The sequence below is a fragment of the Mesocricetus auratus genome, unplaced genomic scaffold, assembly GCF_017639785.1.
Source record: "Mesocricetus auratus isolate SY011 unplaced genomic scaffold, BCM_Maur_2.0 Super-Scaffold_100003, whole genome shotgun sequence".
Lineage (NCBI taxonomy): Eukaryota > Metazoa > Chordata > Mammalia > Rodentia > Cricetidae > Mesocricetus > Mesocricetus auratus.
Window position 1 is genome coordinate 46,949,910 of NW_024429188.1, and position 127,614 is coordinate 47,077,523.

The 127,614-nt window shown below is 41.9% G+C and overlaps 2 protein-coding genes across 4 annotated transcripts; both read left to right on the forward strand.

Moving 5' to 3' along the window:
* Window positions 1-48,444: 48,444 nt before the first annotated feature.
* On the forward strand, window positions 48,445-71,769 carry Igbp1 (immunoglobulin binding protein 1). 2 transcript variants are annotated; one of them, XM_040744240.1, is made up of 6 exons: window positions 48,445-48,668; window positions 49,021-49,314; window positions 57,777-57,972; window positions 60,631-60,710; window positions 61,407-61,519; window positions 71,341-71,769. In XM_040744240.1, the coding sequence occupies exons 1-6, from the start codon at window positions 48,478-48,480 to the stop codon at window positions 71,472-71,474; spliced, it is 1,008 nt and encodes a 335-aa protein (XP_040600174.1). In that variant the 5' UTR covers window positions 48,445-48,477; the 3' UTR covers window positions 71,475-71,769. The 2 variants fall into 2 exon arrangements, with proteins under 2 accessions (XP_040600174.1, XP_040600175.1); XM_040744241.1 differs by having other exon boundaries at window positions 71,344-71,769.
* A 123-nt stretch (window positions 71,770-71,892) lies between these two features.
* Window positions 71,893-102,278, forward strand: Dgat2l6 (diacylglycerol O-acyltransferase 2 like 6). Of its 2 annotated transcripts, none has more exons than XM_021233610.2 (7): window positions 71,893-72,916; window positions 96,376-96,486; window positions 96,739-96,809; window positions 97,167-97,371; window positions 98,660-98,834; window positions 100,920-101,131; window positions 101,572-102,278. In XM_021233610.2, the coding sequence occupies exons 1-7, from the start codon at window positions 72,838-72,840 to the stop codon at window positions 101,724-101,726; spliced, it is 1,008 nt and encodes a 335-aa protein (XP_021089269.1). In that variant the 5' UTR covers window positions 71,893-72,837; the 3' UTR covers window positions 101,727-102,278. The 2 variants fall into 2 exon arrangements, with proteins under 2 accessions (XP_021089269.1, XP_005081224.1); XM_005081167.4 differs by lacking the exon at window positions 71,893-72,916 and adding an exon at window positions 82,307-83,247.
* The last annotated feature ends 25,336 nt before the right edge of the window (window positions 102,279-127,614 follow it).

A 127,614-nucleotide genomic window follows, 5' to 3' on the forward strand; every position in this document is an offset into this window, starting at 1 on the left:
CACAAGCAGGCTAAGGGCTGTGGGTAGGTAAACGGCAGGCTGAAAGCTGCCTAGTTATTACAGGGTGTAAGTTGGCCTAGGATGAAAAGGGAATTCCTGGCTTTTGAAGAGGAAGGGGCTACCTGATTTAGAGGAAACAGGCACTTCCTAGGCGACAGGTTCTAAGGCAACCAACACATTAACTGTGGCCAGAGTCAAAGGACTGGACACTGTTGTAGGAGAAGGATACCCAGGCTAGGAAAGAAGCATAGGCCCAGCATGGGCACTAACTGGGGAAGGGAACATAGGTTGATGAAGAAGGCACTGTAACACGAACAACAAAAACCCAGAGACAGATATTGGGGTTCAGGCTGAAGATCAGAGAAGCAAAACAGCCGCCATTAGAGAGTTCTCACCTCTATCAGTGCTCAGACAAAAAGAGTGATCCACTGAACCTCAGATTCCATCTCCAGACTGCACTGCTCCTGAGACTGCACTGAGTTCCTTATATTCTCTCTAGTGCTGGGATTAAAGTTGTGAGGTCTGTTTCTCTTTTAGAATGATTCATTCTCATTTCACCAGGGTGGCCTTGAACTCACAGAGATCCATCTGCCTTTGTCTCCTTAGTCCTGGAATTAAAGGTGTGCATCCAGCTTTTAGCCCAGCTGTGGCTAGCTTTGCATTCTGGTCTCCAGGCAAGCTTTATTAGGTTATAAACAATATATCACCAGAAGGCACTGCCAAGTAACAGTGCTGTCCAAAGAATTATCTTTTCTTTTTTTAAGTTTAACATAATTTCTTTATTGACTCTTTGGAAATTTTACATAATGCATCCTAACTCTGATCACCTCCCAGTCCTCCCAATGTCCTCTCCTCAGTCCTGCAGCACACCCAAAAGACAACTTTCAAAAATCTAAACAAAATGAGCAAGAAAACAAACAAGTAGAAACAAAAACAAAACAAACAAACACAACCTCTTTGCTCCTTCATGTTTCCACCCTATCTAACACTTCTTCATCCTGGTGACATTGGAAGCAGTATGTCATATAGCATACCCTTTTGTCCAATCAGCTCTACTAGCAAATTTCCATTGCAATGAGTAATTGATCTGTTTTGAGACCTCTGGTTTCTGGTACACCATCATCACTGGATCCTCACCGAAACTCCTTCCACGTCATGGAGATCCTGCAGGTATCCTTCCACAGCACCACTCCCTTCAGGAGCTCCAGAAGGTCTTAGATGGAGTAGATGTTAGGGTGGGCCAAGTCAAGGCCTGGTTGTGAGCCTGGGTAGTATCTGTGCTGATCAGTGTGGGCCACTGGAGCCACCCCTGTCAGGCAAGGGGGCAGAGCCCTATGCCCATGCCATCAGGGTCAGTTCTCCCTTGCAGGTGGTGAGGGGTGGGGCCAGCTCTCCCAACTTTGGGGGGTGGAGGAAGGCAGCTCTCTTGATGCAGTGTCCAGCAATGAGCAGGGACAGTAAAGGGCAGGGCTGGCTCAGCATGGCCCTGATTTCATCGTTCATGGTTCCTATGGCCCTCTAAGGTGACACAGGCCACAGACATCAACACAGACACCAGTTGCAGCAGGACTATGGACACAGACATGACCCTTGGCAGCAGCTCAGGTCTAGATGGCATTCTAGCTCCAGGTGGAAGTACCTACCATTCAGACAAGGATACAGCCCATGGACATTAACAAATCCATAGGTTTCTGCCCTAACCCTGGGCTTCTATATGACCTTTGGTGTAACATGGGCTTTGGACTTCAGCACAGACCCCGCTGCAGTAGGACCACAGACCCAGACGTGATCCTCATCAGCAGCCAGGTCTGGATGTCACTATTGTCCCAGATGGCAGTACAGGCCACCACTTAGATTGGCACAACCCCAGCAGCATCATGGCCCTCAGACACTAATGTGACCCCAGACTTCCAGCATCTACATGGCTTCCAATGGTAACAGGAGCCTCGGACATCAACACATATCCTAGCTGCAGTAGGGCCACAGACCCTGACATGTCCCTTGGCATCAGCTCAGGCCTGAACAATACTATGGCCCCAGGTGGCAGCACGTGCTACCCAGATCAACATCTCTGGCAGACGTATTGCCCTGGGCATCCTTATGGCCTTTGGTAGCAACATGGGCCATGGATGTCCACACAGACCCTAGATGGACCCAGACGTGGCCCTGACCTGACGTCACCATGACCCCAGGTTATTTCTTCCTTTTTAAGACATGATCTCGTTGTACATCCCAGGGAAGCCTGAAATTCTCTAGGTGGCCAGGCTGACTTCAAACTTGAAATCCTCCTGTCAGCCTCTAGAGCAATGGATTGACAGACATGTGCCACCATGCCCAGTCTCTACCTAAGGAATTTTACAACACATGTCACCAAAGATGATAAATTCTCATTTTCTGGCTTGTTCCTCAACAAAAAAGAAACAACTTCTCCTATCTTGGGAACACTTAGGATCTGTCTTGGCTTGCCACACCCTGCCACTGTGTCTGCCTTTGGCAGGAGTGAGTGGGAAGCAGTAACTCAGACCAGAGTCGAATCATGCTCAGGACACAAACCAAGGATCCTTACTATATAATCTGGAAGGACATGAGTTATTTGTATTGTTTTTTTCCTATAACCGAGACTATTGTTAACAGTTTTGTATATGCAGTATACATGAAACATTAATCTCAAAGGGACCCAATTCCAGAAGTAATTTTCACTTATTTATTTACTGATTTACTTCCTGTTTTCTTTTGACACATCACCATACATTCTTTCTTCTTGCCTTACTGCCTGTGTGCATACTCGGGTTCTGAAGGCAGGCACGTTTTCAGGTTTGAAGTCTAACTAATCCTCCCAATTTCTAGTTTTGCGATCTTAGATAAGTTACCTAATCTTTTTGATATGTTTCCTCCTAGATAATATGGCATGAACTATTCCTCTTGAGGATGTTAGAGAATATGCATAGAAATTACCCAATAGGTGCTAGTGAGTTTTAATCTCTATATAGGTGTCCAAGAAATGACAGTATCAGCTCTGACAGCAGTCATCCCTTGATTTGTTCATAGTGGCATTTTGGAGTCACTTGACCTTTTCTCACGGGTCCTGCCATGCAGACAAAACCCCTCACAGGGTTGTCTTTCCTGGGAATTACCATCACAACTTCCACTGGTGCCTGCCTAGGAACAGGATAGCCAGAATATAATCCTTCCAGGCTTTTTCTATACAAATACATAATAAACTCATACGTTTACAAAGCAAAATTGGCACTGTTCTATTATTGCTTGTTTTTTAAAAACGTTACATTATGAGCATTCCCCTGTATTCTTAAATAGTTTCAATATGATGGTTCTTAAAATGTTGCCAACTTTTTATTTTGTGTGCTTGTGCACGCTTGTACATGTGGGTACCCCAGCACATTTGCAGAAGTCTATTCTCTCCTTCTACCACGTGAGTCTTGGAGGTTGAACTCCTGACATCAGACTTGGTGGCAGGTGCCCTTACCTCCTAAGCCATCACGCCAGTCCCAATATGATGCCTTTAATGCTTTTAATTCTTGACTATGAATCCAGTGAAACTTATTTATCCAATTCTGTTGTTGGACATTTAGATTGCTTTCAATTTCTCACTACTATAAATATGCCACTGTAATGTCCTTGTAGTAAATCTTTTTCTATATTTCCTTTTGGTTAGTTCTCAAAATGATATAGGTCAAAAGGAAAGACTTTTAATAATAGTGGGAAATTGCCCTCAAGAAAGATGCTACCAATTTTTACTTCCATGTAGTTGCCAGCAGGGAAAATTATCACCATGGCTAAATTGTAGGTGAAAACAGTATGAGTTGACCTTCCTTGATTCCTAGTGAGATCAAATAACCTTTACTTGTTGGCATGTCTGTCTGATGACTACAGGGATATGTATGTGTTGTCTAGTCTTAAATTTTCCTTAGTTTCCTATGGATATTTGTCCTTTCCTTGGAGTCTTTTCCTGTTAGGAGTGTTTTGCTCTAGGGTCTCATTCTGTAGCCCAGACTTCCCTAGAACTCACTTTGTTGTCTGGCTGGCATCAAGCTCCTGTCTTCCAAGTGCTACGTTTCCTTATTCCTCTTTTATAATGGCTAGAAGTCTTTCCTTTGGTTATTTTAAAAGGTAGTTTCACCATACATTATTAGCCTTTAAGTTTTGTTTCTGTCTTTGTATGTCAACTCCTTAAATTATAATAAAATTTCTCAATTTTAAGGTTTTTATCCTGAAGGTTTCCCCATCCTGAGGTGATATATAGAGAAAGATCCATATTTGTGAGCATTTCATATTTATGCTTTCTCTTTATCATCAGCTATACCTAATATATCTATCTGGGTTATTTGGTTTTAAGGTAAGACACGGATTCTCCCCCCCCTCCAAATGTAGTGGTCCAACACCATTTATTGAAGAATCCCTCATTTCAGGGTGAATTTGAAGTGCTATCTTCTGCATATAATGCATTCTTAGAAGATAATGACATAATAGAGAGATTTCAATCATTCACACAAAATGGCTGCATTTCCATGACCTTAGTCTGAAATTGCTAGCTGCCCATTCATCCATCCATTTAGTATTTACTGAAGAGCACAGTGACAAACAATAGCTTAGAAAGATAAAAGCTGCAGTCTTGGCACTCACCATCGTGGAGGTAACAGACTGAGAAATAAAAGGCAACATGGTCACTGGAGTGATTGAAAGAAGCGCAGACCAGAGCAGTCAGGAAGGAGTCAAAGAACAGAATGTCTCCCTGTTCAATCTAGCCAAATGGTGAGGAGATAGCATGAAAGAGGAGGCAGAGGGAAGCAGGATCGCACTCTCGGAGTAAGTGAACCTTGTTTTGTTCATAACAATACAAATTAAATAAATACAAATGAAATGAGAAACCATGTTTACCAGTCAGATCGACAAACAAGTAAAGCGTGATAATTGCTGTGCTCAAAGACTGTTGAGACCTGGTGTGGAAGAGCTGCTGATATCACAGTTAAGTACAGACTCGGAAGGGCAATCTGGCATCAAGCTGAAACTGCATAAGCCACCATTATTTGTATTTCTATGGTCATAAGTACACAGTGCACAACTTGAATAAATCATAGAAATGATAACTGGTTGCTCTTGAGAAAGGATAGTCGATTTGATGGGGGGGAAAGGAGGGAGGTTTCAGTGTGTAGTCTTTTGAATTTGATATGTTTGAATGATATGAATAAAATATTACAAATTAATTTAAACCTAACCAGCAAAATAAAAAGCACATGGCTTCTGACATAGCAGTACATTTCAGAACATATGTACTATACAAGGTTCTTTCCATGATGTTTATAGCAGCATTGTTTACCACAGCAAATAATAAATTTAAAAAGTCACATGAGTTATTAACTCAAGAGAGAAAAAGAAATGAATGAAAGGAGGAAAACAGTGAACTTTTTTTCCCTTTTGTCTTTTGTCTTTTTGTTTTGCATTGTTGGGGAATGAAACCAGGGCCTGATACAGAATAGACATGGTCTATACCACTAAGCTATGTACTGCACCACCAGGCCCAACTTTTAAGTCATCTAGTACTGTATTGTATAGTTGAATTATTGTATTACGGTGAACTATATGTAAAAACATAAAATGTATCATTTTAATAATTGTGTTTACTCTTTATTGGGCTTTTATTTTAATGAGATTTATTAATGCTATTAATATATATTCATTGTACATAGTGATAGACTTCCTAAAGACATTTTCATTCGGGTATCGTGTGCTTTGACCATACAAACGCTCCCACGCCCTTTCTTTTCTCACTCCCTGCTCTTCTCATGGGTGCCTTTCCTTTTCCCAAATAGTCTAACTTCTACTTTCATATAAGGTATTGGTTTATATACATGATTATATGCTTATCGATGTATAAAATATAACATCCACACAAGAGAAACAAACGTGCAATATTTATCTGGATCTGGATTATTTCGGTTAATATGATGATGTCCAGTTCTGACCATATTATTAGCTATAAACAATGTCATGAAAGTTCATTCTTCTTCATGGATGAATACAGTGTGTGTTTGTGTGTGTGTGTGCGTGTGTGTGTGTGTGTGTGTGTGTGAGTGTGTCTTTGTGCTTTTGTGGTACTTGGGATTGAACCCATGCTGCACCATCACTCTACTGCTGAGCAGCATTATCATCCGTGCACTTTAACTCCTTTCAAATTACAGTTCAACTACACCCCTCCAGTTCTTTCACATTGCTTTGCAACCATTGTCACCATCCATTTCTAGAACTTTCTCATCTTCCAAACTGAAACACCATACCCACTTTGTTGTTCCTGGGGGATGGATTTAAGGCACACTCTAAGGGACGGCAATCACGTCTGGTAATATAAACCTGACCACACAGTGCTGGGAAGTTATAGACTCTAGGTGAGAACCTATTGCTATGATTTTGCTAAACAGATATAGTATCAAACTAGCTTCCAAATACATATCTACATTCCCATAGATTAGTACACCTCTCAAATCTCATCAGAGAAGCTTCTTTTGCAGCAGGTGGTAATTAATAGAGATGTCCAAAGCTAGTCAGAGTGCAAAGAATAGCATAAATGTGAGTGTTTGACCCTAAATGAGACATCTATATCGCAGATGCCCATAACCACATGGAATATTGCAGAACAGAGAGCGTAAAGACTCTAAGAGCCAGAAGTCAGTGAGGACTGTTATTGGAGAATATTATTTTAAGGTGTGTTACATTTGTTTGTGCTCTGGAACATTTAGTTTAGGGATGTAAAGATGTGTTGCTTTTGTTTATGTTGAATTTTTTTAAGGAAGACCTTTTATTTAGATTTATTTATTATGAACAAAACATCTTGCTTCCATTATGTCTGCACACCAGAAGAGGGCGCCAGATCTCATTACAGATGGTTATGAGCCACCATGTGGTTGCTGGGAATTGAACTCAGGACCTCTGGAAGGGCAGCCAGTGTCCTTAACCTCTGAGCCATCTCTCCAGCCCTATGTTGAATTTTTTAACTCTGCAAAGCTGTGACTCTTTGCCTGTCTAAAACACCTGATGGTCTAATAAACAGCTGAATGGCCAATAGCGAGACATGAGAAAGGATAGGCAGGGCTGGCAGGCAGAGAGGATAAATAGAGGGAGAAATCTCGGAACCAAGGGAAAAGGAGCAAGATAGAACATAGAGAAAATGTCAGGGGCAGTCACCCAGTCAGAGTGAAAGTAAGATATACAGAAGTAAGAAAAGAAAAAAGCCCAGAGACAAAAGGTAGATGGGATAATTTCAGAAAAGGTGGCTGGAAATAAGACAAGCTAAGGCTGGGCATTTAGAAGCAATAATAAGTATCCTTGTGTGATTTATTTGGGAGCTGGGTGGTGGGCACCCCAAAATAGTAGAAGTAATAAGAGTAAAATACAACAACAGACTGCTGCAAAACAGTGTCATCTGGGCATAGCAATGTGGTTGCCTGCACAAAACGTACACAAGATCACTGAGTGGTGGTGCACACCTTTAAACCCAGTACTCAGAAGACAGAGGCAGGTGAATCTCTGATTTCAAAGCCAGCCTGGTCTATAGAGTGAGTTCCAGGACAGCCCGGGCTACACAGAGAAACCTTCTGGAAAAACCAAAAAACAAACAAACAAATATCAGTCAAACGCCCACATATATAGAGGATAGGCTGAGGAAGCCCCACCCCTAACTGCAGAGCTTTGACAGGAGGGTGCTGCTGGAGTTTGGGGAATTCCATTTTCTTGATAAAAGTGGCCCTAGTTAGAGTACCCATTTCTCCAGTGTGTGACCCTACATCCATGCACATATGCACAACACTGACTGGACACAGTGGGCTATAAAAAGAAAGCATGAAGTTGGGAGAGGGGCATATCAGAGGAGTGGTCTCTGAGGAGTTGGAGGTGTGTGTGTGTGTGTGTGTGTGTGTGTGTGTGTGTGTGTGTGTGTATGTGAATGAGATGTATGAATGCAACTCTCAAAGAGCAAAATTTAAACACTGGTGTAAGGTGTGAAGGGATGAGAAGGTAATAGAATTCATGACATGACAGCAGAATAATTATTTGGGGGAAGGAAGAGGACCAGAAAGGTGTGGACAGCAAGAGTGATGATGGAGAGCAGTAGGAGATGAGAAAGAAAAAGTACAGCATAATATATGACTATGTCATATTGAAACTCATCACTTTCTATTCTAATTTTAAAAAATACTAAAAATTTAATTATCTGAAAAAATAGATGGTAACTGGACTTTGCAGTGCAAGACTGTAATCACAATATTTGAGTGGCTGAGACAGGGGGATCACAAGTTGAAGAGCACCTGGGCTACAGACTGAGTTTAACACCAGTCTGGGCAACTTAGCATGACTCTTTCTCAAAATAAAAATGTATAGACAAGTATAAAGCCAGGGATTGCCTAACATTCAGGAAATCCTGGAGTTTGTCCAGCACACTCCTCCACACATCACACAGACAAAATCAAAAGTTACCTGGGATGGTTTCTTATACTATTTTCCTGTGAAATATTTAAATGCCATGGGACTTATCTGCTCATTGGAAATTTTAAATAACCAGTTTGCTTACAAAATGGTCTTGGACCTTTGTGGAAGTGAGACTCTCTGATAGGTATAATTCTTTGAAGAGAAGTTTCGCAATGTAAAAAAAAAACACCACCATAATCCATTTAAAATAGATTGAGGTTTCAAAATGAACAACAAAAAATCAGGAAAGAAAGAGTCAAAGTAACATTTTCTCTTCTCTTAGAGGGTAAATTAGATAACCTCTTCCTTTGGAAGGTGCACTATTGAGAATTATGATACTTAACATCAGAAAAGTAACAGCTAGAGCAAAGATTGGGCCCCTGTTCTCTCATTTAGAAGATTTTTTTGAAAAGGAAAGGAAACCCAACACTTGGAGCAGCAAATAGAAAAGCAAGGTAACAGAAAATGGTTCCCTGGACTTCTTGGAATGGGGGGAGTGGACATTTAGGCTGTGTGCTTTCTTCTGGTGTTTTCATGTTTACTTTGATTTAAATTATTTTGCACACAGAAATAGTGAGACTCTGGGATGCTGTAGCCTGCACCTAGTTTCGAATAGCCATAGCTTCTTAAACCATGGGTCATGACTCCAGTCTGGGCAACATATAACCAGCTGTGAGGGTTGTAAAAAAAGTGGCAATAATAAGAGGTTTCTGAACAAGAAAAGATCAAACTTTAATTTAAACTCAGGCACATGATGAAGGTATTTCTAGCAGTGCTTTGCCCTGTTGCATAGTCAACCTCAGTACAGCATTGTTTCTGCACACACGACATGTGCACACTGCACAGTACATGCTGTCACCATTCACACAATAAACACTGCCCTGAAACACCAAGACTTGAAGTCAACACTACTTGATGTATGCCATGAATTGCAGTGTTTTTACTGCACATAGAGAGTTTTCTGTTCCTATAGAAATATAATGTTTTAATTATAGAAAACAAAAGTAATCCTTTTCTATCATCATTTCTCAGCATGTGAGTATTTATCTAATTAGTATATCTTTCAAAAATACTGTGTCAGAATATATGATTCTAAAACTTTCTATTTGAGTTGCTGACTTGAATTTCACTTTTTAAAAAAAATGTTAGGAATGGAGAAATGTCTCTGAGGTTAAGAGCACTTCCTGCTCTTGCAGAGGACCCAATTTTGGTTCCTAGTACCCATGTCAGGTGACCCACAATTGCCTATAACTCCAAAGGGAACTAACACCCTCTTCTGACATCACAGGGTACCTAACATGTGGTATATACTCACACAAACACATACACATCAAACACATACACATAAATAAATATAAAAATAAATCTTTAAAAAATATTAGATGAATTTTGGTCCAGGATTAGAACAGACTTTCCAACAATTTCTAAAATGACCCTAAAGTATTTCTGCCATTTTGTACAAAACAGCATTCATAACATTGATAATTATAAGGTCAAAATATCGATAAACTCTGAAAAATATTAAAGGTGCTCTAAGTCTTACAGCACCAAATATCCAGCCCCAAGATTTAATTCTTTATGTAAAAGTAAACAAGAAAATCCATCTCATTAATGCAAATTTTCTTTTATCTTTAGTAGATGATAAAATTATGCATACCAAAGATTCGTTTTCAAATATTTAGGATTCACTATCAGTAATTGCTTGATCTGTATACCTATTTTATATGTCTATGTCCTTGAGGTCTTGGAAAATTACATTAGGCTGGAGAGGATCATAAGTGAGGAAAGGTTATGAAGCCCTGAAATAGAAGATGCCTTCTTTTCTGGTTTTTATCCATTTTCATTTTCAATGGGTTTTATCTAAAAGAATTATGCAAATCTACATTTACCATCAAGTCCCATTTTTGACTGTGAGTTAAAAAATACATCCCCTGAATATGTCTATTTCTTATAAATTAATTTTTGGGAAAAAAATAAATGCTAATCTAGATTATTCTCTATGACCCCTCCAAACACATGTAAACATACACACAAACACACACATGCATACACACACAGACACATGCACACACACACACACCTAAAACAGACCTCTAAATTTTATGTGTGACCCACAATTACACAGAGTAGAAGTAATAGCAGAGCAATTTTGACATAAAATGGAACATTTTGATAATCATAGATAGTCAGATTTATACAGAACCATCTCACAGGGAGGTGATCTCTCTGTTACTGGAGCTGGATACTCAGCATCTCACAAAGAGTTTTCAGGTCAGTCAAGCACCCAACCCGGCCTTCGAAGCATCCCAATCCTCTTCCCTGAGAAATTAAAAGAACAAGAGAGATTTCTTCAGTTTCTTACCTGGGCAATTTTGTTTAACATGGTGATTTCTTGTTACATCCATTTTCCTGCAAATAACATAACATAACATACATGTACTCTATTCATCTGCTCATGGGCATCTAGGCTGATTCTACGGTTTGGTTACTATGAAAGGTGCTTCAATAAACATGGGTGAGCATTATATGGGCAAGGTGGTACACATCTTCAATCCCAGCACTCAGGGAGCAGAGGCAGGAGAATCTATCTGAACTTGAGGCCAGTCTAGTCTACACAGATAATTCTAAACCAGCCAGAGTCACACAAGCAAGTTTCTGTCTAGAAAAATATTTTCAAATGGATAAGCACAGACCTCTATTATATTCTGCCCTTGATTCCTTCAGACAGATTTATAAGAGGAACATGACAGAGTCACATGTAATTTTGATTTTAGTTTGAAAGGGCCCTCCATGGAGACTCACTGACTCAAATTCACTCGAACAATGTATAAGGTGTCCCCATGTCCTGGCAAGCATTTGTTGTTTTCCAACTAGAATAAGATGAATTTTTAATGTAGTTTCATTTGATGGCTAATGATGCTGAACATTTGTGTATTTTTTGGAAAATTACACCTTTTCTTTGCAGAACTGTCTGTTCCATTCACTTGCCATTTATGTATTAGATGACTTATTGCTTTGGGGTTTTAATTATTTTTTAGTTCTTTATATATTGCAGATATTAATCCCCTGTCAGATGTGGCAAAGATTCTTCTCCCATTCTTCTACCATAATTGTTTCCTTTGTTGTTGAAAAGCTTTTACATTCATGTAATCCCATTTGTCAATTCTTGCTATTATTTCCTGAGCTGTTAGAATCCTATTCAAAAAGTTTCTGCCTATTCCTATGTCTTGAATTGTTTTCCAATAGAAAAAGATGTATAATAATAAATAGGGAACTACTTGGGAAGATGAAGAAAGAGAATGCAGACAAGAGAGGGTAATGGAAGAGTGAATATGATCGAAGTACATTATACGTAGGTGTCAACATGGCATAATATAGATCAAAGACCTCAACATAAATCCAGCCGCACTGAACCTCTTATAAGAGAAAATGGGAGATACCCTTGAAAGAATTGGTACAGGGGAACATTTCCTGAACATAACACCAGTAGCACAGACACTGAGGTCAACAATTAATAAATGGGACCTGTTAAAACTGAGAAGCTTCTGTAAGGCAAAGGACACAGTCAACAAGACAAAAAAGGCAGCCCACAGAATGGGAAAAGATATTCACTAACCCTACATCTGACAGAGGGTTGATCTCCAAAATTTACAAAGAACTCAAGAAGCAAGTCTCCAAAACACCAAAGGATCCAATTAAAAAGTGGGCTACAGAACTAAATAGAGAATTCTCAATAGAGGAGTCTAAAATGGCTGAGAGACACTTGAGAAAGTGCTCAACATCCTTAGCCATCCAGGAAATGCAAATCAAAACAACTCTGAGATACCATCTCACTCCTGTCAGAATGGCTAAAATCAAAAACACCAATGACAGCTTATGCTGGAGAGGATGTGGAGAAAGAGGAACACTCCTCCATTGCTGGTGGGAGTGCAAACTTGTACAGTCACTTTGGAAATCAGTATGGAGATTCCTCAGGATAATGGGAATCAGTCTAACACAAGATCCAGCAATTCCACTCTTAGGCATATACCCAAAAGATGCCCATTCATACAACAAGGATGTCTGTTCCACTATGTTCATAGCAGCATTATTTGTAATAGTGAGATCCTGGAAGCAATCTAGATGCCCCTCAACTGAAGAGTGGGTAGAGAAAATATGACACATTTACACAATGGAGTACTCAGTGGGAAAAAAAACAGTGGAATCTTGAAATTTGCAGGCAAATGGATGGCACTACAAGAAACCATCCTGAGTGAGGTAACCCAGTCACAAAAAGACAAACATGGTGTGTAATCACTCATATATGGATTTTAGACATGGATCAGTTTGAGTGCCAGCCTACAATCCCATTGCCAGCGAGTCTGGGAAACAGGGAGGTTCCCAAGAGAGATATGCGTGATACCCCAGAGAAGGGGAATGAGGCAAGATCTCCTGAGCAGATTGGAAGCATGGGAAGAGGGGAGAGGGAACCAGGAAAAAGAGAGGAGGCGAAGAGGAGGGGAGAGGAAGACATGGGGGAGCAAGAAGGCTGAGTCAGGGGAAGAATAGAGGAGAGCAGGATGAGAGATACCATAATAGAGGGAGCCAGTATAGGTTTGAGGAGAGGGCTGACACTAGTGATATTTCCAGAAATCTACAAGGATGACACCAAATGACAAACTAAGCAATAGTGGAGAGACTGCCTTAAATGCCCGTCCCTGATAATGAGTTTGATGACTACCTTATATACCATCCTAGAACCTTCATCCAGTGACTGATGGAAGCATAGGCAGACACCCACAGCTAAACACTGAACTGAATTCCTGGAACCCAGTGACAGAGATGGAGGAGTGATGAGCAAAGGGGTCAAGACCGTGCTGGTGAAAACCACAAAGACAGCTAACCTGACAAAGGGGGAGCTCTTGGACCCCAGACTGATGGCTGAGAGACCAGCAGGGGACTAATCCATACCCCTGAATGCAGTGTCAGTGAGGAGGCCTCGGCAATCTCTGGGGCCTTGGGTAGTAGATCAGTGTTTACCATACGAATGAACTTTGGGAGCCCATTCGACATGAAGGGATGCTCTCTCAGCCTGGACACATGGGGAAGGGCCTAGGTCCTGCCCCAGATGAAATGACAGATTCTGGAGATCCCTCATGGAGAGCCTCACCCTCCCTAGAAAATGGTGTGGAGATTGGGTGGGGAGCTGGGGGGATGGTGGTGGGGCAAGGGAGGAGGGGTGGAAGAGGGAGCTAGGATTGACATGTGAAGCAAGCATGTTTCTAATTTAAATAAAAAATATAATAGGAAAAAGCCTCTGTTTTGTACAGTTAACATAAAGGGAAGCAGAAAAGACAGATAAAACAGAGATCTCTGAGACCAGGAGAAGGTTTTCTAGACCTCTTTGTTCCCTTTGGGTCCTTTTCTGGGATTCCATAAATGGCACTCCTCTCCAGGCTTTGCACAGTCTTCAATTTGGTGGAGCTGAAGAAGCGGCTGCCCCAGCACTACCGTGTTCATTTCAGCCGTCCCCCAAATTACAAAAGTGCTGCTTCAGCCTGGGTTGGAGAATCACTCATGGGGCCTATTCTAATGAATATCCAGAATGGCAGGAATACATTTTCAAGTGTGTGAAAGGTGCCTCTGCAATATTTGAGGGGACTTGCAAATAGCTTGTTCTCCTGAGCATCCTTTTCAAATCAACCAAACAGAGTATCTCTAGCACTACTTGCTAGGTAGGGCCTAAAGAGGATCCATCAAGGAGCCCTAAAGTAGTGAAAACTGCCATTTCCACGGAGGCCTAACCTGAGTTGAAACCATTACAGAACTGAATGGCCATCTTAGATTTCTGCAAGGAGCACTGAAGGGGAAGGAGTGGGCACACCCTTCGTCACACAAGCACATGGAGTGGCAATGCTTGAATTTCCAGAATTTGGTTCCCTTCACCCTCAAAAATGTCCCGCTTTGCTTTTTAGGGCCATCTATCTGTCATCCTCTTGGAATAAAAGGGGTATACCACCAAGGACTTCCCCTTTCAGGCCTACCAATCAAAGTCCACCTACCCACAATCAAGCCCAGGACTTAATGAATACGTGCACTTTGTTACTTAACTGGTTTTTTGGAATTAAGATCATCTCATGCCCATTTTCTGTTGACTGCAATTTCTAGTGGTGACTCTTGTGAAGCCACCATGGAAAATAACCAAATTGAATCAGTGCCTAGGAAGAGGCTATTAAGACCCTCCTGCAACTGGAAATGCATTTAGAGTTCTTAGAAGACCTCAATCAGAATTTTATTTGAAAGAAGGAAAGAAACAGGTAGCAACAACAGTGTTTCCCCATGCTCTAATTATTCTGTGCTAATGAAGCATCTTTACTTAGGTTTCTGAGCTACTGGAAAACCAATACTCAGTGTATTCTGGAACTGTAGTGAATGCCTCCCTAAGACGTAGTAAAATAGACTTATGGAATATCTGTCTGTCTCAGGTGAATTAAGTTTGTCCATTCCCAGGAGTGCAAGCATCACTGGGCATTCAGGAGTTATGCAGGGGACTCTAAACACCAGCCAGTACTGCAACTTTGTGAACTGCCTGTCCAATGGGCCCCTGCCCCAGCCACCACTACAAGACTCAAATAAGAAATGTTTCTACAACTTGCTCACTTTGGAAAGAAAGACATCTTAGTATTAACAACTTAGAACCTTACTCTTAAGAGGTTTGGGGTGTAGCTCAGTTGATAGAGTCCTTGCCTGGTATGCTTGAAGCCCTGAGTTCACTTCCATTTATCACATAAATTGCCATTGTACAAATTGCAACTTATTGGAACCTGGCCTGAGATAAAATATTCTGCTTGAACACACACACACACACACACACACACACACACACACACACACACACCTACTCTATAGTCAATAACATCCATTAAGTTTGTCAGAGTAGGGCATGATGGCACATGTCTGTAATCCCAGCACTTAAAAGGGTCAGGCAGGAGGACTTCTGAGAGCTTGAGGGCGGTCTGAGCTACCTAGTAAGACCTTGCATCAAAACAAAGCAAACTAATATTTTGTTGTCATAAGAAATGAGCTATATGAGTTATGTTTAGGGTTGATGAATCCAACGGCATGGGGGGTATGGGGGAGAAACTAGTTTGTAAGGAGTGATGAGAGGCAAAATAATGAAGTGAAGGGTTTCTTTTAAAGTGAAACACATCATGCTGACCTGAACTGAGGCAGTGGCAGCAGGAAGAGAGAACAAGATGATGGACACTAGGAGTAGAGTTATTGTTTCTGTGGAGTATAAGGATGCAAGAAGCTGAAGAACTCAGGGGGATAAATCCCTCACTTGGAGCTGGAGAGGTTTCTCAGTGGTTAGGAACTATGTGTAGAGTTCTTGCAGAAGACATGAGTTTATGTGCCTCTCCCCAACAGCCTGTAATGCCAGTTCCAGAGGTCTGACCCCTCTGACCTCCATGGGAACTGTACTCAAGTGAACATACCCACATAAACATAAATAAAAGGATAACCAGCCTACAGTCCACAACTCCAAAGAAGCTAGGTAATAAGGAGGACCCTAAGAGAGATATACATGGATACCCCTGGGAAGGGGAAACAGACAAGACCTCCTGAGTAAATTGAGAGCATGGGGGAGGGAAGGGGAGGGGAGGGGAGGGGAGAAGAGAAGGAGAACATGAGAAAACAGGATGCTTGAGTTGGGGGAAGGACAGAGAGGGAGAGCAAGGAAAGAGATATCTTGATAGAGGGAGCCATTATAGTGTTATAAAGAAACCTGGCACTAGGGAAATTCCCAGGAATCCACAAGGATGACCCCAGCTAAGACTCCAAACAATAGTGGAGAGGGTGCCTGAACTGGTATTCTCCTGTAATCAGATTGATGACTACCAGTATATGATGGAAGCAGATGTAGATATCCACAGCTAAGCACTGGGCCAAGCTCGTGGAGCCCAGTCCAAGAGAGGGAAGAATGATAATATGAACAAAGGGGACAAGACCATTTTGGGGAAACGCACAGAAACAGCTGACACTAGCTAGTGGGAGTTCACTGACTATGGAATGACAGGGGGAGCCTGCATGGGACCAAACTAGGCCCTCTGAATGTGGGTGAATGAATAGGGCCACTGGAAATGGGACCAAGATTTATCCCTAATGCATGATCTAGCTTTTTGGAGCCCATTCCCTTGATCGGCCTAGATACAGGGGAGAGGGCCTTGATCCTGCCCCAAATGATGTGACAGATTTTATTGACTTCCCACTCTCTGAGGAGTGGATATGGGGTAGGGTGGGGGAAGGTGGGGGGAGCAGGAAGAGGGGATGGAGGGGGAACTGAGATTAATAAAAAATTTAAAACATAAGTGAAAGAAAATATTTAAAAATATATCCCTCACCTTAGACTAGGAATAAGCCCAGTAGAGTGACTGATTGCCCAACATGTATAAAAATCCTGGGTACTGATCCCAGTACTACAAAAACATCCCTTAAATTCTCCATCAAGTGAAATTACAACTTTTGAATTTTATTTTATTTTTTTACTGCTGAGATAAACTAAAAACAGACCTGAGGGGCAGGCATATAGACAATCCTAGAAAAATAAAATGGAAAACTACAAGGAAAGGGAATCTGTGGCTAAGGGACAAAGTGTGAATGCACAGATTATTCAAAATATAAATGCAGTTAAAATTTAAATATACATCATTACAATGAAGTCAGTAGCAAGCCAAGTGTGTGGACAATCAGCCAGCAGTAAACTCTTAACAGTGTTGTTGCCAAACTCAGAATATTTGCTTGATGATCACAAGACAGGATTCAACAGGACAATGCAGGGAGGGCTCTGGCAATGCTCTCAGCAATGAATTGTGCACTGTGTCCTTCTCCCCGTAATTCTCCAACAGATAGCTATTTAACTGCATGCATAGCCTCCCTCTTTTTTTCATGCACACATCCCACGCCTTTTCAAGGAAAGCCACAAGTCTCAGCAACAATAAAGTCTAAAAATCCACATTTAAAAGCGATATTAATTTCCCCTGAATTCAGACTCATGATGGATTCTGAATTTTATAGCATATTACACAGCAGTTCCTTTCTTCTGTTTCTAATGGTGCAGAGACCTGAGACCCGCACTACAATGCCTTATCTAAAAACAGAGCTGAAACCCCCCACTGACACAAACAAACAGAAGACAGAGCTAGGAAAGTCAATGTCTTTTGTTTTTGCTCCCTTTTCCGTGTTCTTTCTGTTTGTATACTTTAGACCAGGCCAGATGTTTAGTATAAGGATACACTAACGCCCATCACCACTTATTCATGGAGAACACATTTCCAGGCCCAGGATACTTGAACCTGATATATATGCCACCTCCATATGTCACACCTGTGATAGTTTATAATTTATGTATAGTAAAATATTATCAATAGTTAATAATAATGGGAAATTATATATTGTATCAAAATTAATTCAAAAATGTGAATTCTTCAGTAATTTTTCATGTAGTAATTAATTTTAATATCAAACTTTGGTTGATTGACACTATAGAAAGTAAAGCCATTGTAATTCCACGCCCTACCCTGAAATTAGTAGAAACGAAGGCTCCAGAGTCCAAGGCAGGGAGAATAGAAAAGATGCTGTAGAAATAGACAACAAATGCTAACTGAGGGTTTTCTCTTAGTTTCTGAAATAATGCATGGAATTAATTTCTCCAGATCATCAGTAGTGATTATATATTACATTTTCTTCTGTATTGTATTTTAATAAAAACAAATCAGTATAAAGAATCATGTGTCACATGAGATTCATCAAATTAAGTCATATTTTCTGCAAAACTAACTTATTTTACATTTTTATTATTTTTCATACAATATATTTTGATAATATTATGTCCCCTCCCTCAAGTCCACCCAGATTCTCCATATATTCCTACCTACAAAATTTCATGTTTTTTCTCTATAAACACTCCGAGAAAACAAAACAAAAACAAAAAACCGAAAAACTTCAAACTATGACCAAATTAAAACAAGAAAAAAAAATTAAAGAAAAAACACACAAAAGCATGAAGTCTGTTTTATGTTGACCAACTACTCCTGAACATAAAAGGACTAATATGGTGCGTAATTGATGCATCCAGTGTCAGTACCCTGGAGAAAACTGATTTTCCCTCTCTCAACAGCTATTGAATGCAGATAACTTCTTGCTTAGGGTGGGGCTTTGTGCTCACTTCCTTGTCTCCATTGCAAGATTTTTGTCTGGCTTGAACTTGTGTGGGTCTTATGCATGCTGTCATGGTCCCAGTGAGTTCTTACGTGTTATCAGACCTGTTGTGTCTGAAAGACATTGTTTTCTTGGAGTCATCCACCACCTCTGGCCTTTAAAATCTTTCCACTCATTGCTCCACACAGATCCCTGAGACTTGAGGGTAAGGATGTAAGTGACTTAAGCTCTTTGAATAGAGTATTAATTTTTTTTTACTTAGTCCAATGAGTGTTATAATATACTATTATAATAATTAATATATGGTATTATATAATATTCATAATGTAATTATATGCTATACATTATAATATATGATATACTATTGTAATCCCCATCCTACAGATAAAGAAGCTGTTGTACAGAGTGATTAAGTAACTGGCCTAAGGGAATTATAGACTGTTCCCTCAAGAAATTTATATAGAGAGAACAGTATCTCATATAGAAGCAGGATGTTTGGCTCCTGTACTATTGTTACAGTCAGTATTTGATGCCTTTGTGATTTGAGGAAAGAAGCTAGGAAGAGAATGAAGATGTTTCATCTAACCAAGAAAACCAGAAGGATGGATATATATATATATATATATGGAGAGAGAGAGACAGAGACAGAGAGAGAGAGAGACAGAGAGAGAGAGTAGCTTTTCCAAGAAAAAGGTATCTTTTTTCTTTTTCCTGATTTTGATACATTATCATAACATTTTAAATCCATTTTATTTTACTAAACTACTATGACACTTGCCCAATCTAGAAATCATTAGCTTTAACCCATCTGTTTAGTCAGTATCTATCCACCTGCTTTCATTTTTCCTTTATAATTTAAGAATCTCATCCATGTATGTAATGTATTTTGATCAACTCCACCCCCTTCTGTCTGATCAAATTCCTCCCCTATCCCCCAACTACTTTTGTTTCCCCAATTTCATGTGCACTTAAAAAAACCCACTGAGTACCCTTAGTGATGCCTGTATGTGTGTGTAGGACCATCTACTGGGGTGTGAGTAGCCTCTCAGGGGCTGCAATCCCTGAAGAAAACTGACTTTCCTTCCCCAAGAAGCCATCGATTGCCAATAATTCCTCAACTAGTGGTGGAATTTCATGAGTCCCTTCCCAATCCATGCTGAGATTTTGACTGACTTGGCCGTATATACAATCACTGTTACTGTGAGTTCATGTGCTCAATGGTGCTATCACATCTCAAAATCACTCTTTAATTGAAGACATCCACTACCTCTGATTCATACAATCTTTCTTCCTCTGCTTCCCCAGTGATCTGAGCCTGGGGGAAGGAGGATTGATATAACTGTCCCATTTCAACCTGAGCACTCCACGATCTCTTAATTTCTTCATGATGATCAGTTGTGAGTCACTGTATCTATCACCATATACTGTATTTTTACGTCTTTTTTTATTTAGAAACAATCTTATCTTACATATTAATCCCCCCATTCCCTCTCCCTCCCATCCTCCCATGCCCCCCATCGACCCACAAACCTACCCACTCCCCAAGGACAGAGAGGCCTTCCATGAGGGATCCTCAAAGTCTGACACATCATTTTGGGGAAGACCTAGGCCCTCCTCCATGTATCTGGGGTGAAACTATATATGTATATGTACACATAGACATATATATGCTATATATAATTTAGGTAGATAAATAATGTGATTCCTCACCCTCCCTGGGGATCGGAGTGGAGATTAGGTGGGGGACTGGGGAGGGTAGGGGAGGGTGGGGGAAAAGGGGAGGGAGAGGGAGCTGGGATTGACATGTGAAACAAGATTGTTTCTAACTTAAATTAAAAAATTAAAAAATAATGTGAATCCTTATGGCTTTTACAAATGTCAGAAAACTACACTTATGAAGTCTCATTAATATGATTGCCTCAATAAGACCTGAACACGGATGACACCAATAGTGATGCTAGCATGGAAGGAGATCTCATGGAGCCTTAACCCTAGACAAAGAGCTACAAGCACTAAGAAAAGAGAGCTAGAGAAATACGCTTCCCCAGGGAGGAGCCCCACAAACTGCTTATCCAATATCAGCGATTAGCCCTGAAACAGTAAACATACAAATAACTTGCAGACTGACCAGGTTGTACTTATATATTTATGAATGTGTGTGTATGTGTGTTTATGTGTGTGTAACAACAATTAAAGAAATAGAGGCCATGAATTTGAGAAAGAGCAAAGAGTGATACATGGGAAGGGTTGGAGGGAGGGAAGGGAGGAGTGGAGGAAAACAATGTAATTTTAATTTAATTTCAAAAATAACATATGGACTTTAAAAAGGAAGCTTCTTTGGTGAGAATGAAATGATGAGCTAATCTATAGGTGTATTGGCAAGAATTTAATGGCAGTTTATTAATATATCCATTTAGCAGAATAACAGTATTGGGGTCTCCCCTAAGGCGTGTGTGTTACATTTGTTTAACTCTGTGAAGCTGTGTTACTGTGCCTGTCTAAAACACCTGATTGGACTAATAAAGAGTTTAATGGCCAATAGCAAGGCAGAAGAAAGTATAGGTAGGGTTGGCAGGCAGAGAGAATAAACAGGAGGCCAAATCTGGGGGGGGGGTGGGGTGGGAAGATCAAGGAGTGAGAAAAGAAGGGGTCAGTCACACAGCCACAACAGCCAGACACGGAAGAAGAAGGAAAGAAATAGAATAATGATAATAATAATAGATAATAGATAATTTAAGAAAAGCTGGAGAGAAATATGTCAAGCTAAGGCCGGGAATTCATAAGTAATAATAAGACTCAGTGTGATTTATTTGGGATCTGGGTAGTAGAATCCCCCAAAGATCAAAGAGACAAAAAAGTAAAAAAAAATCAACTACACCTATGACCTAGCCAATCACAGGTTTTTGGCTAGTTAACAATACCAGACATGGGTTCTGTTTTGTAGACCTTAAATCCAATAAGAAAGTGCCTACTTATCCCCATAACATTTCTGCCACTATTGCACTAGGGGGGGCATATCTTTCCAGGCCAGTCATTATTATAGCATTCCAGGTATACAGCTGGGTAAATATATTATTTTCAATTGTGTGTGTGTGTGTGTGTGTGTGTGTGTTACATTTTCTCTATTCATTCATCTGTTGATGGAATCATAGGCTTCTTCCACAAAGTTGCACTGTTGTGAATAATACCACATTAAACACAGATATTCAAGTATCTCTGTGATATCCAAATTTGTATTTCTTTGGGAATATACCCAGATATGGCACATCTAGATAATAGTTAGTGGCTGTAATATTTTACAACCTTACTGGCCGTGTATGACAGTTCCTTTTCCCTCATCTTCACCAGCATGTGTTGCTATTAGTTCTCTTAATGATAGCCATCTTGACTGGAGTATGATGAAATCTCAGTGTAGTTTTTATTTGCATTATTCTGATAACTAAGCATGTTGAACATTTTTCCAATATTTATTGAACATTTATATTGTACTACTTCTTTTGAGACATGTATGTTAATTCATTGATTGAGTCTAACTATCAATAAATACTCTATTGTGTGTATAGCTAGCAAAGATTTTCTCCCATTGTTTAGGACGTCTTTTCACTCTGTTGTTCCCTTTCTTGTTCACAGGCTGTTTGACCTTCATGCAATCAAACATTTTAGCTCTTAAAATTATTTCCTGTGCTATTGGGGTCCTTTTCAGAAAGTCATGATTATGCTTATATCTTGATTTTTTTTCCTCTTGGCAGCTTCAACATTTCACATCTTACATTAGTGTCTTTGATTCATTTTGAGTTCATTTTTGTACAAGATGAGAGATAGGGATCTAACTTCATTTTTCTACATGTAGTCATCCAGGTTTCTCATCATCGCTTGATAAAGATGTTGTCTTTTCTCCATTTTTTGTCTCTTCATTAAAATGAGTTAGTTGTGGCTGTGTGGGCTTATGTGACAGGACCATGTTGTTTTAGTTACTAATGATTAGTCACCATGTCCTCCATGGCTTGGTCCTGGAAACTTGACTATGGTAACAAAGGAGTGAAAAAAGAACAGACACATGTACAGAAAATCTTGGGTTAGGTGGGCCATGTGCACTTTGATAGAGTAGCACCAGTTACGGCACAACAACATTGAATTCCACAGATTTCTTCCCTGTTTAGTAAAGAACCTCTCTGTGATAACAGATGTTTGGATGTGGTTTGTGTTTAATCCAGGGTCTGGGAGGAAGGCATGGTAGTGCTTGCCTATGATCCTACTGCTCAGTCGGCTGAGGTGGGAGGATTGTGAGTTCCATGCCAGCCTAGACTACATAGTGAGGCATGGTCTCAAAAACAAACAAACAAAAAACCATAAACACTAAATACTTAATACGTATTAGTTATTAATGTCGCTACTTATATTATTCCCCATAGTTGGGGGAGTACAGGGTCACCAAATGTATGACCTATGAAAAGTAGGTCAGGCAATGGAATATTTAAGCATATTAACAAAAGCTACCTAGGAAGTTGGGATGGCCTTGTTACCAACTTGAAAGGAGAAAGGAGTCTTAAAACCTAATAAAGGGACCAAGTGACAGTTGCCTCACTTCCTTGCTGGTCTATGTAGGGCCTGTGGTTCATAAAGACAGTCACCGACAGGGAATGTTGCAGTATAGCGCTATATCTGGCAGTGTGCACGAAGGTGAGCAACTTGGAAGTGCTGGGAAGATAGGCAACGCTGTTGCTGGACCCCTCCCCTGGGATGATCTGATGGTAGTTACTGAAAGAGACTAAAATATTCAAGAAGACTTGGTTGATAAAAGAAGAGCTTAGGAAAGCAACCAACTGCTTAAAGTCTGCCTTGTTTTGTGGGAAGTAGGGTGCATCAGGTTCTGAACGTGTCCTCAGGTGAACTTACATGAAGAAAGGCTTTATTTCTAAGTTGAGCTTCTTGGGACAAGCACTTGGAACCAGGTCTCCAACCATGGGACCAAACTACTGTTGAGACTTTTGGTCTCGTTTCCTGTATCTTTACAACTTAATCTTGTTCAGGATTCCAGTTAAGGGGAATGTAGCCAGGATAGAGAAGGAGCTAGAACCCAGGTCTCATTAGAAACGGTTGAAGCATCTGGGCCTGTTTTGCTTGAAGACTCAAAGCAATGCGGCTCTTATAGCTATGAAGGGGTGGTGGAAGTCAGGAAGATCAGATTGTGTGATGGGTGCTTGAGGCACAGAATCAGGACCCATAAACACACAGACACTGTAGGGAGACATTTTAGCTCAATACAGGAAATTTACTTTCTAATAGAACTGATGGACCTTAAATCAAAATGGACTTGTGACATGAAGAGGTCCCTACCTCTGGAGGCATATAAGCTGAAGTGGATGACAATTTTATAGCAAGGCACATTGAAGCATCCCATTAAACTTTGTAACATAAACGTTCATTCCCTGTGTTTAGCAGCCTAGTTTCATTCCATAATCCTTGGCTTTTGTAGCCCCGGGCCTTAACAGGCTACTTAAACATCTGGTAACCAGGTCACATCTAAATATAACTAGGAAATGGATGTTGGGGAGCCCTTTTGATTTTCCCATAGGCCCCAATTAAGTCCAAACATGTCTCTCCTTTCTGCTACCATCACCTATTCACTCTCAGACTGTCTACAAAGTAGGACACATTGCTCCAGTTCCCTGCTTTCTTGTCCATGAAACAAAGCCATAGATTAGGATTTAGGATACAGAGTCATCAATAGAAGATGACAAAAAAGCCACCATGAGCAGGTAATCCAGAAGAATGAGAACTCTGACCAAGTTCCCAGAGCAGCTGTCCATGCACTAAACAGCTGCTTCTTAAATTTCACTGCCCAGGGATCTCATTACCATGCAGATTCTGATTTAGGACCTGGAGATTCTGCACTTGTAACAAGCTCCAGGCGATGCTGATGCTGCTGGTCCATGAATCTGAATCACATCAATAACAGGGCCATTATGGCTGCTATAGTTAGCATGGTGATTATCATTCACTGTGCCATGGCAGAATTGTAAAATGCTCACGCAGAGTAGCATAAATAGGTGAGGGAAGGGGATGAAAGGGTTATCTGCTCTTCAAGTGCCTCTGGACTCCCTAGGCCCCATCTCATGCCAACCCCATCCACCCATCTCCCCCACTTGCCAAAGTGAATGCTTCCCTAACTTCCTTCATATTTTCCCCTCCAAGACAAATGATTTTTCTTCATTCAACATAAGCAACAGGGGTCACTATCTCAAATCCTCCTTCTCACGAATACACCAAATAACATTTGCTGTAGTCATTATTGACCAGTAGGCTATAGGGACAATCCCACCCTGAAGTATACTTCTACAAGAGGCCCATCCAATAAGGAAAATAGTGATGCTGGAAACAACTTAGGCTCATTTATCATCTTTGATAGGGACCCCACAGAATCATCTTGATATCCTATAAAAGTAGCTTTGGAGAGTAAATCCCAGTTTATTCTATAGCAATATTGACATTGAACTTCATTGTCTCCTACTCTCTTGTCCTCTTTCATAATGGAAGCACAAATATCTCCCCGGAAACAATTGTGCTTAGTTTCAAGAGTGGGCACCTCATCATTGCACATAGCCTGGGCTCAAAGCCAACAAGCCTGCTGTGGCTTTCTCAAGGCGGGGAAAGGTTTCTGAGGACTAGCTGCATCCCTGGGAGGAGGAGGAGATACACCGAGGGCTCCAGGACAACATTCCCCTCGTGCTGTGCTCTGCACATGTGGAAAGGTGATGCCCCCCCCACCCAAGTCAGTGGCATGTTCTGCTTGAAGTGGCTATAATAAGACCCTGCAAACTTTCCAGTAGCCTTCCCTTCACGTTGTACTTCTGAGCTGGGTCAAGCCTTTGGCTGGTTAAAATTTAGAGGTTTCAAGCCCTCTGCCAGGTGGCTCATCATAGATGTGTTGAGGGTGGTGATGGCAGCCCTATCTGGGCATGAAGATAGGCACAGGAATGAAGAAATGCCAGGACTTTCTGGTGACTGCTGCTGGGTAGGAATATCGCTGAAATGTATTGAATTTTAGCAATATCTTCTTGGAGAATTGATTAGATATGGATAGAATTAGAGCTCCCCCATTTCATAGCACTGAGACTTTAAGAAACCTTTGCTGCTCCAGGCCTCAGTTTCCCCATCTGCAACCTATTTTATAATTGCAAGGCAAGCATACAATGCTGTGTCTGTTTATGAATGCACTTGTCACAGTGTATGTGCTTTGTATGTGTGCTTTCCCTTGACATGGAGAAATCCGCTTATTACAGAGAGCTAAGACAGAGGGGCCAGTCATAAAGTTTGGAACAATGCCAAATTGGGGGCTCTAGATGCCATGCCTAAGAAACAAATATTAAGGCCAGAAGATTAGATAAAACTTTTCTCTGACGCTAGACATAGCAATGCCTTTAATGCCAGCACTCAGGAGGTAGAGGCAGGCAGATCACTGTGAGTTTCAGGCCAGCATGGTCTACAGAGTGAGTTCCAGGGCATTCAGGACTGTTACACAGAGAAATCCTGTCTCTCAAACAAAACAAAACAACAAACAGACAACAACAACAAAACACTTCTCTCTGCCTGCTTCACAGCCTGACAGTGTGCTGTCACAAACAGCTGGTTTTCTTGGTTCATGAGCAGGGTGGGTAGAGGTCAGATATGTATGTCTGGTTCTTTATAGTCAGTCTTGTGAACTAGAGGTCATTTGCAAGGCAGCTTGCCCCAGGAAATCTTCCTACGTGACGTTAACTAGGCCCTGAAATGTTTTCAGCTCTGCTCTGGCACACCTTGAGTCTTCACAGATCTTGTTTTTTGGTCCTTTCCTATTCCCTGCCCTTCACCTGGTCAAATTCTACATGTCAGCACCTTCGATGGCAGGGACACCATTCAGACTGCTAAACAAAGTGGATACTTGTGCTCTGCCTCAGCACTGTGCACACCTGCCTGTAACCAAACCCTTTCCCACTAGACCAAAAGCTCCTGACTGAAGGCCAGTGACTATTTGTTTATATCATGTGCCTGGCATATGGTATGTGCTCAAAATATTTGTTGACTGACTAAATAACCTTGGCAATCACTTTGAACTCTGGGTTTCTAGAGTAACAAGGACAGGTTATGCTCTCTTACACCCAGTGGAACGGCTACAACTAACCAACCATAGTGGAGTCTTAGGAAACTGAAATGTCGCATTCTGTTTCCTCTCTCCTTCCTCCATATATCCATATCGAGGTAGTGACAGAATCCTTAACAGCCATTTGGCTTCCACAGCAGTGAAAAAGAATTAGCTAGCAATCATGACAGTTCTTTTGGGTTCTGACAAAGGAAAGCAAGCCAGTGAGAACAGAACACCAGCCCCAGGAGATTCTGATCCCATCAAAAAGGTCCTAAACCCTGGATGACAAAGACAAAGTCCCTAGTCTGGCATATATATATATATATATATATATATATATATATATATATATATATATATATATATATATATATTCACAGGTTGGCAGATGTGTGGGAGAGGCCTAGACTGGGGGACTCTGGCTCTGACTGCCAGGAGAAATGTGGTTTCTGAAGTTGGGGAGTCAAGAAGTCTCCCTCCTGCTGAGTGCCAGAGAAGAGTTCCAGCATGAACAAGAAGTACAAAGACAGCCAGCCCAAGAGGTAGCCCTGAAGGAACCATCCCTCAGAGGCTCGGATTGCAACTGCTCTTCTATGCATTGGCTTAAAAACTAAATTCCATTCTGGACAAATTTCCTTAGTGCATGCAAACTGCTCTAATTTCAAGAATGTCAAATACACGGCCAAATGCAATTACATTTTAAGCACAGCACTCACTTGAAATATAGCACACATTTCTAAACCAATTTTAATCACATTACAGAGAGGGCAGACATGCTCAGCAATCTGAAATTCCACCTTATCCAGAGAGCTTTCCCTGATTAGTTAGAAGAGTGGCCAATTCAGTCTCTGACCTGCCTAGCCTCCGTTCACGCCACACTGTCCATACACACTCAGCCTTATTCTTTACGTTATGGACGCTGTCCATTATGCATCTCTGCCCTGTACCTGCTCACCTGATTCTTCACATTCCCATGATGTCTGAGCAGAGTCTTGGCTGTTTCACTCCAGTACATCTCTATGAGCAAGGCTTGGCCTTGGCTTCCTTTTGTGTCAGGCTTATCTCATCCACGCCTGGCCCAGGTGCCAAATAGGAATTATTTTAAAATGAAAGCTCAAATATCCATGACCAAACTGGGTATGTGCTGGGACATTGTTATGGCAAGTAAATTCAAGCTCTCTCCCAACTTAGATGTAAGGCATTCCTATGTGGACAGTGCTCTAGAGTCAATGTGCTTCCAAAGACTGGCATGCTGTCTGAAGCTCTTCAGAAGCCACCATTACCAGAGATGTGTGGTTAATTCCAGGGTGGGAGACTGACTGACCTCTGAAGATCTTCCCACTAGGAAATCTAGGTTTTGATCTCTGGTTTGCCTAGGACGTGTCAACATTGTCAACTAGGCCAGAAAGCACTTCAGACAGTCTAACTGTCATCTGGCATGCCCACTTTTGCTGACTTGGTCTTGGTGTGTTCTCATTTTCTCCCTCTCCCTCTCCTCCCCTCCTCTCTCCCTCTCCATCCCTCTCCCTCTCCTTCCCTCTCCCTCCCCTTCCCTCTATTCTCCCTTCCTGTCCTCTCATTCTCTCTGTGTTTGTGTACCTGTTTCTGCCTTCTCTCGCTCGCCTGTGACTGTCACCTCTGACTACACGTCTTCATCTTAGCCTCCTCCTCTCACCCTCTTCCCTCCATGTCAATCTGTGTCTCCACTTTCACTCCTTCCATCTTCCACCCAACACCTCCCCCTGTGGCCGCGCTGCGTTTCCTCTCTCACTCTCAGATACAGAAATGTATGCTTTCCTTTGATAAACCCACAAACTTAGAAAGGTAATTTCCCTTAGAAATTAGGAAAAAGTGGGCTAGGGAACTGGGCACTTACTGCTCTTTCAGAGGATTGGGTTCAATTCCCAGAACCCACATGGTGGATCACAACCATCTGTAATGCCAGTTCTGGCAGAGGGGTCCAATACCATCTTCTTACTTGAGCAGGAACTAGGCACAAAACATGATGCACATATAAACATGCAGGCAAAACACACATATACATAAAATAAAAGAATTAAATATTTTTCATTTTTAAAGGAAAAAGTAACACAACACATATGTCAACCTCAGTCAGGATACTAGCCCAAGCCACCTCAGTTCTTCCTACGTATGCTGTGGTGTCACCACCTCTATTCTTCCCATGTACTCTGGGGTCTCAGGGCTCCAGCCTCCAGCTCCTTAAAGGCACTGCTGAACTATTCATGAGAAAGATGATAACTTAACCAGGCCTCTAGCATGAGATGGAGGAAGAGTAGTAAGGTAAGGACAACTTTTCAGGTCCATCCCTAGATTCTAGGATTTTATGATTTTGACATTGATGAACCTGAAGTGACCAGACAGAATCCTTTGTGAGCATTATACACTAAGAAGAATAAACTAGAATGTGTCCATGTCAAAGTGAATAGGATGCAGAAAAGGCTGGAGTCCTTGTCTTTGTCTCAAAATCAACATGAACTAAATGTCCACTATATACTAGATAGCAACACAAATATTAAGCATACAGGTTAATGAGGTATAGTCTTCTGATACCAGAGAACTCAGCTGAGTGACCAAATCCAGAAATCTGAGTCTAATACTAACCATTTACTGAGGGATTACCATACGCCACACACTGCTCAAAACTTTTTGCATGTGTTACTTGTTTTAATGTCCAATTCACAGATGAGAAAACTGAACCACAGAAATGTTACATTTGTTAACAGCATAATAGCATGAAGACAGATTAATGAAAGAGTTGGAGATGCCTGGAATAGAACATTCAAAGGAATGTTGAGTTTCTTGTCCTCAGTCTTCTGTCAGAGTCCAAAAGAATGTATGTATCTGCATTGGTAATCTATTCCCAACTGGATTCCTGGGTAACAAAGCTAGGACCCAAGACTGGAAGCTTGTCTTGACTTAATACAAAGAGGGAAAAAATTGTCTCAGGAATCAATGTTGTATTTGGCTAGAACAGGCTACCAGGAGAGGGAGGGATGCCTAAAGCAGAGGCTGGATGGCCACTCAGGAAGGGAAGAGGACAAAAGGATATTGCCAAAGGACTCTTGCAATTCTGAGGATCTGTGCATTTAGTCCATTAGAGCATTTCCATTTTCTCGTGGGACACCATAAGAACCCCTTTAACATACCCTAGGTATCAGCCATACATTGACTGCCAGAGATAAGTATGCCCACTTCTGTACACAGGAAGGCACGTGATCTCTTCGTGCTCCTCTTCTGGTGTATACTTCCTATTTCTCTTTTTGTATTCCCTTCCCAGGGAGTTTTAGGCCCTCACAGCTTTCCTCCTCATTTCCTGCTTAGGCCTAGTGCTGATCTTATTGATGTAGAACTGTAAACCAAGAGACTAGCAATGGTTGTTTCTTAGTGGGGTACTCAGACAGCAGCAGATAACCAATAGGCCAGTCACAACTGGCAAGATCCATGCAGCCTAAGGGTTCATGCCTCTTACAGGGTAGACTGTAATCACCCACTAGTTGGGCCCAGGAGCCCTTCCAACTGCCAAGGTACATAATGTGTCCTTCTTCCATGCTTGGCATACTCACAAATACATATTGGAGCTTAGTAGAATATGGTGAAAATATTGCTAGAAATAACCAAATTTATATGGCCAGACATTGTCCTCAGTACCTATAGGCTGTTAGAGAAAAGGCATAGTTCTGGGAGGGAAAACAGCAATGGCCCCACTGAAAGTTCTCCAGCTTGTCAACCTAGTCCACATCATTAGACTTCTGCATACAGGGAAGCTATGCTTGAGAGTTCTTCAACTCACTACTCTACCAAGAGAGCTTCTACACAGAGAGCTGTAGGCCTCCAAAAGGCTTACAGTCAGACCAGTGCTGTCAGAGATCCAGGGAGCAGTGGCATACTGGGAAGATGTTTGAATTCTACAACCCTAGCTTGTTCCTTTGAAAGCACAAATGCTTCACTAGAAAAACTGCCCTAAAGGCCTAGAAGGGGAGGGGGTACCACAAATGGGCTCTTCTCCGTACTCCATGTTCCCAGCGCAGGTGCAGTTTCTGTCGTCCCCCCACCCCAAGTTCACAGCCCCTAGCCTGAACACAATCTCACAGAACCAGATAGGCAAAACTGGTATAAGGCTGTCTTAGAGATCTAGAGATAGCAGGGAAGGACTGTGGAGGGGTAAAAGCTGGCTTCAGAACTGGTGATGCCATGAGGTAGTTGTCTGTCACATTCTGGAGACAGTTCCAGGCCATGAGCAGGTGCTGAAGGGCAAGAAGCCTACCAAAAATGTCTCTTGGGACTGCTGCCAGCTGTTTTCTTTCAGGTCAAGTTGGATATGACAAGATAAAGACGTTTAAGTTGGATGTTGTCTCATGACTGCTCCCAGTCCAATTCCACTTAGTCACCGCTGGGAGCCAACTGACAATCACTCAAGGTAGAGATCGGGGATTTGATTTTGGAGGCCAGATAGTCATCAGACAGGTTAAACTGAACTAGATGGTTGGTGGGGATAGAGGTAAAAAGGTGTTCAGAAGCCAGTTCTGACTCATGCATGACTCTAGAAACTGGTATGACCCATCCCACTTCTCAACTAAAGATGACTACGGGACATTGGGGCTCCAATGGAGCTGCCACAGTTAGGGAGGCTGAAGACAGAGATGAAATAAAGGAAATCCCTGTCCCAGGAGACCTTGTGGAGCATGTGCAGACGATTTAAGGCCCTTGCCTCAGTTTGCAGAATGTGCTCATTGTCCAACGGCAAAGCCAAGCTCAAAACTGTCCCAGGCACCAGATCGTCAGGTGATGGTCTGAGGGATTTACACTCTTCAAAGAACCGGGTTTAACCACCTACTCAGTAATCAAGTCACCATCAAGGCAGTTTGGGGAGAGGACTAGAATCCAAAGGTGATACAAAATCTAAGCTGCCCTGTGGTGAGACAAAAGAGATGGCCTAGAAAGTTGGGTGCTCAGATGAGCGATCAGAGCCGATGAACTTGGTGAAGGGCCTCGGAGACTAGAAACTCCAGCTGGTTATTTCTGAAGTTCAAGTGCCGAAGCCTTGGTGTGGCCTCCCCTTACTCTTAATAGGAGTTAAACAGGTTGTGTTGTTCCATACTCCATAGAAATGCTGCCAGAGAAGTGTGGAAACCAGCACCCCAGCAGAAAATATTCACCCCAGCTGTTAGGATAAGAAAGAGTTGTACAAGAGTATCCTTGAGCTAGAGAAACAGTAGAGCAGAATCAAGGAGGAAACAATGAAGCTCAGCTCCCACAAAAGAAAGGCGTTTATCACCTCCCACGGTGCTGCCAAATGTTTCCTTGCTCCGAGAGACAGGGGTAGCATTTGGGCTTCCTCTCATAGATTAAACAGAAACTCTGAGAAAGCTAAGTGGCGTGGCTAGTAGAGGACTTTAACCCGAGTCTGACTTATTCAACGCCTATGCCCTTTCGACTATTTATCTTGCCTCCCTGAGTGCATCTTTTTCTGGCTCAAAAAGCTCTTGTTCCCTATGGCAACAGGATATTTATTTCTGTCCATAAATGAATGAATCAGGTGATCCTACAGTGCAACACAATTAATACGATCCTTGAGTGCCAGAGCTGGAAATGGCCTCTGACGGGTCTCTCAGTTTACTGATAGAACAACAAAAGGGTCAGAGAGAGCTTGTCCATAGGTTGAGCAAAGCTGAGTTCATGTGCTCTAGTAGCTTACCAGCTGAGTGAGAGAAAGGATACCACCAGCAAAGTGAACCAAGTTCTCATTCCTTACGGTGGATGCTGCCTACCAATAGTCTTGTCTCCTTGGAGACTGGGCATCCACCCAGAGCAGAAAGAATGTACTTCTAGACCTTTCCTAGGGGAAAAGCACTAACTAAGGAGGTTCTCTTCTCATTTCATCCCCAGTGCTCATGAAGTAGGACCTGCTCTGTAAAAATGAGTCTGAGGTATAAACACACACTTTAAGTACTGAGTTCATCACCAGCTAGCCTAATAATCCTAAGTAAGTTCTGTGACATCCCCTAGCCTATTTCCTCCTATGCAAAATATAGGTACCAATACCCACTTCACAAGGTTGCTATGAAGATTCAGCACCAATATTTGTAAACCATTTACTATAAAACTGTCTATCTCTAATCATTGTCCCTTTCCTATCCCCCTGAAAACTCCCACATTTTCATCCCAGACTAGGTCAGGAAGGCAAATTCCAGGGCTGTCGGTCCAAAGTCAGCCTTGTGACACAAAGGCAGACTTTCTACTGCCGCCGCCTGTGAGCTGCCTTGAGCAGGTGGAGTTCCGGTTGGACTCCTTCCTCCTAACTGTGAACACAAGACACTATGTCTTGGGTTTTTCCATTACACTGATTTATTGCAGGGATGTACTTACGCCATGAAGGTCAGAAGACAACATGTGAGCTATCCTTCTTTCTATCTTGTGGGTTCCAGGGATGGAATTTGGCCTTGGAAGCGAGCACCTTTGTCTGCTGAGCCATCTCACCTGCCCTGCCTTAGACACTTTTAAAGAGGCTCATTTTAGGGCAGGAAGTGTTGATACTGGATGAAAAATAAAAGTAAGGACCAGCATTCTCCCAGCATCCACCTCTCCCCACCCCATCCCCACCCTTGCCCAGGTGGGGAATACAAGAAAAATGTAGTAAAAGAGTAAAGACCTTTGGAAGTACAACGTGTGCAGAAGAAAGTTTCTGGGCTTTCCCAACAGGGTCATAACTTAGGGAATTAAGATTTGAACAAACTTGAATGCTGTCCCTGGCTGGTCCAAAAGTTCCTGTAGTCCTTTAAGACTATTATAAGAAAACCCCTCCTTTGGAAAGGAAACCCGAACTCTAAGTACAAACTTCTGTCTCTCATAAAAATTAGTCCATTAAAAAAGGTAGTCATTCAGCCCTGTAACATGACACTGTGGCTCAGAGATACAGGGACGTCAGAGGATAAGGGATCAGGCTGAAGCCAGGATAGGCCTTGGCATATGGGTCTCTCCCTCCACTTCCATTCATTAGTGCTAGGTCCCATGGGCAGCAGGAGAGCCCCAACTCTCATCCAGATTTTAAAAACCTACATGGCACCATGACTCTCCTTTCTTATCTGACTCTAGCTTTTCTCTATTTCTCAGGAAAAAAATTTGATTATTGACTTTACCCTCTGATAACAAAACAAAAACAAAATAATTCATGAATGTCAGTCCTTCATCTCCGTTCATGCTGTAACTCCCCTAATCTTTCCCCTGCATCCATCTTACTCCTTCCCAGGCAGCTGGACTCCCAAGCCACCGGTTGCAATCACTTGTTTCCTGTTTAAAACTTGATAACTCTCCACCACAGTTTGGTCGAATTTGACCTCTTTCACCTGGCCTTTACAATCTGGATCCTATATGGCTGCCTGTCTTTACTTTTGTCATGTCTCCCTATAACAATGAGATACTTTCATTTCAGTCATAATTATTTACAGTTGCTAAAATGGTTGTAAGCAGTGATAGTTCTACAGCTCTATTTACATCTTCTATGCTTTATTCCCAGAATACTCTTTCCAGATTGACTAGCTGACGTAATCTGACCTGTCTTGCAAGTTGTAGCTGAAACTTTGTTTGGGAACAGAATTCCTTGGCCTCTCACCTTTTCTGGGCTTCTCTTCCGGTCATCTTACTGGCACCATACGTATACTACCTGACCAGTTCCTGCCATGTCTCATCTTGTTTATTCTTTTCCCTTCTCTAGGTTTTTTTATATATTATTTTATTTTTAAATTTAAACTTAAATTAGAAGCAAGGTTGCTTCACATGTCAATTCCAGGTCCCTCTGCGTTTCTCTCCCCTCCTCCCGTGCCCTCCCACCAAACCCCCAATATCCCCTCATTTCCCCAGGGAAGGTGAGACCCTCCATGGGGGTGTCCATAGTCTGTCATTTCATCCAGGACAGGGCCTAGACCCTCCCCCAAGAGTTCAGGGTGAGAGTGCATCTCTAATTGTTGGATGGGTGCCCAAAGTCCATTTGTATACCCGGGATAAATACTGATCTACTACCCAAAGCTCAGTAGATTACCTTCTCTAGGTTTTTTTTAATTGAACATTATTCTATGCCTGGCATCCTGCTGATGTTGAATCCTCACACCAAGAATGCAACGTTAGTAAATGACATGGTGTAGAACTTAAATAAGTTTTAATCACAGTGCTAACGGATTCAGTCTTTACTCATTTGAGGGGTACAGTAACTCTCGAGGAGCCTGCTGAAAAAGTGGAAGTCTAGTCTCCTTAGGAACACTTGTCTTATTGTCCTAGTGGGGACACCACACTGGCCAGTATCTGTAGCCTCCTCCATCTGAAATAGAGAACATGATGGAACAGGGAAAAAATGACAATCTTTCTAATGAACAACAACAAAAAATTACAAAGCTTCAGGTACTGATGGTGCCTCAGTTGGGAGTTTGCCCAAAAGCGGTGCAAAAGGTTAAAACAACACACACACACACACACACACACACACACACACACACACACACACACACACACACACACCAGTCCTGGACACCTGGGCAGGAGTGACTGGTGCTGGGAGAAAAGCTTGGAGTGAAGGGTTGGTGTTTGAGCAAGGCAAAGGGTGGAGATTCAGAAGCTCAGGCTCCAACTGCCACCTGGTGGTCAGCCTTAAGGAAGCAAATGAGTGGGTCTAAGGGTACATGCTTAAGGAAGCAAATGAGTGGGTCTAAGGGTACATGCTTAAGGAAGCAAATGAGTGGGTCTAAGGGTACATGCTTAAGGAAGCAGCCAGGGAAAATGAGCCCTGGCTCAATGCATTTATTTATTCACTCATTCGCCTGTTCATTTAGATTTCATTTCTTTATTCACCAAAGATGTTTTGTAACAGACATATTCTAAAAACTAACAATACGGCAGTGACTCAAAGAAAAAAAGCCTTGTCTCAATGAGCTCACATTGTACAGGTGGGAGACAGACAAGAAATATTAAGTAGAGCACTGTGGTGCAGTTCAATAATAAAGCGTGCCTTTAGGCATAATACATATATATATATGTATATATATTAGGTGATGCTGTGTTAGATAGTGAATGCTATGAAGGGGGGGAAGGAAAGGGGAAAGGCAAAATCCTCTCCATTCTAAATAAAGACATGCTGAGAATCTGCAATTTGAAGAAGAAGAAGAAAAAAGACTAAGACTGGTAGGAGGTAAAGAAGGCAGCCACGATGATGCCTGGAGGAAACTGCTGTGGGTGAGAAAACAGCCTAGGAAAGACCTGAAGGTAGGGAAAGTGTAATGTGACTGAAGAGCAATGAGGAAGCCAGTGTGGCTGGAGCAGAGGGAACAAGGCGACAGCAATAGGATAGTAAAGGAACCCAATGAAGTAGGCAAAGCTTAGAGCATTGGGGATGCTGGAGGCCCATCTCTTACACTGAGTAAGACAGGAAGCCATGGGTGGTAATTTACTCCGGGTCACCTAATCCAGCAACTGGCACGTGCCACTCTGATTCAAAAGCCTATGCTCTGTGATAGGATCAGACTCACGTGTAGAGTAGAAAAGGGAGCCCAGAAACAGACCTCTACACATTTGCCCAATTGATCTGTGTCTTCTGCAAAAGCAATTCCTTCAAGGATAGTCTTTCCAAAATATGAAACTAGATTAGTTGGACAACCAGAGTGAAAAAAGAGGTTACAGAGATGGTTCAGCAGTCAAGAGCACTTGCTACTCTTCCTGAGGACCCAAGTTTGGTTCCCAGCACCCACATAGGATAACCACAAGCACCTGTAACTCCAGATCCATGGCATCAACACCACCATCTCTGACCCTCAAGGACACTGGAACACAAGTGGTACACACACGCGCGCACGCGCGCGCGCGCACACACACACACACACGTGCATGTACATGTACATTTCAATTTAATAAAATTAATATTTTAAAAATAAAAATAAACCTCAATTTAAACCTCATACTTCATACAAAGATGAATTCAGCATGGATCAGAACTTAAAAGTAAAATGTGTAGCCCAAGCTGGCCTCGAACTCGTGATCCTCCTGCCTCTGCCTCCTTCAGCAAATCCTACCAGCGTGTGCCACCACAACCGGGGTTAAGAGCACTGGCTGCTCTTCCAGAGGACCTGAGTTCAATTCCTGGCAGCCACGTGGTGACTAACAACCATCTGTAATGAGGTCTGATGCCCTCTTCTGGTGTGCAGACATACATGCAGATAAAGTACTCATAAATAAACAAATCTTTTTTAAAAAAGTAAAATGTGGGCCAATTAAATGGCTCAGCAGGTGAACACATGAACCAAACAAGCATGACAACTTGAACCCATTCACCAGGACCAGTAGGAAAGTAAAAGGAAAGAACCAACTCTATAAAATTGTCCTCTGAATTCCACACACGTGTTGTAACACAAGCATCTAAATGTACACACACACACACACACACACACACACACACACAGGCACTTTGAACATGCGCAACAAATAAATAAATAAATTGTAATGTAGATTTTCAGAAAAAAGCTTTGAGACCCAAGGCAAGGTTTTAGTCGACATCAAAAGTACAATCAACAAAAGGAAATTTTGATGCCAGATTTCATCAAAATTAAAAGGGGTTTCCAGACAAAGTGGCTCATACCCTTAATCCTAGTACCTGGGAGGCTGAGGCAGACAGATCTCTGAGAGTCTGAGGCCAGACTGGTCTGCGTAGCAATTTCCACAACAGCCAGGGCTACATAGTTAGACCTTGTCTCAAAAAAGAATTTAAAAGCTTGCTCAGTTTTTATAGAAAACATGCAGAAGCATAGCAGCTTTATTCTTAATACCCTAAATCTGGAAATGACCAAGATGTCTTTCATCAGGTGACTGGCTCAACTATGGTGTATCCACACCATGGAATGGTGCTCAGCAATAAAAAAACGGATCAAACTATTGGTACATTCAATAATTTGGATAACTCCCAGAGCACTGTGCTGTGGCATTGGGTGGGGGTAGTCCCATAAAGTTAAATACTACATGACTTTGCTTACAACACTCTTGAAATGACAACATAATAGGGATGGAGACAGGAATTTTGGTTGCCAGGGATTAAGAATAAAAGGAAAGAAACTGGTGAATGTGATTACTAAAGGACAAAACATGAAACCAGTCCTGGTAACACAGTCTTGCAATTCTAGCTACTCAGCAGGTGAGGCAAGAGAATGTCAAGTTCAAAGCCAACTGGAGCAATTTAGTGAGACTCTGTCTCAACATAAAAAATAAAAAAGAAAGAGCCAGAGGTGAAGCTCAGTGGATAACAAATATTTGTTACGACTCAGTTCTTCCTCTTCACTGGGGCCATAGATACTTGAATCTCCAGGTAAGGTATTATCGCACAGTGCAGGGCTCTCTGAAACCTCCACTGCAAGAAGATATTTTGGTTCAACATGACTTAGCTGGTGTTGGTTCAAACTTTGTGAGTCTGACCTTGAGTAGTTTAAAGTAGGCATATTCAAACACTACACAATTTGGTGAAAACTTTTCTGGTAATAATTAACTCAATCCCATGAGCACAATAAAGCTGAAGACATGACTACACCAAAACTCTTTGGGAAGTATATGTGTCACCTTCCATAAAGGTGGGCTCTAAAAATGGACTACATATAACATCTTCTATAAAGATAGGTTCTGGAGATTGACAAGCTCACAATAAGGGTCTCGGGGAGGATCTGGTGCTGTGTGAGCCACACACATACTGCAAAAGTCACCAGGCTATTAACCATGTATGCTCCCAGCCTTCTGGGTGGATAACAGGTTATGAATCTCTCCCTTTGAAAGTATCACATTGTGTATTTAACATTCCTGGATGCCCTAGTGGCTCTCACAACACAGAACCACACTAGCATGCACACCCACACACATGAGTGAGTTAACATAAAGCTGATATAATTGCCACAAGCTCTATGGATTGTATAAAGGTCGGTAGACTGGTCTTGATGTTGGCAATGGGAAGGGTAAGGACAGGACCTCTTTGTAACTTTCTGTGAACTATTTCCAAACAGAAATTTAAGATGAAAGTACTGCATCAGCTGGGATTGGGTCCCTGCACCCTGGCTGGGGACAGCAAGGGAATGAAGAAAGAGCAGGCAGAGATACAGTAGGGTTCTCTAACGATGCTGATTCCCACAGTGCTACCACTACCCTTAACATTGCAACCTGGAGCCCCACCCTGTTTATTAGGTACAGCTCAGGGGGAAGGATTGGCTGGCCTCAGGAGGAGGTCTCTGTAAGTGAGCAGTCTCAAGCTGTAAACATGAGAGAGGAAAAAGCCACAGTTGCTACTCTTTGCACACACTGATCAAACACTCGTAATCTGACTCCTGAGAAAAGCTTTGCCATGTCTCTTGAGCCTGCCCCATATGAGTAACAGCTTTACCAATTTCCATGCACCCATCAGTCTTGGAGTCCTCAACAGCTGTAGCCATGTCAAAACACACATTCAATCAGGATTTTACTCGCTCAGGACTTCCTCTGCTCCCTACACAAAAACAAAACACCATGAGAAATTCTAAACAAGAAACTTAGGGTGTTAGATTTAAAAAGAAAAGTGTGAAGACCTGCACTATCTCAAGTTTTTTAAATCAAGTACTTGTGCCTGCAAAAGTAGTTCCTCATGGAGAGCTACTTATGATCTGACTTTAAGAAGAGGATACTCAAGAAGACAGTTCCTCCAACACTTATTTTACAAGTGGGAAAAATAAGGGTCGGAGATAAGAGGCTACTTGTTCAAGGTCACATGACAAAGAACAGTAGAAATAAAATCTGCTTGCTTCCCTGTTTCTATGAGGGACTCGGAAGGAGCAAGGGCAAGTGGGGACCTCTGCCTCAAACTCTATGACCCTCAAACTCCATAGAACTGCTAGTAATGAACTCCAGCATGGTAAATACCTAGCCCAGTACCTGGCGCATAGTCAGTACGCTTTAAGCCAATAGTTGCCTTACCTCTTTGGCTGAGAGAGGGAGTGCTATACTTCACAGCTGAGATGAACAGATAAAACTGCAGGTACCACAGGGAGCCACCCCATCTTCTGCTCCCCCCCACAGAGTTCTAGAACTCTAGCATATAATGAACCTGGTGCTATCTGAGAGTACTTACCCTCTAAAAGGGTCACCATGGAAATCACTGGAGAAGAGGGGCATTTAGTTTCCATGGTGACAGCCTGAGGAGCAATGATGTGACTTGGAAGAAAGGTTGGTGTGCACAGAATCATTTCCATGGAGATGGGTAGGGGCCTCTCTGAGACTCATTTAAAGGTGGTGGGGTAGGGTAATTGGAGAAGTAAAGCAACTCATCTCCATAGCAACAGATAAGGAAAGGGTGGGGTCCCCCAGGGAACAGCTGTCAGTAAGATTTTTATCTCTGATACTAGAAACTGGAGGCACCATGCTGAATTTAGAACCCAGCACAGAAGCCCCAACAGCTGTCAAAAACGGGAACAAAGAACTAATGTATCAAAGACCTAACCCATAGTTCCAAGATCCAGGAAAGTCCTAAATGTACAAACCTTGACTTTTGGTTTCTGTAGTTTTGCTTCTCATTAACTGTTCTTGCTAACCAAAGTGAGTCAGTCAGGACATGTAGATATATTATGTTCATTTGTACATAAAAAACAAAGGATGGCCAGGCTCAGGGCTGCATGATTTGGGTGAGTTCTCCGTGCAGTTGCTGGCCAGCAATACAGATTTTCTATTTAGCTTTACAAGTGTCCATGCATCCTCTGGTAGAATTAGCTAACAACATGAGGAAGACTGAATTAGCAGTTCCATTGTTGGTTGTAGCAGTCCAGACATTATCTAAATGGTGTAAAAAAATATTCTACAGATAGAAGAGATACAGTAGCTTCTGTTTGCATTTCTTTAGTCTCTGAGGGCAGGAATTTTTGTCTATTCTATTCATCCCAGGCTAAGAACAGTGTTTTGAATGTAGCAGACATTCAATAAATGTATGGCAAGTGCATGATTCATCTATTTCTTGCTGCTGCCATCAGTAAGTCTCACACTATTGAAATGCTCCACATTCCCTTCAGAATATTGCCATCATTCAGGATTTAGTTTAGGCACCATCTCTGGTGAAAAACCTTCCATTACCACCCACCTCAAACACTCCTCATGGGTGTTTCCATCCTAAGCTCTGGGTATCACTATAAAAGCATTTACCACTCAATGCTGAAGTCTCTCCCCTCGCCTAGGTGTTACAGTCTCTGGTAGCAAAGCCTACACATATTTCTATCCTAGCAGCTAACACAATGCCTAGCATATAAAAGGCTCTCAATAAATATTTAACCAAATTAAACACCTTGCCCTGGCTACCTGGAAAAGGATTCCAAATTGAGATGACCTGCAGGCAAGACATTTCCTCAATCATTGATGTGAGGGGTCTCAGCCCACTGTGAGTGATGCCAAGTCAGGGCATGGGTTCCAGAAGAATCTGAGCAAGCCTGAAATCGTTACAGGGAGTGTGGTCTGATGTAGGCCCGTGATCTAACAAGCACCTTTGCTAACATGAGCCACCCTAACCCTTCAGTCTTCCTTTTACTTTCTGTATGACTAGTAAATGTTCGTTGTTTTCCTTTGTCCTTCACTTTGGCTGTAGAGTGTGGTGGTTAAGAACACAGGCTCTGGAGTCAGATCTGGGAACTGATCCTGCCTGAAGGTAACACTATTGAGCTAATGACATTAACCTCTCTAAGTCACGGTTTAATCATCTGTCAAACAGGGTTATAACAGCACATATTTCTTTAATATTTATTTTTTACATTCCAATCCCAGTTTCCTCTCCCTCCTCTCTTCCCTCTCTCCCCACTCCATCCCCCACCTCCCATCTGCTCCTCAGAGATGGTAATGCCTCCTCTAGGAAGTCTACTAAGTCTGTCCCATCATCTAATTGAGGCAGGACCAAGACACCTCTCCACCCCACATGCCCCTGTATCTAGACTGAGCAAGGTATCTCTCCATATGGAACGGGATCCACTGAGTCAGTTTGTGCATTAGTGTTAAATCTTGGACCCACTGCCAGTGGCCTCATATATTGTCCCTATCACACAATTGTCACCTATATTAAGGGAGTCTAGTCTGGTCTTATGCAGGTTCCCCATTTGTCAGACCTGAGTCAGTGATCTCTCACCACCTCAGGCCAGCTGATTCTATGGGTTTCCCCATCATGTTCTTGACTCCTTTGTTTATATTATCGATACTCCCTCACCTTGACTGTACTCCAGGAGCTTGGTCCATTGGCTAGTTGTGGATTCCTGCTCTGCTTCCATCTGTTTCTGGAAGAGGGTTCTAGCTTCTCTGTGGTTGTGGATTGTAGGCTGGATATCTCTTGCTTTATGTCTGGTATTCACTTATGAGTATGTACATGCTATATTTGTCTTTCTGGTTTTGTGTTACCACACTCAGGATGGTTTTTTTCTAGTTCTGTCCATTTGCCTGCGAATTTTAGAATGCCATTGTTTCTTATCACTAAGTAGTACTCCATTGTGTAAATGTACTACATTTTCTTTATCCATTCTTCAATTGTGGTTGCTTCCAAGATTTGGCTATTACACATGATGTTGTTATTAACATAGTTGAGCAAATGTTCTTGTGGGACAGCATCTATTTCTTATGGTACTGGTGAGACTTGAGAAAATGTGAATGAAGTACTTTAGCTCAGTCACTGTCAAGGAGTGAGCACTTAGAGGTTATGTATTACTATTATTATGCAAAGTCATCTTCGTTGTGTCCCTACTTAACAGGTGGCAGGTGTTGAGTTGGGGTACATCAAGAAGAAGTATATACTCTCTGGCCTCCAGGACCCTAGGTCTACTGAGAGACAGCTGTAACTAAATACAGTACCATCACAGGGAAAAGAATAAGATGCTGTAAAAGCTAAGAGGAGGGCTAGAAATTCAGGCCCTGGGTTCAGTGTCCAGTATGGAAGGTGTGGGAGGAAGCTAAGAGCAAGTCCTCACCTGCACAAGGAAGATCAAGATAAGTTGTCTTAAAGTTTCTATTACTATGATAAAACACAATACACAAAACATGTTTATCTCTGCTTCCAACTCTCAGGGCATACTCCATCACTGAAAGAAGTCAGGGCAGGAACTCAAGGTGGGAACCTGGAGGCAGGAACTGAAGTGGAGGCCAAACAAGAACATTCCTTACTGGATTGCTCCCTTGGCTTGCTCAAGCTGTTTGCTTATACTATCCAGGATTCTTTTTCCAGGGTAACACCGACCCCAAGTGAACTGGACCCTAATCAAGAAAATGCCCTAGAGACTTGCCTACAGGCAATTCTTATGGAGGCACTTTCTCAATTCAGAATCCTTCTTCCCAAATAACTAGCTTGGGTCAAGTTGGCATAAAACTAACCAACACAAATGTTTCTGCTCTAATCCCAGCACTCAAGAGGCTGAAGAAAGAGGACTGTGAGTTTAAGGCCTGCCCTGGCTTACAGAGAGAGGAAAAGTAAAGAAGTATTCTAAGAGGAAGTAATCTTTGAATTAAGTCATGAATAGTGAATAGAAATTTGCCTAAGGGAGAAGAACATGGAAGGAAAAAGGAACACCCCATGTAAATGCTTGAAAGCCTAAGAGAACATAATAGGGAATAAGGAGTTTGCTATAGATCCAGATTAGTGTCTATGAAGAAACACAGTGAAAAGAAAGTCAGAAAGGAAAGATCCTTTAAGTCGTGTTAGAAAGCCTGACCTTTAACAAAATGTCTACTACAGCCGAACATAAATGCCTAATTTTCTAACATATCTTATTCAAATACTTAGCAATTTTTTAAACTCTTCCATTGAAGTTTAGACACTTTTAGGGCTCACACGTTGTGTGATGTTCTTCAAATCCACAATGCCTAACATTCAATTAGCACACAAGTCTAGAAATAGGGAAGAGGCTTTTTTCCAAGATAACACAGCTATTCAACAACAGATGTGGATCCCCAACCAGATCAAAGGGGAAGTTTGAGTGATGCATCATGTTTCTCAGAGTTACATGTAGAAACAGAATGTCATGTAATGCAGTTGCTACTGAATTGGGTAATTTTTTTTCTTTCACCAAATTCTTTCCACTAGGCAGGGAGCTTCAAGTCTCAGAAAACACTTTGTGAAGTAAGCAAGAATAATTGCTTTGAGAAAGCTACAACCTTTTTGGATCTTGGCATTAAACTGCACACAATTAGATTTAATTTAGTGTTACTGCTGGCATTAAAAGTACAAATATTAGTGGTGCTGAGGCAAAGCACAGTTCTTGCTCCCAAGGAAGTAAGAGATAGTTTATTCTGAATTAAACATAAGAGGCCATGACACAAGAAAGAAAATTCAGGTTACCCTTAATGGCATGGTCCACTATGGAAGAGGTTGCATGAATGTTAATCCTCAAAGAGCAAAAGAAAGTCACAAATAAATGCATTTGTCAAATACATTGGTGGGGATATCAGGTAGGTGAGTTTCCCACAACAGAGTGGGAAAATGCAGTCTATACATGTCAAAGATGTTACCTTATAATACCCATAGCTTCCAAGTTGGTAGTAGCTACTGTTCAGCTAATTTGAACAATACATTCCATTTTTTAGCTAATAGTCACAAAGGTATTAGCTCAAGTTAACAGGACCAACAATCACTCTGAATCATTTGGCTCTTGATCTATAACATTTCTTCTGCCTCAGATCATGATTCTGTAGTCTTTGTCTTTTTCAGCCCAGGTATGGATTTTTCAGAGAACTATCATGCATTGTTGATTATTACTCACTTAGGACAAAACAGCAGTAGACTCTCAAAATCCCAAGAAGTTCTCAACTGCCAGACACATAAATTCACACAAGCAAGGGAAGAGCTGCTTTATAACATTCATCTCATGAATCACACAAGCTGTTATCCATTTTTTAAAAGTCTGTGGTAAGATTCAACATGACAAATGACCATCCATCATCTCTATCATGGAGTCACATGGGAAAGTCCTTGGAAGATAGTTTCGTTTTCATAGTCATTCACAGATTGCTTAAAATATGTTCTAGTAGTCTCATAGACTCCATTTGTCTTCATTGCAACTCAGTATGTATACTGTTGTTCAGTTACTCTTAGCTGCATGACCTTCAGCAAGTCATCTAACCTCTCCTAGCTTCCATTTCCTCCTATGTGTAAGATTAGCTTCATATCCCTCAGAGGTGCCTGGGGTACCACTATGCAGTCTGGGGAAAGACACTGTGTTGGCAAGCATCTGCCTGTCTTCTTCAAACCTGTCTGTAGGCCTCTATAAAACTTGGCTCAGAAAAGACTTATTCTACTAATGTTGAAGTACCATTATGTTTTCTTGATTTTTAAGGGCCTTTGTACTTTCCCTAAATGAACACTATATAGTAAATCCCTCACCTCTACAGGAATTTAATATGATGAAGTGTTGTGCAGAGAAACACAACAAACAACTCATTTTTATTAATTTTTTTCTGACTTTTAAGATGTTGATATCATCATGAAATACAATGCTTAAAATGACAGGTCTAATATACAGTAGGCACTCCGAAAGTATTTAGCAACATCTACAAAGGAAATGGCTTACAAAGGTCAGAACCAAATTAAAACTGTGGATTTGTTTCTCTTCTAGGAAATAACAAAGGTGTGTCTTAATCCAAACAAACGCAGAGAAATATTTTATCTTTAGTGACACAATACGTTTCCAAGGCTCCTCCACAAATACTATCTATCTTTTCTGTATTTCTGGCAAAGGTTACTAAAGTGACTCAAAGTATCAGGAAATCAAATAGGGAATTCACAAGTACTTCACTCTGCCTTGGGATGTAAAACAGGGGCTACAAGAGGAGGGTTGCTAGTATCATTGGACTACACAACCTTTTCAACCTCTTCTTAGGCCATGCTTCCCTCTCAGTCTTGCGAAGCACTGCTGTCAATTGGTCTTCATTCTATCTCACACGAAAGGCTTTCCCTCTCTCTCTCTCCCTCTCTCCCTCTCCCTCTCCCTCCCCCCCTCTCTCTCTCTGAGTGTGTGTGTGTGTGTGTGTGCATGTCATGTGCCAGGTGTGTGCAGGTGCACATGAAATTGAGAAGAGAGAGCACTCGCTAATCTGAAGCTGAAGGTTGTGAACCACCTGCCGTGGGTACTAGGAGCTGAACTCAAGTCCTCTGGAAGAGCAAGAAGTGTTCTTAACTGCCGAATCGTCCATCTCTCCACCTTTCTCCATCTTTCTAAATTGTACCCAACTGAAATAGAAACATCTGAACTCAGAAGACCCTAGCTTTGTTACAAATGGGCTGGTCGAGTCACCTATTTCCTATGTAGGTTTTCCCCCTGATTTTTGAGGCTCCCTTCTGGCTTTCAAATTCTGACTGTTAGTCTTAAGTCTAAGAAGCCTTCTGAAGGGCCAGTGGGATGGCTCAATGGTTAAAGGTGCTTGCCCCCAAGTCTGCTGACCTGAGTTTAATCCCCAAGACCCACATAGTGGAAAAAGAGAAATAACTTTCCTAAATTGTTCTTATTTATATGCACACACACACACCATGGTATGTGAGCCTCCAAAATAAATAATGATGAAAAAATGTAAAGAAGCCTTCTGAACTACTTTCTAAGCATGGAGTGATTTGTCATGTCTTGTTTGCAATACAATACTGCCCTATATTGCCTTCCAGTTATTTTTTTTAAATCCCTTGTCATACATATTAAAAGACTTATTTTCAGGGGCAGGCAGTGTGTCTTCTATTTAGCTTACATGTCCTAGGACAACTCAGAGAGTGCCTGAAGTTAATCAATATGTACTTTTAATTATTTGTCCAAAGCAATGATATGCTTTTCTCCAAAGCTCTGGAATTATATCTTGCATCAGTACAGTATGGCAGGAACATGTGGGCCACAAATGTAACTTTCAATTTCTAGCCAGCCAAATGGCAGACAAAGGCACTTGCTGCACAAACCTGGAAACCTGAGTTGGATTCCTGGAACCCACACAAAGGTGAGATGGGAGAACTGACTCTGCAAGGCTGTCTTTTGGCCTCAATACATGTGCCATGACTTGTGTGCCCAAACACACGTGCATTACAGGCACACATACATTACACACACACATTAGTTATGGTAACAGATTTATTTATCTGCTTTAAATTTTCTTGTAGATTGGACCAAGAAGGTAGCTCAGTTGGTAGAGTGTCCTATAGTGTACACAAGGCTCAATGTTGAATCTCCAGCACCAAATAAACCAAATGACGGTGCTCGGCACCACTCTGCAGGTGTAAGCATCACTCAGGAGGTGGAAACCGAGAATCATAAGTTCAATGCCATCCTTGCCTACGTAGCAAGTTTGAGAACGTTTCAAATACAGAAAGAAAGAAAGACCAATTGGCACACATTTTTAAAAATAGAGAAAATTTACTTTTAAGAATGCATAACTGAATATATGCAAATATTATTGTGGTGGGGCACTGGGAATGTAGCTCGGCTGGTAGAATGCGTGTGTAGGATGCAGGTGTAGGTTATGCGAGTTTGCTCCCCAGCACTACACAAAGCAAATATGGTGACACACTCATAATCTCAGCACGAGGGATCAGAGGTTAAAAGTAACCCTCCTTCCAAGCCAGCTGGATTACCTGAGACTCTGCCTCAAAAACATATTATGATTCAACATGTAGTCAAAGTGTTGCGATATTTTACGTTTTAATTATACCATCGAAATTTGACGTGCAGCTTACGTTTTACAACACGTCTCAATTTAAAATAGCCACATATAAGCACTAGGTAGCCACCTATTAAACAGCGCCATTCTGTTTTCCAAGAAGATCGCTTTATATTCTATTCATATCATGACTCTGAGCAACTTAATAAATACTCAAGCCAGCTAGAATGTATCAGGTTCATTCTGGTGAGGTAGATAGATTTGCAAATCACTAGCTATTAATGCAGTGTGATCAATGTTGTATGAATGCATATAAGTACCCTGACCACTGGCTGAAATGTTTGGAGCAGGGAGAATGAATGAGAGCCTGAAGCTGTACATAAGTCAGGTTTGACTTCCGAAGAAAAGTGACAAAAAACGGAAGGCAGCTGGCTCTTGGCAGATGGGAGCTGCAAGTTTCCAAATATTTGTTATCAAAGAGAGAGGCTTCATAGAGTGCTGGCCCAAAGGACATTCGAGTGTGTGGGGACAGAAGGCTGTGGTGGCAAAAGAATTGGTTGGGAGCAAGCAAGAGTGGTGAGCGATCGAAGACAGCCGGGACCGCATATGGCAAGCAAACCCAGGAAGCCAGAGAGGCCACCTTGCCACTTGGCTTGGGGGGGAAGGGCCGGCATCTGACCCTCCCCGCACCGCACCCACATTGGTCCTCTCACACGGGCTAGTGCTCGGAATTCAACCCCGCCACTCCCAGGTCTCAGAGTCCTGGGAACCTGCTAGTCCACTTCTGGCCACGCCGAGCCCATTTTCAGAAAAACAGCAGCACCTACAACTTTAAAACAAGCTGCCTGCTTAAAATGAGTCCATGGAAACGGTTGCCAGGGTCAGGAAACTACTACTCCCAGAAGTCATTTGGGACACTTTGGTAACAAGCAATTGGCCAATGAGGTACTTCTTCCTGTGTCATGAGGGCTTTTGGGCTCTTTACTAATTTACCTTTGACTTCGATCAGAATTGTTCCGGGTTTCTTTTTTTCCCACAAGATGGCAGCGTCTGAAGACGATTTGCTACTGCCGCGGCTTCCGGAGCTCCTGGAAACCAGCAAGAAACTTCTGGAGGAAGTGGAAGAAGCGACTGAACCCACCGGCTCCCGGATAATCCAAGATAAGGTGTTCAAAGGACTGAATCTCCTTGAGAAGGCTGCTGGAATGTTATCGGAACTTGATTTGTTCAGGTATGGGGGAAAGGGTAGTAACCGCAGAAAAAATGGTTGGTTATCAATGGGTGAAGCCGTAGCTCCTGGGTGGAAAGGACCTTTAAGGCTAAATTCACGCAGTTCCTGCTTGTTCATTCTGTGTGCATTCTTTTCATTGTCCACCTCTCTTCTGAGATGAATAACATACCAGAACAATGCTCCCTGGTGTATGGCTGACTGCCTAGGCCTTGGGTATGCAAATTCAGCGACTTTCTTTTAATCTGGCCAGTGTTGCCTTTGCAACACTCTCTCCAAACCCTGTTTTTACCCCCAGAAGGGTCACAGTTTAATGCTCAGCCAGGCTTCACGGCCTCCTCTTTGCTCTTTCCAGCCGAAATGAAGATTTAGAAGAGATTGCTTCCACCGACCTGAAGTACCTGATGGTGCCAGCGTTGCAAGGAGCTCTCACCCTGAAACAAGTCAACTCCAGCAAGCGTCTAGATCATTTGCAGCAGGCTCGAGAACACTTCATAAATTTCTTAACTCAGTGTCATTGCTATCATGTGGCAGAGTTTCAGCTACCCCAAAGCAAGAATAACTCAGCCGAAAATAACACTGCTAGCTCCTCCATGGCCTATCCAAATCTCGTTGCTATGGCATCTCAAAGACAGGCTAAAATAGAGAGGTGGGTCAATGGCTGTAATTTGATGGCTACAGTGCTAGTGTGTGTGTGTGTGTGTGTGTGTGTGTGTGTGTGTGTGTACTATAGAATAGTGTATGTCATTTTCTTGGCTCTTTATTGAGCATAGGCCATGGTGGAAGCAAACTTTCCTGAGTCTTGAGAGGCCTTTGCCATTGTTGAGGAGGTTGTACTAAAACTAAAGGATCTCCACCCCCCCCAGCATACACCTCATGGTTGCCAATAGCAACAGTGTTTATTATTCTGACCTTCAGGATTAGCAAAGTCTATCCTGACCTTTTCCATATCAGTATGGACTAAATACCTCAAAAGTACACAGTATTTTATACTATTTATTGAACGATTCTGTTCAGGAATACAGGCAGAGATGTCTAACATCCCAAATTAATCATAGCCTTAATACAACATAATGCAACCTTGATGTTTTTCATTCTTAGTTTCAAAAAAATCAATGAATGCTGGTGGTTTAAGAACAAAGTTAGGCACTGGGGATACAGCCTGTTTGGGTGTTCATATGGATGTGGGTGATCATTGTGCTCTGGTGAGGAAAAGTGGCCTAGGAACAATGACATTAGAAGATGGTATAAAGAGAGATGCATGGGGTACTGTGAAAACAGTCAAGGGAAAAGAGAGAAGAGTAGACTTCCTAGGAAGGGGGGGTTTCTGTTCTGAAGTGTTTAAGAGAAATAGGAATGTTAGCCTGAGGAAGAAGACAGGAGGGGATTAGCCCACAGAAATAATAGCATTAGTAAATCCACAGAGGCGTTAAATAAACAGGACTGGGTGGTGTTGTGTGAGAAGAGAAAAGTGACCCCTCCCAAGCAACAAAATAAGACTAGAGCAAAATGGGGGTGGAGATGGGGAAGGAATAATGAGGAAGAATGTTGTTGAGGTGACATTATAGAGAACTTGGGGTTTGATGGGTAAGGAGCAAGCTTGAGAAGGTGTTTGAATCCAGCTCCATCATTAGTTAATCAGTGATTTGGGGCAAATTACTTAATTTCCCCAGGTGTAAAATTGAGATAGTAAGTATTCCTTCATGGAGTATTTTATGGAGGACTAACAGAAATGCATATAAAGCTCTTAGCGTAGCTCAGTAGCTGACACAGTTATACATGTGTAGTTAAATGTAAGATGATAGAATCAGAACTCTGGCCTTGAGTTTCAGCTTTCCTTATGCATCATTGGACATTTGGGTAAGTTATTTAACCTACCTATGTGGTGATATATTATTTATAGTTTATTAAAGCTTGCCTGAGGATTCAGAAAACAAAGCCAGCCTCAAGCTATATAGATCAGGCAGTGGTGATACACACCCTTAATCCCAGTGGCCAGAAGCTCGGAGGTGATGGTACACACCTTTAATCCTGGACTCAGCATTAAGGGGTAGACAGATGTCTGTGAGTCCAAGGCCACTGAGATCTACACAAGATTGATCCAGTCCTAAAGAGAAAGAGCTCACACAAAGATGATCGCAGCACCTGGGATCACATTCCTTTAATCCCAGCACTAAAGGGTTATAAAAGATGGAGCAGTGTCTTCAGTAGTCAGTATCAGGCATTCATTCTCCAACCACACTGAGGATAAGACATTGAAGCCTCAGGATTCTCCAGCCATGCTGAGGAGGGGCAGCAGTCTGAGGTTTGGTGGACCAGGATTGCCTTTCAGTCTGAGGTAAAGTGAGAGCTGGTGGACAGCTGCTTTGCTTTTCTGATGTTCAGCTTGAAATTTGAACCCCAATATCTGTCTCTGGGTCTTATTTTTTTTGTTACATATGTAACCCTCAGTTTCAGTCCTATGTGAAATTAAATAACTTGATGCCTATTCAATATGGTTAAGAAGCAGAATTTGACCCAGCACCCGTGAGTAAATAGGCAGCACAAATTGGGTTATAAGTAAAAATTAAAAGGACAGAGTTGGGAGGGGGTTAGAGTGAATCTGGGAGGATTTGGGGGGGTTAAGATAATCAAAACACATTGTGTGTATGAAATTCTGAAATAATTCGTAAAAATATATTTAAGTTATAAAGCAGGATGCAGAGAGCATAAATTCAATACTGAGGCATGTTGACTTTGAGGGACCTACAAGACATCCAAGTAGAGATGTTGGATAACATGAAGCTCACAGGTAAGGCTTGGACTCTGAAGGGCTGAGAATTAGTTAGGTTAGTCAACAAATACTTAGTAAGCCCTTCATGAATGCCACAAACTGTTCTAGATGTTAGAAAACCACCAAAGCCAGTCCTGTCATAAAGCTTTCATTGTTTTAGACATAGACAGTAAGCTGGTAAATAAACTCAGCCAAACATATGAAAGGCATTCGCAGTGCATGTGCGCTCCTCTCTGTCTCTTGTCTCTCTGTCTCTCTGTCTCTCTCTCTCTCTGTCTCTGTCTCTCTCTCTCTCTCTCACACACACACACACACACACACATGCAGAAGAGACAGGAGGGAAGTTTGAACTTTTCAAGTTTAGGTGCTGAGGGCATGAAGATGATAAAATGTAGTTAGGGAAGAGTGAGTCACAGTGAGCGATTTTTTTAAAAAACGTGAGCTAGAGTGATACAAAATGGATTCCAGAATCCTCTTTTTGACACCGTGGACTGCCTGCCTGTGGGCATAGATCAGAAGCTAAGATAGTGACACTTATGTCCAGACAATTGCCCCAGAGAAACTGAGAGTATAAGGGAGTGACAACATCTGGTGGAGGACTGAGGAAAAGGTTGCAGGACACAATGGCCTGTGAGATGAGTCTTGAAAGATGATGAAGAGTGAAAATAATATTACTCATTGTTGAAAATTTGCAAAACAGTATCTTCAAATCAAAAAAGCCGTAATCTTAGCATTCATAGATATCATTGTTAACTTTCTGCTATATTCTCTTTCAGATATACAGCTATTTTAGCTAGTAAATTGTGAAGATACTGTAAATACAGCTTTTAAATCCTGTTTTTTAAAAACTAATATTGTGAGCATTTCCCCTGTCGTTTTAAACCATATTTGATGGTTTTATACTATTCCATTCTAGAGCTGTACCATAATCACTTAAACTTTTACTGACATGTATTTAGATCCTGTTTTTGTTTTATTTGCTTACATTTTGGGATATGGTTTTGCTTGTTTGGCTTTTGTTTTGTTTTTGGTGTGTGTGTGTGTGCGCGTGTGTGTGATTCTAAGTAATGCTATGAAGAGACATTTGTACTGCTTTGGTTACTGTCTCTTTGGAATAGATTTTTTGAATATTTTAAGACTCTTGATATATGGCAACAATATTGTCTTCCACAAGAACGAAATCTAAAGTATTTGCCATTTCACAAGTCCTAGATGTTAACACTAGATAATTCAATTAATCAAATAGAAAAAAGTATCTCTTTTTGATTTCTATTTCTTTGGCCTGTATTCTTGATCTCTGAACATTTTTTTAACTATGTGATAGGTGAGTTGTCAACACTACATTTATACTAGCTTTCCCAGACTTGTGTAACTATCCTATAATTCTTCTGACTATGACATGATTCTGACATCATTTATCAATATTTCACAGATGCTGGCTTTTTTCTATCTCTTTTTCCTTTTCTGTTGTGGCATTAGGGATTGACCAAGGCCTCATGCATACTAGGGAAGCACTCTACATCTCCAGGTCAAAGCCTTGACCTTTCACTCCAGGTGTGCCCACATATCCAGGTCTTTACTAGTTCAGTAAATACACTGCCATCCACGTGGATGTGTAAGCAGGAAGCCTATGAGGTGGCTTCAAGACCTACCCTTTTCTGAATGTTGTCATCTAGTCCATCAGCAAAGCCTGTCAATTCTAGCAACAGAAGGTGTCTTATCCTGTTGTCTTCCATCTCTGATAACACACTTTGGTCCAAGCCATCAATACCTCCCAACCTTGGGTAGCCAAGGCCCTGTGTAATCTGGTGTCTGTTTCTCCAGTTTTATGTCATACTTCACTTGTTCATTGGACCCTAGCTATATTGGCTGTCTTCCAGGTCTTTGAACAGACCAACTCCTTCCTCCTTTATATGTGCTGTTGTTTTTATATTAACTTTTATTCATATGGCCAATTCTTTGTTGTTTAGGTCTCAGCTTAAATGTTATTCTTCAGAGATGATCCATTTGCACACCAGTCTCTTCAGTAGTTAACATCTGTCATTCTCTCTTCATGGCATGTAGCTCGTGTGGTTATGTCATGTGTCCATCTTCTCAGGTTTGCTTCTCTCCTGCTGGAATGTGTGTTGCATACGGGTAGGAGCTGTTGCTTTCTTGTTCACTGTGGTATGCCTAGCACAGGGCCTGGCATGTACCAAGTACTCCAGGAATGTCTACTGTTGATAACTTGGAGAAACAACATGAGCACATCCCAAACAGAAGTAGACTGAAGTATGTCCTGGGAAAAGATAGTAGTCTGGTTTGGCAGAAGCACTAACAGTAGTATGAGCAGAGGTCTACACAAAGGGCTGTGTATAGAATACTGAAAGGAAACAGTTGGGCCACAAGTTACCAGTACTCCAACTGCAATCAAATGATAAAAGGGAAGTTATAGCTATCATAGACACTACTTTTGTAAAAAGCACTCATATAACTAGAAAAATTATTCAGGCCAAATTTGGTAGCTAAATTACAGAGTGCTTTCCTTCAATGCTCAAGGGCCTAGGCTCAATCTCCCATACTGCAAACAAACAAAACCCAGATTATTCAGGCTCTTCCTTTCTGTAACTCCTTCTGCCCATGACTCTAGATACTGAGACTATCCTAAATAAAACACCCAAATGGCATGTCTTCTCATATCTGCTCCGCTGTGCATATTCTTTTAATCATCTTTCAGGACTAAGTATGAGCATGGTTGAATAACAGCACCTCCATTCTTTTAACAGAAATGAAAGAAGCTGAATAAATTATAAGACTTACAAGATTTAGGTTCTTATGTGACGACTAGGTGGCCACTTCCATAGACACATGGAAATATGCAACTAAAACTTAAGAGTCTGAATTGTGACTGATACAAAAGAAAATTAGGATCTCCCTACTTTGGTGAGTAAAGATGTGTTTTCCAAAGAAAAACATGTAGAAAAACACTAAGAATTAAGCCTTGGGGGCAAGCTAGGAGAGAAAAGGGAAGGAAATAAACCACCAGGAGACCCAACAAAGTACAAATAGAAGAGTTTACAGAAGCAAAATGTTATATCCGTTCTAAGGCCTCTCCCAACATACCCCTACACACACACACACACACACACACACACACACACACACATACACACACACACACACATACACCCATTAGCACTTTAATTCATGCTGTTTAGAATAGTTGAATTATTTCAGTCTCTAGACTTAGAAATTCTTAAGGTCAGAGGCCTTTGACTAGTAATGTATTAATATTCTAGATATATATATTGTGTCTCATGATACCTAGCCCAGTAATTGGATCATAGTTAAAGCTTGGAGGTGTCTGGAGAGACAGATAAAGTAGTATTCCAAAAGACGGAAGCTATATAGTATTACAAAAACTGATTCTTTGGAATCAGACCATCTCGAGGTGACTAACTTCTACCGTTTAATAGATGGGGCATGATCTGTCCCCATCCCCCCAGGCTCAGTTTTCTTATCTGCTAGTAATATTTGTATTGCTGTTTACAAAGAATTTTCTTGAGCATTTTTCCATTTGACCCTCTAACAACCCCATAAAGTAGATCCACATTGTAAAGCTAGGGGGCTGTGCTTTTCAAGTTGCCCTGGCCAAAATTACATAGCTAGTAAGTGGTCAGGCTAGAATTAAAAATTGGGTCTTCAGATTTTCAGTTCTAGTGCTGTTGCTTCTAAATCATAAAAGAGTAGTTACTTGAAGGGGAAGGAAGTAGGTTATAGAAGGTGATTCTAAGATGGGGGAAGAAAACAGCAGAGTGAAAACTTGCAGCCATGAATACTGAAGGTGGGTAACTGACAGTCCTGAAAGGAGTGGATAGGGACAAGATTGATAAGCAGGATGAAAGGATAGATGAGGAATGCAGGAAGGGTGAGGCAGAGATTTGAAGATAGAGGGGAAAACAGTGTTATAACTGCCTGGCCATCATACAAGCATGATACTGGTATGGAGTCTTCAAAAGATAATAATAGGTATTTGTGGTTGGCACATTTGACACAGATTTGCAGTTCCTTAGCACTGTGCTTGGAAACAGCGCAAGGAAACTCCCAAGTCAGGATGGTTATAGGACTAAGGGATTCTAAGGCAATAGTTGGTCCACCCTCGAACACTGGAGAGCCTCGAACACTGAATAGTCTAGGACGGTGGTTGTCAGTCTGTCCTTCAGAGCCTTATAGTTCCACCATTGAGTTATGTTGGGGGCCTTCCTCTGATTTTTCCAAGGCACATTTTTATTTGTATATTACTTACTGGGGTCATTCTCAATTGAAGAAAGTTCCTTATCAAAGAGAATGTCTGTTTGTTTGTTTTTGTTTTGAAAACAATGGCCTAAAAGAAGAGGTGCTGAAGAGCCAGGAGTCTAAAGGATGGAAAAGAGCTAAGTCAGAAGCAAGGAACGGAACAGAGAGTGCATGGGTTGAATGATCATGGAGGAGAAAAGCAAAACAGCTTTACTTAAAGGACCACTAGCCTCACCCAGAGTTCGCCCTGAAGTATATAGATCCTAGGACCCTTATATGTTTTCCTATGACATAGGCACTTCCATGGAAGAGGATGAGTAGCTGTCTGTGGAACCAAGTAAATATTCTCAAGTAACAGTAGCAGCATTCCTGAGCTAGGAATTAGGCCTTTGTATTGTTTTATCCAGAAGGCTACCAACATGCAGGATGCTTTCTTGTTGGGCCAAAAAAAGAGTCTAAACGTTTTTATAACAGTTGTATCTACAGTGCAGTGGTTCTTGACTTTGGGATCAAATCTCTTCTTGACAAAATAAGATGGAAAAGGAAAGCAAAGGAGTGGAGAGATGAGACAAGAGGAGAAGGCATGTATACAGAGGAAAGAGAGAAGAGAATGCATTCGTGTAGAGTTCTCTATAAACTTTGAGGAGTGTTGAGTGAAGCCTTTTCCTTGCCAGCTGCTTTGGTTCCCCCCCCCAGTCAGCTGGGCTCTGCTGCGTTGTAGTCCCCAAATAATACACAAGACGCTGTATTAATTATGGAGATATTGGCCTTGCTTGTTTCTTACTGGCTAGCTCTGATTTAAGTATTTATTTCATAATTGTTAATCTAAGTATTTCTCTTACTGGAGAAAAGGGTGATGACTCCCTGTGTTTCTCTTTCCCAGAGTCCTCCTGGACTCCTAGCCCCACCTATCTGGCTTCCCTATTGGCCAACAGTGCTTTATTGACATATACACAGGACTTCCCCATCAGAGGAGTTCAAGGACCACCCCCCTCACCTTAAACTCCCCATCAACTTGACCTTATCTAGGTACCCCCAAAGAGGAGCTTCTTAGTCTGGAAATGAGGAGTGGGGGTTCCAGGCAGAGGGATTTTGATAGATTTCTCTTGGAAATCATGGCATTTTTATTTGACTCTTGTGTGTTGTAACCCTTCCTATCAAACACATCAGCAAATATTGCCCTTTTCTATTTGAATGCTTTAATCTCTTGCCACCTGTACTGCTGTCTCCCTAAAGTTTTGTTGGTATCTTACTTCCTTTCCTACTTTCTGTCTATTCCTAGACACACCTTCTCCATGTGCATTTGCGTTTCCCTTTTAGAATACTCTCCTTGGTATCAGGATCACTTCCTGCCTTCTTTTCTTGATGACTTTGCTCAGGCCCTCTCTTCGGAAGGGTTGCTTCTGCTCACTCCGTGTATAGTAGTGTGCTTACTTCCACACCATTGCCCTATCCATTTGCCTTGCTTCTTACTGCTTCATAGTGGTCTCATCCACACTCTGGAGGTAATTAACAGATGAATGGTAGATGAGGTACTAGAATGCATCCTGGAAAATGGCAGCGAAGATCATTGATTCTTAAAATTAGGTAAAGATGAGACAGAAGCTCTACCTCTGGAATGTTTTGTGTGAAAGAAAAAAGATGACCAGCTTTTCCACAGTTTCATAAGAAGTCCTGCATCAGTGGCAGGTAAACAGTGACCTCTAAGGTTTTGGCTTCCTGGAAGATTCACTGTGGAAGTGGAAGATTTATAGGAAGCACTGTGTGGCACTGAACACCCAGTAGATTGAGGACTGATATGACCAGATGACTAGAGCATCTCATCCTCAAAGATGATAGGTCGGGCTTACTGAGATCCAGATATGCCTAGTGCCTTTCTTGCTTTGTAGTTTGGGGATTGGTTCTAGATTATAGAATCTATTCCTAGATCATAGACTCTATTTCCGAGGTAGAAATTGGCACACATGCTGCCTGGACATCTGCAAAGGCAGACTTTACTGTAGCCTTCTTTTGAAAAAAATCTGTATTTTTAAGTTCATGGGTAATACTTTTCTGTGGAACAGATACAAGCAGAAGAAGGAGTTGGAGCATAGGTTGTCTGCACTGAAATCTGCTGTGGAAAGTGGTCAAGCAGATGATGAACGTGTTCGTGAATATCACCTCCTTCACCTTCGGAGGTGGATTGGTATCTGCTTAGAAGAGATTGAGAGCATTGACCAGGAAATAAAGATCCTAAAAGAAAGAGACTCTCCAAGAGAGGTAAGCCTTGTCCTTGCTCACATAACAATGGACAGCTGCCCCTAGAAGTTCAAACATTCTGCAGGAGTGAAATGAAAACCCTTAGCTAGCTAGAGTGATGCACGCTTAGATTTCCAACTACTCAGGAGGCTGAGACAGAAGATCGCAAGTTTGAGGTCTGTCTGAGATACGTAGTGAGTTCAAAGTTGAAGGAATGACTTAAGATACAAAACAAAAGATTCAAAACAAAATTATAAAATACTGGAAAAGTAGTTCAGTAATGAAGAACTTGTCCAGCAGGGGTAGAGCCTTCATTTTAATCCTCAGCATTGCAAACACTAAATCTTTGTAAGTCTCCATAAAAGCATTATTCACATTAGGAAAGTGGAGAAAGGCTCGTGGTTCGCCAGGGTAGCACTCTGGTTCATTACAGCAACCTTCCTTGATACTTTCGGAGGCACGTAGTTGTAACTGGGTGGTGTCAAGGAAATACTTTTCCTTAAAATTTAAATTGGTTTTGGCTGTGAAATGAAGGCATAAGGAAGAAACGGGGTTGTTTATGAACTACTTAATTATTGTAGAAAAGGGAAAGACCAGGATTAGAATGAGTTAGAAAGGAAGAATTGTGGGGAGTAGAGTGGGAGAGCAAGAGAAACAAGGAAGATGAAACAAAAGAGCAGGGAGTGTGCTTAGATTGGGGAAAAACTTAGAACTTAGCTGAACACAGTCGCACACTCATAGACCAGTCAATCACACAGATAGGAAACGCTGCAGCATGGCATCATCATATACAGAATGCCCAGAAGACTACTTTAAAAATCTTGCAGAGAGCTTTAGAGTGTCTTTGGCCATCCTAGCCCTGTTGGAGCTGCTTCAAAGGCATATATGCTCAGTTATCACTTGCTCTTTGGTACAGGATACAACATGAAAACACCAACCTGGTCCTTCATGTTAAAGGACAGAGAATGAACTTTTGCTATTCCATGATCATGAGGCCCCTTGAACATTTCCCTAGGGGAATGGTTTCCTAGCATTTTGAGGTTAGACTCTTCTGAGTGTACATATTTCTATTTCTTTTGGGGTTTTTTTAACTTCTCATGTGATATTGAGTTGCATTCTGGAAGTGATACAGTAAAAACCAAATGAGCACCTTCTATTTAACCATACTTTTTTTTTCAATCATTTTTTTTATTTTATTTTCCAATTTAAATTTAGATAAGAAACGAGGTTGCTTCACAAGTCAGTTCCAGGTCCCTCTCCCTTTCCCTCCCCTCATCCCGTGCCCTCTCCCCAACCCCCCCCGTTATCCCCTCATTCCCCCAGGGAGGGTGAGGCCCTCCATGGGGGTGTCCATAGTCTGTCATTTCATATAGGGCAGGGCCTAGACCCTTCCCCAAGAGTTCAGGGTGACAGTGCACCTCACATTGTTCTATGGGAGTCCAAAGTCCGTGTGTATACTTGGGATGGGTACTGATCTGCTGCCCAAGGCTCAATAGATTACCTAGGCCTCCTCACTGACACCCAGATTCAGAGGATCTTTTTTTTTTTTTTGGTTTTTTTGAGACAAGGTTTCTCCGTGTAGCCCTGACTGTCCTGGAACTCACTCATAGACCAGGCTGGTGTTGAACTCACAGAGATCCATCTGCCTCTGCCTCCTGAGTCCTGGGTTTGAAGGTGTGAGCCACCAACGCCCCGCTACTTGACCACACTTTGTTGCAGCACGCCTGTGTACCTTTATATAAAACCACTGGCGTGCCCTTCCACCCTTTCCAGGTGGACTTCAATGTCTAAAATACCCTAGAGTTTCTTGAAAATTAACAGCATAATTGCATTGGGAAGGGCTTTAGAAGAAATACCTCAATTATTCTTTTCCATAGGAGGTCGGGCATGTCAGACTCAGCTCAGGGGCTTTATGTAGAACATGGCAGTAGGCTTTAGAATTTCCTTCTTAGGATCGGCTTACTTTAAAACCAAATAGCTTTTTCCTTGTGGTAAGAAGTTTCCTGAGAGAAGTTTCCTGAAACTTCTTTGCATATGGATTGTCATACTTTGTTCTCCCACCAGTGTCCCCTCCTCTAGCTTGTTCTCTTTCCTCCCTGTTAGTTTCTCGTCCTTCCCCCTCTGGTTAATGTGTCCATTACCCTCTCCATCCCCACCTCCCTTAAGATCCTCCTTTTAACTTTTGTAACCTGTACTTGCGCGCGCGCGTGCGCGCGCGCACACACACACACACACACACACACATCCACATGTATATACACACCTGCACACACACAATTTTAAATCTAGGTTCCCCATAGGAGAGCCTTCTAAAGACCAGAGAAGCTTTTATAGTGATGTTGGTTTCCTGAGAAGGCAGTATTTAGGTCTCCTTTTTCTACTTCTTACTTAATACTTAGTATTTGGTACCCCTTCAGACTGATAAATAGAAGGAGCCATCAAGTTGGCTGATAACCTGAGTCTGTTCCCCAAAAGCCACATGATGAAAAGCAAGAACTGATCCCTGCCAATCATCCCCTGCGCTTTGCATCTAAGTCTCCCCCCACAGGAAATCATAAAGCTTCATCACTGATAACAGTAAGGGAATAAATTTTGACCCAGAGCTTTTGCAGACTTGAAAGCCTATATGTTAATTGGGTGAAATGGCTATTGCACCTCTAAAATGACTTTTCTTTTTAGGAATCAACTTCTCACTCATCTCTTCCAGAGAAGCCTCCAATGAAACCCTTCATACTCACTCGGAACAAGGCCCAAGCCAAGTAGGTAGTGCTACAGACTGACCTGCTTTTGCAGCCTCAGTTTTGATGGTTCCATGCAGTGCTTGAGTAAAATACAAAATGGCCATTTTTGCAAGAAGGCATGGCTTCAGCTGGGAATGTGCTCTTTTGGCAAAGAGCCTAACGCTTTCCTGATACTTTCTCCGTGTCTGACCTCAGAAATTCCCTTCATATCAAACTTTTAAAAAGCACATAACTCAGAAAGAAACCAGTGAGTCGAATGCAGAATGCTTTCCGTGGTTGTTTCCCCTGTGGTTGACACTCTTCCTGCCTTCATGAGCAGTTCTCAGAAGGACGTGTCTGCCTACCTGTGATTTAATTCTGAGTTATTGATGCTGTCCCACTGGGTTGCAGGAAAGCATTCTCCACACTTCAGAACCACCACCTGTTAATTGCTAATTCACGGTGTTGTGGAGTGCTGGCTCTTGGGATTGTTTACTGGGAGATGACCCTGGCCTGTCTACCCTCTCGCTCTCATGAGTGCTCTTGATGTTAATGCTTCCTTCTGGGTTCCCCTTCTCTGCATGACTGGAGGAGGTTGTACAAGTCCTCAAAAGATTGCCATGGAGAGGAATGAGAATGACATAGACACCCACTTCGTCATTAAAGAGCCAAGAAACTGTTCAATAAATATTACTATATTCGTTTAATTCTCTAAATGGAATGTGGTTTTTGCAGAGTATTTGGAGCTGGTTATCCAAGCCTGGCAACTATGACAGTGAGTGACTGGTATGATCAGCATCAGAAATACGGAGCATTACCAGATCGGGGAATAGCCAAGCCGCCATCAGGTATGATGTGGTAGGAGGAAAATGGTTATACTGCTGAGCAGAGTTCATCCAACAGGAATCCTCCAGTCAGTGTCAAATAGTAGATGATTCTGAACAGTGTCATTTTTTTTTTGATCTCTCCAATTATGACATGAAAACAGCAACCAGATAGCAAACTAAAAAACCCACTTGTGGTAATGACAGAGCAGATTGTATCATGCTGGTCCCTAGACAGTCAAAAATTACAAACTGAACAAAATGTTTTTAAAAGAACAACTACATGTTCTTGGGAAGTGACCAGAAACAAATGTAAACTGGAGGGCAGGCCACACTTGGAAGGAGCAAAGGAAATTTCAAATTCCTTCAAAGCAGGGATTCTGATGTTCTGTATTCTTGGTACCCAGTTTGATAGTGAGGCCATAGCAGGCACTCAGCAGCTTCTTTGAAATGGAAAGATGGGGAAAGGTAGGAGCAATGTACATCATGTAGCAATACAAAAGTCACAAACAGGCCTGAGGTGACTAATACACTTTCTGTCACTTAATAGATAGATATTTGTTTACCCTCTTAGCCTTAATTTCCTTTGACTCTTAATTATGTGAAGGAAATATTTTAAGATGGAGATAATGGTCTACAAGACCTGACTTATCCTACCTTAACTAATACAGTGCAGGCTAGAATTTAAATTCAGGTCTTCAACTTTCCAGTGTTAATGCTCTTTTGGATAACTCTCTCTCTCTCTGTCTCTCTCTCTCTCTCTCTCACACACACACACACACACACAGCCAGTGGCCATTTGAAAGGTATCCTGTTTGGTTTTTTGTTTGTTTGTTTGTTTTTGTTTTTATAGATTTCTGCCTCAGGGCATGTTGTACTTTCGTGACATAGAATAACTAAAATTCAGATAAAAATTTGTAGATTTATTGGCTGAGGAATGAGGGCACTGAATTTAAGGTGACCATAGCAACTGCAAAGTGATGGAAGATATTCTAGAAAGGAGAGAACTACACAGGAGGAGCCCTGATTAAGTGGAGAATTCAACTGTTTAGCAATGAACTGTTTGGCTGCAAATAGTTCATGGTCTTCTAAAATTAAAAGTTATTATTCTCTAGAGGATAGAAATTGAAACTCTCTCTAATACAGATGCTCTTCAGCTTAGCACAGGGTTACATCCTGATTAACCCATGGTATTTTGAAAATGCCCTGCCAAAGATAGCTTTAGGAGCTAGAGAAGTGGCTCAGTGAGTAAACCTGTTGTCACGGCAACATGAGAACTGGTGATCAGATGCCTTGCACCCATGTAAATGCTGGGTGGATGTGATGATCTGCCTGTAATCTCAGCATTCTTGAGGCACAGATGGGATCCCCAGAATAAGCTAATGAGCTAGACTAGCTGAAACAATGAGCTATGGGCTCAAATGAAGGTCTCACTAGTATATGAGGTGGTGCAGCTCAGTCAACCTTTGACCTGTACATGCACACATGTGCACACGCATGTAAAAGTGCCTTTGATACATCCTCATGACCCATAGTGGAGAGAAGCAATTCACAAGCTGTCCTCCAGCCTCCACAAACATGATGTGCTGTGTGTGCTCTCGTACACATGTATGCACAGACAGATAATTAATACATTTTTAGTTTTAAGGACGTTTTTTACTTATATGTGTCTATGTTGGGATGTGTACTTTCCATGCAGGCATGAAGACCTGAGTTCAATCCCTGGAACTCATGTTTTTAGAAAAAGCCCAGAATGGTGGCGCATGCTCTGTAGTTCCAGTGTTGAGGAGGTAAAGACAGGCGCCCTGAAGCTCACTGGTGAGCCAGTCTAGCCAAACTGGTGAATTCCATGATTATGGAGAGACATTTTTGAAAACTATAAGGTAGAGCAATTCAAGAAGATATTCAGTGTCAACTGCTGGTCTCTTCAACAGACATGCATAGTCCCTACACGGCAAATTTTGAAAGCATGCAGAAATGAAGTACACAAAGAGCCAAGACAGGAATTCTTGTTGATCTCCCATTAGAAACAGCAGGAACCAGAGATAGCATCTTAAATTGCTAGGGGAAGGTGAGAAATTATGACCCTATGAAGTGAATGAGGACATGACTGCTCCAAGGTGTGGTCAAGGCGCAAATTTTTATTATATCTATGAGGGAGAGTATAGTTATCCGGAAGAGTCCAGAACAGTAGACTGAACAGGACCAGCAGAATGAACCGGGCTATGAGAGGAGCCCTTCACAGACATGGTGAGTACATGTAAACATACACACACACACGGAAAGAGAGAGAGAGAGAGAGAGAGAGAGAGAGAGAGAGATACAAAATATTTTAAAAGATAGATCTGATAAGGGATTGCTATCCAAAATATTCTCTTAAGGTTCATTAATAAGAAAATGAACAGCCAGATGAAAAAAATTGAACAAAAAATGTCTTAATTAGATACTTCACTAAAGAAGATATGCAGATGCTCCACAGTATGTCACTTAAATAATATAAATTAAGTGAGATGCCAGTACTCATCTATTGGAGTAGAAAAATCCAGAACACCTGAAATGTAAATGGAGCAAACCTTCAAATGAGATATCAAGGATTGATGATTTTTGCACAGTTGCCTACAAGTAAAAAGAAACTGTATACTTTAAAATATAAAAAGTTTAAATATTATCAAAAATGAAAAAAAACTACAACCATGTACCACATTAACAGTAGCTACAGTGATACTGGATGAAGCAGTTGTCAAGAGAAAGGGATAATTTAAAAGATCATTTCATACTAGTAAAAGAAAGGGGTAGTTACCCAGGGAGATACATGAATTGTAACTGTCTTAACAAGCTTCAGATTACAGGAAGATAAACTAGAAATAGATAAACCTGCAGTCACAATTGGTGTTATACTTTGAATTCCACATGTTGAAAGCAGTACAGCAGGTAGGGCTTTGGAAAGCGAGTGGATCCTGGAGTCTTTGACTTCATCAGTGAACTAACCTATTGGTAGGTTTATAATTTGATGGGCTGTTAGTAAGTGATAGGCACTTAGGAGGGGCCTTGTTGAAGGAAGTAAGTCTTAAGGGCCCCTTTTCTCATGCTTGCTCTCTGGTCCCTGGCTGCCATGAAGCAAATAGCTTTGCTCCAACACTCGTCACTATGATGTCCAACTGCACCTTGAACCCAAAGTTATGGTGACAAATTATGAAGGATTGGAACAATGAACCAAAGGAAGACTTTCTTCCATTTTTTAAGCTATATTGTCAGTAGTGGGAAGCCAAACTATACCATTGAAAATGTTAAATTTATAGAATTATATTTGCCAGTAAGGCTATAGAAAAATCTGATCATCGCTGTCAGTCATCACACACTGTTTGGTATTTATAGAACTATGTCCAACAACAACAAAGTATAACATTTTCAAGTAAACATGACACATTCAACATACAGTATAGGCCATTATAACTTTCAGTTAATTTTCAGAAATTGAAATCACAGTGAATGTGTTCTTAGACCATAACGTGTCTGGGAAGTCCCCCAATATTTAGGAATTAACCCACTTTTAAGTTACTCACAAGTCAAAGGAAATAACACTGGGAGAGCGTCCGAATTTGAGGAATACAATCAAAACTGTGCTGAGAGGCAAATGCATATAATGTTGAAGATGCAATGTGGGGGGGGGCAATAAACCGGTGACCTAAGATGCTGCTTCAGTAAGTTGGGAGAGAAGGAAACAAGAAAGATGGGAGATCTAAGAAAGGAGTTGGTGATGTTTCCACGAAAGTTGAGTATGGGTATACTTCTATGACCTCATGGCTTCACTTATTAGTATAGACCAGTGGTTCTCAACCTTCCTAATGCTGCTACCCTGTAATAAAGTTCCTCATGTTGTGGTGACCCCCAACCATAACATTATTTCATTGCTGCTTCACAACTGTGATTTTGCTGTTATAAATCATAATGTAAACGTCAGATGTGCAGAATATCTGATAATGTAATGCCAAGGAGGTCATAACCCCCAGGTTGAGAACCACTGGTGTAAACCCAAAAGGAAGAGACAGTGCACCCATAAAATAACAGTGAAGCCATTGCGTTATTGTTTTTAGTAGCCCACTGTGGATACAGCATACTTGAATGCCCATACATACCATAATGGATAAATAAGTTTTAGTATAGTCATATGATGAGCTGCTGTGTAGCTGTAAGGTTAAACTAACTGTAGTTCTTTAGCTATAAGTAATAAATCTAGCTAAAGCGTACCTAATTGTGTGTGGAAAAGCAAAATACAAAAACATATATACTGTGTAATTTCATTCATATAATGTTAAAAACAGGTGAAACATGTACATGCTGATTAAAAGCCAGTATAGTATTTGCCTTTAGTAGGGGATCAGAAATGCAGTTGGACCTAAGGGGGCTTCTGTGAAGTTAGGGTTTTGTATCTCTATCTAGGTACCAATTACATGAACTTGTTAAGTATATGACAATTCATTGAACTATACTCTTTTTTTCTACTTTTTTTACATGTGTTTATACTTAAAAAAATACAAATAAACTTGGACACAGATAGATGACAGTGAATCCCTCTGAACCACAAAATAAAGATGGGAAAAGGCAGATCATTTGTGCTTCATATGAGCAGGTTACTGGCATCAGTGGAGAGACACCAGGGGCTAACTACCTGGAAAAGCCAACAATAATGAGTTTCAAAATAGTGTATTCAATAACAGCAGTGAGACCAATTTAAGACCAGCACTTGAAACTAGGGGAGGTTTTGCTATCCAGTAAAATCTAAGCCAATCTGGTGAGATGGCTCAGTGGGTAAAAACCAAGCAAGTCAGAAGCACTCATGATTGGGCAATCGGAAAGGTGTAGGGTGGTCCAGCTCTTAACGAGCTATTAGAATTAACCTACCTGGTCTCCCAGGGCAGGGGACCACACTATTCAAATAGTGTCTCCCAAATCCATTCCAGGGTGTGTGTGTGTGTTGTTGTTGTTGTTGTTACACGGACATTGCTACAAGTAAAATCAAAATTAGTGAGGACAGGGGCAATAGAGAAGAAAGAAGAATGGCCATGTAAACGTGAGAGAGAACCAGACCGGGTATCTAATCTAGATGCCATACTTAACCAGTGTGTGTGAAACCAGCAGAATGGAGCCCCTGTGAGATTGGGATTATCATCTTGAGTCCCAAGCCTTTCTAAAAGTTCAGAAAAACTTCACACAAAAATTAGCAATAGATTGTGGTGATGGCTGAAAAACTCTGATTATACTTTTAAGTAGATGAATTGTGTGATATGTATAATATATTTCAGAATTGTAAGGAAAATCACCAAGATCAAATCCCACACAAAATTAAGGGGCTAAAAGACCTATTTGCAAGCCCTCCAGAAGGCTAGGTCAGCAAAATCCAGGAGTGACCTTAGCATTTGGGAGGCAGAGGCAAGACAACCAGAGTACAAAGACATCCTTAGCTACACAGTGTTCCAGGTCAGCCTCAGCTATGGTGAAATCCTGTTTCAAAACAAAAACAAAAGAACAAATATGAAAGAATGTTTTAAAATGAGTTGTAACATACTGTTTGGAAAGTATCATAGACCACAGAGGGACCATCTGAAATAGAGTAGGGAGACTTGGAAATGCTAATGTAGAAAGAAACAAAAATGAGTAAAAACTGAAAATGTCCTACCAGGTAGAAAAGAAAAAAAATTAAGAAAATCAACAAAAAAGGTAAAAATCAAAACAGGTGATGAGTTGGGAACGAAGAAAATGTGATCAAAATATATTGTATGAAAAAAGATTGAAATATTTTTTAAACAAAATTATAAAGAAATTGATAAAGAGGATTCTGGATAAAATAACTACTAGAGACAGCAAAGAAGAGCTGCCATATGGTTGATGGGATTATCCAAACAAGAAAACCAAGGCAAGGAGGGAAATTGGATATAAGGCTGGGCATGATAGCACACACTTATAAACCTAGCATTCAGACTGAGGCAGCAGACCAGCCTGAGCTACCCAGGAAGTATATGGCCAACCTGCAGGATATCGACCCTGTCTGAAAAAAAATAAAACTCAAACAAATAAAAAACATTATGTTCTTGAAATTTTTCACCCAGAATGACTAAGACTAGTTGAAATAAAGATACTAGATTTTTTTACTTTTAAATGTCATAGATATCTCAACATTTTGCATGTGCTTTACTTCTGAAGGAAAGTCTTAGCTTGCCTGTGAACTATGGCATGCTTCATACTGTGAAAAAATAAAGTAGCAAATATTTTAAAATTCCCAAACAGGAAGAATAGGAGCCAAGAACATTGTATGTGATTTAAAAAAAAACAACTTTTAAGTACAAAGAGTACAGATAGTTTTCAGAATCCAGGAACTAAGAAATACTATTCCCATGATCTCTCCCTGAAAATTTTGCTAGAAAATGAGGTTCAGACAACTGCAGTGGTCGTGACTGGAAAACAGTTATTCATAGAATGTAATGACATAGAAAAAGGATGTATAAATTATGCGTATCATGCAGTGTTTCAGTATACATACATATTGTATAATGTTTTCAAATCAGGATAAACATAGCGGTCTCCACAAACATCATGTCGTTTAATTAAAAAAATAAAAATAGAAATACCATATGATCTAGCAGTCCTACTAATGGCAGATATCCAAAAGAAAGCATTCAAAATCCAAGCTTTTCCCTTCTCTTTTTGTGGCTGTAAGTTTGGAACCTTGGGCTTCACATATGCTGGGTAAGCACTCTACACTGAGCTTAACCTTCAGGCCTCCCATAGCTTTTATTAGTATGTTATCATTATTTTAAGGTTACCATTCTATGCAATAGAATCCCAAAAGTGTTCCTACAGTGTAACTGTAACTTAGTACACATTGACCATCCATCCCCCCCCCCTCCTGTACTCTTTCCAGCCTCTGGTAACCACTATTCTACTTTCAACGTCTATGCTATCAACCTTTTAGATTCTATGTATGAGTGAGATCGTGCAGTACTTTTCCTTTCTATGGCTGGCTTATTTCATTTAATGCTCTCCAGTTCTATCCATGTCACTTCAAATGGTAAGACACTCATCCTTTTTAAGTCTCTGAACAGTGTTCCCTTATGAAGCTGTAACATTTTCTTTAACCATTCTTCAGATGATGGGTAGATTGCATTTTTTTACACTGTGAGTGAGCATGAGAGTGCAAATGTCTCCTTGAAAGACTGATGTTCTTTTTGGTTACTTTTTTGTTTGTTTTGGTTTGCTTTTTGGTTTTTCAAGACAGGGTTTCTCTGGGTAACTCCTGGCTGTCCTGGAACTCACTCTGTAGACCAGGCTGGTCTCGAACTGACAGAGATCTAACTACCTCTGGCCCCTGAGAGCTGGGATTAAAGGTGTGCGCCACCACCGCCTGGCATTCTGATGTCATTTCTTTTGCCCAGTAGCAGGATTGCTAGATCATATGGTAGTTCTGCTTTTAATTTTTAGCTAATTTCCCTATTGTTTTCTGCAGTGACCATACTAATTTATATAACCCACCAACAATGCTCAAGGGTTCTTTTTTCCCACATCCTTTCCAGAACTTATTTTTTCCTTTTTGATGATAAACATTCTAACTGAAATGGCTAGGTCTCATTGTGGTTTTGGTTTACATTTCTCTAATAACTAATAATGTTAACCATTTCTTCATGCATTTGTTGGTTATGTATATGTCTTCTTCTGAGAAATGTCTACTTAAGTCTAGTGCCCATTTTAAGATTAGATTATTCAGAGGGTTTGTTTTGTTTTGTTGCTATTGAGTTTTCAGAGTTCTTTGTATTTCCTGGATTTATACCCCTTATTAGATATAGACTTTTCTCTAAACATGTAGGTGGTCTCTTTCTTCACCGTTGATCCTTTTTTTGACTATGCAGAAACTTTTATAATTCGAGGTAATCTCATTTGTCTATTTTTGGTTTTGTTTCCAATGCTTTGGGGGTTTTATCCAAAAACTCTTTGCATGCCAGCAAGATGGCTCAGCTGGTAAAGGCACCAGAACCTACATGGAGGACAGAGAGAAACACCCCCTATAAGCTGTCATTTTATGGCAAACCTCCCCCTCAGAAGCACACTAAATAAATAAAATTAAAAAACAAAGAAGTCAGTTTTAAAGTTCCTACATCTTCCAGTGTCTGAGGTATTTTCTCCTAGGTTTTCTTCTTGCAAGTTCATATTTTCAGTCTAATATGTAACAGTTTTCACTAGATCTTTGTAATGGAAAAGTGGAGGTCTAGTTTCATTCTTCTGCATGTAGGCAGCCAATTTTTTCTTACCATTCACTGCAAAGACTTCCCTGGGTATGTTCCTTTGTTGAAGATCTGCCATAGTTCTTGAATTTACTTCTAGGATCTCTTCTTATTTCATTCCTTCAGTCCGTGTATCCAGTTTGACTATTATGGCCTTGTTGTGTGTGTGTGTGTGTGTGTCTGTGTCTGTGTCTGTGTCTGTGTGTCTGTCTGTTTGACCGTCTGTCTTTTTCTGTCCCTGTCTGTCTGTCTCTCTCTGTCTGTGTCTTTGTATGTATCATATGTGTTTGTGAGGTGGATATGTGTCTAAGTGGAGGTCAAAGGTTGATATCAGGCATCAAGTGTCTCCTTCAATCACTGTCTAGTTTTTGAGACAGAGTCTTTTACTGGACCTTCAGCTTATCAATTTGGCTAAGCTGGTTTGCCAATGAGCACCGAGATCTGCCAGTCTTCACTTCCCCATTGAGGGAAATGCAGTCACGTACTGTTGTGTCAGTGCTGGGATCTGAACTCAGGCCCTCAAGCATGTGCAGCTAGCACTAAGCTATCTCCCCAGCCCCAAAGTATACATATTTTTCTCAGAAAATCGTGTGGGTGTTGTGTTATTGAGATGTGAACTGAGATAAATGTGAGGAAGTTTATTTAATGCAAAATTACTGGAAAACTGAAGAGCTACAGCAATTAAATTTCAGCTCTTGTTAAAAATGTCTCAAAGAATGTGAAATTACAGAAAGCACACAAATCAAATGTCAGAATGGAAGAAACTGTCCATGGCACCATTTCTTTCATTTGATTCTTAAGTATGGTTGACAGTATAAGAATTCTGTAGTATTAACAAATCCAAGGAAAATAAATCCATGGTAAGATTGGTGACTGTAATAAAGGACGTTGGGGCTGGCAAGATGGCTCACCAAGTAAAAGCACTCACTGCTCTTGTCTGCAAGAGCACGTTCAGTTCCCAGTACCCATGTGGTGGCTCACAGCAGCTTGCAGCCCCAGTTCCAGGGGATTTTCTGCCCTCTTTCGCCCTCTGACGGCTCCTAGTGTTCGTGAACTCTTAACAGAGATACATATACCTAATTTGTTTAACCTTAAATGAATACAGCAAACTGGTAGAGAAATAATCACCTGTGATTGCCACATCCCAGGAAATTCACAAATCATATATAATTGTTAACTTCTGTGATTTCAGATTTTTAGGGACTTTTTTGTTGCTGGTGTGGGCGGTATGGGGGGGTTGGTTTTGTTTGTTTTTGTTTTGATGAAGGGATTGATGGTCATTTAGCAAGAATTCTTTCCCAAAAGAATCCATTTGTGGAGAATACCTCTATGATCTTGGCTTCTGTGAAAATTTCTGGAGGCGTCTTTACTTGCTACCTTTGCATAGCATGTAATATATTCAGTAATAGATATGTTCTCTGCATTTATGCCATGCCTGGGCAGCTAGCTGTGCTCTGTTCTCCTTGTCTGTGGCTGTGTTCAGAGCAAAGCTGAACTCCCTAATGTCATTTGTTTGCATTTCTTTCCCCCCCCCCCCCCTCTCTCTCTCTCTCTCTCATTTTCCTGCGTTAGCAGCACAGCAGCAGGAAGATGAAGAACAAAAGGATGACGAGGGTGAAGAGAAAACGCTGCACAGACAGCGAGAGTGGGATGACTGGAAGGACACCCATCCCAGGGGCTATGGCAACCGACAGAACATGGGCTAATCTTCCTGAAGGGCGGAAGGATAATGTGGCGCACACCAAGGACAACCTCAGCAGGGCGCTGTGAAGGCAGCCGGGCGGAGTCTTGCTTTGCATTCAATAGTGTCAAATAATTGCTGTACCCTAGGTAATGGCCAGAGGTTTTATTTGACTTTAATAATTCTCTTCATGGTGTATTCTGATTTCTTAGTTGATCAGAAAAGAGCTCTAAGAAATGGCTCTATGTAACCTATGACAGTATGAATTCATTCTCTTAAAAAGTAATAAAACCCCCTCTATTATGTGGGCTTATGCACAAGTGTGGGTATCAGCTGGTTTTGTTGGTGGTGGGGGAGCAGCAGGGTTTAGCCGTGGGTCTTTGAGTGTCTAGAAATCCTTGTCATATGCCTTCATTGTGAGCAAGAATTGCCCGGCATCCGAACTGCCCATACTTTCTCCTTCCTGTTAGGCGTGGTATGAGCCCTGTGAGCAGCACCCATGCTCTGGAATAACACTATGCATGAAGAGATGGCAGAAGAATGTCTCTGCTACAAAGCACTGATTTCAGGAATTAGAGCTGTGGGTGAAGGGACCCTTAAAGAATTAGTCTCATGAGTATGCTGGCTCATGCCAGTAATCTTAGCACTTGGGAAGTAGAAGGAGGAGGCTCAGAAGTTCAAGGCCATCCTTAACTATATAATGAGTGAGGCCAGTCTTAGCTGCATGAAACTCTGTCTCTAAATAAATAAAAAGCCTCTGTTACAAAATTCCTACCAACTAGTCCTTCCACTGACCACAAGAAATGAGAGCTCCAGAGAGGATGCTCTGAAGATTCATCCTGTACCCTCCCAAGAACCCTAGCCTAAGCCTTAAGGTGAAAGGCAGCCATCTCCAACCACATTGGACCTCCTTGTCTATGTGGCTGTCTCCATAGCTGGTGCAGTGGGAATGGGTGCCTCTGCTAGCTTAGCTGGCTGTCTAGTACACTCCTGTTGATTAATAAATAGATGTGGAGGAGAGGGATGGCACCCATGGGGCTGGAAGTGGGAACTTTCTGGGATAGAGGGGTTGGTACCCTCTAAGAGCAGCCTATGATCACTTAGAGAACATCCTTTTGTTCTGTGGCTCCAGTCCACTTTGGTTTCCTTTGAAGGGGAAGATGACTCAGCCCTCCTATTCTAGCTCCTGCAGTCTAGCTGAGGAGAAGGCTTTGCAGAGACTCAATTCCCTCTTGTTTATGGGGTAGGGAGGGGAGGGCTGTCAGGTGCTGAGGAGGAGGTTGTTTCGTGGGTGGTGACAGCAAGAAGGCTACCAATAATATATTTGTATACTTCCTAATAAAGGATCCATCTCCCCCTCACACAGAGGTTCCTGAAGCTGGTAGAGCATGGATGAAATTCCCTACACAGCTAGAAGCAGTGTTCTCAGCCCTCCTCCAGTTGTTGCCAGGCTACCTCTAGCCACAGGTTTGTCCTCTGCCCTTAGAACCCCACCCTGATCTTTATTTGTTTGCAAACTAGGCAGTTCAAGTTACACCTTTGTCTGAGTCTTTATGAGTTTGTACTTTTTGTAAGCTCCAACTTCAGTGAGCCTCCACACACATGGAAACCCAAGAGGCAGACCACCAAAGTGGGTTCTGATCCTGACTTTGACAAGTGGCTTTGACAACCTATGTGGGTTCATGCACACGCCTTTAATCCCAGCACTCGGGAGGCAGAGGATCTCTGTGAGTTCGAGGCCAGCCTGGTCTACAAAGTGAGTTCCAGGACAGCCTCCAAAGCTACAGAGAAACCCTGTCTCAAAAAACAAAAACAAAAAAAAAACAAAAAGTGTCTTTCTTCGGTTGGTGTAGACGTGGTCGCCTAGGTCTGGGATGATTAAGTGAGTCATGGCAACCACCGTAATAAAGTCAGACAACTACCAGCCTGGACACAGGGATTTGGGAGGTGGAGAAGTACCTTGGTCCTGCCTCAATGAGATGATGGGACAGACTTAGTAGATTTCCTAGGGGAGGCTTTACCATCTCTGAGGAGCAGATGGGAGGTGGGGGGGAGTAGGAGAAGTGGGAGGAGAAGAGGGGGGAACTGGGATTGGAATGTAAAAAAATAAATTAATAAAAATAGATAGACAAATGCAAAACACAACAAAAAAGTCAGGCAACTGGAGAATAAGGCTTCTATGTTGGTATCAGGGCTATGACCGGTCTGTCCAGTAGGAAGGGAAAGCAGATTGTTAGGTAACGGGCCGTTACTGTGAGACACTTTCTCCACTATTAGCACAAATGGCTTGCAAAGACAGGAATACTGTCCCCATGCTACATACACAGCAGGATGGACTAAGCAGAGTGATTTCCTCAAGCCCAGCCTGTGCTTTCGGGTTCCTTATGCTTTTAGTCACATGTCTTTGGTCAGCTTCCTGGTGGGAGCATCCTTAAAACTAAACCTGCCACTTAAACACTACTGGAACTTACAGGGTCCTTCTCAGTTGACTCAGCAAAGAAAAGCTTGTGCCAGTTTCCCGCCTCTACTCCCTCAGCTCCAGCCAGAGGGAGGTGGTGAGCAACCCGTCTTCCTCCATTCTCCTCAGCACTCTGTGCTTGATGTCTCACTGCTCAGAAACCAAAAAAGCACCCACCTTCTCTACTCCCACCAGAGCCAGGCCATCCAGGGTCCCGGAGGCAGCTGGTTTGGGTGAATTCCAGGAACCAGGGCTTCTTGATGCACTTGACAGGAGCAATACAGCTTCTCGGTTCTGCTTATCGTGTGTGTGTGTGTGTGTGTGTGTGTGTGTGTGTGTGTGTGTGTGTGTGTGTGTGTGTGTGTGTCTGCATTTCTGTGCTCATACATATGCTGGTTTTGTTTTCATTCCCATATGCTGTCAGGCAAGGTCTATCTCCATTCTCCATTGTCAGAAACTACCTCAGAGCGATGAATCAGTGACTTGTCTGTCCCAAAGTGAAGCCAAGCATGCAAATGCCTAAGTTGGATGAAAGCATTTGCCTTCTGTGGCTCTCACATAGACGACAGTTAGGTCTGCAAATGGTGGGCCAGTGCACTGTGCACACCTATAATCCCAACACAGAGGAGGCTCAGATAGGAGGGTTTCAAGTTCAAAGCCAGCCTGAACTACATAATGGGATCCTGACTGAAAAAAGAAACAAAGTCCAGAGGTACACAAGAACAATTCCAACACTTGGAGGTGGAGGCAGAATTCAAGGCTAGCGTTAGCCAGTTGAAGCCAGCCTAGGCTACATAACACTGTCAAAAGAAAGCAAAACAGAGGTGCTGAGGGAAGAAATGTAGCATAAAAAATAAAAGCCCCACAGACAGATATTGGGGTTCAAGCTGACGATCAGAAAAGTAAAACAGCCAGCAACTAGCTCTTACCTCTACCTCAGGCTGAAAGGGCTGATCCACGAGTTCTCCACCAAGCTTCAGACTGCTTTCTGCCTCTCCTCAGCATGGCTGGAGGAGAGAGTCCTAAGACTGAATACCTCTACCTTTTATACCTATCAAATCCTGGGATTAAAGGTGTGAGTTCTGATTTATTCCCTGGTAGCCCAGGGTGGTCTCAGACTCAGATCATCTGCCTTTATCTTGAGTCCTGTGATTACAGGACTAATCTCTATGGCTTGAGGCTAGCTTTGCTTTCTGAATCCTCAGGTAAGCTTTAATAAATCAAATCACGGCAAGGAAGGGAGGGACAGGGGGGGAATCACATTCGTCTTTTCCAATGTTTTTGTTCTTGAGTGGCCTTAAATTCTTGCCTCCCCCAGCATGGGGCTGACCCAGACCCCTTGAATGGGTGTCAGTGAGGAGGCCTAGGCAATCTATGTGGCCTTGGGTAGCAGATCAGTATTTATCCCTGGCATACAAATGGACTTTGGGTGCCCATCCCACAATGAAGGATGCTCTCTCAGCCTGGACTCTTGGGGGGAAGGCCTAGGCCCTGCCCTGAACAATATGACAGATTCTGGAGATCCACCATGGAGGGCCTCACCCTTCCTGGGAAACGGAGTGGGAATTGGGGGGTTGGGGGGGCAGGGGAGGGGGGAGCTGGGATCAACATGTGAAGCAAGCTCGTTTCTAATTTAAATAAAAAAATTAAGAAAGAATTCTTGCCTCCCCTGAGCACTGGGATTCCAGATGTGTACATCATTACCAGTGTGGAGTAACGCTTCCTTTCAAGGCATGCCATAATAAAATGTCCTTTCCACTTTTGCTCCTCCCAAGACCCCCTTGAGAAACACTGAGCAGGAGGCTAAAGGAATGACTTAAAACCGGAAATGTAAGTGTTCTGGTTAGTTTCAATTCTTGGGAATCTGTCACCCAAAACAAAATGTTCACTTTTGTCATTTAAAGCAACTTGAAAAGAAGGGACTTTTGGAACTGAAGTTACTTCTCTGTTATCTGAACTCCAAAAGAGCCTCCACTTCCTTCTGGCCTCTGGTTGGCTCATTGGCACAGTTGGCACGTTACCACCCATCCTAGTGGGTCATCCTACAGCAATGGTGCATTGTCGCCACGGTCTCCTTACAAAACAGCACTCTCCAACACCTGCACAGTGTTTGCCCAGATTCTTTTCTGCCCACTGCACAGCCGAGCTGACCTCAAGCAAGGCAATTCACTCTGGTTCCATAGCAGGGATGTATGAGCTCTAGTCCCAGCATGTCACTGTCTTAGCCTCTCAGAGACATAACCCTACTCTACAGACTTGAGTGAGATCAACAGGATACAACCCCATGAAAGCAAATGATGGTTTGTTTTTAATCCAGTGCTTGACAGCATCATTTGCTTAAAAGAAACTTTCAATTTGAAATTATGTATGTGCGAAATGAGAGGATATAATGAAGCTTCATTCACCTATCAGACAGCTTCAAGGGTGACCCCCAACTCATTATTGACCTTCCTCAATACTCCATACCTCCGTCCTCCTGAACCCATAGGTGCAACACTGAGATTTTGTGATACAAGGAATTGTTCATTTTGGGCTATGACACTTTTTTAAAGTCTAGGTTTTACTCTGTAGCCCAGGTTGTTCACAAATCCCCAGACTCAAGAGATCCTCCTTGCTTCAGGTTCCAGAGGGCTGGAACTTTGGACATTGTGCCACCAGGCCCAAGTCGTGGAGGTTTTGAAAGGGGAGTTTGGATCGTTTAGAGATACCCTCTGAAATTTGGATAGATGGGATGGGATGATGCCCAGAGACACACCATCAGTGTTTTCTCAAGCTGTTCTGTAAATCAGCAGCAGACAAAAGGTTTGTGGCATGATTTTCTTTGTGTGCCAGAGTACTGCCAAAGGAGACTAGGTAGTGGAATCTGAGAACTGCCTGCCTTTGACAAATGGGAAAGAATAATGAACAAAATCTTAGCTTTCAGATTCTTTATCCCAGCTGGTAACAAATCCCTCAATGACAGTAAAACTTCACAATGTCTCAGGTCACCCTACTCCAGTGTGGTAATAGCAATAATGTTAATAGCTACTGTATAAGCACCTTCTATGTACTAGGAGCTTTGTACAGAGCATTTCTAATCCCTAAAACTGCCCAAGTTGCATATTACCAAAGCCTGAGTAGGTAGATGAAAAGATGACGCTCAAATAAATGAGTGTTCAAAGATAACCTAGCTCTAAGGAGCCTGGATTCCAGGTCAGCTGATTCCAGAAGAGCTTCTAGTGGGCTGCGCTGTCTCTAGGACGCACCCAGCAAGAAGGAATGTGAAGGCAGAGAGTATATCCCAGTAGCAAACTTCTCTCTGTTCATGTTTCAAGCAACAATTCCATCAGTTTTGTTTGTTGAACTCTCAGGGGCGCATCTGACATCTGCTCACTGGGAAATTCCAACTTAACGTGCGCACACGCGTACACGTACACACGCACCATCCTTTCTACCATGTCCTCATTCCTCAACCTACAGGGAAATGTATTCCTGCCCTTGCCTGTTCTGACAAACCCTCTCTATGTCCAGCCCTGGCTGATCTTTGCTTAATGGAAAGCTCGTAAGCTTTCTGTGGCAGCCCCTCACTCTGGGACTCCTGCATATTTTGTAGACCAGTCAAAGCCTCCTTCATCTACCAGGCCTTAGAGAACAACAAACAGCACACACTGGCTATGAGTGCCTGCATCCTACTGGGGAGGAAAGGGGCCATTCAGCATCTGCTGCCCTAGGCCCTGGCTCCTGGCCCTTGCTCCTGGCCCTTGCTCCTGGCTCTGGCCTCAAAGAATTGAGAAATGTTTTTGAGACTTCTTGCCAGCCTTAATTAATGTCCCCTCTCATTTCCTGGTCTATCTCTCCCTGTTCTACTCTGCCTTCTGTGTCCCAGATTACTTCTATCTATGACTGTTACCTGCCCTGACTTTTCCACCTAAATTCCAGGCCTGTGTCCTGTCATGTGCACCACCGCTTCTCCTGCTGTACGAACAGAACTGGAACTTGACAGCCTTGAAATGAACTCGTCCGTTCTCACTCCTCTCTCCATTAGGGCTTCTTGTGTCCCCATAACCGACTTGTGCTCATCCTAAAAAGCTCGCCATTGTTTCTGGCTTCTCTCTACTGAGAAAGCAAGTATTCAAACATTTGCTGAATGGATTGGGGAATGAATGAGTCCTATCATGAATCACACTGCTTCATCAGGAAGATTCACAATAATCCAGCCTCGTTCTTTTCATATTCAAACAACTTTGCATAAAAGAAAACTCAGAATCTCTTTACCTTAAAGCTGCAGTCATCTCCATAGCTGGCAGACTAATGAGCATTGCAGCCTGTTCTGGGGAGACTGCTTTCCCACTAAATGAAGCTCACCCTACCTTCTTTTTGAAAGCTTAGTAAATAATACAACAGTGCACTTGGAGGTCATTTTCTTGCCTTACCACAGGATACTCTATAATGTTAGCATGCCATCGTTATGTAGCCATCCCCAGATTTTGAACACTTGGATTGCTTACAGGATTTTATTGTAATCAGTTAATCAAGTGGCCTTGTTTAGTTATGTCTGGAGAAAGTAGCACTGAAGGGTGAAGGATGGTAGGGATGCTGCTGGGCAGAAGTGGGAAAAAAGTTTCTATTGAATGCCCTCTTGAACTCAGCCCAGTGAGCACACTGGCTACCCAAAGCACACGTACTGAGGGCTTATTGTCTACCAAGTGTGGCACTAGACCCTGGCTGTCTACATGGGGTCGAGACACACAGCCTATCTTTTGGTATGTGCTCTGCCAAGAATACATATAATGTGCTTTGGAGACTCAGAGAGCCCAGTGTCTCAGGGAAGAACATTTTCACTGAATCTTGAAAGATGGATAAGACTCATACTGATCTGAGACTCCCGTGGACAAAAAGAGACCTAGCTTAGGGCAGATTGAAGAATGGTGCTGTATGTGGGAAAAGCGAACCCTTAAAAAAGATAAAAGACAGGGTTTCCTTATGTAGTCCAGAATGGCTTAGACCTTGCAGTGATCCTCCTGCCTCAGCCTTCTGAATGCTGAGATTACAGGCTGTAAATGAAACTTTTAAGGAGGACAGAAATGACTGTAAAAAAAGGGTCCAAACCCAGGCTCTGGGGGCTTGGAGTTGATCTCCAAAGCAACAATATCTTTGAAAGTTGGAAATAGGCCAGAGATACAGTAAGAGTGTTTTGTTGTTTGTTTTGCTTTTATTCTCTTAGTTAGTGTGTGTGTGTGTGTGTGTGTGTGTGAGAGAGAGAGAGAGAGAGAGAGAGAGAGAGAGAGAGAGAGAGAGAGAGAGAGAGAGAATCTCATTAGATAGGCCAGAGTGGCCTGGAATTCCCTGGATGGCCTCGGCCTCCCAATTCTCCTGCCCCAGCTTTCTGGGTGCTGAGATTCCAGGTATGTTCCACCATGCCTGGCTGTGAAGAGCAGCTGCCACTGCAGCAGCTGCTGCTGTCTGCTCGCTTTGATTTTCATTTTGTGAAAACCGTCTGACAGCCACCCCTCTAAAGGTAGCATGGAGGCCAGTGCACTGCCAGCCCTTGAAGTACTGAAAACAAGGGGAAGAACAGAAGCTGGAAGGACTCTTTGTTCTTCTTTGCCCCAGGTCATAGCAAGTTCATCCAGAAAGCTCTTGATCCTGGACAACTACTGAGTCTCAGGCAACAGGAATGTTTTGTTGCTTAAACCAGGCCCTGGAAGCCACTGTACTGGCCTGCTCTAATAAGTGACCCAGTGACTCATGTTTCCAGGGATCCTGAGAGTCCCATCTGGGCTGCCCTTTGCCCTCTCAGATCCCTTATCCAACCACCCCTCCTGACCTCGTTTACCACACTCTAGACCCCCACACACAAAGGGACTTGTGATGAGCAGCTCTACTTATCCACCTTCCAGGCTTTTCTTTTCTCCTGCTCCCTAAACCTGAAGCAGCTACTCCCTGCATCGCAGCTAAGCCCCGCACTTTTGTGTAAGGTCTCTCCACATCCTTAAGAGGCCAGGCTCTTCACATCGAAGCCTATTAGATCCCGCTACACATGTCACTCGCCACTGCCAAATTCCAGTACCGTGGAACACCTTTGGGTGGGAGATACCATCTAAGGCTCTTCCCAAACATCACACCAAATCCTGAGAGCAAATAAATGGGAGCAATCTTTTCTGTTCAGTTGTTTGGTTTTTGTTTTGTTTTTTGAGACACAATATTACCTGTCTCAGGATGGCCTCAAACTCACTATGTAGTCAAAAATGCCTTGAGCTCCTAATTCTTCTGCCCAAGTTCTGGGATTACAAGCATGTGCTATCACACTCAGCTATGTGTGATTAATATCTTTTACCAAATGAGAAAACTAAGACGTGGGGAGTACATATATAATCCCTTTATTCAGCACATTTTTGGTTCTTTTATTCTTGAGATTATAATATAACAACATCATTTCTCCTTTTCCTGTCTTCAAAGCTTCCCATATACATCGCTGACTCTTTTTCCAATCCATGACCTTGTTTTTATTATTTCTTATTACATACATATATGTATATCATACATATGTGTACCTAAATATAACCTACTTGGTCCATATAATGTTACTTGTATGTATGTTTTCAGGGCTGACCATTTGGCCCTAGACAACTAATTGGTGCACTCAGGGAAAGACCACCTCTCCCACTCCAAGTTTTCCTTGGTTGCCTGTAGTTCTGTGTGTAGGGTTGAGGCCTCTTGAACTTTCCCCTGTCCACTTTGGCATGTGTATTAGTGTTGTTCCACTAACGTTTAGGCAGTCATTTTGGAGAGACATCATAGGTAGAGCTTCTAAAATTATTAAGAGACACAATCTCACAACAAACTCCATGATTCTCTGACTCTTACAATCTTTCCACACCCTCTTCCACAGTGTTCTCTAAGCCTTAGGTGTGGGACTGTTTTGTACATGTGTCCATTAGGATGAGCTCTACAACTCTGCATTTTGATTGGTTGTGGTTTTGTGTAATGGTCTCTGTGTGTTGCAAAGAGAAGTTTCCTTGATGACGGGTGAAGACTACACTTAACTGTGGGTATCAGGATGTGTGTTTAGAATGTACTTAGCGATTATGCTGGTTTAGTAAAGTGAAGGTTGTAGATTCACCTCCAATAGCCATGACTTCACTAGCACTGAACAGGTGGCTATATTTCCAGTATCACACATCGTTTCCCTCTTGTTGAATCTCCAATTAGAGAGATGTTGGTTACCACCAAGGTATGCTTGCTACTATGCATCATTAGAGATACCATGTTATGTTTATCCAGTACATTTTAATTAAGGTCATATGTACTATATGCTTGATATTTCCCTGGGTTTCACCAACCTGCGTTCTGGTCAAGAGTTGGGTAGTGAATGGTAAGAGTCTATATATCATCAGTAAATAGGTTAGGACCACCAGGAAAGTCAAAAAAGATGGAAGAGAAAGCTCTTATCCGTGTGGCTATGGGTAAGATACTTTTACCTCCTTAGAGAACAGAAGCCCCTAACCTCCCTCATTGGTTCTAGCATTTACTTGAGTAAAGTTTACCCTGTGCTAGGTGACCCTGAGCTATATGTTAGGGACACAGAGATAGGAGACAGTATGGCTCTGCCCTTGTTCTGATTCCATGTGTGACCTTGAAACTTTCCTAAATTCCTCCATATCCCCATCTAAAAATGGAGAGGAGCAAAGACCTGATCAGTAAGAGCCTCAGAGCTCTCCAGGCCCCTTCACAACTGCTTTCCCCAAGAGAGCCAGGCTTTCCTCCCTTACCTCTCTCTCCTCCCCTGAAAATTCTCAATAGACATGGTCTTCCCTCTGTGTGGCCAGGAAGCCTCAAGCAGCTTGAACTCCAGCTAGCTCAGGAGGAAGAAAAGAAAGAAAGGGCTGCTGTATCAGGAGGGTTTCTAGGTACACTGACAATGAAGGCACTGCTAAGCTCAGCTCTGAAGGGTCACATTAGTCAGACCGGCAGTGACACCTTGCACACTCCCCTAGGCAGGGCAGATGGATCAGTACTCTCTCACACTTGTGACGTCAGTTTTTGCTTGAGTTTTGCAGCCACACTTTTAGTTACACTCAGGAGGAATTTTTTGGCCACCTTCTGTATTCAAGGCGTTACACAGGGAATATTGATCTTTTCCAAATCCAAGTGTATAGACATTTTTAAGATTTTTTAAATGTCTGTCTCTTCTGTTAGACCCTAAGCTTATTGAAGTCAGAAATTATGTCTGTCTTCTTCCCCACTGATTTCCCAGTACATAACAACAATGACTTACAAACAATACCATTCAAAAGATAATGACTGAAAAAAATTAATTCTGAGGTCTGGACCTTGGAATCGTCTTTAATTTTGCAAAGACCAGTAGGCAGAAGCATGACACTTAACCAGAAACAAACAGATGCTCGAATGATCATGACGTACTCAACATAAGGAAAAGCCTTATGTTGAGTACGTCATGATCATTCACTCACAATATTATCTTGAGGGTTCACTCAAGATAATATTGTGAGGCAGGCATTCTCATTGTCCTCATTTTACAGATGGATACACCAAGACATGGAGCATCACTAACTTGTAAGTGTCAGGGTTTAGATCTGAACTCCTATTGTCTTGCTCTGAAATCTGTGAGTGGACCCACTCTACTGCCTTCCACCATGAATTTTCAAAAGGGGGCATGAGTTGTGGTGGAGCTGGGACTTCAAGCATTGGTTTTCCTGCTTTGCTATATGGTGCTTGGCTACCGCTTCAGAATCCCTGGGAACAGAGGCGCAAAGAGGAATTGGGGAAGTGCAGATGTGCATGCTAAAAACAGCTCTATTGGGCTGGGTGGCTGTCAGTTGAAGGAAGCAGACTGGCTGCTGAAGCAGAAACAAATGTGGCCCCTAGGTCCCTTTTCTGAAGCAGGTACCATCACCAGGCAGCTTTGCAGAGTTTCTAGGTAAGGTGAACAAAGCCATTCTTTTCTCCTGAACTACTTAGAAGCCATCCAACAGCTAAAGCGATCCAAGGTCACTGCCACCTCATTAGAATCAGTGTTCCATGTACAGAAAGAGAACATATTAGTATAATGTGCAACCTTATGTGTGTAGGAAGTTGGGGCGGAGCAGGGAGTCGAGCAAATTGGAGGAAAGGTTAGATCAAGTCTGACAAAAGCTCAGCAGCTAAGCAGTCCTGGTAATAAGAGATTAAAGCAAAGCATCTGACATCAGCTCCATCTCAGTGGCTTGGGGCTTCTGGTTGGGCTTCTTGCTACAGTGGAACAGTACTGAGACCATGGCCTTTTTCTCCCAACTAGACCTGCAGGAAGGCCTCCGAACACTCTCTGTTTTACAGTGGGTTCCAGTCTATATCATTTTAGGTGAGTAAACCTCAAGGGCCAGAGAACAGATCCAAAAAGAGGCGAGGCATAGGCCAGGCATCCCACACTAGGAAGGCTGTGGTGCCATCACTTGCTTGGGTCCTTTCCATCCCCTCTGGGGGAAGGATTGGAGTGGAGGCCAGAGGCCAGGAGGGAGCCTATAGCTGTGCTGGTTTAAAGATTACCCCAGTCTTCTCAGGAGTTGTACCCTACACATTATCTGAAAATGTATAATATTTAAGGGCCAGAGTGGTAGTAGTTTCCTGATAAGTTGATGTTACTAAAAAGATAAAGGGTGATTTCCCTACTATCAGAATGTTATAAAAGAATTCTGTAAAGTCCAAAGGCTATGTGAGTGGCATTAGATCTGCAGGAAAAGCTAGATGATGTGCAGTGGACTTGATGATCAGTGTTGGGCTAATGGGCTCACAGAATCAAGTCAGAAGCCAAGGCTTTCTGGGAGGTTAACTATAGAGGCAAGCTTAGAAACTGGATGGGGGGAAGTAATGGCACCCTGAGTGATGAAATGGGTAGGAAACAGCTGGTGCCAAGTCACAGCAAACTATACCTGTTAGAGCAGAGGGGTTGTTTTGTTTGGTTTGATTTTTTTTTCTTCAAGATAGTGTCTCTCTCTGCATCTCTGGTCATCCTGGAACTCACTCTGTAGATCAAGCTAGCCTCGAACTCATAGAGATTTGCCTGCCTCTGCCTCCCAAATGAGAGCAAAGGTTCTTAACCAGAGGGTTGTAGACTAAGAATTCAGGGGTAGCTTGGGGACTTTCAATTTTAGTGGAAAGAAATGTGGCTTTACTGTCATTCATCTCTAGGTAGGATGTAGCCATTCCCTCAGTGACGAATGTAGGCAATAAGCCTTAGATGTGATAGCAGCACCTCCGATTTTGTCAGTAGCAGGCAAGGCAGAGATGTGCATTTCATTCAACTAGTTGTTAAAGCCATCTCAAAATCTTGCTTATGCTGATGATGACTTCAAAATTCCAGTAGTTGTTAGAACTGCCATTAAGGCTGGTTTCTTAATTCATAAAGCAAGAAATTACTGTATCATGTTGTGAGTAATGTGATGGCTGTGTTTTAATATAGTGCCCTGCCTCTGTATGTTGAGTATTTTATTGATGCATTTAAGAATATTCTTCAAAGAATGGTTTTGTATACTTCATCAGACTGTCAGAGGAGATCCATAGTCTCTAGAAGGTGCAGACTTTCAAAGCTTCATTAAAATCAAATCATACTGAGCTCATCATCTGTTTAACTTTAGCTGCTTCAAGAAAAGGAAGTTAAACCTGGTGAGTTTTTTGTCAGCAGGTAATAGGTCTTGCTGATCAAGCCTGACTTCAATCCCCAGAGCCCAGAGTTGAATGCAACTCTTTCAAGTTGTCTTCTAACCTCTACACAAACAACAAGGTACATGTGTCTCCACACTCACTTGCATCACACATCATACACATACACAAGTAACAATGATGATGATAGTAAATAATAATAATTATAGATAAATACACTTTAAAGAAAAGGAAGTTAAAACCAACCAGGCCTAATGGCTCACACTTGTAATTCCATCACTCAGGAGGCCTAGGCAGAAGGATTGCAGTGAGTTGTAGGCTGGGCTACACAGTGACTAGTGAGTTCCAAGCTAACATGATCTACAAAGTGAGACCATTTCTCAACAAGAAAAGAAGGGAGGGAGGGAAGGAGGGAGGATGGGAAAGGAAAAAAAGGTATTTTTGGCAGAACTTTTGTTTTTATTCCTTCATAGTTTCTTTCTGTTTGCCTTTGCATTTTATTGTAACTTTCTCAAAATGACCCCCATGGGTAAGTTCTTCCCCTCCAGTAGAAAGATACGGAACAGAGGAAGGTCAAAAGAGATGTAGTGTGTGGTTGGCAGCCACCGTTTCCAGTCTGGATCTCAGCAAGGGTGAGGGAAAGAGGGCTGAAAGACTAGAGGAAGTAGGGAAAGCAGAAGCATTGAGGGCGCCAGGCATGGTTCAGTGTAAAGCACTGGCTTCAATCCCAGCACCATGAAAAGAGGGGGAGAGGAGAGGGGGGGCTTGGGGACTTTCAGGCTTGAGGTCACCTTGGAATGACACTTGAACACACATGCTCCTATTGTTCTGACTACTCTGCACAGCTATTTTCAGTACAGTGGTTTTACTTTGCTTCTAGAAAATAACTCTCAGGCTTTCTTTTTCCTTATTTGTTTTTCCTTTTCAAAGGACACTGTCTTCAGCAGGATTAGAGTAGAGGGTCTATCAGGCGATACCATATGTAAGGAATCAAGAAGGCAAGGGGCAGCAGCCTCCTCCCCACTAAAGCTCACTGGCTCCCAGTCATCCTGGAAGAGTTTGAGGAGTGGAGTGGGAATGCTAGAGACACATGATGGCACCATGGTGTCACCAGTGAAAACACATAAGCATAAAGTGGATTTTATTATTATGACAAATACAGAGAGAAGATAATTCCTTGTTTTAAGCGGCAGTTCAGCTGCACTAACTACTGTGTTACACCGTGTTCTGTAGTGTTCTACAGCCATGCCCAAAAATTTTCATCTTCCTAAATTGAAACTCTATACCCATCAAGTCTTGAATTCCTAAGGTCCTCTCCCCCAGCTCTGGAAACCACTGTTCTAATCTCTGTTCATATGAGCTTACCTATTCTAGATTTCATGTCATAGTCACTTAGCTTAGTTCATATACCGTAAAACCTTAAGGTTTATTCACATGGTAGCATACATCAGAATTTCCTTCCTTTTTAAGTCAAACATCACTTTTATGGATACACTGAATTTTGTGTATTCGTTGATCTTTTAATGAGCACACTTCCCTCTCAGCTATTAGGAATAATGCTGTATTCAGTAGGAGTGTCTACCACCCTCTTTGAAACCCTGTTTTCTAGTCTTTAGGATATGCAAAAACAGAGAAATGTATGGACTGTATGGTAATTCTATTTGGTAATGTTTTGAAAAACTGCCAAACTGATTTTCACAGTAGCTGCACCATTTTCTTCTTCTCACAACAGTGCATAAGGGCTCAGATTTCTCTTCATCATCACCTTAGCGTCTGGGTTTCTTACGATCTTAATGGGTGTGGAATGAAACCTCACCATAGTTTTGATTTGTATTTTCCTAATGACTAGTGGAAGTGAAAATATCTTCATGTGTTTCTTGGCCCTCTGTCTTGAATTGTTTTAGACTGATTTTCATTCCATTTGTATAACATTCTGTTTCTGTTCTTTAGTAATTATGCTAAAAATTTCAAGAATCCTGGGATTTGCAGATTACCAAAGCAATCATCCAGTAGGGAGTATAATGTCCACAGAGGTGCCAAATATATTCAAATCTGTTCATCAATAGTTATAGGAAAATATTCATTGTAAGACCTTGAGCTGCCTTTGCTGAGACTGTAACAATAAGCTAATTGTTGGCTATTTGTTGTCAACTAACAGAAACAAACTTTTCAGCCACTGTACACATTTCATTTACTAGGGCTGGGCAGAGACACAAATCCCTATACTGTAACGCGAACTATAATAATTGAAAGAGCCATGATAAAGAAATATGAGGGATCCAGGTAAAGAAAATCTTGCAGCAGGTTGAGGAGGCTGGAAAGGGAAGCAGACTGGCATGGTGAGGAGGTCATGAGTCCTGGAGTTCATCGGAGTGGGATTAGAGTTCACTATGTGACTTTGGGACTCCTACAAGGCTTACATCTGCGTAGCTGAGTCCACAGGCAATGCTCTACATGGAAAAGTCTCCCTCCCTCCTCTTTTTCTCTTTCCTTCAATCCTTCTGTCATGCTCCGAGCCTCACTGGTGCTTCTCTTTGAACGATATTCAGAATCATAGCCAATATAAGCTGCTGTGAGATGTTAGGTGGAGGAATAGGGAAGACAGGGGAAAATGGGAGCAAAAAGGCAAAGGGACAAGTAGGATGGAGAAAGTGAGAAGAGAGGATGAGAAGATGAGTTGGGGAAGATGGAAGCTCTGACAGCCCTCTGAGGTCCAGCTTTCTTTCTGAGGCTTGCTCTCTATGTGTCTCTTCTGTGTTGTGGAATATTTTTCTTTTGTGTTTTGTTTGTTTGTTTGTTTGTTTGGATACAGGGTTTCTCTGTATTGTTTTGAAGGCTGTCCTGAAACTAGCTCTGTAGACCAGCCTGGCCTCGAACTCACAGAGATCTGCCTGCCTCTGCCTCCCGAGTGCTGGGATTAAAGGTGTGGGCCACCAACGTCCAGTGTGGAATATTATTTTAAGATGTGTTACATTCATTTATGCTTCGGAATATTTGTTTTAATGAGGCAAAGATGTGTTGCATCCTTTTATATTGCATTTGTTTAACTGTGTAAAGCTGTGTTACTTTGCCTGTCTAAAACACCTGAATTGTCTAAAAAGAGCTGAATGGTCAATAGCTAGGCAGGAGAAAGGATAGGCAGTGCTGGCATGCAGAGAGAATAAATAGGAGGAAAGAAGGTGATTGGGGAGTGAATGGAGAAGGAAAGGAGGACTCCAGGGAAAAGCCACAAAGCTACGTGGCAAGCCACAGAGTAAAAAGTAAAGAAAGGTATATAGGAAGGTGAAAGCTCAGCGGCAAAAACTAGATGGGATAATTTAAGAGAAGCTGGCTATAAATAAACCAAGCTATGGCCGGGCATTCATAAGAAAGAATAAGCCTCGAAATATTTATGTAGGAGCTGGGTAGTGGGTCCCCAAAAAGTAAAAAGCAAAGAGCCAACGAGTATTAAAAAAAACTACACTTCTAGGCTTGGAGTTGCCATCTCTCAGAGCTATGAAAAATAGTTCTTGCCTTCTAGTTTCTAGTCTCCGCCTCTCCAATATATCCTGCTGAATGCTACCACAAGTCTCTCTCTCTCTCTCTCTCTCTCTCTCTCTCTCTCTCTCTCTCTCTCTCTCTCTCTCTCTCTCTCTCTCTCTCTCTCTCTCTCTCTGTGTGTGTGTGTGTGTGTGTGTGTGTGTGTGTGTGTGTGTGTGTGTGTGTCTTGGGGATTAAATTCAAGACCTCATGCTCATACTGGACTAGATTCCCAGTGCAAAGAACCTTTAAAAACTGATCATATACCTTTCCTTCTCAAAAATAATGATTTACTATGGCTAGCTTGATGATGTACAAGTTTAGTAATCTGGTCATCCTTGACCATCTCCACTCTCTGGCTCTGACCCTGCATCAGCTCATCTCCCTGTGTGAACCTTGTGTATCTCAAGCAATCTATTCATTGGGTGAGGGCATACTCCTTAACTTCTGCCTAGTTCCTTGACTGGATGATGAATGTCCTTCCTAGATTATCAGTGCCTCTCCTTGGGGAAAATACTTGACCCATGTCTTCTCTGGGATGCTTTCTGGACTGTGCCACTTCTGAAGGCCTAAGGCACTTTCCAAGAATAAACTGTATAGCATCTCTTATATCTTAAAAAATTAAACCTACAACATTCTATTTTAGTTAATGGAAGTTGAATTAACTTTAAAACAAGGAGTAGGGAAAGCCTGTTTCTCACTATGGCATTCTGAAGGGCATTGAAGTTCAAAAGCATGATGTCCAAATCAATACATTTCAAAAGGTTGTGACCCATCTAGGCATGGTGGCTCAAACCTGTTATCCCAGCACTTAGATAGTTGAGCCATGAGTTTGAGTCTAAGCTGGGTTACATTATGAGTTCCGGGCCTGCCAAGACTACATAGCAAGACCCTTTCTCAAAACAAAGATACTGTTTAAAAATAAGTTATTAAGGTATGTAGTGTTTAACCAGAACCTACTACCCTTTATCCATTAAGTTGTAACATGCAAGGACTTTACTGGGTGCAGACACCAGTTTTCCCCCTCTATTCAATAAGCTCCACGAGAACAAGAACTGATTCTTTTATTTTTCATAGGAGCAAACACTGACATTAAATATATCATCTTCCTAGATTTCATCTTCCTCGATAGAAACCATTAACTCCATGTTTTTGGCCTTCTTTAGTCATCCTTTTTGTGTGGGCGCTTGCCTTCTTCTGTTTTTTGATACTACAAAAAAATAGGACATAATCTTGGGTGTCAGACAGATCAGCTCTGCCATTTACTTGCTACAAGGTCCCATGCATGGAAGACTGTCACTTTCTATGTGACCTCAAAGTCAGACAGTCCCCTTTACCCCAGAAACAATGCATACTTCCTGACTCTTACAGCTGTTCTGTAAATCAACAAGGTAAGAAAATACTCAATCTATGTTAATTTTCTTCCTTTTTGTTATAGAAACTGACATCATTTGGAGCTCCCATCTGTCTTTATTTTCTGTTGCTATAGCAAAATACCACAGTATGAGCAATTCATGCATAATAGTATTTACCTAGGGTACTGGAGAGTGGAACACCCAATATCAGGGTGCCAGCATTGGAAAAGGGCATTCTTGTATCATCCCCTGGTAGAAATTGGAGGAGTGGGAGAGTATTCAAGAAAGAGAGGACCAAGAGAAAGTAAAATCTTCATCAGGAGCCTGCTCCAGAAATAATAGCATTAATCTATCTTAAAGATCCTGTCTCTTAAAACCTGTACATCTGTCTAGCACACAGCGAACTTTCAAGCATGCCTTCAGACCACATACGGCCTCTTTAAGACTGTCAGCCTTGCCATTTGATCCACAGAGACATGATGAGTGCTTCAAACACAGCAACTGAGACTGATTTCATTGTACCTCCAAGAATGATAATGGGGTACTAGAAAACTGAGCATATTTGATGCATTCTCGAAAGCCCGGACAAGATAGTCTTCACTGTGCCCTAGCATTCCTATATCCAATTAACTGCATTGGGCTGAAAATTCTCAATCTGCATGGCATCTTTTTCCCCTTTTCTTTTTTGAGACAGGGGTTCACTATAAATCCCAGCTTCCCAAGCATTGGGATGACAGACATGAATCATCACATTCAACTTCGATGGCAGTTTTCAAATTGGTTGGAGAAACCATAGCCTTGCTCAGATTTCCATCCCCAGTCATTTAAATCACAGAACCCCTTCACCCAACTCTCTGCCTATAGTTTCTCCTGTTCCCACAGTTATCCCAAACTCTTCCCAAAATTAATGGGATCCTTACCATTCCTCTGCTTCTTATCTGTTCCTGACATATGTCCTTTAGCATCAGGACTCATCTCTGCAGCTTTCTTCCCAGATCCAACTCATTCCATGTTCCCCTTATGTACTTCAGCAGGTTAGGACATTACTCAAAGACCTGGGACATTACTGTTTCCAGGACTTTACTGAAGTTCTTCTTTGCTCATTTCCTCTACCAACTGAAGGCCATCTTGGGAGGTATCTTCCACACAAGAACTAGAGGTTCTGGGAGGCAGGAACTTTGTTTTCTATGTCTATTGATATGCGTTAACACAGAGAAGTACTTAAAATAGCTCTTGTCACATAAGTGTCAGACACTTGATAGAGACCCGACAAATGTAATCTCGTTTTTTCTCAAGACTTAGAATGAAGGTATCTGTCTTCTTTGAGCCTTCATTCCTTCATCTGTAAAGCAAGGTTCTAAGTTATTCAGTTATTATAATAAGATAATAAGTCATTACCTCCCAAGGCACTGAGAAGATTAAATAAGATAATACACACCGGATGCCAAATAGCACTCTGTTTCCTAATCAACTGTTCAGCACTCGCCATCTCAGGCCATGGTTGTTTCCACTTCCACATTTGGTCCTTTGACTTTTCTTTTCTCTTCCTGTCCCCAACAATCGCCTCCTGATGTTTATTTAGCACAGAGATTTCCAAAGGGGTAGGCTCAGCCAATGCTTGTTCAATTGTTTTATTTATGTCTGCTCTGACACGTAGAGTATTTATCATTGATTTAGTTCCAATAAAAAGTCTAAAGAAGCCCGAGGCAGTGGTGGTACACTCACCACTCCCGGAGGCAGACACAGGCAGATCTTTGTCAGTTTGAGACCATCCTGGTACAGAGTGAGTTCAAGGACAGCTAGGACTGTTTGACAGGGAAACCCTGTCTCAAAAACCAAAACAAAAAAAATCGAAAGAAGCACAGAAATTTCTTTTGAATACCCTAACTACATTCTTGGATTTCTAAAAGCACTGAGCCAACCACCAACACTCAGACTTTGGCAATTTCCCTGAAGCATAATATTTCCACCTTAGGGGGGTTTTGGGCTAATACTGAGACTAGCTGGTCGCCTTAGCCTGACAAACACACAAAGCCACAGAAGGTGTTTCCTTGTAAGAATAAGGTCACAGGTGTTTTTCATCCTGTTAACTTTCACCTGGCACTCGGAGAATGTGGAAATCCAGGTGATGCTATTCAACTCTATGTAGCAATAGTTGATCATGAGCCATCTCCTCATCCTTGGTAATATGCTAATTACTGTCTAATGGGGAGAGAGTCAGACAGATGTGGTACTAATTACACAATAAAACAGTAACAAACAGGCACAAGTATTATGTTGCAAGTGTGCCAAGAAGGAAACTTTTAATTCTGCCTGGGGAATCATCAAAGATATCAAGGAAGTATCTTGTAAGGTGAACCTTGAAGGATGAAGGAAGTTTGATAGGCAGGAAGTTGGGGTGAAAGTAATCAAAATAAAATAATAGAATGGGTGCACACATATAAATGTGGAATGATCTGGGAAGTTGAAGGCTGAATAAGAAATGGGTTGAGGTGGTTGAGCACCTGATTCCTCTACTTCAGCCTTCTAGTTCTTTCCACAGCTATGTATACCATCTATGCTACTTAACATAATGCTTTTGTTAAATGAAATTTTTCTGTGGTCTGAATAATCTGTTTTAACTGAAGTCTTTTTTTTTTTTTTGGTTTTACGAGACAGGGTTTCACTGTATTGTTTTGGAGGCTGTCGGTCCAGCCTGGCCTTGAACTCACAGAGATCTGCCTGCCTCTGCCTCCGGAATGCTGGGATTAAAGGCGTGCGCCACCACCACCTGGCCTTAACTGAAGTCTTTATAACACTACCATGAGTTCACTTTTAGTCATTATATGTTGAAAAAACCCATCCCATCCATACACCACCACCTCATATCACCCAGTGTCCCTGCAAGTGGTGAGGGAACTACACTCTGAGAAACATTGAGAAAAAAACAGAGAAAGGGTGAGAGCAGATATTGTGAGACTGGAGAGAAAATACTTGGGTCTAATCAGGAGAGAACTCAGTAAATATGCTGAGACTTGATTTGCTCAGCAAGGGGAAAGTATTGATCATTGTTGGAAAGGGCAAACATGGAAATGTGCCTTTCAAAAATGTTGCGAAACAGCTTCAGAAAACTGGAAGGGGCTTACCAGCAGCTAAAGACAGACAGAAGACCACGGTGGAGACTGGAAGGAATCAGCTCCTGGAGCACAGCAGTAGCAATGGAGTGGAGGGAAGAGTGAGTGAAATAGTTCCATTTAGGAAAAGGAAAAATGTCAAAGGTGGCCTCAAATTATTGAGCATGTGACATTTATCCTGAGGTCTGAAAAGTGAATAGGAGCTAGCCAGGGACACAGCTAAGGAAATGGCATGCGGGCAAAGAAGCCAGCATATACAGAAGACCGGAAGCTCAGTAGCAGAATGAACTGATTGGCCTACAACATAGTGCAATGGAAAAACGAGGGACTGCATCGCAAAGGGCCCTCTAGACTGAACTCGGGAGCCCAAGCTTCCTTCATATTAGACACTTTCCTAATGCATTCGTAAATTCGCCTCTGCCTCCCCAGTGTGGCATACACCACCATGCCTAGGCCATTTATTCTCTTAACTTTCTGTATTTATAACTAAGTGAGAGCCAATGAGTACGCACAGAGTCACAGACATGCCTTTTTGACACATGTCCCTGTTATGTACTACACACTGACAGAACCGGATTGAGCTTCACTGTACTTGCTGCACCCAGATCTAAGTGAAAGCAGGGAGCTGGTTTCAAAGGCACTGATACTCACCGAGAGATAATGATGGCTTTGACCAGATGGTAGCCAGTAAGTGGGGAGCAGAATGATTTGAGCGATATTAGAACTGGTAGAAATCATGAACTGACTCAAGGGAAGCCATGATTCTAACTTAGTGATTGTAGATAGTTAATGAATTATTTTTTCTTTCTTTTTATTATTTTAATTTTAAATAGCTTGTTTTACATGTCAATCCCAGTTCCCTCTCCCTCCCCTCCTTCCTTACCTCCCCATCCACCCCCAGCCTCCCACCCTATTGCCATTTCTTTCCACATAGGGGATATCTAGAGTCTGTCATTTCACTCAGGGCAGGGCAGGGCACTCCCCTAAGAGTCCAGGCTGAGAGAGCATCCCTCTGTGTTATGGACACATGAAGTCTGTTTGTATTCGAGGGATAAACACTGATCCACTGCTCAGGGCCCCATAGGTTGCCCAGGCCTCCTCACTGACTCTTACACTCAGGGGGTCTGGATCAGTCCCATGCTGGCCTCCCAGCTGTCGGTCTGGGGTCCAAGAGCTCTCCCCTGTTCAGATCAGCTGTCTCTGCTGGTTTTGCCAGCCCATTCTTTGCCAATTTGCTCATTGCTCCTCTCTCTCTGTCACTGGGTTCCATGGGTTCAGTTCAGTGTTTAACCGTGGGTGTTTGCCTCTGCTTCCATCAGTCACTGGATGAAGGCTCCAGGATGGTTATAGACATCAAGTTCATTATCAGGAATGGGCATTCGAGGTGGTCTCTCCACTATTGCTTAGCTTGCCAAACAGGAAAGAATCTAAAAGATATGCATGGTACCCAAGAGAAGAGAAATGAGGCAAGATCCTCTGAACAGATGGGGAACACGGCGAGGGGTGGGGTGGAGGGGGAGCTGGGAAATAGAGAGGGGGAGAAGAGGAAGAGAGAGTAGATCATGGGGGAACAGGAAGGTTGAGTGGGGGGTAGGATAGGGGGAAGAGGGAATCATAGGTTAGAAGACAGAGCAGGCACCATTGTGACCTCTAGTGATCTAAAGATAATTAATTATAAATAACTATAAATAAAACAAAGGAGCTGAGAAGAGGGTTCCGAGGATAAAGCATTAGCTGCACAGGCATTATGATTGAAACTTGGATCCCCAGAATCCACATAAGAGGCAGGCAGGTGTGTCAGCTGCCTGAAATCCTAGCATTCAGGAAACAGAGACAGGAAGTCCCTGGAGTCCACTGGTAAGCTAGACTAGACATTGCCAGATTCAGAGAGAAACCCTTCGACCAATCAAGGAAGAAAAAAAATGACATCAACCTTGTGCCTCCACATGCACCCACACACATGTACACCCCCACTTGCACCTGCTCACGTGTAAACATGCATGCACATGCATGCATACTACACACACAAAGAAAAAGCTAGACAAAAAATGCCTCTCAGCAAAGTAGGAATAGAAAGGAACATTGCCAAATTAAAGAAAAAGAACCCCCACAGCTACCATCACTACACTTGATAATGAAAGACAAAACCGTCTCTAAAACTGGGGAAAAGTACCTTCAAAACTTGTATCAACACACCAAAAATTCTAGCAAATGCAACAAGATAGTAAAATGTTTGCAGATAGCATGATTACTCAAGAAAAATATCCTAAAGAATTGGTGATCTATTCATGTGGTTGTGTGTTTTTGGTTTTGGTTTTCTTTTGTTTGTTTTTTAGGCATTTAGCAGGCTGAAGTAGGAAGATTGGGAGATCAAGGCCAGTCTAGACTGACTACACAATGAGATCCCATTTGAGAAAGCAAAAAAGAGGGAGGGAGGGAGGGCCAAAATAAGAAGTAGCTAAAAATAGGCATTTGTGGTCAGAAGGCAGTGGTGACATACAGGCATGGTCTGCTAGAGTCTACGAGAAGACTGGAAACCGGAAAGCGTTCAATAATAGCTATCAGAAGAGGTGGGCAGTGTCTGCTAGTTCCAGCTTAAACAGCAAATTCAAATGGGGATTTCACAAAGCAGTGGAGGGAGTTTGGAGTCTGTATCAGAGGAATTCACATGATCTGGGGAGCTCCCCATTCCCTATGAGTAGGAACACTGAAGAAGACTGCTGTGGGAATCAGAGAGGCTTAGAAAAACTGCACCACCTGGAAAGACTGTATCCCACACCACAGCAGCACTAGCTGAAGGAAACACCAGAAAACCCTCTCCTCTTCACACTGCTCAGCACTGATTCACTAACACTGAGACACCATCTCAGAACACCCCTGCTTGCTGTGTTAGTGTCTTTTTTTGTTTGTTGTCTGTTCAAGACAGGGTCTCACTGTGTAGCTCCGGCTCTCTTGGAACTTGCTCTGTAGACCAGGCTGGCCTCAAACTCACAGAGATCTGCCTGCCTCTAATTCGTGAGTGCTGAGATAAAAGCCGTGCACTGCTAAGCCAGGCCTGTGTTGATGTCTTGATAACATAAGGTCCTCTGTGAGCTGCACTCCAGAGGTACTCAGAGCAACTGTCCTAAGACTTTATGTTGATTCAAAATGGAACCCATTACTGAAGATGTAGTCCAGTGGTAGAGCACTTGTCTCTTATGAATTAGGCCCTGGGTTCTGTCCCAGGAGAAATAAATAAATCATGTATTTATTTATTTACTGGACCGTTATGCTGCTGCTGTAAGACATAGCATGTTTGCATTTTGTAGTCTGCCATTTCTCTTTGCTGATGGAGTCACATTTACCCTCTTCTGGACATTCAGCAACCCTTTAAAGGGAACAAAAGTAAATACAATGAAGCAGTTTCTAATCTACGCTTTCTTCTCAGCATCACACTTCCTGGACACTGCAGGCAGGCCTCTACCCTCAGAATATGTGGTCTTATCAGTTCAACAAAGCAAGGAAAACCTAGCTTTTATAAGAAACGTTCTGAATTGCCAGGGTACAGCTAACCAGCCCCCACCCCCAAGCACTTCTGCCCTTTGACTCCAGCTGAAGGCCTACTCTGAGAACGTCATGGTTCTGCTGCTTCCTTGGACAAGATCTCAGACTTCAGGAGGACCCAGATCCAAGGGCCTGAACAGCAAACAAGAGATAGGCAATGACTGAGGGGAGAAGAAAAGAAGGTCCCCATAGCAGCCTTGCCTACTCCCTTAGTGTAGAGGCAGAGGTGAGATGAGGTTGTGAGAGGTATGTCAAGCCTCGAGAGAAACTGAAGGGCATGTATCGGTTGTGTCTCCTCAGGAGCTATTCCCATCTGTGGTATACCCTATTGCCTGCTGTTCAGTAGCTTATGGCCCTTATCTGTGCTCCTCTTAATCTGGCTTGCCTATGATTGGAACACTCACAGTCAAGGTAAGAGATGTGAGCAGAATTGTGGTCCCTTCTGTGCTAAGGGTGGAGTCGCAGGGACAGGGAAGAGGGAGGTGGATGGGGCAATGAGAAGAGAACAAAGGTCTCTGACTAACTGCCCATGAAGCTTTAAAAGACTAAGGACATTTGCTTCTGTAGTTTGAGGAGCATAGGCCAGACTCTTCACCTCTGGGAGGGGTAGAGGGACTGACTGGCAATGGCCCACTTGTTATTCTCTTTTTCCTCTGTCCACAGATGGTAGGCGTTCAGCTTGGGTACGAAACTGGACCCTCTGGAAGTATTTCCAAAGCTACTTCCCAGTAAAGGTACCTTTCTTCTGGGTGTCCATCTTTCTTCTGGATGCCCTTGCTCCTTATTGCTTGAACTCCCACTTGGTGAGAGCCAGGTTTTCAAGGGCTCTGATGGCCAGCAGTGAAGGAGAAGGCCTGCAGGAAAAGGTAGAACAGAAACCCAAAATAGATGTGGAGGTGGAGAAACAGATGAGCAATACCTTTCCACGGTGTCAAACCAAAGCCAGCATCTCTTAGTATCATGATCCCTGGGGCTCTCTAGGACAGTAACATCCTAATGAGCAAGGATCTAGAGGCTGTTGCCCTGGATCTAGATTTTCACATCATTTCTTCCTTCTGCTTGATCAGTTTCCTTCAATCTTCCTCTAACAGCTGGTGAAGACCCATGACCTTTCTCCGAAACACAACTACATCATTGTCTCCCACCCTCATGGTGTTCTCCCTCATGGTGCCTTCATCAACTTTGCTACTGAAGCCACTGGCTTTTCCAGGATTTTCCCATCTATCACTCCCTTTTTAGCAACCCTGGAAGGGATCTTCTGGATCCCAATTGTACGAGATTATGTGATGTCCATGGGTGAGTACAAGAAATCCTCCCTTTCTGAAATCCAACTCAAGATGCCTACCCAATAAGTCCCAACAGTCACTGTGTGATAGAAGACTTGATTTTTTTAGAGTCTAACCAGTATCAGGCGTATGTGTCCTAGCATCAGTCTCTGAACAAAGTGTGAGAGGCAGTTTTATTTGGCAGCAGGGGAAGTTGCAGACATTTGCAAGTTGCCAGGATTCCTTACAAGGGACAATTATAAGGCTAAGTGCAGAATCAAACCCAAATGGAACGAAAGCAAGGAGTAAAAGCAACATATTAAACATGAGTACAGGGGAAATCAGATTCTTTTCTGGAATGGCAGTTGGCTCCTTTCAGCTCTCATTTGAAGGTACTTTTTAAGACATTATAAAGTCTCTCATACCAGTTAGTACATACAGTCTTGGTCCATGCCCTTCATCTCCTGGGAACCCCTTCATCCTTGCTAAATATGCCAGACAATCATCCATCAGAATTGAGGACAACTTCCCAATGCCAGGCTTCAAACCAGGGCACTGTGACAGATTCCCTTCTCTTTGGATGAATATTTATCTTTCTGGACATCAGAAAACAACTGAAGGAAAACTAAAGGTAAGCTACATTATGTTGAGGGGAATCCCAGAAGACATTTCAGTCCATTCTTAGGTTGGTATGGCCATGTAGCAAAGGTTTCTCTCAATGGCTAGGCCTTGGATGCAAATTCTGCCATCCCAGTAGAGAACAGAAGATGAATTCAGTGCAAACATGGGCTTTCAAAGTGATGAACGTCTGTAGCTTTGTTGAACAACAGGATGCCATCGACATCCCATTGTTCATCTATATTTCAGTTTGGCTTGGTCTGCCTGCTCACCCAAAATCCCACTCAATGGATCCTTTTGGTAGCTTCATCTTAGGGAGGAAGCACACAGGTGATGGCTAGCCTGATGACCTCCAGAAGAAATACCTCTGGAGGGTTTCCAGAGTGGTCAGCCTGGACAGAGAGAGAAAGATAGCTTTACAGTCTGTGGGTAGAAATGGAAATGGTTCATCTGGAAGACAGGAGACTATGAATGGGTAGGCAGAGAAAATCAGTATAGCCCTTACTGTAGAAGCCTGGAGTCCTATCAAGGCAAGCAAGCAGCTACCGCTAAGGTTATCTTCTCAGACTAGGGTTAACCCAAGCCATGAAGAACAAAGACAGAAGGTACTAACTGTCTCCAGTAGGAAGAGCTTGAGAGAACCCTTATCCCACATTTAGGCACCAAGTTCATTCTATCTACTTGACTCTTTGGTTTCACAGGTATATGTCCAGTGAGTGAGTTGGCCCTGAAGCACAAGTTGACCCAGAAAGGCTCAGGCAATGCTGTGATCATTGTGGTGGGTGGAGCTTCTGAAGCCCTCTTGTGCCGCCCAGGAGCTTCCATGGTCTACCTCAAAAATCATAAAGGTTTTGTGAAGCTAGCACTCAAGACAGGGTGAGTCCCTAGGTTCGAGGATTCTCTTTTCATGGTGCCTTAGTCTCTCTGTAGTTCTATCTACAATGACACCCTCTCTGGGAAACCTGGTAGATACCCCCTCTTTCCTCTGATTCCTTCCTTTTACTCTTCACATTATGCCTTGTGAGTATTTGGACCTCCAAGCATTTGGTGGGCACTTTTAGATCTTAAAGTAGGGGAAAGATGAGCAAAAAAAAGTTCATTAGTCTGGGACTCTAGGAGAGAGTGCTTTGTTCTATATTAACTCGTTCACCGGAAGGCCCTGAGAACCACCTGAGGGCAGTGAAGGGACTGGCTGGGTGTTCAGGGGATTGATGCTCAGAGGATGCCCCCAGAGAGTGTTTTCAGCAGTTGTCAAATACCTACTGTATGTCAGGCTTAGTATAGAACATTGAAATACAGGAATACACAACACCTGGTGCTTGTGGACGTACAGTCTAATGTGGATGGCAAACACATGCACAGATCATAACAAAACATGTAGTATCCAGCTACTTACCATCTCAACCACCATTCCCATGGTCTAAGCACCCATTATATTTCTACTGGATCATTACAATACTTGGAACTGCTATTTTTGCTTAGGTCCCTACTTCCCTCACCTCCAAGATTCTGTTCCCAGTTGTAGACAGAATGATCCTGGTAACCATGAGTCAAGTTGTATCACATCTCAAAGTACTCCAATGACTCCTATGACACACAGCAAAAGATCTTAAAGAACCTGGTCTTCAGGCGCTTCCCTGACTTCACTCCTCACAATCCTCCCCATTGCCTTGGCTGCTAGGAAACAACATGATTTTGGAGATTTTTTCTCATTCTTTGCGTTCACTGATGTATCCGGTGCTGGCACATGAAAAAGAACTCAATGGAAATGTGTTGGGTAAATGACATATGGTAAGGGAGACATGCAAATTTCTATGGGAACACCAATTTATGGAAAGACGTTGGCCTGGACTAGAGGTTTCATTGAAGAGGGACATCTGAACTATGCTAAAGTTAAAATATGAGTAGGAGTTGCCAATCAGACCAAACTAGGAAAAGAGCCAGACATTGTAGCATTTGCCTGCAATCCCCCCTTACTCTAGAATCGGAAGAAGGAAGACTACAAGTTCAAAACCAGCCTTGTCAAGTTGGCAAGATTCTGTCTCCAGCTAAAAAAAAATGGGAAAAGTCTGGGTTTCCTTTTAGTGACAAAGTTCTTACCTGGTATGTGCAAGGTTCTGGGTTGAATCCCTAGCACCTCAAAAACAATATAGTTAACAAAAGTGAACACAGTCATTCCATGAGGAACTAGATGATATATGTGCAGCACCACCCTAGAACAGATCCCAAGGATTCAACGAGAACTGTCAATATTTTCCTTTCTGTCTGATTAGACAGGTAAGGAGATGACTGTATGGCAGGGCATGGATGTGGGAAAGCAGGATAGGGGAAGCACTAGCTGAGGGAAAAGGAATCCACAGTGGAGAATCAGAGGTGGTCAAAGATTTCTTTAAGGAGATGTGGTTAGAACAGAGTGCTGGATTTGCTGCAGGGAGAGAAGGCAGAGGGAATAGGGATGAGCATGTGCTAAGCAGTGAGGGCTGCAGTGAGGAGCCCTGGGAGAAGGTGGAAGAGAGGAGTGTGCAGTGTGGGGAGATCATGCGGGACGCAAGTGAAGGTGCTAAGTCGACTGAGCTTACTTCTTTCCATCATGGGCTAAGGTGCAGCAGCCGCACTGAACAGGTGGGGGGTAGGGGGCTTGGTCCTGTCTCGAAGTGATGGTGACAGACTTTGTTGACTGCCCATGAGAGGTCTCCCTCTCTCTGAGGAGTGGATGGAGAGTAGGATGGGATGGGGGAAGGGGGGAAGTGGAAGGGAGGGAGGGAGGGAGGGAGGGAGAGGGAGCTGGGATTGGTATGTAAAATGAGAATAGCTTGTTTTTTAAAAAAAGAGACATGAGGCTGGGGATATTGGGGTGCTTGAAATCTTGTCTTGTTGTTCAGAGGTTGGGGATGTTTCCCACCTCAGAGAGAGTGTTGCTGAGGGAGTGTTGCCTCAATAATGTTGTCCCTCTCTTTGCAGGGCATATCTCGTCCCTTCTTACTCCTTTGGTGAGAATGATACTTTCAACCAAGAGACCTTCCCTGAAGGCACATGGCTAAGGTTCTTCCAAAAAAACTTCCAGAAAATTGGCAAAAAAATCCTAGGCCTAAGTTTCTGTACTTTCCATGGCAGGGGCCTCACTCGGAGCTCCTGGGGCTTTTTGCCTTTCAATCATCCAATTACCACCGTTGGTGAGCTTTCTACTTTTTCTGGGACACTCAAGTTCTTAGTCTCCCACCCTAAGTTAGCCAGCAAGCCCCAGGCACTCTGGCTTACAACCACGGTACGCTAAGGGGATTGCAATAGGTGCTGCTGAAAGCAGGATGGGAAAGACAACCAAACAGATGACACTTGGGGTCATTCATAGGTGGGTCAGAGCACACCAGGTGTGAGGAAAGCACCATTATTCAAGTATACTCATTCGGCTGTTTCCTATACTTGCTTTCATTCTCTGGATTATTGGTGAAACGTAGGTGACCAGGGAATGAGCCCCAGAACATAGCTGCAACAAGGGGAAAGAATGAAGGGGGCGGGGAAACAGCCCCAAATACTGTTGGAATATGCTTCTCTGTGAGGTGTGGGTAGTGTGCGTGGGGTAGGGACTCTTAAACTTGTCTCTTCTCCTCCATAGTGGGAGAACCAATGCCAGTCCCCACGATCTACGATCCCGACAAGGAGACCGTGGCAAAGTACTTTGAACTCTATGTCAGTGCCCTACGAAAGCTGTTTGACCAACACAAAACTAAATATGGCTTCTCTGAAACCCAGGAGCTGGCAATTGTATAACATAAGTCAGAATGTCTGTAAACTACAACTCAAATCCATAAGAGATCCAAGTGAAGTCTCAGGAAAGTGATAACTTGGTGATTGGCAATCCAGCAATTGAATCCCCCACCTCCCAAAATAGCCAATACTGGTTGGGTAAAAGGGAGACAGGACAGGACTGGCGAAGGCTGATTAAGGGGGGCACTTCTGTCACACCTTGTTGTTATATGACAATGAACCAGTTTAAGTTCATTCTTGTAAGTCACTCATCAACTCCCCAATAAAGGCAATGCGAAGACAACAAACTCTGTGTCCCTTCCCCACAAACCTTAGTGGCATGGTTTGTTCGTATTTAGGCTTAAGCTTAGAAGCTTAACAGGACTGGTTTGGATCCCCCAAGGCCAGGCCCTTACCTTATTATTTAAAGTCTGGATAAACTGGGAGCCTGAACTGTGGCTTCCTAATTCAGACAGTCAGGACTCTTATCAAGTACACTAGTGTTTCAGATGGCAGCACAATCACATTGCTTCACCCACAAAAATAAAGCTCTAGAATAAACCACTGTGCAACTCAGTCCTGGTCACTCTGTAATTCTGCTAATGTACAGACAACCTGTTTCTTTTCTTCAGCAATCCTTTATGCTTTTTTATATAAAGGGCAAAGTAATGGAAGCACAGCTGCTTCACAGTGGAGCAGAAGCCCAGCAGGTGGGCCAGATAGCCACAGAGCAGCTGCTTCTTCTGATCCCACAGAAACCACCATGGGCCACAATGGAGGGAGTGACAAGACTGCTCAACAGCCAGAACTAGTTTGATGTCAAATACCTACTATGTGCCATATCATTATATTCATACTCTTTGTCCTAGTGTTAACACTATCCCTGTGAGACTGTATTCATTGTCATCACCATTTACCAGTAACAAGGGGCCTTAGAAATTTAGTAACTTGCAGATGGATCTCTAAGATTGAAGCCAGACTGGTCTACAGTGAGAGTTCCAGCACAGGCAGGGGTATAGTGAGAAACCTTGTCTTAAAAACAACACCAACAACAACAAAAACCAAAGAAATTTAGTAACTTGTCCAAAGCCATACAATTTTGTACATAACTAGCATTCAAACACATGTGTCACTAATTCCAAAGCAAAGTTCTCTCCAACATACCTAGGTCACTACCTTGTTTCATCCATCATTTTCTAGAGGCATATTTATCAGCTTGATTTCCATTTTTACTTTAAAACATTTCACTGCATATATGCATTGTCATGGTATTATCACAAATGACATTTTTACACCAGTATACATTTTTGTACATTGAGGACAAACTGTCTCACTTCTAAGTCACTAGGATAGCTGAAGATGATTTTGAAAAATCTGATCTTCCTGCCTTCTTTCCCAGAAACTGGGATTATAGATAGGCATTTTATCAACCTAAGACACCATATAACCTAGCAACTCCATTATTAGATATATATCCAAATGTATTGTAGTGACCAGCCCCCCATTTCAGCAGCCATGACAGGCTAACATGTGCCTGTATGACCTTGCCACTCCTGTCCTGGTCACTAGGAGGTCAGATGCCCTCCTCGTGTCAAGGAACCAATCAAAAGTTAGGTGGCGGGACTGTGCTTTACGGCTCTGGGTGTGCTTTACAGACAGTGCACAACAGGGACATGCAGAACATAGCAACCGCCCTGGGAGGGCCTATGGGCCATAACAACCAGTTGACCAATCAACACAGGGCAGGTCATCCAAACTTGGAAGCTCACCAATCCTAAGACTGTTTCATACCCTCAGACACTCCCCTTATGCTACCCTTTAAGATACCTGCCTCGTGGGTTACTTGGGGTCTTTCTCCAGCTGTCTGCCATGGTGGATGGATGAAGGGCCCAAGCCAATGAGGTTAGCTTGTTAAATAACTTCAATAAAAGACTCTTTGCTTTTGCATCTAAATGGGCCTCTTGGTGATTTTGGGGGTTCAGAATTTGGGCACAATAGAATATACATAAACATATATACATATATATGTGTGTGTATATATTATATATATATTCATCCAGGATTTATTAATTTATTAGACTGGCTCACAAGATACAATCTGGGTATCCAACAACAGAATAGCTAGCTGTCTGACAACATCTTCGAGACTGGATGCCTCAGCAGTCCCAGTCTGACTACACAGTCCTTTGGGATTCCTGGAAAGCTTCTGATCTTCAGTCTATGTAGAAATCACAAAGAATTCAACAAGGATGTCTGTTCCACTATGTTCATAGCAGCATTATTTGTAATAGCCAGAACCTGGAAGCAACCTAGATGCCCCTAAACCGAAAAGTGGATAGAGAAAATGTGGTACATTTACACAATGGAATACTACTCAGCGGAAACAGAAACTTCATTCAGTGGCTGATGGAAGCAGAGGCAGACTCCCACGGCTAAGCACTGAGCTGAACTCAAGAAATCCAGTGGCAGAGAGGGAGGACTGATGACCAAAGGGGTTAAGACTGGGCTGGTTTAACCCCCAGAAACAGCTCATCTGACAAGGGTTAGCTCTTGAATCCCAGGCTGATGCCTGGGAATCCAGCATGGGACTGATCAAGACCCCCTGAATGTGGGTGTCAGTGAGGAGGCCTAGGTAATCTATTGAGTCTTGGCTAGTAGATCAGTATTTATCCTGGGTATACAAATGGACTTTGGGCTCCCATCCAACAATGAGAGATGCACTCTCACCCTGGACTCTTGGGGGAAGGTCTAGGCCCTGCCCTGGATGAAATGACAGACTATGGACACCCCCATGGAGGGCTTCACCCTCCCTGGGGAAATGAGGGGATAATGGGCGGTTGGTGGGAGGGTGCGGGAGGAGGGGAGGGAAAGGGAGAGGGACATGGAATTGACATGTGAAGCAACCTTGTTTTTAATTTAAATTTAAATTTAAAAATAAAAAAATAAAATATATAAAAAAGAAATCACAAAGAAATTGGTTCTAATGCCAATGAAAGAATGCCTCAGCAATAGGGTAGATGAATTTGCCAGCAAGAGAGTGCAAGCAGGCAAAAGCTTCCTTCTTCCTTGTACTTCTATGTGAACTGCCACCAGAAGGTTTGGCCTGGATTTAGGTTGGGCCTTCCTGCTTCAGATAATCTCATTAGCAAAATCCTTCATTGGCTAGACCAATGAAGTTTGGTTTCAGTTGATTCCAGATGTTGTCAAGTTGATAAGTAAGATTAGCCATCATAGTTGTGTCCCATGTATATCAAAGAAAATTGTTCAGTAAAAGAAAATATAGGAGGCAGAGACATGCTGATCTTTGTGAATTTAAGATCAGCCTGGTCTACAGAGAGAGTTCCAAAGATACAGAGAAACCCTGTCTCAAAAAAACAAAAAAAAGTCAATTAAATGAAATTAAGATTATAGAAACAACCAAAGAGGATATGTGACAACAGACTCCAAAGAAATCCAGATAATCATCAGGTCATACTTCAAAAACCCATACTCCACAAAATTGGAAACTGTAAAACACATGGACAAATTCCTTGATAGATACCATTTACCAAAGTTAAAGCAAGATTAGATAAATAATTTAAATAGACCAATAACCTCTAAGGAAATATAAGCAATCATTAAGAGTCTCCCAACCAAAAAAGCCCAGGGTCAGACAATCTTAACGCAGAATTCTACTAGACATTCAAAGAAGAGCTAATGCCAATATTCCTCAAATTATTCCACAAAATAGAAACAGAAGTAACAGCATTCTGATACCCAAACCACACAAAGACTCAACAAAGAAAGAGAATTATAGACCTATTTCCCTCATGAACATCGATGCAAAAATCCTCAGTAAAATACTGCAAGCCAAATCCAAGGACACATCAAAAACATCATCTACCATGACCAAGTAGGCTTCATTCCAGGGATTCAGGGATGGTTCAACATATGAAAATCCATCAATGTAATCCACCATATAAACAAGCTGAGAAACAAAAATCACATGATCATCTCACTAGATGATGAAAAAGCCTTTGACAAAATCCAACACCCCTTCATGATAAAGGTCTTAGAGAGATCTGGGATATAAGGGACATACCTAAACATAATAAAAGCAATATACAGCAAGCCAACATCAAATTAAATGGAGAGAAACTCAAAGTAATTACACTAAAATCAGGAACAAGACAAGGTGTCCACTCTCCATACCTATTCAATATAGTACTTGAAATAGCTAAAGCAGTAAGACAACTAAAAGAAATCAAGGGGATGCAAATTAGAAAGGAAGAAGTCAAAGTATTATTATTCACAGGTGATGTGGTAGTATATGTAAGGTACCCCAAAAATTCTACCAGGGAACTCCTTAGTCAAGTGGCCATATACAAGATTAACTTAAAAAATCAGTAACCCCAAGGTGATATTTTGTTTCTTCTATAACAAATAAAGCTTGCCCAAAGACCAGAGTTCAGAGCTAGTCACACTAGTCAGCCATAGAGGTCAGGCAGTGGTGGCACACACCTTTAATCCCAGCAATTGGGAGACAAAGGCAGATAGATCTCTGTTAGTAAAAGGCCACCCTGGGCTACACAAAATTGATCCAGTCTAAAAGAGAAACAAAGCTCCTAGAACATGGAGTCACCCACCTTTAATCCCAGAACTAGGGGGGTAGAGACAGGAGTGATATGGCTGGGCAGAGAGAGGAATATAAGGAGAAGACAGAAGCTCAGACAGTCTGAAGCAGGCAGTCTGGAAATGCAGTCTGAGGACAGTATGGCCCCTTTGGTCTGAACAATGGTAGAGGTGAGCACTCTAGTGGCTGGCTGCTCATTCTGCTTCACTGATCCCTCAGCTATCATCCCTTGATGATATTATTAAGGCCAAAAAGAAATTGTGCTACATAGCCCTACTATATACAAATGATAAACAGATAGAGAAAGAAATCAGAGGATCAGCTCTCATGGATAAAAAAAAACATGGTACTTTTACATAACAGAGTACTACTCAGCTGTTAAAAACAATGACACCAGGAAATTTGAAGGCAAATGGATGGAAACTGGCTGGGATGTAATATAAATAAAGGAATTTATTTTTTAAAAAAGAGTATAGAAACAAATGTACACATATACGTCAATTAAAAGATTTTAACAAAGAGTAAGTAGACAATTTTATAGGGAAAAATATTTTTTTCAATAAATAATCCTAGGGCAATTGGACAGTCACATGGAAAAATGAAGTTGTGCCATTACCTTCATATGATATATATATGGTATTATAATATATAATATATATGGTAATAAAAATAAAATGAAGCTGGGAGATGGTGGTACATGCCTTTAATCCCAGCACTTGGGAGGCTGAGGCAGGCAGATCTCTGTGAGTTCGAGGTCAGCCTAGTGTATAGAGTGAGTTCCGGGACAGCCAGGGCTGCTACACAGAGAAACCCTGTCTTGAAAAAAAAACCAAAAAATAAAATAAATAAAATGAAGTCATGCCTTTACTTCGATATACAATATTTATTATATGTTGTTATATGTATTCATATACATTACAATGCAGTAATTAGAAACAATTTTAAATTGGTGATATGCTTTATAATATGAACACTTAAGAGTCTGAGGCAGGAAGACTGTGAGTTTAAGGCAAGCACGGAACTAAATGAGGGCACATATAAGCAAATGTTTGAATGGATATTTCTCCCAAAAGAGATACACAAATGAGAATGTGAGCAATATCATTAATCATTGGGAAATGCAAGTCAGTATCACCACAAAACCCTTTTATACCTAAAGCTATAAAAATGACAATATTAACTGTTTGCTGGGATGTTTGGAAACTGAAACTCATGTGTAGGGAGAGGTCTATGTACCTGTAGCATTGACCTTACCCATTTGGGTGTGTTCACAGGTACGTAGAACGAATGGGTGATGAAAACAGCTTGGGGGAGGAGACTCTTTCTCTTTGGGTTCCGGTTTTGGCCTGGAGAGCAGCGTGCAGACCTTTGGTTCTCACGTGCCACCAGCCTGTGTGCGTGGCCTACGGCCCTGTGTGTCTCGGCACCCCCAGAAGCCCTCCTAAGTCACTGGGATTTCCCAACTCAGCCCCGTTCTCCTGCTCAGCATGGTTTTCTTCCACTGAACCGGGTTCCATCCCTTTTGTTCATCCGGCCGAACCAAAGACCTCTGGTGTTCTGGAGACTGTGCATCTCCGCAGCCCTCCTGCCCACTCAGAAATTAACACTTCTGCCACGCGCCAGCCAGGCAAACCCTGGTCCCCAGTGAGCTTGCGGAATGGGTGCCCTGAGCAGCCAATAAATACCTCAGCTTTCCAGTTACCATCTTCCTTATTGTTGCCTTTCCCGGTATGCATTCATATAAAAGTTGAAATTTCTTTGTTGATATTACTGTTTGAGTTTTCCATAGAGAACAAGGAATTTCCTAACAGCAATCTTCAAACACTTCGGAAAGAAAATGGAGCTCCACTTCATCGACTCCACCTGATCCTACTTGATGCATCTGAACTGACAAGTACCATCCTGAAACCGGTTTGGAACTACATCACTCTATACAACTCCAGGCTAATTAACTGATATGGTGCACCTTGTGCACTCTGGTCAAAGCCTCGAACAAGAACTTCAATCAAGATTAGAACTTCAGTCAAGAACTTCAATCAAGCATCTCCTGCCAAACAGAGACTGGGTACAAATGTTGTAGCCTGTCCACTCGAGACTTTCACTACTCTAACATTTTCTTCCTACAGGATCCCATGAGGTTGTCATCATCTATTTCAGCAGGAAGTAATTTTGAGAATACTATGCCCTCTTTCCCTACTGTTGACATTGCACCTGTTAGAGTTAGTTTTCAATTATTTAGGGTTGAGATTAGAAGGAGGTATTCCGATTTGGGCATCTCTTTCAGATAAGTTTAGGGTTTAGATGGGATAGATATGCTTAGGATAGGATATACGTAAGTTATAATTTGTTTTTCATCTTCTATGTATATATGATTTATATGTGTTTGAGACATTTTGTATATTGACACAATTTAGTTTTGTTTTAAGTCTAAATCTTTTCTTTAGACTAAAAGGAGAATTGTTGGGAGAGGTCTACGTACCCATAGCACTGACCACACCCATTTGGGTGTGTTCACAGGTACATAGAATTTACCGGTGATAAAAAGAGCTAGGGGGAGGAGACTCTTTTTGGGTTCCGGTTTCGTCCTAGAGAGCAGTGTGCAGACATTTGGTTCTCTACTTTCTTGGCTTCTCATGTAGGTGATTTCTTCCTCAATAAAATATCATAGGACATCCCTATTTTGTGTATCATAATATTTCCACATTACTCTTGGGTATTGCTTATGAAAGTATAAAATGGTGAAGTTACTTTAGGAAAATACTATTATCTTCAAATAATTAAGCATTGAGTTACTATATATTTTTGGGTTGGTTTTACTTCAACTTGATACAAGCTAGAGTCATTTAAGAAGAAGGAACCTCAACTGAGAAAATGCTTCTACCAAACTGGCCTGTGGGCAAAGTCTGTGATGCATTTTCTTGATTGATGGTTGATGTTGGAGGGTCCAATTCACAGTGGGTATGGCCATTCCTGGACTGGTAGTCCTGGGTGTTATCAGAAAGCAGGCTCAGGAAGCCATGGTGAAATCTTTTTTTTAAAATATTTATTTATTTATTTATTTATTATGTGGTGTTCTGTCTGCATGTATGCCTCCAGGCCAGAAGAAGGCACCAGATCTCATTACAGATGGTTGTGAACCACCATGTGGTTGCTGGGAATTGAACTCAGGACCTCTGGAAGAGCAGCCAGTGCTCTTAACTGCTGAGCCATCTCTCCAGCCCACCATGGTGAAATCTTAGTTTAAAAGTTTTAAAGCCGGCCGGGTGTTGGTGGCACACGCCTTTAATCCCAGCACTCGGGAGGCAGAGGCAGGCAGATCTCTGTGAGTTCGAGACCAGCCTGGACTACCAAGTGAGTTCCAGGACAGCCTCCAAAGCCACAGAGAAACCCTGTCTCGAAAAACCAAAAAAAAAAAGTTTTAAAGCCTATATGTAGCTCTTTTTTCTCCATTAAAAATGTTTGGCTTTATTGAGAAGGACTTCGTTATGTAGTCTAGGATAGCTCTGAGTCCATGATCTTCCTTATTTAGACTCCCATAAAATGATGAATTTTGTGTTGTGTGAATTCTTTCTCAAAGAAATTGGGCTATTTCAAGAAAAATATTACCACTGGGGGATATAGCTCATTAGTGGCAAAAAAATAAAAGGAGTCTTAAAGGAAACATAAAATCATAGTAAAATTTTAATGCTTTTTATTTTAAGATAACTTGTCAATTCACCAGAAGTCATAGGATTAGAATCCCTTAAACATTTATCTGGCTTTCTGCAATGATGATATCTTATAGAAATGTAGTGCAGTATCAAAACAGGCAATTAACATGGTAAAATATTGTTAACTAGATATGTGCCCCATTCCATTTTCAGTATATTCACATGTGTAATTTGTGTCTGTGAGCACATGTATGTGCACAACTTGGCTCCCTATATAGATTAGTCTAGTCATTATATTCATCATAATGTAGAACTGTTCCATCACCACAGACAAATGATCCCATATTATCCAGTAAAATACCACCTTTACCATTGTTCCCGAGCAGTTGCTACTGTCTTCTCCATCTCTAAAGCCTTGTCATTTCAAGGAGTATGCAAGTAGAATATTATAATATGTAATCTTTTGAGATCTGCTCTTTTCACTAAGCACAATGCCCTACAGATCTAAGTTACCAGGTGTCAAAGTAGCCTTCTGTTGACTGAGCAGGATTTGTTCCATGGCCTGGTTGTGCCACTGTGGCTCAACCATTTATTCACTGAAAGACTGTGTTATTTTTAGCTCGTATGCACATTTGTTCATGCATGCATGCGTGTGGTGTAGGTGTCATTTCCACCCACCCTGGGTTCTGGGGATCAAACTCAGGTTGTCAGGCTTGTACAGCAACTGCTTTTTCTCTCTGAGCCATTTCATTTGCCCATAGATTTGTTCTTCAATACTGAGTTTTGTGGGTCCTTTATAAATTCTAGATACAATTTGCTCATTGGACATATGGCTTGTAGATATTTTCTCCTAGTCTTTGCATTATCTTTTCAGCTTTTTAGACAAAGAATCTTGCTATGTGGACTAAGATGGCCTGGGGCTCCCTATGTATCCCAAGCTGACTTTGAACTGGCAATCCCCTTTGTCTCAGCCCCCTTCCCCCCCATACTGGGATAACAGGTGTGTTTCACGACAAAAAACTTTTTTCTACATTTAAAAAATGACTTATTTTATTTTATGTGCATCGGTGTTATGCATGACTTTGTGAGGGTGTCAGATCTTGTAGTTACAGACAGTTATGAGCTGCCATGTAGGTGCTGGGAATTGAACCTGGGTCCTCTGGAACAACAGTTGGTACTCTTAACAACTGAGACATCTCTCCAGCCCTCTTTTCAACATTTTAATGGGAACTTTTGCAAAAAAATTCAGTTTTGTTGAAGCCCACTTACGAATTTTTTTCTCTTGCGTGACTTGTATGAGTTTCCTACTGAAGCTACTACAAACTGCTACCAACTTAGTGACTATTTTTTGAACCAGGTTCTCACTATACATCCCCTGGTTGGCCTGAAACTCACTATGTAGATCAGGCTGGCTCCAAACTCCTGGGATTACAGACATGGGCCACCAAGCCCAGCTTTGACAACTTTTAAAACAACTGATCTGCCAGTCTTGGAGGCCAGAAACCTAGGAATGGACGTCATTGAGATAGAATTAAGATATTGCTTTATTCTTTCTTAGTGCTCTGTGAAGGATCTATTCCCTAGTCTCTAATGGCTGTCCACATCTTTCAGCTCTTGGCTTTCTACTAGCAGAGACATTACTCCATCTCTGCCATCGTCATCAGATATCCTCTAACTCTGATCATTCTGTCTTTATGTTCCATGAACCCACGTAATAACACAAATGATAACACACATGATCTCCACACAGAAGATCCTGGATAATCTCCCCATCTCTAGAGTTTTAAATGAATCACTTCTACAGCGTATCTTTAGGGACGGTGCTAGTTCACCATTTCTGTGGATTAGGGTATGGCTATCTTAATAAGAGTCGCTCTTCAGCCTTCTAAGAGTATCTTGCTTTTGGTGTCTTGTCTGTGAACTTCACTGAGTTCTAGGTTGCCAAAATTTTCTCTTAGATGTGTTTTTCCTTAAAAATTTCAGTCTTATGGTCTATATTTAATTCCGTCTTTCCTTGATTATATAAGGTATAAGGAATCATTCAGTTTTGATTATGTACAAAGTGCCATCCAGAACAATGGAACCAATGTAACTACCCCAAAGAAGGCCATCAAGATACATCCTCTTTCACATGTTTTTACTAATGATAGGAGCCAATCTGAAACAAAAACAGCACACATGTCAAAAAGGATGCCATAGAACAATGTCACTTATAAATGAACATGTAAGCATCTCAAAACAAAATAAGAATAAGTTGAATTCAGAATCCCCTTAAAGCAGGGCAGGCAGTTCTCTGTGAGGTCAAGGCCAGCCTAGCCTACAGAGTGAGTTTCAGACACAGAGAAACCCTGTCTTGAAAAACAAACAAAAAGGGAACCGATTGATGAAGACTCCAAACACTTTTGTTTTGAGACAAATAAAAATCAACCTAGAACTAACCTGGAAACTTTCTGCTTTAATAGCACTGTAAGATACTATGGAGGCCAACTGGAGGTGGGTAAAATCATCCAATGCTGGACCCTGAATTCTATAACAATACTAACCTTCCAGTCAAGATATGGCCACCATCGCAATAGTGGCATGTATATTTCTGATTAGATTTGAATCCAACTCCATAGGAGGGAATTCACACCTGGTACTTAAACTGAGTCAAAAGTTCATAGACCTTAGGGGACAACTAACTACTATTGGTTTGCTAAATGAAGACCTTGTCAAATAGCCTCATAAATACATAACATTTATCCCCACTGATTTTAGTACTGCTCAGTCTTCATAAGAGTTTTGTTTCCTCAAGGCAACAGGTAATGTAAAGACACATGGTGCTAAGAACAAGGACTGTTAAGTATTTAGTCCCAAATGCAAATCTGCATCACCCTATCCCCAAGACTCAGAACCCTGTGGAGAAGAGGGGCAGAAAACATGTAGAGCTGGAGGATGAGAGGGAATGTTGAGAGACATTGTCTTCTGAACACAACATGGCCATTGTACTCATGAAATCACAGCAGCTATGGTTACCAACACTAGGCCTGCACAAGATCTGGCCTCCACATATGTGCATACAAATGTACACACACACACACACACACACACACACAATGTGGGTCAATACTGTCACTTACATTTTTTTCTAATTAGAGAAAGAGAGGGAGGGAGGGAGAGAGAGAGAGAGAGAGAATAGAATAAGAAATAAGAGCTACAGAGTTATGTCTATGGGCAATACCTTTTACTCACAAATAACATCCTCACAGTAATGCTATGCTCAATGCCCTGCTTATACTGATAACATCAACTATTTACGAGCTGAGGTCCAGGTGAACTAGTGATAGGAGATTGGTTTAGGCCTAGGGAAAGCAGGTATCAACTTACATAGGTCTGGGCAAGTGCTTGGGATGTCATTCTAAGTTATTTCTTAAATATTTGTTTTCTTATTTTAATTAAGTATAAGTATATATGTGCATGTGTATGGGGGTGTTGACTGAAAAGGTCATAGATATCAGATTCCCTGGAACTGGAGTTAAAAGTAGTTGTGAGCTGACTGAGCTTGTACTGGGAATAAAATTTAGGTCTGCTACAAGACCAGTGTTAACAACTAACCCATCTCCCCAGGCCCTATTCTAAGTTACTGAATAGGAAACCACTGAAAGTCTGAAATGGGAGAGGTCATGAAATATGATTCCCTTTATAATCTTCTTCAGTCATTTTGATCGGTTTCCTTCAAATTGAACAATTTTTCAACAATTTTCCAATATATGAGATCAGTTTAGAATATTAACAAAAGTTATGACAAAGATGAAATACACTCCTTTGATTTTTGGACCCAACTAGTGGAAAATGAGCCAAGCAACTGTTTTGGCAAAAACAGTTTCTCTTTGAACACATAAAAATAAGCAGAGTGAGCTATCAAAGGAAGGCATTTCATTTAGTATGACAGATACAGAAGAACTTGTTGGGTAGAACATCAAAACTGAGGAAGAGTGCTCACAGGTCCAGCAGCGATCACTGTCATTCTGGTAAGGTTAATAGAAATCAGTCAAGAAGACTGCTGTTTGCAAGGAAGTATCAATGAGACTGAACTGAACATTTTGTTACCTAATGCTACCACAAATTCACAGTGCTGAAAAGTACAAACCAAGGCCCAGAATTATTAGCAATTCAGCAAGGCTGGCTGGTCAGCAGCTATAGAGAGTGTCCTGTCTCACCTGCACAACTCTGACATTATAGACACAGGCTGCCTGGCTTTTTATATGGGTGCTGGGGATCAAACTCAGCTTCTTATGCGTGTTTGCCAAGCACTTTACCAGCTGAGCCATTTCCCCAACTGCCTAATAAGATTTTCTTTAATAGCTATGTAACATTTCATAGGTTGCTGTCTTTATGATATATACACTTTATTACTCTGACATTCTTTAATGTTTTTTGCAATAGTAAGTTGCCACGTGTCATGTCCATTTCTGAAAAGCAAAAGTGTAACATTAAAAATATCCGAAATGCACTTGGAAGATTCTGGGGATAATGAAGAATGCCCCAGACAACATTTATTAGGAAATCGTGACATCCTTGTTCCAAATTTCAATGACACAACACTATTACCCAAGTGTACAGCACAGTTATTAGCTAATATCCTTTAGAATATGTAGAGCTCAAAATAGTTGACTGGAGTCTCTGCCCAGGTATCTCTCAGCAGTTATTCTTAGGGTGCCAAAGGCCCAAGTTGAATTCTGTCCTGTGACTGCAGAATATGAAAGGATCAAGCTTGACATTGGAGAGAGTATAGAAGTAGATGGGGGATTGGACAGAATTCTTTGTTAGAAGATGCCTTCAAACTTGCTACTAGGTCCCAGACCCAGACTGTCATGGAAAAAACTATCCAGAACATAAATCTCCACTCTACAATCTTCAGATACGCTAAGGCAGAAAAACACAAAGGGAATTTAGGGCCTGTAGTATGACTCGCCAAGAGTTTCTAAACAACCAGCTTTCTTGTTTCCCATAGTAACTAGAAGAAAATAGAGGAATTGGGTGAGTCAGGAAGCAGGAATTAGGCTGATAGCTGGAGAACCCCACCCTCTTTACAAACCTGGCTGCCTGGAGGTCAGCCAGGCAATAGGCACAAAGCATCTGTACAAACAAATCCTCCCTGAAGACAAGCAGAGTCTGCTAAATGCCGTATCTTTATCCCCAAGATCTCCCATACCATATGACATAGAGACGTCAGGCCAGGACACTGTGTTCCTAGAAGATTAGCATGTTAGCAGACGTGTTGTCCTGATGTGGTGCTCCATGTCTTCAAGATTCTTCAAATACAGAATTGTAGAATTCCTATTATGTGGCAGGCACTGGCCAGGATGCTGGGCTGGCAGCTGAAATAAATTAAGGACAGGCAGACAAGAAAGCAACACTATCATCATGTTACTATCAGTTACTGCCATGAAGAAAATTGAAGAAAGTTTAATTAGTAATTAGTAGGTTACAGGGAATCACATTATGGCTATAGCAGTAAGAGAGTCTCCCAGAAATGTGTTACTTGAAAAGAGGTCTGAGTGAGAGGACTCGGGCCTTTACTCAGGGGAAAGATTAGTCCAGGGAGAGGGATCAAAACACCCAGAAGAAGAGTTTTCTTGCCATGAAAGTGTCAGGGAACAGACAGTAACCAAATAGGAGAAGAATGGAACAGAAGGTCTGAGGTAAATGGGGGCTTGATCAAGTAGGACCTCCCAGACCCAGGGGTGACTTTGGATATGTTTTCTTATCTGAATAAGGAATGGATAGTTTAAAGTAGGGAGAACAGGCTAATAAATCTCCTTAATTTTACCACCTGGATTCAGCAGTTAGTCAAATTTTGCTGTTATCACTTGCTCTGCTGGTCACATCTAAAAATATAATCAATAAATTTTAAAGCCTATTTTCTTACATCAAAAATAAAGCCATTATCACAACTAACAAAATCAACCATTTCTCCATATAATGTAACACTCTGTCTGTAACTGAGTTGTTACAGTCACCTTCAAACTATGTTTCCCAATTTTTTATGGTGTCATATAAACTATTTGTCTAGTTTTGTTCCTTTTCACTCCACTTTGTTCAGTTTGTGATTTCTGAAAAAAAAAACTCACATACTTTCCCTATAAAAGCAAGTCCTATAGTCCTGCTTTGTCTGTTTGCCTCCTTGTGATGTATTTTAGCTTGTTCATTCATTTTCCCTGTTCCTGTGAAATAGAAGTCAGCCTGAGGCTCATGTGGATTCAGATTCAACCCAGGAGACACAAAGCTATCTCTTCATCCATAGTGCAGATGGTAATGGTGTGAGTCTGTATTCCTTTCTCCCCATTTTTTTTTCTGAGACAAGGTCTCATGTATCCCAGACATGATTTATACTTGCTATAGGACAAAGGATGACCTCAAAACCCCAGTGTTCCCACCTCAGCCTCCCAAGTGCTGGGATTACAGGTGTGAGCCACCATGCCATGCTGAAACTTTTCACTGTGACATTCCAAAGAAACCTTTCACCTCATGATTCTAGCAGTCACTAATGATGACCATACATTGCCTGACACTATTGCTTCTTCAGAGATTGCACAGTAATGTTTTTCTATTTCTGTTATTCTCTCCACACTTCTTAAGCTGATATAACAGTATATTCAGAAAAGCCTCATTTCTAATAATACCTCCCTACCTAGTTCCCTTCCACTCACTCCCCACAGCTAACCATCTATGTTAATTTGATGTTTTCTTCCTTCTAAGTTTATTTTAGCAAACAAAAGAATTTACATGTATGTGTGAATGTGTGTGTATATATTTATAAGAATTTGTTTATATAGAAATTTGTGTGTATACAAATTCTAATATATATGCATGCATTTCTTATGTGTATTTGTGATATGTACATATTCCAATTTACTTCTTCTTGCACAAAATGTAGCCTTTGTATGCTGTTTTGCATAAACTTTTTTTTTACTTAAACATGTCCTAGAGTGATTAGTATAATGGTACACACCTAAATCACAGCAGGACACAAGAAGCTGAGACAGGAGGATCGAAGGTTCAAGTGCAATGTGGGCTACATAGTGAGACCTTGTCTCAAGAACTAAAGCAGCAAGAAAAAAATGTCCTGGGAAGTTACCCATCCATGTCATCATCTAGAAATAACCCTCATCCCTGGAGAGGTTTTGAGTAGGGAAATGGCAATAAAGGACTCAGAGTTTACAAGCCTTCCTCTAGCTGCTTGTTGAAAATGAAATTTAAAGAGACAAATAGAAAAGCAGGGAAACTACTACAGTGGTCTAGAGAGCTGTGACACAGCTAGTTTAGGTCATGTAGATAAAATGAGACCATAAAGTGAGATGGCCCAGCCACAGAGCTAAGCTACCACTCATAACACAGAGACAAAATACATATCCATCTTATTTAAAGGAGCTGTTAGGTGCACTCGGCCTATGTGCTAATTCACATAAATCATTCTAGTATATATATGTTCTTTCAAATGTGCTCATATCACTGCAACTAGAAGGAGTCAAGATGATGAGTGGCCTTTTTTTATTGTGTGGGTGTACCTGTGAGTGTTTATGCATGTGTATGTGTGTGTGTGTGCCTGGGTGTGTACCTGTGTGTGTGTGTGTGTGTGTGTGTGTGTATAAAACACAGGTATATAGGCCTGTGTGGAGGCCAGCAGTCAACATCAGGCAATGTCTTCCTGTATTGCTCTCTGTAAGAGTGTAATGGTAGATTCTAATTGCTGCTCTCTCTTTCACAGATGTTGACAGGCACCCTATTGAGACACTGCCAGTGAGTCCCTAGCTTATCGATTGCCTGGAGCCAGAATCTGTCATCTGAGAAGTGAGTTTCCATTAAAATGAGTATTAGTACCACACCCTGCTCACCACACCTGGGAATCAGAGAGCCTGACTGCGGGCTTCTGATCTATAACCTCCCCATCCTCAAAAAGGTATCAGGAAAAAAAAACATTCTGTCACACAGGTTTTGATTCCTCTCTTCAGAGACCCCAGCCTGCTGTCCGTCTCTAGTGCTGGGAACCCTCACCATTCTGTTGTCTCTCTTACTCCAAAGAAATCAGTTTCAGTGTCCAGTCTGAGACACCTCACTTCAGCCAGACAAGCTTCTGAAAGTTTTCACTCTCTGCCGTATTTAATTTATTTATTTACTGGAGGTTTGTTGTTAGTTTTTCTTTGTATCACTGGCTGTCCTGGAACTTGCTCTGTAGACCAGCCTGGTCTCAAACTCAGAGATCCTACTGCCTCTGCCTCCCAAGTGCTAGGACTGAATGCGTGTGCCACTATGCCCTGCTTCCCCTTATTTTTAAAGACAGCACGTCTCACTGAGCCTATAGATCATTGACTAGCTAGACTGCCTGGCCAGCAATTTCCCAGCTTCCTCCTGTCTCTACTTTTCAGTACTGGGATCAGAGGTACATACTTCCTTTTACATGGATTCTGGGGATCTGAACTCAGGCCCTCTTGCTTGCACAGCAAGCAGTCTATTGGCTAAACCACCTCCCCAGCCCAATGACTGGTTTCTAGGCTGAGCTGAAGAGGTATTTCAAGTAGAAGAACAGCATAGGGAAGTTTTTAGAGGCTGGGAAATGCAGCTTTAATCTCATTAACAACAGTACCTGAAAATGAACAAAACTAATCCCCAGGCTTTGCTTATGCTTAACAAGCATTTACTGATGACTCAAGATAACTTACATCTTTACAAACTGGCCATGACTAAGTGAATCATTGCTCTAACGCTCAACTTCCTATTGTTTATTGTTGCTCACTATGTTTCAAGCACACTGGCCTACTTGCTGCTCCATGAACAAGTTATGCATGCTCTTAACTCAAGGCCCTTTGTAGCTGCTGTCTTCTCTGTCAGTGATACCACTCCCTCTAGATGCCATGGGTCTTCCCTGATCAACCTATTTAAAACTGCACCTCATTCTCCATCTTGGTCAGTCTGATTGAGCTTATCTCACAATCCACAGTATTACTTAGCATTATTTTATTATATTGTACATAGCATGCTATGTGTTTGTTAGTTGCTGACTTTCTTCCCTAGAATATAAACATGGTAATGAACACAGAGTTTTGTCTACGTCCCTCCTGCAACCAATGTACTTCCTATACTATGAAGTGCAGCACAGGTAGCACATAGTAAGTATTTGAATATTTCTTGAACAGATGAATGAGATATAAAGTATCTTGGACTTATACTTCTTTCCAACACATCTTAGCTAGAGAAAATATGAGGCATCAAGAGTGAGGAGGTTGGGGGTGAGTATGGATGTTCAGTTCTGATTTGAAATCAAAAAGAGAGGCACTTCCAGAGGAAGCAGGAAGCTGAGCTCCAGTCCATTTGCAGACTGAGAAGCACTCAGGCCAACTTCTGTGGAGATCAACCTGTTATTTTTTTTCAGTGCCCCGCCCCCATAATAATACTCAGTGGGGTGGGACCTTTGGCAGATCCCAGGGTGAGTGAGGGACAAATGGCCTGTAAGAGACGGAGACCTGCAGACATAACTTATGTGGAAAGTTTATTGGGAGAGGTAAAGGAATAGAGAAAAGAGAAAGAGAGAAACAGAGACAGAGAGGGCTGCTTCCTCAGAAATAGCAGAGAGAGCCAGGCGGTGGTGGCGCACGCCTTTAATCCCAGCACTCGGGAGGCAGAGGCAGGCGGATCTCTGTGAGTTCGAGGCCAAGCTGGACCGACAGCCTCCAAAACAATACAGAGAAACCCTGTCTCGTAAAACAAAAAAACAAATAAACAAAAAAAAGAAATAGCAGAGAGAAAGTAGGCGGAGCTTGTTTCCCAAAGGGACCTTCTCACCTGTGTACAGAGCCAGGGTACTGCCTGCCATGCACAGAGGGGTGACACACTGTGCCAAGTTCCCAAGGGGTAGGGCCAGGTTTGCCTGGATTATAGCACCCCCCTTCCCATAAAGTAATAATTTTTAGAAAAAAATTCAAACCTTTGAAAAAAATGTTTAAAGGTCTTCATAGTCTCAAAGTGAAAGGGTTTATAAAATTACACCCCAAAATTCAAACTTCAAAGGTAAGTATTATCCCAAGTGGTCAGCTCCAAACACATGCACATATAAGCAACACTAAATTGGACTCAGTAGGGTGTGTGTGTGTTTAACAATAATAACTAAAGAAGTTGTGAATTTGAAAAGTAGTTGTGGGCACGGGAAGAGTTGGTTGGAGGAGGTGGGGGGGTAGAAATGATGAAAATGCAGTACTAAAAATTAAAAATTAAATGAAGTAAAGGAAAGGGTTGATACATTAACAACAATAAAATTTAGAATTTAAAATTCTTAAGGAAGGCAAAGACAATCTATAAAGTACGAAACAAAGAACTCAAACAAACATGGAACACCTAGCTGTGTGCCAGCAACTATCAACAGTCCTTGTAATATATAAGTGTGTGTGTACAGACAATCCCTGAGGGCAATGGTTTTCATTGCAAATGACTCGCAAAGGCCCATGGGCTGTTAAAAGTTTGATCCTCAGTTTAGTAATATTGGGAGACACTAGAGCCTTTAGGAGGTGAAGCCGGTTAGAATGCAGCTAGGTCTTTTAAAGTGTGTCTTTGAAAGGGTTACTGAGAATCTGGCACCTTCCTGTCTGTCTCCTCTGCCACACTCTCCCACCATGAAAAGGGCCCCCAAATGAGCATTTAAAACATCTGAAACCACAAACAAAAATAAAGCTTTCATCTCTATAAGGGGGTTGTCTTAGGTATTTTGACGCAGTGACAGAAAACTACTTACCACACTGAGTTCAATGGTGATTTCACTTTCAGTCTTTCAACTTTAGCAGTACAAAATGACATACACTAACTAAAAACTATATTTTGAATTTTGAGTCTTTCTCCTGGTCAGTGATTCTCTTTCGTGATACTTAGCAGTGACAGTGACTCACTGCTCCCAATGAGCCACACAATCAAGAAGAAAGAACAAATATTCTACAGTGTGCTATGTTAGTAGGCTATAATGCTTGTCAGGTCAGGGGTATTAAGTTCATTTCAACTTACAGTATGTTTTAGTGAGTTTATCAGTATTAAAACAATCATACGTTGAGGGGTGTCGATATCAAATGCAGGGAAACTTATAATATCTTTTATTTAGGAGACTTACATGCATATGGGGTAAAATTACAAATACAGAATAATAGACAAACATCAATATAGTGGTTGCTCATGGTGCAGGTGGACAGCGGAATCAGATGAGCTAAGAGCATAAAAAGGACATTGGAAGTTATTAGTACTATCACTTTCTTCTCTTTTAGATTTCTTTTACAGTACTGGGGATCAAACCAAGAGCCTTGTAAATGCAAGGTACATATATTCTATCACTGAGATACCCCCTCAATCCAGTAACATTTATTCTGGGTGATAGAGACATATATGTTTACTTATACTTTTAGCTCTTTATATGTATGATGTTTCATAAAAGCACAAGTAAAATAAAAAAGAGAGAAAAACATGAACAGATTTGTAAAGGATTATATACTGTTTCCAGAAATAAGGGGGATGGGAGACAACTGGAAGGCCATGTTAGTTTCTGCTGGTTCACTTTGTTCTATGTCAGATCCTTAGTGTTGACTGGACTACCAGGACTTCTTCAGGCATGTCTGTGCTTCTGTCCCAGCCACCCCTCACTGTTCACAAATCTTGGGGCAAATCTGAAGTTTTGTTTTGTTAGAAAGCATGGTCATCATTATTAAAATTAGAACGGTATCTAAAACCAGACACGAATACATAAATATGCATAATATTAGCAAGTACCAAATTTAGGTAGTTAACGATATAAGAATAACATAGTCTTGCCGGGCGGTGGGGGTCCACGCCTTTAATCCCAGCACTCGGGAGGCAGAGGCAGGTGGATCTCTGTGAGTTCGAGGCCGGGCTGGACTGATAGCCTCCGAAACAATACAGAGAAACCCTGTCTCGTAAAAACCAAAAAAAAAAAAAAGAATAGCATAGCCTTATATTATTCTTTTAATTTTTGTATGTTTGAAATTGCTTAAAATACAAAAAGATGTAAGGCCTTTAGCAGCATCTCTCTGTGTCATAATCCTATCATTCCTTAAGACTGTCAGCTTGTTCCTGCATTTGTAGTACCTCTTGTCCCTAAAGACATTGGTGTTTTCTACCTCTGACTTAGCTAGTAGGCCCAGACTCCTTTGTTTTCCTGACTCCTACATGTAAACAAATCATAGTGTTGGGCATGATAAAGTTTCTCTCACTCCCATTAGCTGACTCCTCCTTACACAAAGTTTATATTTTAGAACAGTCAAGTACAATAAAAATGATATAATTTCCCATTACCCTACAGTGACAAACAGCAACTACTATGACTATGGAAGGTATACTGTATCTTATAATATAAAAATGGAGCCTTAGAAGAATCCAACCATATCAGCTAACTTCTCCCAGCAGATTAGAGATGGGTTTTTTCTTTTTATTCTTTTTAGAACAATCTTTTCTCGTTTTACATACCAATCCCAGTTCCCCTCCCTCCACTCCTCCTACTCCTCCCCACCTTCCCCCCACCCCCATATACTCCTCAAAGAAGGTGAGGCCTCCCATGGGCAGTCAACAAAGTCTGTCACCATCACTTTGAGACAGACCAAGCCCCTCCCTCCTGTATCAAAGCTTGAGCATGGTATCTCTCCCTAGGGAATGAGTTCCAAAAAGCCAGTTCATGCACTAGGGATAAATACTGGTTTCCCTGCTAGTGGCCCCACAAACTGCCCAAGCCACCCAACTGTCACACACATTCAGAGGACCTAGTTTGGTCCTATGCAGGTTCCCCAGATGTCAGTCTGGAGACAGTAAGCTCCCACTAGCTCGGGTCAGCTGTTTCTGTGGGTTTCCCCATCATATAGAAATGTATTTTTATCATTGTTTATGACTTGTTGTCTCTCTAGAACCAATACTAAAAAGACTGAGATACTAGACTTCCAGAAACATCAATGGCTAGCATAGAGTGAACCACTGTACCAAGGATATGATGAATGACATCGTTACCTACCCAGTGGTAACAGGCAATGTCTCCAAGAAGCCCATTTGGTGATCAGGAGTGGGATGATGAATTTCCATGTAGAATGACAAAAGCTTTAAAGGAATTTTAGAAACGGAAGAACGGAGAGAAGCACAGATTTTTGGTAGCAGCATTTTTCTCAGGTGGGCTCTGTTTTGCTAGCAACAAGCAGAGACTCACTCAGCACGCTTAAGGGAGTCTTCCTCAGCATTAAAAACAACAAAAAACAAGGTTCTTTTAAGAGGCTCTGCTAGTGATTAAAAGGTGTGGAAGTGGCAGTGACCACATCTCCAGCTTTTGCTGGATCTCAGCATAGACTGAGCGTTAGCTGGAATTACGGTTACGCCCGCCATCTTGGAAAAACGGCAGTTTAAACAGCCGCGGTTTTAACAGATAAGACACGTGGCCAGAAAAACATAAAGATTTACAGTAAAGTCAGACTTGGATAAAGAAAATCTCTAAAGGTTTATAGTGTGTTTAAAAATATATGTAAGATTGAGAGAAAAAAAACGGCAAAGTGGTAAATATAGAAGCCGGATATGGTGGCACACGCCGGTAGGATTGCTCCAGAGGCAGAGGCAGGCAGGTTTCCAAAGAGAAACCCTGTCTCAGTGAAAAATAAATAAAAGTAAAAGAAATAAAGTAATAATAGATAAATAAATAAGCCACGTAAAGATGGAAAATACACAGAGAGTCTGGATACTGTATGCTATTGTGTTTTTCAGTTTTTTGATTGCTCAGGAAGGAACAACTGCTAAAGTATACTTGATTATAAATGCAGCTGAATTAATTCAACTTATATCTTTTGAAAATGCCTTGACTTCAAAATTTAAGTATAAGAATATGTTACTTGGGAAAGGAGTTTTTGTTTATGTTTCTACAGAAAATGAAAAGCTGAGGATTCCTTCCAGGCTTCTGTGGTTTGATGAACCAAGACCCCCGGAAGCAGTGGACCAAGTGTTCCAACAACTGAAACAGCTAAGATGATGCAGTCTTACAGACCCTGAAAATAAGGACTTACACAGGTTTCTGAGTTTTGTCATGATCCCCATGGTATGAACAGCGCCCCCTTCCAGCACGAAGCAGTTTGGAATGAGCAACGTCCTAATTCCCATCTTGTTTATAAATCTTTGTTTTCATTTAAATGGGGTTGTTTATAATTGGCTAATGATCACAGTCAATCTCTTTTTAATGGTAAAACGGGGAATTATGGTATGGGTATGGTTTTTCATTTATTGAGACAAATTCAAGGTCAACTTTGTGATGTGTATATTTCTCCTCTTGATTAAGTATTGTGCTTATACTGTTCTTTTAAAACATAATGCAGCTTATACTGTTCTTTTAAAACATAATGCATAATTAAATATAGACTATAGATAGTTACTTATAATAGTAAGAACTTATAGTTAGGTTAGTTAGGTTTTCTAGATATACAGAGATATATTTGAGATAGACAGTCTTCAAACCTTTCAAAGAACTTCAGAAAATGGCATTCAAAATGGTTTAGGGTTTTTCTTGACAATGAGAAATGCCTGCTCCTGGCAGCACCAATTACAACTGAGAGGAAGATAGGCATCAAAGAAACTCGTTATGGAGTTTGCTTTCAACATGGCAAGATTAGCTATTTGGGCAAGAAACTTCTCTTGCCTGTACTGCTTGACTGTTGTTGTATAATCTGGACATGCAGGACCCACAGGAAAGTGACTGCTGAACTCAGTCTTACAGGGTTCCTGCTTCATGGAAGAGTCTACAAGTCTTTCTGCAGGACACAGAGAAACGACTGACAGATTGTCAATGCAGATGGACAGTTTGAAATTTCCTGCTTTCCTGAGAAATCTTCTGGACACATTGTGGCCTATGGGCTGAAGATGGATGCCCCGACAATACAGAGGAATTTCGGGTGACTGTCCAGGCAGTAAGATGTCTCTGTGAATCCTAGTGTTTATATATTATCCTTCTGTGGTCTTTGATGTAGTTGAAGACAGATAGTTATAATTATAGTTTTCCTTAGTTATGATAAAAGATAAGCTACATATAGGACTTTGGACTCACAAGAATGAGATATATGATATTTTCTTTAAATCTTGCTAAATGTTGATAGACAAAATATTGTAACTATGTTCTTACTTGATAACTGTTCTTTTATATATAATTTGACTATGTTAAAGTTAAGACCTTTCTTTTTGTTTAGACAGAAAAGAGGAGATGATGGGGGAAGTCCTATGTATATGTCAATAAAGCACTGTTGGTCCAATAGGGAACCAAAATAGGTGGGACTAGGAGTCCAGGAGAACTCTGGGAAGAAGAAACACAGGAGTCAAGATGTAACTGCCATGGGGTAGGAAGCCCGGAACTATTCTCCGGTAAGAGAAATACTTAGATTAGCAATTATGGGGTAATTACTTAAGTGAGAGCTAGCCAGTAAGAAACAAGCAAGGCCAACAGCTTCATAATTAATATAGCCTCCTGTGTGTTTATTTGGGACTGATGCGGCTCTAGAACCAGGCTGGCAGGAAGGCTTCTCTCAAGAAAAAGGTTTCTCTTTACACCCATTGAAGGTGCATAGGCACCAGACAGTTTGTAGGTAATAAGCTTCCCCTTTAGGCTGAGTGGCTCTTAGTCCCTTACAGTCTAATCACCTTAGACAAGACCAAAGCAAGTTTCCCAGTTATCAGTTACCTGGCCCTAGTCTATGATGACAAGTCCATTCTTTGCAACCTGTAGTTTTCACTCTTGCAGCTGCCATACTGCAATGAACAAATCCTCAGCCCTTACCACCTCCAGCCTGGTTACTTCCCACACACCATACAAAATGAATTCATTCGAGAAGCTTAGAGGCGTCTGCAGCTTGCCAAAGATACACAGAGTAACATGAGAAACAAGCTGAGTTTGGCCAGTGACACCACATGGCAGACTGGGCAGCATGCCAAGACAGGTAGGGAAATAGTAAAATCTCAGTCTGATTGTTTCCAATCATATAGATAGAGAGTGATACAGTTAGTTTGTTCAGGGGGGAAGTGAGAGGAGCAGGAGGAGAGGAGGGAGGGGGAAGTGGGATTGGAATGTGAAAAATAAATTAATAATAATAATAATAATAATAATAAAGTTAGTTTGCCCTTCTGAGCTCTAGTAAGTTTTACTTGGGCCGGTGTACTGTCTACTGACTTTGTCACTTTGGGGGATGGCTTTGGCTTTTGTTTTATTCTCAGCTTTCCCACACTGCTGACCTCTTACTCCTGACCTTACAGCTTCAGCCTGTTTTTTGATATCCAGATATCCACATGATTAGCCATTGGTTCGGGAGAATGTTAACACCTGTCCAGCCTTCCCTGTGACCTAATTCTGCTGGATTCTGCCTACATGCTATTTTGACAGAACTCGCTTGTGCAATTGACACTTCTCTGATCAATCCATAGAGGCTGGGGATTGAAAAAAAGATAAGTAAGATTCTACTTCCATCAGAAACAAACCTTCAGCCTTCAGAGGAAGAAGTTAAGGCGATACTAGCCAATGAGATGCTAAGCTGCAATTTATGGGCAAGTGACACTTTCCATGTGTAGTTCTCAAGGAAGAAATTCCTCCTAGGAATTGTTCTTAGCAAAGAAATGTGTGTTGACAGAATCTGTGGGTAGTGACAAGTAGTGTAATGTGGAGGAATAGCATGTATCAATAAAGATAGAATGAAGGAAAGGGAGAAGGAAGGAAGGAAGGGAACGAAGGAGGGAGGGAGGGAAGGAGATAGGGAGGGGGGACCCATAAAGTGATAAGAGTCTGTATGTCATCAAGAGTCAGGTGTGGTTGCACATCCTATAATACCATCACTTGAAAAGGATCAGGAGTTCAGGCCAGTCTCTTCTACATAGCAAGTTTGAGGCCAACCTAGGCTACATGAAACCCTTATCTCATAAAACCACAAATTAAGGAGAGAAGACAGTATGCCAACAACAAAAGATTATGATTAATACAATTCATTGAGGTCACATTAATAAATAGCAATGAGGACAAAAGATTAGTTGTTCTTACTAACAACCAGGCCTCCAAATCCTCAAGTTTCCTAATCTCTTTTGGTTATTATTGTATTTCCTTTATTGCAATTCAGGGCAGCCAAGTATACCTCCATACAAAAAAAGTTCCGAGATGTCCCAGATATTCTGGCCATGGAAATTGAAAAACACTGTTTTGGTTCAGTTCATTTTCTTTCTTCTCAAAGGGGAAAGAAAATAATATGAAACAGAGATATTTTACTCAAGTTTATTCTGAGTACAGACTGACCTCAATGATCCATTGCTTAAAAATCCTCTTTTGCCAGGTTTCACATCCCACTGATCCTGACTAGGATTTAATTATTTTCAGATTAATCTAAAAGGCAGCACTACCAAGTCTAATAGGATTGGCAGGTAAGAGGTGTGTGTGTGTGTGTGTGTGAGAGAGAGAGAGAGAGAGAGAGAGAGAGAGAGAGAGAAAGAGAGAGAAAGAGAGAGGAAGAGGGAGGGAGGGAGGGAGGGAGAGAGAGGGAGGGAGAGGGAGAGAGTGAGGGTGTATCTACTTACCCACCTGTTTGGAGAAGTGTGTCCTGGTTTCTCCTCCGGCCCAGAGTTCTCCTTACAAGGT

What these genes read in the sequence shown, in the direction of transcription:
- Igbp1 (XM_040744240.1), top strand. Translation starts at nt 48,478, where the DNA reads ATGGCAGCGTCTGAAGACGATTTGCTACTGCCGCGGCTTCCGGAGCTC. An exon ending in TCGGAACTTGATTTGTTCAG is followed by an intron (nt 48,669 to 49,020) that starts GTATGGGGGAAA and finishes TGCTCTTTCCAG; the next exon opens with CCGAAATGAAGATTTAGAAG. An exon ending in CGGAACAAGGCCCAAGCCAA is followed by an intron (nt 60,711 to 61,406) that starts GTAGGTAGTGCT and finishes TGGTTTTTGCAG; the next exon opens with AGTATTTGGAGCTGGTTATC.
- Dgat2l6 (XM_005081167.4), top strand. Translation starts at nt 83,163, where the DNA reads ATGGCCTTTTTCTCCCAACTAGACCTGCAGGAAGGCCTCCGAACACTC. An exon ending in AAAGCTACTTCCCAGTAAAG is followed by an intron (nt 96,810 to 97,166) that starts GTACCTTTCTTC and finishes TTCCTCTAACAG; the next exon opens with CTGGTGAAGACCCATGACCT. An exon ending in AGATTATGTGATGTCCATGG is followed by an intron (nt 97,372 to 98,659) that starts GTGAGTACAAGA and finishes TTGGTTTCACAG; the next exon opens with GTATATGTCCAGTGAGTGAG.